Source organism: Akebia trifoliata, chromosome 11 (assembly GCF_017979445.1).
Source record: "Akebia trifoliata isolate Shusen 1 chromosome 11, ASM1797944v1, whole genome shotgun sequence".
In the NCBI taxonomy this organism is placed as follows: Eukaryota; Viridiplantae; Streptophyta; class Magnoliopsida; order Ranunculales; family Lardizabalaceae; genus Akebia; species Akebia trifoliata.
Genome location: NC_141385.1, coordinates 49,275,025 through 49,419,203, shown reverse-complemented (window position 1 = coordinate 49,419,203; position 144,179 = coordinate 49,275,025). Strand labels below are relative to the sequence as shown.

At 34.3% G+C, this 144,179-nt stretch overlaps 9 protein-coding genes and 1 pseudogene across 14 annotated transcripts in view; 2 read left to right on the top strand and 8 right to left on the bottom strand.

The window, feature by feature from the left end:
- Positions 1–20,032: 20,032 nt before the first annotated feature.
- On the bottom strand, positions 20,033–35,342 carry LOC147392376 (agamous-like MADS-box protein MADS1). 3 transcript variants are annotated; one of them, XM_086458714.1, is made up of 9 exons: positions 35,195–35,342; positions 34,498–34,731; positions 23,905–23,986; positions 21,596–21,657; positions 21,416–21,515; positions 21,268–21,309; positions 20,854–20,895; positions 20,549–20,715; positions 20,033–20,292 (listed from the first exon to the last, which is right to left on the bottom strand). In XM_086458714.1, exons 2-9 carry the CDS (start codon positions 34,677–34,679, stop codon positions 20,289–20,291), a joined length of 681 nt encoding a protein of 226 aa, XP_086314840.1. In that variant the 5' UTR covers positions 34,680–34,731; positions 35,195–35,342; the 3' UTR covers positions 20,033–20,288. The 3 variants fall into 3 exon arrangements, with proteins under 3 accessions (XP_086314840.1, XP_086314839.1, XP_086314841.1); XM_086458713.1 differs by lacking the exon at positions 35,195–35,342 and adding an exon at positions 34,868–35,033; XM_086458715.1 differs by lacking the exons at positions 21,268–21,309; positions 35,195–35,342 and adding an exon at positions 34,868–35,049.
- A 4,363-nt stretch (positions 35,343–39,705) lies between these two features.
- Positions 39,706–48,124, bottom strand: LOC147392375 (agamous-like MADS-box protein MADS1). The gene is made up of 9 exons (XM_086458712.1): positions 47,954–48,124; positions 47,277–47,510; positions 43,540–43,621; positions 41,421–41,482; positions 41,242–41,341; positions 41,108–41,149; positions 40,583–40,624; positions 40,336–40,499; positions 39,706–39,950 (listed from the first exon to the last, which is right to left on the bottom strand). The coding sequence occupies exons 1-9, from the start codon at positions 48,016–48,018 to the stop codon at positions 39,947–39,949; spliced, it is 795 nt and encodes a 264-aa protein (XP_086314838.1). The 5' UTR covers positions 48,019–48,124; the 3' UTR covers positions 39,706–39,946.
- Positions 48,125–66,495: 18,371 nt separating this feature from the next.
- LOC147392374 (zinc finger BED domain-containing protein RICESLEEPER 2-like) lies at positions 66,496–73,495 on the bottom strand. Its single transcript, XM_086459759.1, has 4 exons — positions 73,319–73,495; positions 67,283–69,201; positions 66,823–66,888; positions 66,496–66,702 (listed from the first exon to the last, which is right to left on the bottom strand). The coding sequence occupies exons 2-3, from the start codon at positions 69,162–69,164 to the stop codon at positions 66,833–66,835; spliced, it is 1,938 nt and encodes a 645-aa protein (XP_086315885.1). The 5' UTR covers positions 69,165–69,201; positions 73,319–73,495; the 3' UTR covers positions 66,496–66,702; positions 66,823–66,832.
- Positions 73,496–75,692: 2,197 nt separating this feature from the next.
- Positions 75,693–77,294, top strand: HVA22F (HVA22-like protein F). Its single transcript, XM_086458159.1, has 5 exons — positions 75,693–75,818; positions 76,337–76,363; positions 76,486–76,608; positions 76,778–77,024; positions 77,131–77,294. Exons 1-5 carry the CDS (start codon positions 75,772–75,774, stop codon positions 77,155–77,157), a joined length of 471 nt encoding a protein of 156 aa, XP_086314285.1. The 5' UTR covers positions 75,693–75,771; the 3' UTR covers positions 77,158–77,294.
- Positions 77,295–77,657: 363 nt separating this feature from the next.
- Positions 77,658–87,790, bottom strand: LOC147392372 (Integrin-linked protein kinase family). The gene is made up of 12 exons (XM_086458157.1): positions 87,268–87,790; positions 86,125–86,199; positions 85,877–85,972; positions 84,988–85,073; positions 84,751–84,871; positions 83,545–83,624; positions 82,753–82,815; positions 82,461–82,579; positions 80,894–80,979; positions 79,577–79,698; positions 78,691–78,802; positions 77,658–78,032 (listed from the first exon to the last, which is right to left on the bottom strand). The coding sequence occupies exons 1-12, from the start codon at positions 87,571–87,573 to the stop codon at positions 77,934–77,936; spliced, it is 1,365 nt and encodes a 454-aa protein (XP_086314283.1). The 5' UTR covers positions 87,574–87,790; the 3' UTR covers positions 77,658–77,933.
- A 3,894-nt stretch (positions 87,791–91,684) lies between these two features.
- Positions 91,685–96,504, bottom strand: HEI10 (RING/U-box superfamily protein). Of its 2 annotated transcripts, none has more exons than XM_086417308.1 (10): positions 96,345–96,504; positions 96,118–96,229; positions 95,285–95,398; positions 95,101–95,173; positions 93,943–93,988; positions 93,822–93,852; positions 93,292–93,547; positions 92,889–93,052; positions 91,972–92,242; positions 91,685–91,838 (listed from the first exon to the last, which is right to left on the bottom strand). In XM_086417308.1, exons 3-10 carry the CDS (start codon positions 95,352–95,354, stop codon positions 91,832–91,834), a joined length of 918 nt encoding a protein of 305 aa, XP_086273434.1. In that variant the 5' UTR covers positions 95,355–95,398; positions 96,118–96,229; positions 96,345–96,504; the 3' UTR covers positions 91,685–91,831. The 2 variants fall into 2 exon arrangements, with proteins under 2 accessions (XP_086273434.1, XP_086273435.1); XM_086417309.1 differs by having other exon boundaries at positions 91,972–92,212.
- A 7,072-nt stretch (positions 96,505–103,576) lies between these two features.
- Positions 103,577–118,306, top strand: PP5.2 (protein phosphatase 5.2). Of its 2 annotated transcripts, XM_086458084.1 has the most exons (14): positions 103,583–103,716; positions 105,910–106,001; positions 108,310–108,494; positions 108,733–108,902; positions 108,998–109,069; positions 109,747–109,897; positions 112,023–112,131; positions 112,243–112,360; positions 115,103–115,250; positions 115,556–115,804; positions 116,107–116,232; positions 116,313–116,413; positions 117,404–117,478; positions 117,843–118,306. In XM_086458084.1, the coding sequence occupies exons 3-14, from the start codon at positions 108,416–108,418 to the stop codon at positions 117,900–117,902; spliced, it is 1,458 nt and encodes a 485-aa protein (XP_086314210.1). In that variant the 5' UTR covers positions 103,583–103,716; positions 105,910–106,001; positions 108,310–108,415; the 3' UTR covers positions 117,903–118,306. The 2 variants fall into 2 exon arrangements, with proteins under 2 accessions (XP_086314209.1, XP_086314210.1); XM_086458083.1 differs by lacking the exon at positions 105,910–106,001 and having other exon boundaries at positions 103,577–103,716.
- Positions 118,307–123,143: 4,837 nt separating this feature from the next.
- Positions 123,144–128,416, bottom strand: LOC147392369 (protein NRT1/ PTR FAMILY 4.5-like). Its single transcript, XM_086459177.1, has 6 exons — positions 128,405–128,416; positions 127,584–127,698; positions 126,487–126,704; positions 124,919–125,362; positions 124,614–124,741; positions 123,144–124,146 (listed from the first exon to the last, which is right to left on the bottom strand). Exons 1-6 carry the CDS (start codon positions 128,414–128,416, stop codon positions 123,294–123,296), a joined length of 1,770 nt encoding a protein of 589 aa, XP_086315303.1. The 3' UTR covers positions 123,144–123,293.
- A 2,944-nt stretch (positions 128,417–131,360) lies between these two features.
- Positions 131,361–136,131, bottom strand: LOC147392368 (protein NRT1/ PTR FAMILY 4.5-like; annotated as a pseudogene). The gene is made up of 6 exons (XR_015182961.1): positions 136,009–136,131; positions 135,674–135,770; positions 134,747–134,964; positions 133,940–134,382; positions 132,937–133,064; positions 131,361–132,497 (listed from the first exon to the last, which is right to left on the bottom strand). The product of XR_015182961.1 is annotated as a protein NRT1/ PTR FAMILY 4.5-like (transcript).
- A 3,091-nt stretch (positions 136,132–139,222) lies between these two features.
- Positions 139,223–144,179, bottom strand: part of LOC147392367 (Leucine-rich repeat transmembrane protein kinase) — a 10,479-nt gene continuing 5,522 nt past the window's right edge. The window contains exons 14-24 of the mRNA XM_086457960.1: positions 143,736–143,801; positions 143,601–143,639; positions 143,141–143,199; positions 142,616–143,001; positions 142,331–142,526; positions 141,922–142,068; positions 141,174–141,292; positions 140,852–141,062; positions 140,510–140,750; positions 139,886–140,036; positions 139,223–139,802 (exon numbers count right to left, since the gene is read on the bottom strand). Coding sequence (XP_086314086.1) covers positions 139,419–139,802; positions 139,886–140,036; positions 140,510–140,750; positions 140,852–141,062; positions 141,174–141,292; positions 141,922–142,068; positions 142,331–142,526; positions 142,616–143,001; positions 143,141–143,199; positions 143,601–143,639; positions 143,736–143,801 — 1,999 coding nt within the window. The 3' untranslated portion in view covers positions 139,223–139,418. The remainder of the gene's footprint in view (positions 139,803–139,885; positions 140,037–140,509; positions 140,751–140,851; positions 141,063–141,173; positions 141,293–141,921; positions 142,069–142,330; positions 142,527–142,615; positions 143,002–143,140; positions 143,200–143,600; positions 143,640–143,735; positions 143,802–144,179) is intronic.

Sequence of the window (144,179 nt, the reverse complement as noted above, 5' to 3'; positions counted from 1 at the left end):
ACACATTATGGTATGAACAAAGTAGAATTCATTTAGAAAGACGATAAAGAAAAGGAGTGGTCGGTTTTTGGCTATAACCACAAGTGATGAGAAGGTGATGTGTGGAACTTCTCTACTATTAATAAAAAAATATAATTATGAAGTTGACGATTTGGTATCTCCAATGGGCTTAGACAATAACTTACCCAACATTTGAATGCACCCATATTTTGGGGTTGTATGCATAAAATAAATGAAAACTCAAAGTTTGACAACACAATCATGGTTTAAAGTTTCATATCACCGTTCCTGAATGTTTTGGTTGAGACATTCTAGTTTTAGCTAAGACTGCAAAAAATTGACCTTGAACAAATATTGTTTCAAAGTAGTTTGCCTAGAAATTGAGATAGTCTCAAGTTTTCTCCTAACTAAAACATTGCCTCAAGACAAGATTCTAAAACTTTGATACAATACTTATATCCCTTTCTCCAATGATAATATTGATAATTAAATTCAAATGTTTTGAAAAATATTAAGCAGAAAGTGAAAAGAATGCCCAACACAAGTTTAGCACATACTAATTAATCAGAGCTATACAGGCATTGTATGATTCAGGAACTTGCCGATCCTTACTCAAGTTTGGATCAAGTTCATTTTGATGACTCTAGGAGAGATCGATGGGATTGAATGTGCAACAGGGAGATATGCTTTTCTGTCAGCTCGTTCAGGGATGCCTAGTCCCCTTGCGGGCCAAAGACTTTTCCATCTACCCTTGTTTAGGGGTGAAGGTATGTTCTAAGATTTCTTTCTTCGCTTGGTTGGTAGTTTATGGCAGGTTTCTTACTATGGATCGGTTAATTAGGAGGGTTTTATACCTCCAAATTTTGTTCTTTGTATTTTGCAAATGGGGAATTGGTTAACCATGTTCTTTTACATTGTCCCTTTACGTTCAAAATTTGGTCCCATTTTTTGAGATTGTTCGATTACAGTTGGATTTTGCCTTCCTCAACCTTAGGTGTTTTCCAAAGTTGGAACCGTAACCTATTCATGGGCAAAAAGAATAGTCTTTGGGCATTGCTTCCATTTGATATTTGCTGGGGTGTGTGGAAGGAAAGAAATAGGAGAATCTGCTCCGGGGTCGAAAGCACTGACTACGATGCAATTCTGCAAATCTTCGGTTTTCTTTTTCATTAATCCAAGTTGGATGGGGCATTTAGGGTTTTTATTTTTATTTTTTTGAGGACTTTGTGTTTAGATGGGATGCCATTTGTAGTATGTAAAGTTGTCTTTTTGGTTCTTGTTGCTTGTTCTTGTTTGTTTTTTTTTTCTTGTAGCCTTGGCCGATCGCCTCGACTGCCTTTATCAATGATATTTGCTTTACTCATAAAAAAGAGAGTAGATAGACATGATTTAAAATCAATTGAAAACAAAATTTTACAAAAATGAGATAGAATCATATAAAGACAATAACACATACCTTTCGGCCAGCAAATCGCTCCTTCAATTCTTTAATGTGGTCTTGAACTTTTGGAAGCTCAAGTGCTTGAATGAACCGATCAGAATCTATACCAATAGGAAACTGAAGTATCCAATCCCGCCCCCACCCCCCACAAAAAGGTGAAAACAAACAAGAAATCAAGCATCATGAGGCAGTTTTCCAAAGTTCATATTGATGTTCATTATTAAAAAACAAAAAAAACCTTTGATGTCAGGCATGCTAATAAATTAGTACAACAAAATTAAAAAGTAATTTTCAAGGAAAATAGATGGGAAGTGAGGAGTGAAATGATAAAATGAACAATTTAGTTATACCGCTGCCACCCTAGTAAGCTTTCCTTGGTCCTCTACACCTTCAGGTGTGCCCTCAAGCCCAAGAATACGAGTGCAAGCACTAACAAAATGCCTTGCATAATCATATGTGTGGAAACTGAAAAAGAGAAATGCAAGATTAAAATCATTGAGACCTTGCAAGCTTATAACATGACATTTCTAGTCTAAAGAAGGATAATGTGCTAGAGAACAACACAGCACACTAAAATTAAATGAACCAAATGACTGGTTTTAGAATGACAATTCAAAAAACTTGTAAGAAAATGGACCAAATGATCACAACTATGGAAATAACTCTAACGCGGCCTCCAAATTAAAAGCATGTTTGGATCATCGTCATCTAGACCTCATCCCAATCATTGAGATCCGGAGTATGAATCCAATTTTGGCCATTTAATACTATCATAACCATTTCTTCAGTCAAGGTATGTTCCGTCATATCTTTTCTTACCAACCCCGTTCATGTCATTTTCAATCTTCCTTTTTTCCCCTCATGAGCCCTCAGCATGCACCAAAGTCCCCTCATGGGAGATGTTATTGGTCTTACTTGCACATGCCCAAACCATTTCTAACAATCACTTAAGGTGGGTATGAGTTGTCATACATAAGATGTATTTGGACCTTTTTCTCATTGAGCATTTTTCTAGTTGTGCTACTTCAGTCATGCTTCTCCTTCTTGTGTGTGATGTTGGATATTATCTAGTTCTTTGTGTGTGTGTGTGTATAAAAGACTCTGCTTTGCCCGTTCGATGGTGTAATACTTTTCCTGCCATAGTTAATTTGCAGTGTGACCTCCTAAGCAGGAGACAATAGTACCATTCTAGTGGCATCAGACATATATGAAGGAGAAATATCAAGGAAAATGACTTGAAATTTTTAGTGTGAGATACAATCGTGTCTTACCCAACTAAATCAGCAGCAAGAACAGATCTCAGAAGCTCTGACCTAGATGGCAGTGTCCTATGTATTTCTGAGGAAGGAAAGGGTGTGTGGAGAAACCAACCAACTTTCATTTTACTGTTATAATCCTTTAGGCATTTTGGAAGAAACATAAGATGGTAATCATGGCACCAAACAACATCCCCCTCTTCATAGTGCTCATTTACCACATCAGCAAACATTTGATTCGCTTTCTTATAAGCATCAAACTGAGACTGGAAACTACGGGTGGTTGCAAGGCGATCTTCTTGTGGAAGCCCAAGGTAATGGAAAAGAGGCCACAATATGTTGTTGCAGTAGCCATTATAATACTGGTGTACTATCTCTTCATCAAGGAAGACCGGGATGCACCTCTGCAGTGAAAGGAACAGGTTTTAGAAAGTCAACGAGTATTCTCCATGAACCAAAATCAAAGGTTAGCCATATCCCATTGCTGGAATTGCAGGAACATACTTATACTCTCAAGAACAAAAGGAATACAAAAGACTATCTGGACACTGCAAACCTTTTCAGCTAGGGCTTTGGTAAGTGCTCTCTGCCCAACTTTGTCTGGTACATTGACCCCAGCCCATCCAATCCATTTTGCCTCAAATTCCTTCACCCCTATGAGAAATTGTCCATAATTTATTAGCTTTCCCATTTCACATCCATTGAGCCGTACATGCAACAAAAATGTCTAATAGTAAGAAATATGAGTACTTTAAAAGTGAAGGAAAAGGGGGCACAATCCAAGCTCAATATGAGTTCCACATCCATAAAGTATAAAGAACACTAAAACGGAAACATATAACATGAAATATTCTTATTAAATTTTTATTTATTTATTTTAAAAAAGCAACCCTTTGAATCAAGGTTTCAGCTACTATTTACCAAGAAGAGCACTGACTAGACCCCCTGCGCTTATTTCCAGTGACCATGATTCCTCGCCCCTCCTAACTGCAGAGACCGGTAGCCTGTTAGCTACCACCAACAATCGTTGCTTCAAAGGCCTTCCATCTTTCTGTTCACACCCCTCATTGAGTGCTCTTACCGCTGCAGCTGCGTCCAATAACTCTTCCTCATTCAGACTATTTCCCTCCCTCAAGTTCAATTCACATTCAAGGAGCTCAGCCTCCCCATTACAATCAGTTGTCTCCTCATTCTGTTGACGAGTCCTGTTAGATTTCCTTTGCTTTCTTTCTCTCAAAAGCAAAAGCCTTTCCAATCTAGTCTGGCGGGCGGAAGGATACCCATTGTACAGATTGCCAGGCATTCTCTCAAAATGTAAAACAACCCCACAATACCAACTTCACAGCCTCAGAAATATGTCTTTCCTTCATTTTTTTTAAAACCATAGTAAGTAATCAGAAAGAGTCATAAGATGGATGAACAAAGTAAGAGAAGATGCTTATAACTTGAACTAAATAACTAATTCTCATACCAATCTCTACTATTAGTCATTCCTAGCATGCCCACTCAGATTCAGTGAATTTTTACACAATTTATTGTTCAAAACAGCTATAAGTAACAAGTAAATTCACTTTTACACTACAATCAAAGAATTTTACAAGTTCAGATGCAAGAAAGCAGCAACATTCTTGATATAAATTAGTTTAAAAAAAAAAAAGATACAGATGTGGAGAGAATTCAGCTGCCTCTCAATGATAGAACCAGAATTAAAACAAGAAAGACGGGCATATTAGAATCATGAGAGAGCACCATAAACATATGTGACTAGAAATCAAGCGCACATTTACAAAATAAACCATAAATCATCTCATACTAAAAATAATAAAAAAATACAACAAAACTGAAGCGGTTCAGCTGCCTTCCAAGAACATAACCAGAATATAAAACAAGAAAGACGACACATTAGAATCTATTTTAGAACCATAAGTTACTAGAAGTATGGCGCAAATTTACCAGAAACTATTAAACCAAAAAAAAATAAAAAATCATCTCCAAAAACTCAAAATCAAAGCAATAACTCAACCCATTATTCAGAGAGCTTTCAAGAATAAAACCATCAGAATTTTCAAACCCAAAAAAAAAAAAAATGTAGTAAAAATAAATAAATGGAGAGTGAGACTCACCTAATTCGGATCTGAAAGACGAACATCTATGATTTCAGGAACAGCTAATACACCTAAAAAACCTCGAAGCCCGCATTGGAACAAGCCTTCGACGCTGGCGAACTGATAATTTGGGTTGGTGTGGTCAGGATGACGGATTGAGAAAAATCTCCTGATTCTAGGAAATATGAGGATAATAATCCATAAATAGACCACAAAATCAAGAGAGAGAGAGCATCCGAACCGAACCGAACCAAACCCTTACGAGAGCATTTTATCATTATTCTTTATATAGAGATGTATATAGCATATAGTTCACCAAGGTTTGCTACAGAGCAAACGCCACCACTGGACGACACACATGCAGAACTCTTTTTTGATAAGTAGCATTGTATTCATGAGAAAGCCAAGTCAGTCGAGATGATCAACTTGGTGAGGCCTTACAAGGTAGAACTACTCACGCATAGAACAACAAATCCCATCCCATCTATACAAAAAGTCCTCAAAATACAATCCCCTAAACTCCTTAAAAACTTTGGACCAGCAAAAGATAAGACCCAAGACAAACATAATCGTATCTGAACAGTCTTTCTGTTTCCCCTCGAAGGTACGCCTATTTCTTTCAAGCCATACCCCCCAACAAATCGCAAAGGGTGTAATACTCCACAACTTCCTCTTTGGACTGCTAAACGAGTAACCAATTGAAGACCAACCAATGAAGACGTCATTGATTGATTTTGGCAAGCAAGTTGAAACCCCATATAACTTAAAGAAGTAAACCCAAATGTCATGTGAGAACTTACAGTGGATTAGAAGATGGTCCGATGATTCTCCATTTTCCATACATAACACACAACAACTTGCCCCATACCATCCACGCCGCATTAGAAAGTCCATTGTTTGGATCCTTCCTAAAACCGCCGTCCAAGTAAAAAATGCAACTTTGCTTGGCACTTTTGGACCCCAAATAGAAACATGGGGAAAGGTCGGATCCCCATTGTTGCACAAGGATTGGTAAAATGAGCGTACCGAGAACCTCCCATCCTTGCTAGCCGACCAAATTCTCTCGTCTTCTCTTCCCGTGCGAATTTCAATACTTGAGGCACCAATGACTAATCTGCTGACTTCTTGAAGTTCTACCTCATTAACTCCTCTTCGGAGCCCGAGATCCCAAGCCCAATCTCCACCCATAGCTCGGCGGAAAGAAGTGATGGGCTGCCCTTTCTTCGAAGAAATGGAATACAAGGTTGGAAATACCTCCATTAGGGGCCGATTACCGCACCATGTGTCTTCCCAGAATCTTACTCTGTTGCCTTGACCCACTTTAAATTTGACTCTCGTTCTGAATAGTGAGATGATCTTCAAGATGCCTTTCCACATCCCGCATCCAAATGGTTGCCTGGTTGGCCTACTTTCCCACCCTGTCCGACTCAATCCGTACTTACTTTCTATAACCTGTCTCCATAAGCTATTCCCATTAATCCCAAACTTCCACAACCATTTCCCCTTTAAGGCCAAGTTCATTACCCCGATTCTCTTAACACCGAGGCCACCATGTTTCTTAGCTGAGCAAACCTGTTTCCAGTTTACAAGATGATGTTTTCTACTCCCATCTCTGTCATGCCATAGAAAGTTATGGAATAACTTATCTAGCCTTAGTTCTACACTTCGAGGCATTGAGAGAAGAGAAAGAAAGTAAATTGGTATACTGGAGAGCACACTTTTTATCAAAACCACTTTACCTCCCTTGGATAAGTACTTGGCTTGCCACATTGCTAGTTTCCTTTCGATTCTTTCCACTATCGGGTCCCAAATCGCCACCCTCCTGTAGGGAGCCCCCAGAGGCATCCCCAAGTAAGACGAGGGAAGGTTAGCCGTCTGCCAACCCAACGAAGCTGCTAGAAGAGGCGCGCATCTAACCAGACCAACCGGAAGTAACTTACTTTTCCTCATGTTAACTGGAATACCTGACACCGCTTCAAAGCAACATAGCACACCGCCTAACCTCCTTGTCTGTTCTATGGAATCATCCAAGAACACTAAAGTATCATCTGCGAACTGAAGGTGCGATATAGTGACAGTGCCTGCATCTACTGAGAACCCTGAGAAATAACCATTCGCTACCCCTCTTTCCATCATTTTCCCAAAAGCTTCAGCTACTATGATAAATAGGAAAGGGGATAGGGGATCCCCTTGTCTAAGACCTCTCGTACTCCTAAAAAATCCGTGAGGTGACCCATTTACCAAAATCGAGTAAGAAGGGGAAGTAACACACGCCATAATCCATAAGATCCATTTCTTGTTGAATCCCATGCTCCCCAACATATATTCCAAGAATTGCCAGTTGACGTGGTCGTAGGCTTTCTCGAAATCCACCTTGCACACCACACCCGCTTTGCCAGATTTCAATCTAGAATCGATACACTCGTTCGCTATTAGAACTCCATCCAAAATCTGCCTCCCTTTCACAAACGCACTCTGATGGCACCCTATTAACCCTTGGATTACACCTTTCAATCTCTTAGAGAGGATGCTCGTGATGATTTTGTAGCTAGTGTTCACCAAACTGATGGGTCTCAAGTCTTTGATGTCTTCCGTCCCCGCCACCTTCGGAACTAGGGAGATGAAGGTGCAATTGGAATCTCGATCCAACACTCCTTCTCTAAAGAATTCATCTATTAGAGCAATGAAGTCGCTTTTGATTATGTCCCAACAAGTTTTGTAAAACTCCACAGGAAAACCGTCGGGCCCAGGGGCTTTATCACTCTTCATACTGGATATAACATCCCAAACCTCGTCTACTTCATGCAGAACTCTAAAACCACACCTCACAGCACAACTTACTATTTTATCCATGAAATATATAATATTTCATGGAAGTATTTCCTAGGGATTCCAACTCATAACTTCTCATCTCAGCCGTTCATTGTATGGATACTAGAGCCTAATGCAAGTATTATTTACATTTTATTCAAAGGATTGCTAAAAGGTGGAATAATAATATAAATGATAAATCTAATATAAAAATAATTTCTTCTTTCGAGTGGGTCCTATAAACTTCTTTATATCATTTAATAATTGAGGTTCACCCAAAAAGGCAATATGGATCCAAAATAAAAAAGTTTGGTATAGAATATGTCATTTCAAATGACCTATTTAGTCCAACTAAATCCATGAATATTCTAAGAATCCTTCCAATTTGGACACAAGATTCTATTTCGATTAAGAAGTCAACGAGGCCAAATTCACATTAAGATAGAGAATTATTTGAAGAGGATATTATGTCAATCAATATCGTGGACTACATCAATATTAAAGGCAATTACTTGTCATTTCACATGATTTCTTGGACCAAATCCAATGAATCTTCGACAAACTTAAACGCAAAAAAACATTTTAATAAGTGACATTTAATCATTAAATTTGTATATTTTTCATGCATGACTTGTACATATATTGGATATGATCAATTGAAATAATATATATATATATATATATATATATATATATATATATATATATATATATATATATATATATATATATATAAAATTATATATCATTATTTATTTGAATTTTTTCCCAATAAATCAACGAGAGAATCAAAATATTCATAAATATCACAAAGATTTATAATTAATCTAAAAAGATTGGTGAGATGACTAAGATCACATATCAAGAAGTGGAGGTCTTGACTTTTGACTTTGAATCACATCTCATGAGCAAGGGCGGAGCCAGGATTTTGTATTCGTGGGGGCAAATTACAAATATAAAAATTTTCTGATTTTCTATGAGGGCAAAGCAGTAGAATGTTAAAATTTTGTGGGGGCAAATTACAAATGAAAAAAATTTCAAAACTTCTGTGGGGGCAAAGCAGTAGAATGTTAAATTGTTTTTTAAAATTATTAATACCTTCTTATGGATTTTAGAAATTCTTGTGGGGGCAATTGCCCCCACTGTAAATCCGCCCCTGCTCATGAGCCATTCTCAGGGATTTATCCCAGAAATTACCTGGTGTATGTGGGAAGAGTGGACTGCACATACTCGAGGATTAATTGGGTGTTTTAAGAGATTTGGACTTTGTCTCGGAAAAAAAGATTAAATAAGAAGGGTTAGAATTAAAGTGATACTATTATGGACATATCTAATTGTCAATCATTCTATACTAAGTGTCGATATCTTTATGTAATACTATTCAATATTATAAAATATAATAATAGTGTGGTGGAAAGATTTCTATATATTTTTTCCTTTCACATAGTACATTTTATATATTGTTCATTCTAGTCTGCTCATTTCACATAAGGCGTGAATTTTGAATCTATTTCAAGTCTTATTAGAAATAGAAATATCCCTATTTTAAATAAAATATGTAGCCTTAATGAGTCAAATCATTTAAATCAACTTAAATTTATTTAATATTAGATATTTATACATAAATAATTATTTTTCTTTTATTACAGAGTGAGTTACTTGTTGCTTTGTCACAACAACTATATTTTGTATAAATAGCAAACATTTTAATCAATAAAATTATTTTATATAAAAAATACAAAATCCAATTGACTCGACCCATGTCATAAAAATGTCAAACAAGTTAATTTGGATCACATACTCTAGAGCCTTCAGTAAAAGAAGGCATAAAAAGGGGACCTACGAAAAAGCAAATTCCATGGAAAGTTAGGGTATTCACATTAGGATCCAAGAAGGGCATGTTTGATTGCATGGAAATTGATTTTCCATTGAAATTCATGGAAAAATAATAGCGAAAGCAGGTAAGATTGAAAAATCAAATTCCATTATGTGATTTCATCTAAACAAAACAACGAAAAAACAAAAATATGAGGAATAAGAAGATAACGAAGCAGAAGAAGAAAAGAGAGAGAGAGAGAGAGAGGTGACCAACGATGGAGATGACACCAATGGAAACGGAGAAGGTGAATGTGATGGTAGTGGTGAGAAAGAAGAAGAGATGAAGTTAAGATTTTGATTTGGGGATGGAATTAAGGGTGGATTTTTTTATTTTTTTTTCATGGGTATAAATGAAAAAATGAAATCCAAGTTTTGTGGGACTTTTGGAAGAGGGTAGTAAATCATTTTTCATGTAAAAATGCAATCAAATACATGAAAAATACAGTATCCCACGAAAAATAATTTTCTACCCTATTTTTCACAATGCAATTAAACAAATCCTAAAGTAAATATCAAACTAACGATCAGTATGGTCTCCTAGTTACACATTCCATAATGAACTTCATCCCGATCTGATTGGCATAATTTCAAATCAACAAGTGTGTCATCCTAGCCATGAAGGCACCCGACAAGATGGTCAATGCGAGTTACCATAACATGGACTCATCCAAGATCTAAGATGACTTGCTTGCTATTTTGAAAATCTCAACTATCTATATGTAACTTATTTGCATTTCATAGTTAGCCATAAAAAATTGTTTTTAATTCCAATCGAATTTTTTTAGTTAAAATGATTATCAACTTTTATTATTAAAAGAATAATTAATATTGGGTCGTGTTCCATTGACTTAAGAAATATAACTCAAAAAATAACACAAGATCTTGGCCCTATAAACACAAAATCTAACCTTTGAGATTTTATGTGTATCTCAACAATACACATCTTGATGATACTCATCTCAAGGATAATTGTCAACAGTTAAGTTTTGCGTTTATATTGTCAAGATCTTGTGTCATAGCTTGAGTCATAGTTCTTTAGTCAATGAAACCTTTTTGACATCCTTGGAAAGATGAAGAAAGCGAAACAAACTTTTTAATGTATCCAATTTTTAAGGGAAAGTTATGACCATTTGAAAAAAATCTAAAAGAGCACCAAGTCATTGTCAATAGAAGAGAAAACTTAAGAATCATCTTTTCAATTAAATATGCCTATAAAATAAGAAGGAAGATTTGCCCCTAAATATAGTTATATTCTACTAAAGATATAAATTAATATATATAGGATTTCATTCTAAACTGGGGATAAAATTAAGAGAGAGAGAGAGAGAGAGAGAGAGAGAGAGATTCTATTAGCACATTAACTTTTACTTATAACACGCCAATCTATATGTAAACAACTGTTGAATTCAAAAGGATTGGGTGTGTTGTATGTAAATTGGTGTGCCAATAGCATATCTGAACAAGCTTCAACTCCCAAAAAGATGTCAAAATAGTGCATAAATGAGTCAGATTTGATCTGAAATCTGAGTGTTCCGAAAATTGAATTTAACAAGTTTGGCACCTTAGAGCAGATCCAAATAAAAGGGTCAGATATGGTTTAATGTCCCTTGACCCGACATTATCCGGCCCAACCCGACTGACCAGAATATAGGGATGCTTCTAATGTGAAATGCATTTCAACCCGACCCAACCCGACTGATCAACCTGATGGGTTTGGATATGGTCTTAGTATGTTCAAGTCAGATCCGGATCCAGATTTTTTTATCTGGGTCTGAATATGGATTTACTCATATCCAATTTGGGTCTGACACATTTTATGCCCTATGTCATGGTCACTTCACTTACTCTCCACACCTCGAGCAGTAAGAACCCTACATCATGAAATCCCAATGCCTCGATGCAAACATCTGGGTTCTTGGGCATTCTTGATGTACCTACTTCAATGTGGCATGGCTCACCACTGAGGAGAGTGGGCTCAGGCATGACCAACCCTATGTGTTTGCCCGTCGATTGTTCCTTTTGGATAGACCATGACCAAAAAATGGCCATAGATTAAAAAAAAATTCAATCACTCAAAAACTATCATTTTCATTTTAACAATCAAAGAAAGATGTGTTAAACAAAGACCACGAAAAAGGCACTATTGTAGTCTATTTATTAGGCAGTTAATGAAGAATCAAACTATCAATTAGAGAACCTTGATATAAAAAAAATCCATTAAAAAAAAGCAGAAGAAGCAAGCAAACATGAGAAATCTTGATACATAAAAGGAATGGCAGCTAAAATGTCCCAAAATAAATGGCATGCCTATAAAACTCCCTGGCAAATATTGATCTTTCAGAACTTCTAAAAGAAACATTGATGGTAACACTCAGGCGTAAATTTTCCTTTTCATGAAAGCATCATCCCAAGGATTTGGTGTCAGCTAAACAAATCTTGATAAGACATATAATACCCATGAGGTTCATCATCCTCAACAAACTCTACCATTCAAAATGGATGTATTACTCCAAATCAAATCCAATCATGGGATATAAATATAACCCATATACTAGGATATTTGGTGGTCTTGATCGTTCACTATAGATTGAAAACAGGAAAACTCGAAACACTTAAAGCTACCAATAAGGCAATAAGTCAAGAAGAAAAAGATGGTAAATCAAGCAGTTAGATATGTGCCGAAAATCTATTTTGGGGGCTATGCTGCATTAAAGAGGTTGCCTACCAACAACGCTAAATATTTTTAAAAGGTACATGAGGCACCTTTGGGAGGATGCACTATCTATGCTGCCTGAAATCACTCCAAGATAGTTTTAACCTAATACACCCTTTATCGTAATAAATTGAATCTCATAAAGTTTTGGAAATAAAGACAGGCAAACAAATCTGGAAAAAGGAAAAAACATGTCACCTTTAATGATTTGTTTTTCTCAAAATGGAGAAAAATGGGAGCTTATTTTTAAACAAGCTTGATCAAATATAAGAAATGCTGTGCATCCCTCCTTTGAAGTATCGTCTTGATTGAGAAAGATGAAACAGAGATGGAGCCCTACTCTTGAATAAAAGGCAACAAGAGATGAGAGGATAACAAAGAATCATAACAAACACGGATAAAAATTAATGTGCATTGAAATGACAGATAGGAAAGACGTGTAACTGAGTGAAAGATTCGCCTGCATTCTTGTTATTTTTCTCTGGAACTGAAGGCAAATGGAGTTATCATTAATACACTCATATACAGCCAGCCTGGGACAGCGAGAAAAATAACGGAAAAGGAATTGTGTGTTCAGGGAGGATAGGAGAAGGCGTCCTCCATGGGCCCCATGAAGGAAATCTCCTAGATTAAAACTCAACGTGATTAGATGATCTTGACCATCCGATTACTATTGATACAAATTGGACAAGAACTGTTTTCTACTAAGGAAAATGCTGGAGCGACTTTAAAATTCATTCTGTTGCACAGTTTGCTGACGTGGATGTGTGTACAGAACCATAGATGCTTTTCATTGAGATATGAGTGAAAAGCATCTATGGTTCTGTGTGCATCTCCACGTCAGCAAAGTGTGAAACAGATTGAATTTTAACGTCACTCCAGCACAACTCTTCTAATTCTCATTTAGAGTCTTATACTGTCCAAGTTGTCAGTAACTGAAGTACTCAACATGGCCCTTCTGGGAAGAGTCGTGCTGGAGTGACCTCAAGATTGTACCTCACATCGCACATCCTGACGTGGATGTGTACGGAACCATAGATGCTTTTCATTGAGATATGAGTGAAAAGTATCTATGGTTCCTACACACTTTCACATCAGGATGTGTGATGTGAGATACAATCTTGAGGTCACTTCAGCATTATTCTTTTGGGAAATACAAACAACATATAGAATTCCAGAGCATTTTAATTATGCATTTTACTCTATTTTTTCCATTATAAAGTTCTATTTCTACAAAAAGAATTGTCATTCTATACTATCACACTATCACATAACTTAATGGACCTCAAATAAGCAATGTTGTTGATTGTAATGGTTGAGATGATCATTTATGAGGTTGTGTAGAGTGTTGATAAGGAAGAAGAAAGAGTAACTGAGTTGGGTAGTAGAACTCCTTATCCAACATTGCTGAATGGTTGTACATGTTTCTCTTTTAGCCAGATGGATCTTTTTCTTCATCTTTCTTATTTTATTGCCTTTTTCATGTCCATACTTGTATAGACTTCATGGAGAATTAAAATTTGGTAGCAAATGCATTCCAAATCTACAACAAGAAGTCACCTAAACTTGCTGGTTTGTTACCTTTTGGATAGACCCCACACAATCATTAAGATGGGAAAATTAGAGGAAACTGAGAACCTTTTGAGAATTCTTTCTACTAGCAGGAAGAGGTATTAAGTTGAACATTTTTTTTTGTTTTGAAGCTCCATAACTTTAACTAACATTGAAAAGTCTACCTCTAAGGAAGAATGGTAACCAAAAGAAAGAGTTAGCTTGCTTGTTTATTAGCAATTGGGTAGTCCTTGCACATTGCTAAGGAGAAAAAACTAAATGAAATTCTCGTACTTTACTCGCACAGATAGATATTCATTTGAATATTGAGAAGCTAGATTTTTCTAATATTGAAAATTCTACGTTGGGGATATAGTTGTACGAAGATTAGTTTCAACGAAAATATAAAAGAAGTTATGCATAATTGTGACACGAGAATAAGGACGGATGATTTTATTTTTCGTTTATTTGTGAAAAATTTGTACTCTGGAATGTGAACTTTCCAAACATATGAGTTCATGTGTTTGTTTTGTGGAAAATCTGAACTCATGGGAAAATCCTACACAAATGACCCTAAAAACTAGAAAAAACAACATACTCATTTTTAGATAGAATGTTGATTTCCTAGAAAATTTGGTACTCCACTTTTCACCTTCCATACCCTACCTTTTCTACTTTTTTGGACCGCAAAACCTCCCAAATACCTCCACAGCCACCATGACAATGCGCATCACCATCACCCCACAACACCACCACCATAGATTTTGCACCACTTCTACCACAAACAACCACCATTGCCACACGATCACGATCGTCACCACATAGTTTTCACCACGATAACCACCACCGTCTCCATAATCGCAACTTCTACATTTCCACTCCAGCCAGAGCTACCACCCACACCATCGCCATCCCTACCACCGCCATTGTTCTATTACCACTACACAAAATATTAGATATTTGTAGACCATCTTAGTTATGCTATTAGGATTGGTAGGTATTTGAAAAATCCATTTTCAAACAGGGTTTTCCAGCAAATTTTTATTTGATTAAAAAAAAAAAACAATAACAACCATTTTTTCAACAAAATTTTCTAAATGTTCCACAATAACCAAATGGCCAAAAAAATGACATGAGAAAAAAGAAAAGATTCAAGTAAAATTTGTACACAAAAGAACGATTTTCTAGAATGCAATCTTTGCCACAAAACAAATAAAACTAAAAAGAATTTGGAAGGATTTGATAGAACACATTCTCCAAAAAGATCCATGTGAAATGTTTGGGACTTTGTTTCTTTTCTAGTGGTACCTTAGCTTTTTAAGATACAAACTCTTCAATTTAATATGTACTCTGTCCATCCATCATTGTTTCCAAATTCCAAAAGGATAATTCATGATTTTAATACTGCTAGTGATCTCCACCAAGTTCCCTCTAATATTTTGTTCCTATTTACGGTCTAACATGGCACTCTGTCAATAAATTATCCTATATATTTTCACCATTCTCCTTTCCTGGAAATTGATAAACAATAACTAGATGTCTAAAAAGCACCAAAAAAACTTTTAATTAATTACAATATATATATAATATATATATATATGTTTTTCTCATTTGAAACCAGACACAATTTTAGATTCTCTGCATTTCAACCAAATCACGATCTCTTACCAGAAGACATCTCCATCCCATATTGGGATGAGATCAAGTATGTAACGGAATGGTCCAAGAAGACATTATTGATCTCTAACTTTTACCAAGCAAAAGCTCTTGTAGCTGATCTAAAGTAATCTTTGAATTTCTCTCATATGGATTTGACGTTTGTGTTCATTCTAAATACATTCAAATAAATCAAACACATACACAAACCTTATCATCTTTGTTGAAACGAAATAGAAAATCTGAAAAATCAACAATTTCTAAGGCTCAAATCAAAATCAAACGCTTTACAGAACAAATTCAAACTGTACAAGAGAAAAAAAATGAGCATCAAACTTGAAGATAAATTAAATTTTATAAAAAACAGATACTAAAACTATATGATTTAAGCATTTATTACTGACAAATTCAACCTCTACATGAAATTCAATTGAGTCATCAATAATATAGCAAAAAGAGCATCTCATTTGAAAGTAAAATTAAAACTGATCTGAAAAACATTCACAAACGACTATGATTCAGATATAATGCTCGATAATCTGATTAATACGTCCATTACTAGGTTATAATTAACGTCTAATTATGATTAAATATAAAATTTAATCCAAATAAAATCAAACTTGAATCAGAAATTACAGATTTCTAACCTCTTAATAATCAATCACTCCACATTCAACAACGCTCGCTTCGAAGCTTTCCTTCAGTTGTTCATCTTGCATGTATGAATCAGGCATTGCTTTGAAGGAAAAGAAGAATCTCTCTTCTCTCTCTCTCTCTCTCTCTCTCTCTCTCTCACACACACACACACACACACAGATCGTGATTTAAATCAAGAAAATACAAACGGTCTCGATCCAAGGCGAACATCGACAACAATACAATCTGAGACAGCAAAACAGCTCAAAGCATTAAATATTAGTAAGAAATTAGAGAAAGTTTGGTTTTGGCGGACATGCCCTTTCATCAGGGCTACTTGTTGCTTTTGTTGTGCCGAATCATTTGGAGGGAATTTGTTCCCACCTTCGTTTGAGAGGTGAGTTTACAAAACTAACCCTTGAAGCATTCTTCTAGCTCGAAAGGTCGATATGGGTATTATCGTCAACATAGAGAAAAATGACAAATTACTTAATGGATCGTGAGAGTGGGACTTCTTATTGAATACTCCCTAATTGTTTGGGTAAGCTGAGAGCTAGTTTTAAAATCCCAAAAGAATAATGATTTTCTAACTCTCCCCCCACGCCAAGAGAGTTTGGGGGGAGTCAGAAAATCACAACTCATGCCAAAAATATCATTTTCTCGCATCTTTTAACTTTTCTCAAGTTTTTCATTTCAATGATTGGTAACGATGAGTGATGAATGGACAACAGTACACTAATTTTCAAACATTTAGATATAACTTTTGATTTATGACAATGACATACTCATAATTATGAAGATTTAGTTGTGAATTTTGATCTTAGTATTTGTTTTGCCACTATGATTACATTGCATTTTGGGTTTTCGAGAAGATCTATCTAGTGTTGAGTTTGAAAAAATTGAAAATCAGAAAGAGTCAATATCACTAGATAAATCTTCTCAAGAAACCTAAAATGCATATATTACAATAACAAAGTGAACACTTGGATAAAATGTTACACTATTTGGAGTTAGATAATCTTATTCAGAATGTAATGTTTGTTTTTAATTAGAATCTTGTATTTGTTTTGCCACTATGATTACAATTGCATTTGGGTTTTCGAGAAGATCTATCTAGTGTTGAGTTTGAAAAAATTGAAAATCAGAAAGAGTCAATATCACTAGAAAATTTCTCAAGAAACCTAAAATGCATATATTACAATAACAAAGTGAACACTTGGATAAAATGTTACACTATTTGGAGTTAGATAATCTTAATCAGAATGTAATGTTTGTTTTTAATTAGAATATACATTTTGGGTATTTTAAGAAGATCTATCTAGTACCAAGTTTGAAAAAAAAAAAAAATAGTGTCAAACTCAATATTTTTTTATTTTGATCAATAAGCCTATTTTTTAATGAGTTTAATAACTCGGTGCTAGCGAGATATAAACCTAGGTCTCTGGTATCATCACCTAAAGACTTTACCAATTAAGCTACAACATTTACTTTTTTATTTATTTATGATTTTTCGAGCTCAATACTAAATAGGTATTCTCAAAATATCCAAAATGCAAACATTATAATTGTGAAACTCAAATCAAACTTTATAATTAAATCTTCATAATTTTAATTCATTGAAAAACTCATATAAGGTAAAAGAGATGAGAAAAAAATATATTTTGGGCACTAAGGTGAAGAGTATTTTGGAAGAAAGATTTTCCTAACTCCATTATCAATTTACATCCAAAAAATTCTTGGTGTTTACGAAGAAATCATTTACTAAGGTTTCAAAGTAATTTACCTCCAAAAAATTAGTCAGCTTTAAAAAAAAAATGGAAACTACCCTCTACTAAGTAGGGAATAAAGAGTAAGGACCGTACAAATTTGATGTTTTTGATTTTCTTATGCTTTGTCGTATGTTGAGAATAAAGCATTGATTCTAACTTCATCAATGTTGAACATTTATTCAACTTAGGACATGTTAGATGAGGGGAGCAGATCCTTTGTAACACAAATTTTCAATAGCTCTTTGTAGCACTCTGTCCACAGATGAGAGAGATAATAACTTCTCAAACCCTCTTATATATTCATGATTTAAATCTAATTAAAATAAAAAATTTTTTTGGGTTTGATCCAAGTCTTTAAAAATGAACAATCATTTAACCTCCAATTTATGAACAATGGGATTTTTAACATTTTACTGATATGGAGCTCTTTGAACCCTCCAAATGGGGCTACAAGAAACTTGCTCTACAGAGGATCTGCTCTCATAAATGAGGTATGGTGGAACAGAAGATATGGACACGCCTATCCATTAGTGAGCAACATTAATAAAGGCTATTGTTTGGAGTACAAAATTTAGGGTTGTAAATTTAGCCAACTAAATGAGCCCAACTTGACCTACTAATCAAAAAATAAGGTTTAAGGGCCATTATATTGAGCATACAAAGTATGGTCAGTCTCAAAATTTTCCAACTTATTAAATATGGTTCAGATTAGTGTTAACAAGGGTTAATCCATCCTGATATAATCGAATATATATATATATATATATATATATAATAAAACAAAACTGTAGGACCCCCTTTTGTTGGAGATAAATTTGTGAGGCTCCAATTTATTTATTTCCTTTTCACCCCCTATAAATTAATTATATTTATTTTTTTACTTATTTAACCCACATTATTATGTTTATTTTTACCCCTAATCTCAAAAAAATTTAATATAATCTCTTTTATGTTTACATGTGTATATATATATATGTATGTATGAGACAGGATAACCATCCATGTTTAATCCAACGTGTTTTGTAAATTGGGGTTTTCTAACCGCAGTTTATTTCTTGAAGAATTGTGGATTGTCCTTATTTTGTAAACCACTTTTGATGGGGTTGTTAGAAGTTTCGGAATGGGCTGATTTTTAGTGAGGATGATCCTCTCATCATAGTGATCATCCACACCAAAAATCATTCAATTCTGAAACTTCTAACCGCAATTTACAAAATGCGTTGGATGGTGATCAGCCCTATATATAGTTAGGTGTATTTGTAATAAATAATTTAAATACATTATAAAGTAATAAATTTATTCTCATTTCTAATCATTTTTCAATTACAACAAAAATTGTACCTTGTTTTGTTGAAAAATAACATCAAATGACCGCAAAAAACTTTGGAAGGTGCATAAATTCAATATTTTTACTACGAGAATAATTATGAATGCGCAAGGGCACGAAACCACAGATCTTTTTTCTGTGTATCCCGAAGAAAAATCTATGGTTCTATGCCCTTGCCACATCAGCTGCTTATCCAAAACCGAGTGCATTCATCGAGACTCTTCTACTAATTCTGAAAATCAACTTGTACCCTTTAGAGTTGGATTTAGACTTAGCCAACCACCTCCCGATAGGGGTTTAGTGCTTATCTAAGAAACATTGGTACTCTTTAGGTTGGGCAATTCATGTAAAAAAAAAATCATAATAAAATCATTCTGTTCTAATATTAGGTTTTGCATAAAAAGTTGATCTGAAATAAGGATTAAATGAACAATCCACAATTTCCAACTTGAAATGATCTCTCATTAGCCTATAATTAACAAAATAGTATCTTCAATCCTATACTTTGGATCTCTAACTTTGACAATTTTCCAAACAATGTGATTTAATAGAAAGTAAACTAAAGCTATTACGAATGGTTATCATTCCTTAGTTAGAATCTGTAACAAAGATTTGGAAACAAATGTTTTATTGAGATGGTTCAAGATCAACCATATGCCAATTATATACTACAATTAAAATAATAAACTATAGGACATTTAGTCTTTTGTGGTCCTACTTGGAGTTTTTTTTTTTTTTTGCTTACATGAAAGTCAATACGGAATTTCACATATTTCCGTTCGACCAATCACATGAAACCTAACGTGGGTAGTTTTGATTGGGGATGCCCTCAATCCATGTGAGTTCGTGTGATTGGTTGATCCGAGATTCTAGTCCATTGGAACAAGTGTTAGTCTCAAAAAGAGAGAGAGAGAGAGTATATTTGATAATATGTCATATAGTAGTGTAAGTTTAAGTCATCAATAAGGCTTAGCTCAGAACAAGAGTCCTCAAGAAGGAGGATTATGAGTCTTATATCTGCGTAGGGAAAATGATAATTAGGTTCTCATCTCCATAACTACAACCAGCTTCTTAGCTTTCTAAAGATACCACCTTGTAGCTATCAAGTAGAGAGATATGACAGCATCAGAAGTACTTTGAACAGATCAACTGCACATAAAATTAGAGATAATTAGACAGACTTGTAATTGAAGTATCCTTGTTTTATAATCAGAGAAATCCGATTCAACTTGGTTGATCGAGTTTCCCACCATGAATCAGTCCAGCTCATCTAAATATCTGAGACTATTCTTCCAACTTTTTGAAATGGGCCGAACTGATGTCGTATTGGTTCAAACGAGTAGACTTGGCCAAGTTTAGAGTCAAGGCCATACATGGATGCAAGTGAACTATGAAGGGTACGTACCCAAGTTGGAGGGTTGTTTGATCTGATCGTGAATACTGGTTATTGGGGTGTTCGAGTAGATTTACTTGGAGGAAGTTGTGAGAGTCAAATGGGGCAGAAGACATGACCTCATATTCGTTTGCGGGCATTAGGCTCATGTGCTGTCCTGCTCTCTCGTTCTCAGCTATCTGCTCATCGTAAAATTAGATTTACCATCATACACACATACATGAAGGGACGAGAGGGCTACATTGCCTGCCTAGCAAAAAACAAAAAATGTGTACATGTACAGATACATATACATAATATAGGGAGAGAAGAGAGACCTTTGCTCGAAGGTACATGTTATCGTTCTGCAAGTCAATCTCCTGTGAAGTAAACATTTTTAGCTAATTAATTAGTAATTTAAGATTGAATTAGTAAAATCATTTGATGTCTAGCTAAATGATGTATCTATAATAGAAATTTGATGAAATTACATGAACCATGATAGGGTTATAGAAAACCCAAATCTAGAAAGATAAAGATACAACAATTCAAATATTAGTGTCGTGCAACCGACACCTAGGAGTGAAAACAAGAAAATGTCACCAATGACATATGGCATGCATACAAGAGAACTGAATTATTATTGTACGATTTCCCGACATATAGATGATTTAAAATACACATCATCTCGTGAACCAGATTTATTTAAGACGGTGAATGCAAATTGAGGAAGAATTGGAATCAATATTTACCCTCTTCTGCATATACTCGATCTCAGCAAACAACAATTCATTCTGGTTTGTACAATGCAGATGTGTTAGTAAGAAACAGTATTCATGACAAAATCTTAAAGATGTTAGTGTCCATTACAAGGATTAATGAAAAAGAAACAATTAATACCTTTTTAGATCTGATTTTACTGATTCCCTTCTCTAGTTTACTTTCCAATTGCTTGAGATCCTTAGAATTCATATTGCTAAGAGCCTCACCCATGAATTGCCTGGAAATTAATGGAAAGTGTTGATGAAATCTCAAAGTGTACAAGTGAAATGTAGATGAATTAAGTGAAGGCAAGATCACCTGTTTGAGTTTTGTAAATTTCCTATTAGCTGGCGCAATTTGGAGGATTCTTGCTGGTAGAACTGAGATTAATGTGGGTAAAGTAAAATTGTTAGAAAATCAAGTTCAGGATTGACAAATTTTGGTAGAACATCATCATCAACATTGAAGCCTTATCAAAAAGATTTGGGGTTGACCAGAATGACGACACAATCATGTAAACCTATATCTGCCCGCACGCACACACACACACACACAAATTGGTCCTTTGAGGAGTGGATTTAGTACGAAAAAACATCGGACCAAAAGAATCTGCATTATATCCTTTATGTATGAAATATCAGAAGTGGTTTCTTGTTATACTCCCCACCATTGCTTGTTCTTGTATGGTTATATATTTCATTTTTACCATGATTTTTTTTATAATTATTTGAACGCCTCAAGCACTTTAGCCTTGCTCTACAACATATTAAACCCAATCTTAATTTCAAGAAAACCCATCTGCGTATGAATGAAATAAAATAACTTCCCCTATCAAAGCAACTTTTAAGGGAACCCAAATAACTGAATGGATATAATACAGAGTTCTTGAGCGTAAGTAACATAGATGAGATTGTTGAGATGGATGAGTGGAAAGACTAGGACAAATAAAATTAGAAAAGAGCCTGTTTGATGAAACATTGCCTTTTGAGATGAGATTTTAAACCTTGATTATACCCCCCATGAAACAAGAGTACTATATTTAACCTTCTCAATTCGTACCATGTATATCCATATAATCCAAAAAATAACCACCAATTAAAATTATGGCATTTCCGTGCGACATCGTTCCATTGCATGCTTACCGTGGGCATGTTGTAATACATCAACAACAACAACTATGGAACAATGAGATCCGTAAATTGGAAATTGCTGAATTTCTTGCCATGGTGCATTACACATATTACATGGAAAGAAATATACACTTAGCTGCACTTTGTAATCTAAATTCAGATATTAGGTTGTTTCCTTATGAATTCTCTCCTTTCCTTAACCAGTAATCAATGAGTTGGAGAGATGTTGTAATATAAAAGGCTGTGAATTTTTATTTTTTGCGATCAATTTTTTGTATAGAACTTGCCAAACCCAAGCTTGTTTACACCAAAAAGAAAGAGGAAAGAAACTTGTAGTATGTCTCTGGAATGACATACCTCGAGATCGAGCTTCAAAGCATCCTACAAATTATCAAGCCTAAATAAGCTTCAATTAAAAGGAGTCATGTAAAAGAGGGGTGAATATAGCTCTGACCAACTATTTAAAGGTGTGCTAGAATATGAGAATTGAACTCACACTCTATGACCTAAGAATGAGTATGTGGAGCTCTGAAAAGAAATTGGAAAGTTTCTTGGAATTTATGGAAATGAATGTTAGGTGACCCTTCCCAAAACAAGACTTTTGAGTTATCCAACACACCACTAACTGTAAATCAAGATAAAGATGAATGGAAAAAAAAAATACTACATATGTTTGAGAGAGTAAGGGAATGGAAAAAAGTTAGAAGGAGTCCAATGAATATGTTTGAGAGAGAAAGAGGAGGGGAGATGGGAAGAGAGATGATGTTAATTGAAAAGGGTCCTTAAGATTAAATGTAGTTTTCTTCTTAACTTTTTTTTTTTGGTAAAAAGATGATTATTTGGAGAATAACTGTTATATTTAGGGTGCCTTGGGTGGTCATTAAAACTTCATCCCAAAAAATTGGGGTTGGCTACCCAATCTTGTTACTCCATTCATTTATGTCTAAAGTTGTTGCCTTCTTTTAATTTTATGTGTTCACATCCGTTGATCTCACAACCTCAATTCACATCTTTTTGTCTTTATGTCGCCCTATTAGGTCTACGTTGGGTGTTTTGGGATTCCTTTTTATTGGGAGATCTAGATCACTTGCGGTTGGACCTCGATACAGCTTGGTGCAGAAGACTTCTCAACCTATGATTGGACTTGCATACATTAAGTTGTCTACTCTACCTAGGGTTTATGGTAGAAGCTTGGCTACTCAATCCACCATTCCTTTGTGAACAATAGGTCACCCTCATTGAAGTAAGAATTTTGAGTTTTAAGTTTTCAAATCCTAGATATGAAAGATAACATCCACAAACTAACATCTTTTAGGTGCATTATATCAAAAGAAGATAATACGAGCAAGCATAAGGATTGCCACCCAAAGACTATGATAGTTCTATGAAACTAACACACACTTTCATATAACAATTTCATGCTTTAGAATTAGCTTCCAATTGATATTTTATTCATAGAAGAAAGGTGAGACACATTAGTACACTCAAAAATCTTACCTGAGCATTGGCTTCTGAAACAGACCCAGTATTGGTGGAATCTACACAAGCCTTCTTGTACCTCTCAATTGTTGTTTTGACACTGAAATATTATAAAAGGTTATAAAAGGCTTTCCACGAAATTCAATACATCGAAGTAACAATCATATAAACATAGAATACAATAAATACATTAAACAAAAAAAGAAAGCTCATATCGCTACACTAACACATCAATCAACGAAATTATACATAATACATTAAATACAAATATAGATGATGAGGACGATAGGGAGCAGCAATATATGACATCAATGGATTGCAGCCAACTTTTTATTTCTTCCTTGATCACACTCTTACATTAGCATAACTTTTCTTCATAAATGCACAAATTACGTTAACATAAAATTAACAAGCATACTAAGAAGGCACGCCCAAAGGTTGAGATTTAATAAGACCTTGGGAAATTTACTTGAGGAAAATTACACTTATGGCAAAACTCTCACGGCACTGGCCTTAGCTTTCATACTATAGATAGCTAAGAAGCGAAGCCCATTCTTTCCTTTTTCCAGAACTGCCTCTTAAAGTGATTTTTTTTTAGGGGGGAATAATAAGGTGGGATATACTTGGGGAGCTTAGTAGGGAGACCATTGTATATATGGGTGGATGAACCCTCTAGAAGGTATTAGGCAGCTCTGGCAGAACCAGTGGCCGACCATACTCCAAGTATGGGTAAATGGGGTCATTGGGTAATGCCGACACAACCATCTCCTTCATAGCCCCAGGGAGGGAGGATCAAGAGCGAAAGTAAAACTTAAGATCTTACAAGAGAAGTGCAAGTAACAAAGCAGATGTCTCATGTTAACATGGAATTCTAATTATAGATGAACTCCTCAAAGAGCTCCACTTTGAAATCCTCTGATAACTTAGACCAAAGACACATGCTTGCTTTCTATCAAAGAATACATTGTTCGCTCCCTTATTTGTTTTCCTTTGAAGACTCTACTACTCTTTTTCATCGTGTAGCGACTAATAATTTTGTTGAACTTAAAGCTCTTTTGATGCCTTTGGTTGATAAAAAATTGATCATAGAATCAGATTCAACTTTTATTGTTAACACCTTTAAGAGCTCCAAAATCCCTTGGAAACTTGAATCAACTCGGTATGAGATCAAGAAGATTCTTCAATTCATTGTTTGGGAGATTTGGCATGTTTTTAGGGAAGGAAACTCTATAACTGACGCCTTGGCAACCTTCGCTTCTACAACTTCTTTGTCTGCCTCTTTTGAAGTTTCTGCTCATTTTCCTTTTCTAGCTAGGAAAGCTCTTAGTGGGAACCAAATGAACCTCCCATCTTTGAGAATATTATAACCGCTTCCTCCTTTTCTTTTCTTTTTTATATTAAACTTTGCTTGCTTATCAAAAAAAAATTCTTTTCCCAAGGATTAGTGATTAGCTAAATGAATAATTTTCATCATTTGCACTCTGTCTAGACCCACATCTTTTATTATTGAAAATGTGTTCATATCCGCTTTTGTATTAACTCCATCTTTGTTTTGGTCTCTCTCTCTCTCTTTCTTTTTTAAGTCCTTCAACTCTAATATTTCTTCTAAATGGGTTGGGTTTGTAATCAACCTTCATTAGACATGGCCAAATCGTTTCATTTTACTTTCTCCTACTTTATCTTTTTGTAGCTACTACTTCATTTTCTTGAATTAGACCATTTCAAATTTTATCTTTTTGGTTTTATTACGGGACAGTTCATGATGTTCATATCAATCTATTATATTCCTTTGTATCTAGCATTGGGTAGACCTCATACAATAACTATCCTAGTTCTACCATATCTTTTGTTTCATTTATTTTGGAACAATCACAAACACCTTTATTTTATTATTATTATTATGGATCAATTACCAAATATTCATGCATAATCTCAACATTCAATGTGTATTCCTAAATAATCTGATTTTTCAATTATTTAACAATTTCATTTTACCAAGTTCAACATGAGGCAGATTAGTCAACATTTATATATGCCGATGCAACAACAAGATGTTATTTGTAACAAGTAGTTTTGTTGGTTGGTTAATTGGTCACATTTTTTTCATGAAAATGGTTGGATTTGTATTATTCTATATGACAAAATCATTTTATTAGATCGAATAAGTACCTTGTGTTAGAATTGAAAATTTCTATGGTTCAAATTTTTAGTATTTTGCAATTTATCACTTGTGTCTACTATTTAGGTAAGATAGCTTTGCTATTGTCATTAAGAAACTCAAAGAAACCTCATAACAAAAGAAAAAGGGCGCGGGGGGGGGGGGCGAGTAAGAAAAAATAGATGTAGAAATGGAAACAATCTCTGGAATGAAAGAGACTAAACAAAAACAAAACGGATCCACCGAAAAAGAAATTCCCCTTCTCTTTCTTCAAAAGTAAAGGAGGATCTGAGTGAATGAAACGAAAAAAGCAGATGTAGAATGGAAAAAACCTCTGGAATGAAAGAGACTAAACAAAAACAAAAAGGATCCACCGAAAAAGAAATTCCCCTTCTCTTTGTTCAGAAGTAAAGGAGGATCTGAGTGAATGAAACGAAAAAGCAGATGTAGAATGGAAAAAACCTCTAGAATGAAATAGACTAAACAAAAACAAAAAGGATCCACCGAAAAAGAAATTCCCCTTCTCTTTGTTCAGAAGTAAAAGAGGATCAAGACAAAATAGATGAAATGGGAGAGATCTGAGTGAATGAAACGAAAAAAAAAAGTCTTTCCACTCATTTATTTCAATATTCTCATCTCTCCTACTATCAATTTATTAATATGATACTCCTTGACCACTCAACATTCAACTCCATAAAAGCATAATTGGTCTTGCTGTCATCTTGTCAGTTTTCTCTATTAATTTGATTGGTATGCCTCGATCACATAGTACTCAAGAAGTACACCTCCACTTTAATTATCAAGTTCTAATGGTATAAGCAACATCTTACTCGATCCCTCCATTCCCAATTATAGCATAACTAAGATACGAAAGTGGTATGTTTAGGAATTTCTATGACAAAAAATAAAATAGCAAAGATGATAAAAAAAAATTGCACAAATAGAAGGATTTATGTGGTTTAGCAATGTGCCTACGTCCACAGATCCGATCAAGAAAAATCACTAGTTTCTCTAAAGTTTTACAGCCCAAGAGATCTCTATTTATAAAGTCAGTAGTTGCTAAAATGTGTTTCTCTCCCCAAAATAGAAACCTCAAAAAATAGAAAACCCTTAAAGTAAATATTACAAAATTCTCCTATTCGTAATCCTAAACCTTGCGGGAGCGCTACCTCCTGCATCTCCGAAACTCTACCTAGCACAATAGAATACAAGACATTTCATACACAACATTCTAGACAATCAGTTCTTACAAGACATTCCTTGCTAGGGTGTAAGATTCTACCTTCAACATTAAAGCATATGAAGGCCTACTAGATAAAAGATTAGCCATGGAGAATGGTGGAACAAAAATGCATGATCCAATTTTGCAGGTAAACTACGTCAAATTTTCTCAAACTATTTTTCTATTATGAAAAATATCTTCCCAACTTCTAATTTGATTGATAAGGTTAGAAATCTATAAAAGAATGCTTGAATTAGTTCACTATCCTTCAAAATTATTCCTCCTTCTAGATGTCTTATGCATCCTTTTGATATTCTACAATTAAGATTCATTGAAATATTGATTCATTTTAACGGCCTCCAAAGATCTCGACCATATTAATTTATAAAATTATGTTCGCATGACGTGGGTTGTGGGATAGACACTCCATGTAGGAGCACACTTGAGTTTATTGTACTTCATATCCATAGATTTTGTGTAATTTCTAGGTAGGATTTGTGTTCTATATTTTTCAATACATCAATCTAGAACTCAATTTATGGAGGTGGCTGGAGAATAAATGTGTTTTGAAATTATTATAAACTTTATAAAAGCCTGAGGAGAGGGGGACATCCCATGCATAGATATTGAAGAGCTATACATAGTTGAGTTTTGGTTTGACTTTATCCCTTGTATACACCATACTTGATATAGAATATTGAAAAGTTCCTCCCTTGTAGAAAGAACTATGAGCGTGAGTGCAAAATTCCTCTAATTAGGATTTTGATTATATCCTCCATGGGTTGATTTGATCTTGGATCATGTTAAGCAGAGAGGCTCTCTAACATCATTGAATTAGAATCTTTATTCAAATCTATCCCTTCTATTCTTTTTATTCTGTTTATATCTTGTAACATATCTATAGACCACCACCCATGAACTATTGATGCAAATATCGATAATAATAAAAAAAACAAACATATCTATAGATCAAGATTATCGGGTAATCAGAGTTGTCTATTAATATAATTTGAATGATCTAGTTGTATGTGCGCGAAATCCTTTCTCTTGCCACATTACATGTCCTCTATTAGTACACTTTTAAACCCCAACGTTCATTTTCACCCTCATATTTTAGTTTCTTTTCTTCTACTTGTGATGTTCAAATTAATACTGTAATATATTTGTCATACTTAACATGGGGAATTATTGTACTCTTATGCTTTATACCTTCATAAATGACATCTTAAAAAACAAAAGATTAAGTGCCTGAGTAAAAATTAAATTTAAAAAAAAAAAAAAAAAAAAAAACAGAAACTTATGGGGGCCTATTTGGTGGACTTCCTTTTCAATTGAGCATTTTCATCTGTTTATCAACCTTTATTTGTTGTTAGGAAGTGAGAACAAGCTCGGCTGCATATAGTATGATAGATTCTCCTTTGTGTCAGAGATAAGAAAAACATATTGAACATGATAGGACAATCAAGAAGGAAACTTTGAAATATATATCAATTCGAACAACTGCACTGAAACTGGAACCAGAAAAGAAACAAGAGACAAAATTCCAAATTGAACAGATGATCGATGATAAGAATGCAAAATGCCATATTTTTCTCTTTTAATATTTAATCCTTTATATATATTTAGTACCTAAATATACTGATTATTATTTTATTTTGATTTAGGAAGCAAATGGAGGTGTTAAGTGCAAAACGAAATTAATTGGGGGATTTTGGACAGTTTCGACATTACTTTGTAATTTGGGTATAACTCTCTCATCCGAACTCCGATTGAGATGATTTAAAATGCTATGAAATGCTGAGAAAAATATTTACAACTTTCGTGTTTTGAGTTTTGAGAGATACTGACTATATTAAGGTCAAAATCGGATTTGAAGTTGTTGTACGTACACTGTTGACCCGAATTTGACACGAATTTGACGTTGTGTATTTTCTAAAGTCTCCAAATTTGGTGCACGAAAATTCCAACGGAAAACACCACTTTCCTAATTATATTAGGACTGTATTTTATTTTTAATAAATTTTCCTTAATTTGTCAGATTTTGATATTGTAATTGGGGGATAAGATTTAGAATATTTTTAGGAGATTTTATAGGTTTCTAAGAAGGAAAAAAAAGAACGTATAGAAGAAAAAAAAAAGGGAAAGACTTGATATCTCTTTCATCTCTCTCCATCTCTCTCTCCATCTCTCTCTATCTCTATTATTTTATTTTAATTTTTTCTTTAGGAAAGAAGTGGCTGAAACTTGGGGAATTTGTGGCCATAAGAAGAAGAGTTGCTAAATTTTTGTGAACTAGTTGTCAAAAAGAAGATAAATTTCTATCATAAGGAAGAGTTGCTGAAATTAACAAGTTGTGAAAATCACCACCAACACATCACAAGTTTCTTTGGTTGTGTTAAAAAGTGTTACCCTTATGACTAGTCTTTTTATTTGTTTCAACTATGATTTTTATTGGATTAAAAATTATTTTGTTAGATTTTTATATTGGAATTTGTTAATTCAATGAGTTAGTAACTTTCAGATTTGTTAATTGATGTTTTCGGATTGGTGAGATATAGACACATGAATTGGTGATCTTAATTATGTATGCTGAATTTTCAGTTTGGTTATGTTGAAAACTTTGATATTAATTGTCATTGAAACCATAGTTGTATTTCTAATCACCTAATTGATTTGGGGTGTGATTTAAAAGTGGTAAAAATCATGAACAATAGTTGTGATATGAAAATTGCATATTCTTTAGCCATGGACTTTTTCATAGGTTTGAGGAGTAGGTTATTGAATCATAATTCCTTTTAATCTTAATGATTTGTTGAAGAAGTTATAAGGATACGCTGAGTATTAACTTGATTGCTTAATAAAAATAACTAGGTGATGGACTTTTTCAAAATCCTAAGAAGGAATTTATAAAATGCATGATCTTTTTAGGCTTGCACTTTGATTCAATTCGGATATGTAATTAAGGCATGAAATTCATTGTCTATGTTGAAGCAATTTGATTAGTCATTTAATGAATTTGATTTTCTGAATTGTGAGAGAAGATGATCAATTGTAAATATTTATTTTTTTAATTTTTATTTTTATTATTTCTTTCTTTTTATTTTTATTTTTTTAAATCCGAATCATCAAAATTGAAACCCCCTTAAATTTGTGTAATATGTTTGTTTCCAACGTGTTAATTAAACTAACTAAAATTTGTTATGACTCTGTAGAATAGGAGTACCCGCAATTTCCAACCAATAACGATACCTTACAAATCACTTTACTACAATCTTCTATAGGGTTTGTGATGATTGAAAATATGATCTATTAATCGACTTACAATAAAACAAAAAAATAATTCCTAATTCCATTCTATAAGACAAACTAAAGGGATGTTGGGGCCATCCAAGTAAACGAAAAGGTAGTTGTCAGAGGATAATGAGCCTTCCAACAATATCATCCCTATCAGTCTCTTGGACTCGATCGGGATCTCGAGGACAAAAATCTGCACAGAACGCGCTCTGATGATTCACGGAGTAGGGAACGTCATACAGGCTGCGGTTGGGTCAGTTATGATCAGGATAACTTGTGCTGGACTAGATGATATGCACGAGTTCAAGGTTGTAAAAGCTACTTTGAAGAAAATGTCATGCACGGGCCACAGTCCCCCTATCTTTAAAGGGGCCTTCAACATGATCTTATCTGGCTGGTCGTATATCCACCCCTAACAAAAGATCTAAGGAGTATATATTCAAGAAAGGAAGGGAGATAGGTAGGTGAGGACTCTCCTTTCATTTTTACTTCTCCCCAGCTAATGCAACTATAAATCCATTATATGATTAAAATGAAAATATTACGGAAAAATAAGTTTATAGGCACTTCTTTGATAAAAGTGCCTACAAAATCCCTTTTCTCATTATTAGTTTCCTTCAATTATTAAAAAGACATGCTAAACAATAAAAGAGGTTAGCAATAATCAAATTGTCCAAAACGTTGCCTTACATAGCATGTTAAAACATGCCCATATTGGAAGTGCTAACTATCCTGGTTGGTGAAGTCTTTGGGTGATGATACCAGAGACTTGGGTTCAAATCCCACCAACATCGAGAAACTGAATTTATTAAAAAAATTCTTACCAATAAAAAATTCCAACATTCAAGTTAAGCAAAAGTCAAATTATGAAAGACAAACTATTGGAAATAATATCCAGTCAGTGTTTGTCGAATATTTTCCTACCTTCCCTTCAATTGGATAATACTGTCAACCATCCTAAAGATGACTCCCAATTAAAATATCATTCCATCTAGTATATGGTAATCGATCAATGATGGTAAAATAATATAGTATAATCTATCCTTGATCGAAAATGTCAACTAGCTTAGTTGGTAAATTCTCTAGGTGAGGATACCATATGTTTGGATTCAATTCCTACCATCATTGAGTTATTAATCTCATCAAATGGACTTTACAATAAAAATAAAACCTATCCTCAATCAACTAGGTGCTTTTAGACCAGCTACGAAAATTAACTTTGCCTATGTATTATTTCTTTCACGTTACATTGCCTGTCTCAAGTTAAGTTACTAAAGGAGGATTACGTTAATTTGGTAGTTAATGTAGAGACCTTTTGAAGGAGCATTCTACTTGCACCCACCATTTGTGCTCTTTGTGCCCAGTTAAAAAGCCAAAAAAAAAAAAAATTGGTGAAATGGCCAGATTTACCCCTAGCAAAAAACTATCCACAATCCACACCCACCTAAAAAGAGTATTTTTTTTTTCATGATAGGAAGTTACTGAAAAATTTAATTATGACTCGATTGAATCTTACTGAATAAACATAAGAGGTCTCGATAGGAATGTATCGATTGATGCATATGTAGGAACCTATCGAATCCTTTCAGGTACATTCGATAATCGAATCACTTGTGAAAATTTCAGTATTGAACTATCAAATGGAACTTCATTTGAATTTTTTCTTTTCAAGATTTCTAATCTATAAATTAGGAGTTGAGGTTTCCATGGTCATTTCTAACCTACTTTTCAAATTTTAAGATATTGTTTCTTATATTGCAAAATTCAAGTTGAAAATCTCGTAAATGCAAAGAAAAAAAGAAGAAGAATGATCAAATGAATGAGGTTCGATTTTGGGGTGGTGGGTGCGTTGAGAATGGAGGGATTTAAGGGAAATACAAAATTGTAATTGGATGTAAAGAGATTAAATGTTGGATACAAGTAACCTCGCTCTTTGAATCAAATATGGAGCTAAAGAGGAATTCTATAGTTAAGTTAGGTCTAAAGAAAAATAACAGAATGATCCAAAGGTCAGGATGGTGATTTTTATCATTTTCAACACCATAAGTCTTAGGATTTGGACGGTCCAGATTTGTTACATAAATGGGTCCGTAGCCTATTTGACTCCTACACTTATAAACGTATATGACATATACAGAACAGTCAGGTTTGTCTTCAGTTTCTATAACCCACACATTTCTCGATGAACTGTTACCTTAGTTTCGTCGAGACACTGATTGGTAACTCTCTGCCACGCTGGCAAAAGACCCTAAACATGATTGGTTGTTCTATTACCAGCCACTGATGTTCGCCACGTGTCACATCACCCAATTGTCCGGAGGATAATCCCTCCAAAGACCCTCTATGACCCACCTCGATAAACTCCAAAACTACTGAAACTGCCATCCAATAGAACTGTTTTGAAGTCTCCATCAACATTTGCAGACTCCACGCACGAAAAGTTTTAAAGTACGAAACCCCATTGGCTTGCTTGCAGTCCTCAAAACTCTCTCTCTCTTAACGATGGTTCCTATATTTAAACCGTTGATGGTTCATCGACATTCACACAAGGAAGATCTTGAATGGTCTTTTTTTAAATTAAATAATATAAAAAAAGAAGAACGCCAGTGCAGGAATCATGATGAGAGCTTTGCTGTCAGAACTCAGAAGTGAAGAACTGAGAAATCTTGTATGACGTGATCAAAGATTCGTAACTAAGACAAACAGATTTGGATTTTAGATTATATACAGAAGCCCTTTACCTCACCTTCAAACCCAACCATTAGATTAAAAATTCATATAGTCTAGAAGGGTAAAACAGTCCCCAAAAACTAGAAAAAACAAAGAAGACCCATGAAGCTGAGGAACCCTAATCTTGTTTTGATTAGTAGGAAAAAAAATTTAATATGTTTTAAGGAAGAACACAGAAGACCCATGAAGTTAATTAGACCAAATCTTGTTTTGATTAGTAGGGAGAAGTGTTTTTAATACTTTTAAGGCAAAAAACAAAGAAGATCCATGAAACCCTAATCTTGTTTTGATGAGTTGGTAGAAGTGTTTCTACTGTGTTTCATGGAAAAATGAGCCATGAAGCTAACAAACCCTAATCTTTGTTTTGATTGGTAGAAGAAGTGTTTCAAGGAAAACCAAAGAAGATCCATGAAGCAAATAAACCCTAAATATATTTCAAGAGAAACCCATTACAAATCTTCTTCTTTTTTTTAATGTGATAGGTTGTAGACCCATGACAAATCTTGAAACCCTAATCAACTTTTTGTGATGGATAGACATAGTTTTCTTTCTTTCTAGTTGATCTGACATGCTTTTAAGGAAATGTCAAATGATGTTAGAGAATGGGCTAATGAGAGCATGACAGGTTTGTAACATGCTTTAGGGTGACATGAAGTTTAGAAATAGAGAGAAGGAGAGAGAGAGAGTAAAGAATGACAAAGAAGAAAAGATAAAAAATGGAAACAGTATCTGTGTGAGAAGAGAGAGTGTTTGAAGAATAAAAGGGAATAAATTAAGAAAAGAGAAGAAATAGAAACCTAAAAACAGTGAAAGAGAGAGATATACATAAGGATGATTAATTTCCCATATCATCAAGTTTCCTAAACTCATTTCTGTTATTCCACACTTCTATTTCTATTATTTACAACAGATCCATCCACCTAAAGAAAGAATAAAAATGCAAAAAAAAAAAAAAAAAACACTAAAAACAGAAGAGAAGGGGAAAAAAAAAGCATTTTTTTTCAACTACAATCTGAACTCAATAAAATGATCAAGTTTTAGAAATCCTTGTAAGATCTAACAAAGAGGCTGATTTTCTCTACATCAATATGTCCAAATTATATAAAAAAATTAACAAAAAGAAATTAAGAGCTAAAGATCTTAATAAAGGAGAAGTATTAAGGGAGGTAAAGAAATTATGAATATCTAGATGAGAAGAAAGCAATACCTATTGTTGGAGTACTCATAAAGGCGACCGCGATTGGAGAAGACGACGAGAGCTACTTCTGCGTCGCAAAGTACAGATAATTCATAAGCCTTCTTGAGTAATCCATTGCGACGCTTACAAAAGGTGACTTGACGATTAGTTGTGTTTTCGATCCGCTTAATTTCAATCTTTCCTCTACCCATTTTTCTTTGGGGAGAATTATTGGATGATCGATTTGGAAAATCTGTAATTAAACTGAAACAAAAGAAACCAAATTAATGTCGTTGTTTACAAAGGGGAATAGTTTAAGATTGAATTGGGTGTTGGATCTAAAAGAAGAAAAATAAGAAATTGTTTGAGAATTAGAAATTTTTGGTTTTTGATTACTGACTTGGTAAGGAAACGAGGTGGGGAAGGATAGGAAAACTGTTTCTTTCAATATGGGTTTGGCTTCTTCTTCTTCTTCTCTCTCTGTAGTAGAGAGAACTAAAATGGAATGGGAGGTGGTTTCAAGTTCTAATAGATGGGTACTTATAGTCTTGAAAATAGACCATATAACCACAACTAGCTAAGACTCACATTCCCAATTTATTTTATTTTATTTTCAAATTACTCTTTTACAATAGTTTGTACAGAACATGAAAAAGTTTGAGGAAAAAAAAAGAAGGATTCATACATACACATATGAGAGAGAGAGAGAGAGAGAGAGGCCCATTACCATCAATTTGATGTGGGTGATGGACAGTGCAATTGGAGAGATAAAGGGACTTGTGAGAAGAGCATTAATGGAGTGAGTGAGACGTTTTAGGGTAAGTTAACACAGTAGAGGGAGGAGAGAAACCTACCTCTCTCTCTCTCTCTCTCTTTTTGACCTCTTTTGTTTTGTTCTTTTGGGTTTTGAGTTGGCTTTTACTTAACATTTGGTGTCTGATCTCATTGTAAGGTGGAAAAATTCAATAAGATTAAGACATCTTCCTTACGTCTCTAAACTTTTTTTCTTTGGCTGTATTGTATTATTGTCCATCTACTATGGTTATGACACACAAGTGAGGGTGCTCCCATGTGAGGTCTTGCCTTTCTTTTCCCCATTCTTCTCTTCATTTATGGTAATTAAGAAGAGTTGTTTTGCATTTTGTGATCCTTTTTAATTTATTTGGGTACCATTAGGGGTGTCAATTGGTTGGTTCAGGCTAGCCTTGGCAGGACCCTATCCCGGACATTAAGAGGCAGGCTCTACCTTAGACTAGCCCTAACTCCTATCGGGCTTAAGTCGTCTGTCCTAATGGATCAGGGTTGGGTTCAATTTGATTTTTTTTAAAAACTTTATATAAGTGTTAATTTATTTTTGCACCATTAGGAATTGAGTTGTGATAATCTAACCCCCCCCCCCCCCCCCAACACCAACTCCTATCGGACTTAAGTCGTCTGTCCTAGTGGATCAGGGTTGGGTTCAATTTGATTTTTTTTTTTAAACTATATATAAGTGTTAATTTTTTTTGCAACATTAGGAATTGAGTTGTGATAATCTAACCCCCCCCCACCAAGTCCTATCGGGCTTAAGTCGTATGTCCTAATGGATCAGGGTTGGGTTCAATTTGACTTTTTTTTTAACTTTATATAAGTGTTAATTTATTTTTGCAACATTAGGAATTGAGTTGTGATAATCTAACCTCCCCCCTCCCCTCTAACATATGCCCCCATCACAGAACTGTAGATCATTTCCCTCGGGACACACAAGAAAAAGATTTATGGTTCTATGTATCCCGAGGCAAGTGATCTATGGTTCTGTGATGGGAGCATATGTATGAGGGGGGCGTCAGAAAATCATTATTCTTAGGAATTGTTTGGAGTCTTTTATACTATTTTTAATCAAAGTATGGATTCAATCTCTAATCTAGTTGAAAGGATTTTCCTATTTTACTATGTTTGGAACCATCCCCAATTTTCTTGAGGAATTAGCATGGTCCCTAACTAGTCTACCTACAAATAAAAACTTCAATTTTTCCCTCTCTTTGGCTCATTTTAGATACTTTCCTTGCAGGGGACCATGTATACTTTAAGGATAAAAGGATTATCACATGCTATCACATTATTCTCTTTTCTTTTTTTTACTAATAAAATATTAGATCTATTTAGCCAAGCCAATCCACTTTAATTTATTATTTCTTTTTTTCACTTTAATTCTTTCAAATTCTAATTGTATATAATATACATGTATACAATACAGTAACAGGTCAAGTTGGGCTAAGTTGTGTTGGACACTATTAAGCTCCATCTTAACCCTGATTTAATAGGTTGGAAAATTTGAGCCTGACCGATACCCTTCCTTTGTGTGCTCAAGATATATGTCCTAAACCTTAGTTTCTCTAGTTGGCCAAGTCGGGTTAACCGAGTAGTCGGCTCAAGCTGGCCAACTTAGTTTGCAACTTTTTGATTGCTTAATTTCAGATAACCTCAATTGATTCACCATAGTCAAACTCAGATTTTTTTATCCCAATCCAAAAACCCTAGTGGCTCAAGATTGACATTGTCTCTAACTAACTCAGCCTTGACATTCGATGTGGGTTTGAATCATCGTTGAATCAATACTTAATGCATTTTAGTAGGGGTGCACATTGGATTGGGTAAATCCAATAACCGAACCAATCCGAGCCTTTTGGATTGGATTGAGCATGGTTTGGTTCGGGTGTGGATTGTAAAAAAAATCTGATTGATTTGGTTCAATTTTGGATTAGGGGTATAATAGAACCAAACCAATTTTTATATCTATTATCATATATATATATAGGGTCCCATTCGGCACCCAACAATTTGCCCAACATGTTTTGTCCTACATGGGTTAGTAGTTTTGGAATAGACTGATTTTTGGTGAGGATGATCTCTATGGCGAGGAGATCATCCTCACCAAAAATCAGCCCATTCCAAAACTTCTAACCCATGTAGGACAAAACATGTTGGGCAAATTGTTGGGTGCTGAACATTTCCCATATATATATATATATATAATTACTTCGGTCCTATTATTTATTTATTTATTTAAAAATAAAATCATTTCTTAGTTTCGTTCTTTTATTCTCTTCTAACCCATGTAGGACAAAACATGTTGGGCAAATTGTTGGGTGTTGAACATATCCCATATATATATATATATATATGGGTCCCGTTCGCCACCCTTAGTTTTACCACACACTTTAACAAACGCGTTTTGTCTTACATGGGTTAGAAGTTTCGGAATGAGCTGATTTTTGGTGAGGATGATCTCTATGGTGAGGAGATCATCCTCACCAAAAATCAGCTCATTCCAAAACTTCTAACCCCATCAAAATTGATTTACAAAAAATGGACGGTCCACGATTTTTCAACGTGTAAACATGGGCTAAACATTTCGGAATGGGCTGATTTTTGGGGAGGATGATCTTCTAATCATAGAGATCATCCTCACCAAAAATCAGCCCATTCCAAAACTTCTAACCCATGTAGGACAAAAAACGTTTGTTAAAGTGTGTGGTAAAACTTAGGGTGCTGAACATTTCCCTATATATATATATATATATATATATATATATATATATATATATATATATATATATATATATATATATATATATATATATATATATATATAATTGGTTCAATTCTATTATTTATTTATTTATTTAAAAATAAAATTCTTTCTTAGTTTCGTTCTTCTATCTCTCTCTCTCTCTCTCTCATTTTGTTGATGTGTTAGAGGTAACTCATCAAAGTCTTCAAATTCTTCTCCTTTGTTTTTTTTCTAACAAAAACTCATAAAAATTGTGTCCCCTTACTTTTAATCACAAAGCAGCAAGCAATATTTGTTTTCAACTTTGAACAAGCAACAAACAGCATTTGATTTTTAAAATGACTTTGATCTTCAGTCATCCCTTACAAGGTAAGTGTTAAATGATTTTTATTTTAAATGTGTTATGTATTACATGTGATTTTTTTTTTAATATTTATTTTGCTTAGTTTTAAGTTTTAACTATTTTAATTTTACTATTGAAAATAATAAATATGAGAATCGAGAATCGATTCGAACCAATCCGAACTAAGGTTGGTTTGGATTGGTTCGGTTCCAAATTTGTAGAACTGATCATGTTTGATTCAGTTCTAATTTTGCCAAAATCCGAACCATGTGCATCCCTACATTTTAGACACTTACCCAGCTTAACTAGACTTGACTTGGACTTCATTTGACTTTTGCATTGACTCAAGTTTGAAGAGGATGGAACTTTGGTCACTTCTCGACTTGGTGAACTATTATATGAGCCTCATTTAAAGATATCCAAGACTTGTGCTCCACTAATTAGCCCTCTTCAAAATGATAGGGTTGGCATTGGTACGATGAGTACCAAAATGGTTTTGATGATCCCAAGTGTGCCATGACCGAGGATCCTGTATTACATCTGCCTAATTGATCATTCGAAGCCATTGAGGCCCACACAAACACTTTAGAGTTTTATATACTTGATCTTGGAGCCAAGAGATCAAGAATTTGAGTTGAAAACTTGAAATCATGCTTACTACACCCCTTGGCAATGTTGTGTTATAAGTTTAGATTGTTGCAAAGTAAATATTTAGTGATGGATAAGGCACATATTGGCCCAAGTCACATAATAACATTGTCTACAAATCGAGCTTAATTAGTCATGTCTGTAAGTTCACTCTCATTAATATTTGTTACTAATGATAAAAGCTATAATTCATTGATAGACGATGTAATCGATATGTTGAACCTAGTTGACGATTGATCACTTGGGAGGTGTTGTTAATTAAGAAAGAACCATGCACTTATACCCAACGGTTCAAGTCAAATTTGGTGTCAAATTGTTATTCAAGGTTTTGTGTATGTATAAGTAATTGTGACAAGTTTTGTGAAATCGAATAGGGAAACTGTGGATTGAGGGTTTGGAGATATGAGAGGTATTGGATGTAGTTTTATACTTGTCGACTTGCTCGCAGATATAGCTCCATTGTGGGTAAGTCACCCATAGCTTGTGTTATAGTTATGTTTTTTTTAGCTCATTTTCTTATTTCGTACACTTTCTTTTCCCACATTATTTGAATTAGATTTTTCCACACCAATTCACGGTCTTAATTGACGCTCTCTTTTCCTGGCATACCAAGACATACAATTCCCTCCACAAAGAATGCATAAGTTTGTGTGTGCGTGTGTGTGAGAGAAAGAGAGAGAGAGAGAGAGAGAGAGAGAGGGAATACGTTTGATAATATACCAATATAGTGGTGTGGATTTAAGTCTTGCATAAGGTTTAGTTCAGAACAAGTCCTCACCAATTAAGGAGGATTATGAGTTATATATCTGAGTAGAGAAAATGCTAAGGCCCTCATCTCCATGGATTCAACCAGCTTCATAGCTTTCTCAAGATACCTTATAGCATTCAATTAGATATGTATATAGAGAGCATCAATCAGAAGTCCTTTAGGCATATCAACTGCACATAAAAATTAAACATAATTAGACAGATTAATAAAATGAAGTATCCAATTGTTTTGAAAATCAGACAATTAATCCAATCAACTTGGGCAAGTTTTCCACCATCAATTAGTCTAAATCTTCAAACATTTAGACAACTTGGACAAATCAATCTGTTTGAAATTGTTGCTGGATTTTTATTTTTATTTTTTACAGAAAGAATTCAAATTTTTATTTTGCAGCATTTATCAATTCAGATTATAATAAAAAAAGGTTTTTTTTGAAACATAACAAAACACTAGAGTTATAATTAAACTGACTGTCAACTTGCAAAATATAGAATTCAGAAGTCCCAACTCTCAAGAGTGTAACTCTGATCCACAAGGCATGCGAAAGATACATACCCAAGTTGGAGGGCTGTTTGATCCGTATGCAAGTAATGGTTATTGGGTTCCAATAGATTTACTTGGAGGAAGTTTCGAGAGTCAAATGGTGCAGAAGACATGACCTCGTATTCATTCCCTGGCATCAGGCTCATATGTTGTCCCGCTCTCTCGTTCTCCGCTATCTATTCGTAATAAAAATAGAGTTATTACTTACATATAGACGTACGTACATATAGAGAGAGTAGAAGTAGAGAGAGAGAGAGACCTTAGCACGGAGGTACATGTTATCGTTCTGCAAGTCAATTTCCTGTAAAATACATATTTTTAACTTATCAAATAATTGAATATTGAATTACTAAATCATTAGATGTCCAGATAAATGTGTATCTATGATAGAAATTGAGTTTTATTGAAATTGGATGAAATTACTTGACCCCTAATAGAGTTTATATAGAAAGATAAACAATTCGAATACAATAGTATCAATATCGTATCTAGGGTATTAAATATATAAACCATACTACAATGCATCAAAGGTAATTTTAATCCACATCTTCGCGAAAATACCAATAATTTTCATGGGAATATGATATCAATGTCACCATTATCATCATCATCATCATTGAAGTCTAATCCCGAATATTTGGGGTCGGCTGACTGAATCATATTCCTTGCATTCAATTGTGTACAGAGCTATATCTTCTATTATTGAAAGTGTGCATCATCTCATGAACCAAAGTTATTTACGATGATGAAAGCAAATCGAGGAAGAATCAGAATGGATATTTACCCTCTTCTGCATATACTCGATCTCCGCAAACAACAATTCATTCTGGTTTGTACATTGTACATGTGTTAGTAAGAAAAAAATATTAAAGATGTATTGTTTGTGGCAAGTGTTAACGAAGAAGAAATTAATAATACCTTTTTCGATCTGATTCTACTGATTCCCTTCTCTATTCTAGTTTCTAGTTGCTTTAGCTCCTTAATAGACATACTGCCGAGAGCCTCACCCATCAAGTGTCTGGAAATGGAAAGAGTTAATGAAATATCAAATTGTGTAAGTGAATGCAGATATATGAATTAATTGACCCGAACATCACCTGTTTAAGTTTTGCAAATTCCCTATCTGTTGGCGCAATTTTAAGGATTCTTGCTGGTAGAACTGAGATTAATGTGGTTACAGTAGAAGGGTTAGAAAATCATATTGAGGATCAACTTTAGATAGAATACCACCATCATTAAGAGAAGCCTTATCGCAAAATATTTGCGTCAGCTCGAATGACAAGCGGAAAAAAAAAATCAATCCATAGTGAATTTTAGTACAAAAAATCTAAGCTATAAATTGTGGGAATGTGACATCGAATGAATCTTTCTTGACTTGAAGGAAATGTTTTTCTTGTAACCCTTCGAAACAAAGGACTTCGATGGAAATATCACAACTTCTTCAAAGCCCAGTACTGCCAAATCCAAATCGTTATCCGATAAAATGAATATCAGAGCCTGTACTATGACTTTGTTTTATTTGGGATTTTATGTAGACAAATACTTATAAGTATAATTTAAATTTGTTGCATCAAAGCTTAGGTTTCTCAATCTTTTCAATGTTCCTAATTAAGTAGACATGGTCTTCTAGCTCTTCAAAATCTGGCTTAACTTCATTCAAGAACTTAGATAAACTAAAGGGGTCAAGTAAAATTGCATATTTTAATGTGTTTCCCATCAAACTATTTATTTGGGTTTCTCCAAATTGTTCATATTTAATTAGAGTAAACTTTAGAAGGAATCCCAATTGAGTTGGGAAATGAAGTTTCAAAATTTTGATAAAAATAAAATGAACAATTAACGATTGATTTAATTATCCAAATAAAATATAATATAAACTTACAGCATATAAATTTTATAGAATTCCCTAGTAATGTGCAACTTATCAATAAATAACATGGGATAGAAGAAAAACACATATCGATGACGATGAAGTAGGTGAAGGCATGTCTTGAACCCAAATTTATAGAATTATCATTCACATATTTTACCAACTTACCAAATTGGAATCAATATTGTTTTTGCCACCTTAGAAGTCTGTTTTAATGAGATCAATAATTCATAGGTGAAGGTGGATTTGGAAACCATGTCTCTGATATCAATGTTGACAAACTTTACTAATTAATTTAGCAAGTTGCACTAAAATCTTACTGCCCAAAGTTTTGTTGTTTCAATATTGTTCATTGAAAATCAAAAATTAAAACAAACTTCTAGATTGAGAGTTCAAATCATCCTTTAAATTATCAATCCTAACTTAGTGTGGAATGTGATAATTGATCTCACACTCTATGACCCAAGGATGAAATCGGGGAACTTTCGAAAGAGATTGGATAGTTTCTTGGAATTTTATGACAATGAATTTTAGGTTACCCTCCAAGAACTAGATTTTTACTGATCCAATGCAATAAGGGAATGGAAAAAATTAAAAATAAAAATAAATAAATCCAATGATGATGTTAATTGAAAAGGGGCATTAAAGTTAAGAGAGGGTGGGCTTTTTCTTTTTGGCATTTTGTAAGAAGATGATTATTTGAAGAATTTTCAGTTTATTTAGGGTGCCTTGGGCCATCATCAATGCTTTATCCAAAATACTTGTGGTTGGCTGATCCAATCTTATTCCTCCATTCATTTATGTCTAAAATCATACCATCTGTAAATTCCACATTGCTCTCACTACTTCGATCCACATTTTTTTGGTCTTCCCTTTGCCCTATTAGATCTATTTTATGTATTTTTGGATTCTGGTCTTAGAACATTTGCGAGAAGATCAACGCTTATGCTTTATTATAAAAAAGGCCTTATAGGACAACAAGTGAATCTTTGAGATGAAGAATAGAGTTGGCTCCTCTTACTCATCTACCTAGGGTTTGCGATAGGAGCTTGACTTCTCAATCCACCATTCCATTATCAACAATAGGCCACCCTTATTAAAGTAAGAATTTTTGGTATCAGGTTTCTAAATCCAAGTTATGAAATTTAACATCCACAAACCCTAATATAATTTAAGTACATTCTATCCACAAATAGACATGTGCATTTGACTAAAAGAAATGGTATTTCAATGAAACTCACAAACACTTCCATGTAAACTAAAGCCAATTGATATTTTCATCATAGAAGAAAGGTGAGACAAATTAGGGCACTCATAGATAAAAAATAAAAATAAAAAAATCATACCTGGGCATTGGCTTCTGAAACAGACCCAGAATTGGAGGAATCTATACAAGCCTTCTTGTACCTCTCAATTGTTGTTTTGACACTGAAACATTACAAATGGTTATGAAAGGCTCTCCATGGAATTGAAAACATCAAAATAACAATCATATAGACATAGAATATGGTAAACATATTGAACCAAAAGAAAGCTTATACTGTCCCCACCAACTTGTTTTTACTACACAACATTTTACGAAAGCTAGGCAAGCGAGGACGTAAGGTGGAACATTAATTTAACAAAATATGTAACACATCAAATAAGGATATAGACGTAAGGAAGATGCTATGACAACAATGGACAACAGCCAACCTTCTATTTCTCCTCGATAACTCTCTTACTATCATAATCAGTTCCTTTTGAGCTCAAATTACTTTTCTTACCTCAGCAGAAAGATAAATGGTTCTTTGGAGAAGAAGAAGAGATATAAAAAGGGGGGGAGATGCAGTCATAAAAATATGTAATGGTTATGACACATAACACCATTGTTTGGTGTCATAAAAAAGTTAGTCTGCTGGCAGCATAAGTTCTCATGAAAAGTGATGTTTACATTGCCTAGGTTAATAACTTATGGGGTATGTTTGGATGCACTTCTATTCAATGCTGCATATTCGACATTTATAATTGTATGATTGATGAGAGTGTTAGAAAATTAAATTAACTAGAATTTCTTTCACAGACAATATAAGTTGTAAACAATATCTACAACAAACAAATTAGACTAAACATTGCCTTATGTAGCAAGTAATCTTTAGAGAAACCACTCTAAGTAATTTTTAGGCAATAGGCGTCAAATATTTTTCTTATCTCCCCCGGATTGGGTGGTACTCAGGGGTGGAGCCAAGGGGACGCGAGAGGGGGCAATTGTTCTCTCTCAACTTTTTTAGATTTCTATAAAAAAAATCACATCATCTTCTACTACAAAAATTATATCTTCTTCTTTAGGTTTGAATGTAAAAGTATATTAATCTCAAGGTTGAAGACTAGGGTAAATTTTACCTAGTAGGTTGGATATAATCGATTCTAAAAAGAGAAATCAAAGGGATTTTGGTTCCAGGTTGAAAACAAGGGTGATGAGATCATTTTTGCATTAATCTATTAAAGAAGAGCGTGATCAAAACTGCATATAGGCATTTTGGTGAATATTTGAGGTACTCTATGGTATTAAACTAGTAACAATTGAATTAAGTCCTCTTTCATAAACTAATGAATGACCTAAATCCTCATTAACTTCAACCAAAAATCCTTGAATTATCTCCCAAATGCCTATTCTCGTCAAGCTCTTCAATCTTAGAAGTACTACAATCCGCCTTTGGTAGTGCTATCAATTGTCTCAAAGATAACTACCTATCAAAATAGGATTCTATGTAATTAAGGTAATTGTTGACGATGGAAGAAGAGAATATAATTGTATCCTCTATCAACTAAGTGCCTTTAGACTAGCTAAGAAAATTCATTTTACCTCTGTAATTTTTCCTTTATACTACATTGTCAATCTCAAGTTCAATTAAAGGTGGAGGATTACGGCGGGTTGGTACTTAATCTAGAAACTTATTTTGCATCCAAAAACAAACTAAAGGGATTGATAGAGCTAAGCTAAGGTTAGAATTCAACATTGACATTTATGAATATCAATCCTTATAATCATATGATATTATATATTCAAGCTTCATGTTTAATGAATAAAAATTAGAAGAGTCCTTCTACGCTGACTTTGTTGGGCTTTGCGTTCATTGAGCTGATGTGACAGAACATAGAGAATCATAGAATTTCTTTCCTCGAGATACAAAAGAAAAATCTACGATTCTCCCTAAACTTCCACATCAGCACAGTGTTGAAGGCAGTGCCTAAGTAGTCAGTTTAGCATTTTCCAAATTAGAAAGATGGATCATGATATTGGTCATGTCAAAGACAACAAGTCCTAAGATTTCGACGGACCAGATTGGCTACATAAACGAGTCCATATTGTGACTAGTGACTAGCCGTCAATCACAGCAGCATCGAAAGATATGTCAGGTTTGTCTACAGTTTCAAAGTAGCTTTTACCTTAGTTTCGTCGAGTAACAGATTGGTAACTCTCTGCCAGCTGGCACAAGTTTCCAAAATGATTGGATGATTCATTTCCACCAACTGATGATTGACACGTGTCAATCATCCAATTACCTGGTGTTTAATCTTTATAAAGACTTTCTATTACCCACCTCGATAAACTCCAAAAATACTGAAAATGCCATCCAATAGAACTTCAAATATTTTTGAAGTTTTTATGTCTCCGTCAACTTGTGCAGACTCCATGCATGAAAGGCTTCAAGTACAAACCACCCATTGGTTTGCAGTCATCGTACCTTCCTCTCTTTCTGCTTATATATGAACCGTTAATAACCCATCGAGATTCACACTAGATGATGTTATAGAATCTTGGTGTCATTTCCTTAAGTTTGATTTCACATAAACAATAGTTTTAAAAAAAAAAGGAACGCGCAGGAATCATGATAGCTTTGGTGTCAGAAGTGAAAAACTGGTGTATGACGTGATGAAAGATTCGAAGCTGAGACAAACAGATTCACAAAAAAGATACAAGACCTTCCCTCATCTTCAAACCTAACCAGTAGTGAACAAACCTATATAGTCTAAAAGGGTAAAATAGTCACACAAAAAGATCCATGAAGCTGACAAACCCTGACCTTGTTTTTTATTGGTGGTAGAGGTGTTTTTAGGAAAAACAAAGAAGACCTATGAAACTAATAAACCCTAATCTTGTTTTGATTAGTGGGAGAAGTGTTTTTAGTAAAAACAAAGAAGACCCATGAAACTAATAAGCCCTAACAATTAGTGAACAAACCTATATAGTCTAAAAGGGTAAAACAGGCCAAAAAAAGGAGAAAAGCAAAGAAGACCCATGAAGCTGACAAACCCTAACCTTGTTTTTGATTGGTGCGAGAAGTGTTTTTAGGAAAAACAAAGAAGACCCATGCAACTAATAAACCCTAATCTTGTTTTGATTGGTGGGAGAAGTGTTTTTAGGAAAAAACAAAGAAGACCCATGAAGCTAATAAGCCCTAATCTTGTCTTGATTGGTGAGAAAAGTGTTTTTAATGCATTTTAAGGGAAACCCATTTGAAAACTTGAAACCCTAATCTGATTTTTGTGAAGGTTAAAACATATATTTTTCTTTCTTTCTAGTTGATCTGACATCTTTTTTAAGGAAGTGTCAAATGATGTTAGAAGAGAATGGACCAATTAGATCATGACAACTTTGAAACATGGTTTTATAGACTGAAGGGTGACATGAAATAGAGAGAGAGAGAGAGAGAAAGAAAGAAAGAGTGCTTGTATCAAAAGAGAAATGGTTTGAAGAATAATTTAAAAGGGAAGAAATCAAGAAAAGAGAGGAAATAGAAAAGCTAAAATCAGTGAGAGAGATACCAAATGAGGATGAATTTCCAAGATCATGATCAAGCTTCCTAACTCTGACTACTTGTTACTTCTACACTTGTTTATGGGTAGAAATCCATTTAAGATCTAACAAAGAGGCTAATTCTCTACTTCAAAACATATCAATATGCCTAGATTACATAACAAATAAATTAAGAAACTAAGGATCTTAAGTAAAAGAAAATTGTCTACAAATCTAGAGAAATATCAAGAGTGAGAAATTATGGATATTTAGAGATGTTTAGAGGAGAAGAAAGCAATATACCTATTGTTGGCATACTCGTAAAGGCGACCACGGTTGGAGAAGACGACAAGGGCTACTTCGGCATCGCAAAGTACAGATAATTCATAAGCCTTCTTGAGTAATCCATTGCGACGCTTACAGAAGGTTACCTGACGATTAGTCGTGTTTTCAATCCTCTTAATTTCAATCTTTCCTCTTCCCATTTTTCTCTGGAGAGAGTTGTTGGTTGATCGAATTGGAAAATCCGTGGTTAAGCTGAAACAAGAAACAACAAATTAATGTCTTTGTTTACAAAGGGGAATAATCCTGAATTGGGACTATATATATTAAAAAAAAAAAAAAAAAACACTAGAAATAATTTGATCTAAAAGAAGCAAGGCCCATGGAATTGTTTGAGATTAGAAGTTTTTGGTTTTGGATTACTGACTCTGTAAGGAAAAGAGGTGGATTTCTTCTTTTCTTAAGATATCTCTCTAAAACAAAGAGATGGGATATAAGGGAATGGGAGGTTGTTTGAAGTTTTAACAGATGGGTATTTTATAGTCTTGAAAATACACCCTATATAACTATAAACTTAGAATCATCTTCTCATTTTTTCTCTTACAGCAGTTTGTATTGAACAAGAACAACTGTGAGGAGGTAGAGAAGGGGTACTTTCTAGACACACTAGAGAGAGAGAGAGAGAGAGAGTCCATTACCATCCATTTGATATGGGTGATGGACTAAGCAATTGAAGAGAGAAAGGGACTTGTGGGAAGAGCATTAAAGGAGTGACTGAGACATTTTTGACTAATTTGCATTTAAAGTTTAACAAAGAAAACAATGGGAGAAACAAAGAGAAGTCTCTCTCTCCCTTTCTTTTCTTATATTTTTTAATTTTTTAATTTTTTAATTTTTTGTTTTTGGGGTTTTGAGTTGGGTTTTATTTAAGATTTGGTTTCTGATCTCACTGTAAGGTTGAAAAATTCAATAAGATCATGACATCTTCTTGGTTGCACACAGTTTCTCTCTTTTTCTTTCTTTCTTTGGCTGTATTGTATTATTGTCTATCTACTATGGTTATGACACACAAGGGATGGTGCTCCCGTGTCCATGTGATGTCTTGCCTTTCTTCTCTTCATTTATGGTAATAAAGGAAGAGTTAATTTGCATTTTATAACCTAACCCACTTTCACTGGTTACCATTGTTGTGATCCTCCAGGAAAGTATGCCAATCATAATATTTTTTTATTGCCAATCCCATTTGTAAGCCTTGTACAAGTGCGATTGCTGACTTTTCATGCCACACCATGCATGCTTTCATGTTAACTTTGGAAAAAAATTTATGATCCTAGGATGACTTGCCATAGTCAAACTCGGAACGTCCAGTAGTGTGGCCCCAATCAAGAAACCTTAATGATGAAACTAGATAAAAGTGAGGCCAATTGAAAATTTTATTTTCAATTAATAATCAAATTTATAATAATGTAGATCCCAAGATCAATTTCAAGATAAAAACACAAGTACAAAAGATAGAAGGAGTAAATTGAGGAATAATTCAACCCAATGTTAGGATTACTGCATTCTAATAACAATTTATGGATCAACTTGATTTATTAGGGATCCAATCAAACTTTTTTTTTTTTTGGCTAGGCATAATGGTGGTGAAGGTGAGTTCAACAGGATTTGAACATAGATCGTCATTGGATCAACTCTCCTCAAGCCTTTACCACTTAGCTAAGTGGCACCTTCGTGGATCCTCACAACCTGAATCATGGATTAATCATTCAACTCCAAAAGCAGTATTTTCACAAATAAAATCAAAATTTCTAGCTTTTCACAAATGAGCTTAGGAATCTCTTTTATATTGATAAATAAATAACCTGGGCTTGGAACCGGCTAATCAATAATTCAAGGCTAAAACTTAAAAACAGCTTAGCCATACCATGTTACTTGTTGAGACAGTTGTCACATGTGAACATTTAGTGATTGATAAAGCACCTATTGGTGCTAAGCCACACGGTAAAATATCATCCTTGTCTACGAATTAAGCTTAGTCATCTCTTTAGAGTCACTTTCATTAGTATTCATTATAATTGATAAGTGTCATAATACGTCTTCTTATGAAAATGGTATTGAAATATTTCACCTGTTCTCGATGCGAGTGTGATTTTTGGAGACCCCACATTTCTATTGGTCTACATGTATTAAAAAGCATCCCAATGTGACATAACATGGGTATTTTTTTTAAATTCTAGATGTACTTCATTACGCATGGACCAATAGAAATGCGGGGTCTCCAAAAAGCACTCATCTCGATGCCAAAAAAGAGAAATGTGTTGAAAGTTCATTCAACATTAATAATGTCTAACAGTTTGGAAAGGTTAGGGTTTTTAGAAGTGATACATATAAGCATTTGTTTTAGTCATCAAATAGTCTTGTGGGAAGACTAAAATGAGGTTTAGTGCACGTTTGAAAACCGCAAATTGTCAATGGTTTAAGATTTCTTAAACTTAGTTGGGGATTGATCAATTGGGATGTCCTGTTAACCAAGTTAATTTGCACTAACACCTAGCGGTACAAATCAAAACCAGTGTAAAATTCTTAATTATAGGGTTTCAGGTGTGTATAAGCAATTGTAACTCAAAACAAGGGCATTAGGGTTTGGTGGTCTGAGAGAAGTATTGGGAGAAAATTGATAAATAAAAAATTCTCAAAATTATTGAATCAGTCTCATCTCATCCATGAACGTAGACCCTGTTGAACCACAATAAAATCTTGTTGTGCTATGTGTGCATTTTCTTTTATTTTTAATGGCTTTGTGATTCAATCTACGGTTTCATGTATGTCTATAAATATGGAGAAAAAAATAATTAAAAGAGCTTGTATTGAGCGATCAATGAAGCAAGTATATGGTATTTCCTTCAATTTTTCATGCATTCGAGCTTGTCTACAAGAAGAAGCCCACGAAGATCCGTGGACAACAAGAAGATTGTCTGCATTGGCTTGCCAAAAATCTAGTTGACAATGGGCGAAGTAAGCTTATTGAAATCTCACTTCATGAGAGCACGTCAAGAAGAATGAAATCAAGATTGTTTATAATTAGAAATTGGCATGTAAAGTTGTTGATATTTTCACAAAGCAATCTCAAAGTCGTAAGCTTCATTCGATTTGATATCTTACTTGGAACAAAAAGAAACATAAATAAATTAGATTTAAGGGGGAGAATTGAATGATAAACCTAATATTTGTATGAAAGTTTGCTAAAAGAATGGGAAAGATAAATGTCTAATTGTCTTTCGACTTTTGATGTATCGACAACGACAATAATTGAAAAGTATATCATAGTGCATTATTAAAACATCTTGGGATAAAATGATCATCGGATGGAATACTGCTTTTAAAAAGTGTCTTTTTATTATCCAAAATTTAAGAGAGGGGGGGGGGGGGTGATATTTGTTGAAAATACTTTTTGTTTTCAGCTATTATTTAAATAGACTCAATTTTTTTTCATTAAGTTTGAAGCCCACTCAATATTCAGACTAGTTTCAATTCAAACAATGTCCTTTAAAGTCAATTGGGGAGAGAATCTTTACTGCATTGCAAGAGGCAAACCAGTTGTGCCCAAAAACACGGATGAGCTCAACGAATCAAGAGTATAGTCTATGCGACATCGATCTTTATATTTGTTCCTTTAAACACATTCAGTTGGACTCACTGTTCAAAAATTGATCAAACTCGCCAATTAAGGGACCAACCAATTAAATTGCCAAATCAACAATCTATAAACTAATCACTGAATAGGGTAAAAAATTCACCCTTCAACCACCCATGGTTTTAAAACTCATTTTGACGTCTTGTCTCCTTCATGAATGAGACCAAGTTGTCTCGAATGAGTTTTCCAATATGTTTCAGTCATCTCATTCAACAATGTGAAAAATGAACTGTGATTTTAAATCTCATCCAATACACTTGACTTATCTATCTGTCTTGTTGGTGGATGATAGTGAGACATATCGGACAAATCGTCTCATTCTTGGACGAGATTTAAAACCATGCTTCAACCTCAACATTTTATCTTCTTCAACCTTCAAATGTCAAGAACATTATAGGGAGGTTGGGAAGAAACATCATTTCCCTTGAAACTACCCCCCCCCCCTCTCTCAAAACGAAAGTTTTTATTGAAAATAGATAGCATTTTACAAAAATGACTGAACCAGTCATTTTTTTTTTTTTATTAATATTTTTGAAATGTTCATGTACCAGATTTTGTAATTATGTATTTTTCACCAAAATGATTATAAATTGGACAATCCCAAATTTCACAATTGCTATTTACTTATTAACGTACGTAACCTTCTTGTGAACCTACATTCAACTCCACACTGGTGGGGTCCCCTTTAACTCGGCTTATCAATCAGAAACAAAGACAAAAAAATTGCATTCAACTCGAGGGCATAAAGGTACATAAATATTTTCCACCGACCATAAATGAGATAATGATTTTCGTAAACAAGTAATTTGTTAATAAGATATATGCCACTTTCACAAATATTTAAAAAAAAATCACTCGGTCTATACTCAGTTGACATGGCAAAGGCATAGAACCATAGATCTTTTTCTTCGAGATACAGGAAAATTTTTGAGTTAAAAAATCATTTGGGTTAAAAAAAATGTGATTGGTTCAATAATTTCGGCAAAATACATGGTTGGTTTATAAATGTACCCAAATTGTAAGGCCAATTATAATGCCATGTCATTATCTAGCATGAACATCTCTTATTGCAAGTGACCCTACCTAAATGTAAAGTTTCCTACTACACTCACAATGATTCTCTTAGTATTCTAGAAGATATAAATATCCATCTTAGTATGATATTTGTAAATATTGGCCCTAATTAATCTAATCTAATTATATGCCATTGTTAATAACCCTAATTGATATTAACATAAACCTTTTAAAATAACATAATATATAGTAATCCATGGTGTATGTTTTAGGTGTTTTTCGTGGTTCACCTCGAAATCTACAACCTCTATCAAGATCACACTAATAAATTAATGAATAATAGAAAAACTGATCGGTTGTAAAACTTGATATATAAATGCAGAGATAGAGATGTAAAATAAGACTTTGGGTAAGTCGAATCCATTCCACAGGGACAATGAAGATTCAAAGATTCATTCGGATTAAAACCATAACAGAATTTTGAAACAGATTGATTTAAAAACAAAATTGATTTGTAAAAACAGAGAAGAAAATAACAACTAATTTGTAAATGAAATTGAAATTGAAAATAGAGATTGAGGATATAAGAAAGAGGGCTTAGAGAGGTCAATTTAACCTTGACAATCCAAAATGCTGATTTGTTCTAATTATAACTCGATCCACGTAGCAAGTCATTGCTCATGGATCGGAAGATAAATCGAATTAAACATTGATGGTAACCAAAGAATATTCATGAATTTTCCAAACTTAAACAAGATTAGCTGACTTATACTCCAATTCATCACAGAGCATGATTGTTCTTGAGCTTATCTAAGTAACAATCATCAAAGTTTGATTTGAATGTATAAGTTTACTGATCTTATCCTAAGAGGATTCTCAGAATTAACATATAAAGCAGAAATAGAGAATTAAAACAACATTGGTAGGATGAAATTGCTCCGGCATTCTTGACCTCTCTAAGGAGAGTCTAGTCGATCATCGCAAGGATCACATTGCAATAATAATAAAAGCAAGAAGATAATAGATGGAGAGAATGTAGAACAGTGTTGCAACTTGATTTCTTCCTTGATGGTCTCTCAAAAGAGTTACAATAGGAGCTAATAGATCACTCTTGATGTTCTCACTACACTTAAAAGTTCTCCCAAGAGAAAATTATAGAGAAAGAAACTTAAAAATTACAGAAGAAGAGAGCCCCTCTCTGAAATCAAACTTCTAATTTATAACATTCATATTCGGGTAATCAGGTTGATTTGACTGATGATTTGATCTGAAGGATCCATTCAGTTACAACCACCGAAGCAATTGAAAACTTCTATAAAAATCTCGAGGTCAAATTCTTCGAGATGACCGCGGCGTAGTCATGCCTAGACGCGGCACGGTGATGTGGCACCCTAATTGGCTTAGCTTTGGCTGGTTGTTTCATCTTTGCTCGCATGTTGTAACAGTAATTATTACACCTTTTGTTGATTTTCGAATGTACCTTTTTCACCTAAAATTAGTAACAAATTATTGTTAACTACATTAATTTAGGATTTTAATATAATTTATCATTATCTTTAAGGAACTAGTATTTAAACTTTGATAATCTTGGTGAAATTACGGTCTCAAAGTGAAATTATTAGGACCTTATCAAAAACATAAAAAAGAGATAATACATATTTTTTACATGATTCGGCAAACGTGCCTACTTCCACAAACTCGAGGAGTCATTCCACTATAATGAATATATCTATTACATGATCTCTTCTCCTTAGATATCTACCTTCCTCGCCTCTTTTTCCTCTTTCCTCCCCTTTTAAAATTGCATTTAGCCCTTTATATAAAAATATTTTAAAAAAAATCCTTAAAATTTAAAGAAGAAATTATAATTCTAGTTAGATTACAATTTTCACATTTAGTATTTATGCAAAGGGGAAGAATGCTCCCAAATTGGGATTCTTCCCAATTAGATAGAGTTTCTCCCAAATGTCATCATCACGTTCCCACCTTGAGATTTCCATTGGTTTGTGCAAAATGAACGGTCCAGATGGGAGAGAATTTTATCCCTCCACATATGTCATACACCTTACTACAATGGTGATCCACCAAGGACTCACCAATATGCATCGTTGCTAGAGTTGAAGGGCCTTGGAGAAATATAATTGGCAGAAGAGTCCTACTTTGAACATTTGTTCCACTCAATGTGTCATCAATTGAAGATGGTGGTCACAGAAATTATGATGGCCATGTGATTGATCTAGTTAGAGAGACAGTGCTAGCTAATTAACTTAGTTGGTAAACTCTATGGGTGATGACACTATAGATCTACATATGCAATTATCATCATCATCTAAGTTAGTGATCTCATTAAAAAAATAGGTTTGTTGGTCAAAAGAAGAAAAAACAAAATAAATGAATGAATGAAAAAGATAGACCTAGTTGGAGGAACAATGATTTTCTTTCTTTTATTCAAACATCCATTTAAATAAAATAGTAACTACTTGCAGTCAATCAATCTAATAATTTCTAGTTTAAAATAATTAATCCTAATAGACAGTAATATAAGTCATAAAAAATATGAGAACTTAATATATATATTTAATTGGTTAACAAATTAACGGTAAAAATCAATGGTCCACGATTCTTCTACTTCTAAACCACTTTTGATGGGGTGATAAGTTTTAGATTGGGGTGGTTTTTTGTAGGATGATCTCCTCACCATAGAGATCATCCTAACAAAAAATCAGCCCAATCCAAACTTTTGACTCATATAAGCCAAATTTTGGTTCCTAATGCTGGCTACCAAACAAGACCCATAACAATATGGCCATGTTAAATTACAAATCTTTTATTGGGATATTTGATTCAAATCACTCCTATTTTTGGACCTCAACTAATACAATTTCTAAAATTTGGTGTTAGAAGGTTGCTAACCCTAATTCGTTACTGATATTTTTCATAGAAGAAACATCACATTCTCTTTTGATTCTTTGATCATAGTGAAATTGGTGTGGATTTGTCATCATCATAACATGTGATATCATCCTCAATGCTCTTCATAAACACCATTCTCTCTCAAAATAATAATAATGACGGTGATGATCTTTACTATTATAATGGGAAGAGCAGACGTGGTTCGACACCAAAATTTGAGTGGCATAAATGCCCCCAATTTTAATAAAATCGGGGTCATTTTGGTAAAAACCCAAGAAAATTCCAACCCATTACATTACTTTTTTGTGTAATGATTTTTTGACGCCCCCCTCTAACACACACCCCCATCACAAAATCGTAGATCATTTTCCGATACACATAACCATAAATCTTTTTCTTGTGTATCCCAAGGTAAATGGTCTACAGATCTGTGATGGGGCATGTGCCAAAGGGGGGTGTCATATTATCACAACTCTACTTTTTTTCAAAATTACAAAAGTATCCTTCTTTTACTATGTAATCTTCAAAAACCATTTAATCCATGTCACCTTCTAATAATAATAATAATAATAATAATAATAATAAATGGTTTCTAGAAAGAGGTTGAAGATGAGGGTATTTAATTAGTTTATTTTCTATTATCTCTCACAAAAGACCATGGTCAAGGGTATATCATCAATTTGAGGCCTGGGGGTTACTTCAAATATAAACCAACACCTTGGGGTCAACATCAAAATTACCCAAAAATGTTTAATTCAAAGCTTCTTGTAAAGATCAGATGGAGACAACATCATACAATCCATTTTCTTATTGTTTTATGTGTTTAAATGTGACCCACAGACCTTTTAATGCCTTCTTTGTTCATAGTGTCAACAATTTATGACCACACCAACAAAATCTACACTGTAGTAATAATATATATACACTTGAAGGAGTAAGGACCACAATGTGGGTCCCACGTCATTTTGATCATTATGCCTTAAATTAAAACATGTTAAGTGCCTTTATCTCTTCGACCAAAATTCTCTCTCATATTAACTAATATAAGTTTGGAGGATTTCTGCAATTATTTGAAGGGTCCGTTCAGTACCAAACATTTTGGCCAACATTTTAGCCCATTCCAAAACTTCTAGCCACATGTTTACAAGTTGAAAAATCGTGGAACATCCATTTTTTGTAAAACATTTTTGATGGGGTTAGAAGTTTTGGAATGGGCTGATTTTTGGTGATGATGATCTCCTCACTGTAGAGATCATCCTCACCAAATCAGCCCATTCCAAAACTTCTAACCCATGTTTTGAAAAATGTTTTGCTAAAATGTTTGGTGCTGAACATTTCCCTTATTTGAAAGGGTTAGTTCAATTTAATTTAGAGATATATTCAAAAAAGATTTCGAAAAAAAATAATAATTATAAAATTGGTCTTTTTAAGTAATAAAATAGGTAAACGAATTATAAAGTCACCCTTGGAGGTTAGTTTTGGAGATATGGATTACATTTATTGTGATATATTTTCTTAAGAGAAAACAATATGAATTTAATTTTAAATTTTTTATGAATGTTTATATGTGATTTATATACATTTGGTCACTGGACTGACCGAGTTGACTCAAATTGGTGAACAAGGGAATCAAGTCAGATTTTTAGAATATAGTGTTTTTTAACCATACAATTAGATTTAAGGTTTAGAAACACAGAGAAAATACAGTCTATATATAAGTCCCATGTATTAGTTTTACATTTTTTCAATCCCAAGACTTAAGTTGTATGTCGAACCGATTTACAATTGAAGAAATGTGAAGACCTTGCTCAACCTCAAGCACATTGACAAAATGTTCATAATGTGTGCGCATAAAACTTAAAAGGTAATGAGACCACCTAAACCATTCCCCAACACTTAAATGATAATTAGGTTGGCTCATATTGATAAGAAAATCTTATACCTTGACCCATTTATTCATTAGAGTTTTTAAGAGCCCTAAATGGTTATAAAGGGTATTTTTGTAATTTGATCACCCTTAGATCATCACCTACCCTTGATGAATATTTGGGGATCTTATATAGACAAGATCTATTAAATCCATTAATCGTTTAATCACCGAATTTCCCGAGAGCTCATTTGGCCTGAAATGATTAAAAGGGTATTTTGGTAATTTTATCCATTTATGTCATGGTCCACCCCTTGGTGAAAATTTGGGGACCTTCTATTTAGTAAGATTTACAAAATTCTCAAACGGTTTGTTCATCAAAGCTTTCAAGAGCAAGATATTGCCAATATGGTATTTTAGTCATTTATCCAATGCCATCGGGTAAAATGACCAGGGCCCCTGGCAGCAAGCTTCATGTTTCACTAGGACTGTTCATCAGAACCACCAATGAGTCACTCCAACGATCCAAAAATTCAAAAATATGATCATTAGAGCTACCAACACCCTCAAAAATTAACTCGCCGCCACCGGTAGGTAATTTTTATTTTTCAAATGCTTTTAAAACTCATCTCTTGAGTTCATTTGTGAGTTGGATCAATCCCTAGAGAACTTGTGCTCTCTCATCTTCCTTCTCAAAGAGTATTATCTACAACATTGGAGGATCATGCCTTAATTGAATGCACCCTCAACTCAAACAACCTCCATGAGAGTCTAGCATTAGGTGAACCTTCCCTCAACCTATCGTGATCTCCCATTTGATCCCACTTCAACCATCAAAGCTTTCCTTGCACACACAGTGATACATTTATGAAGCAAGGAACAAAAGGAGAAAATGGAAGGAATAATCATAAAGAATCGATGAACTCGAAAGCTTGATTGGAAGATCCAACCGTTGAAATGTACTTGTGAGCCCTAGGACTCGAAGAACTCAAGATTGTCATTGGTAAATCTTAAAGTGTTGAGTGAGTCCTTGTTATTTTGATTTTTCATTTTCAAATCTATATATGAGGTTACTTGGTTCAGTCCATCAAAAATCAAGCTCTTGTTAAAGTCTAGGACTCTTGATAAGAGAATAGATTATTGAATTTCTGATGAACAAAATTCACAATTTTGAGAAGATAAGTTTCTCTCAATTTTAAGATTTTAGAATTTAGCTTAGATATAAAAATTATATGTAAAAGGTTTGAGGTAAATCATAACTTTTTTGATAATAAATACCAAGTTCCTAGGTAGGAACCTTGGGAGTGAATGTAGGCATGTTGCCAAACCACTATAAAATATTTGTCTCGTGTTTGTGGAAATGCCTTTATTAATTTACACTTAAATGAATGCATGCTGTGAATGAATATTATGTTATGTATAATGTTAGAAAGAACCCTAAAACCCAAAATACAAATCAACAAAACCACAAGAATCTCATAAGACACAAGATATACGTGGTTCGGTCAAAGCATCGACCTACGTCCACATGCGAAAATGATGATTTCATTTTATTAACCAAAGAAGAACTGGGTTACAATTTCTCTCTACCTCTCGTATATCTCTCACACTCCTTTAGAATTTCATCTCTTACCTTTTATATACTTAGGGTTACAAAGAGGTTAAATGGGTTAGATCCAAAAATCAAATCAAATGGGCCCAATATTTTGCCCGGGGGCTTCGCCCCTATTAATCGGGTCATTAACGGATCATCAAAATATCTGGGTTAAATCTATGACAACTCTCCATATACAATAATAAAAGACATAACCCAACATATGACATGTTATAAATGTTTAGATTTTAAGTGAACAACTATTGCATTGCAAACTAGAGACTCACCATGAGAATGGATGTAGGCACATTGCTAAATCATTATAAGTCTTGTGTCTTGTATATGTTTGATGATTCCGCAACTTATACTTGAATGCTTTGAATGTCATAAGATGCCATGATGTCGAATAGTTAAATCTTATATAAATGGACTATTTAATGACAAGACGAAATAAATGTTTAAATTCCAAGTGTATTTTCATTAAATGCATTTTAGATGCATAAATGCAAAATCGGAGATAGGTGAATGACTTAGAATAAATAGACACACTATCGATTTAAGTTAAAATTGGATAAATCAAAAGAAATTGTAATTATGCTATTCACCCCCCCCCCCCCTCCCCTCCCCCCTCTCTAGGACTAGACACGGTATGAAGTCCTATATTTTCACCATGTACCTTAAAATGTTTTTTGCTTAGTAATTTAAAATGGACTACTTGGAATAAAATATCTTTGAGGGACTTCCAATAGAGTCTTATTGATGACAAATTCAATGCATGAAGCCATGAACTAACATCTTAAATGTTCTATTTTCATTTACTTTTTCAAGAAAAGAATTTTTTTTTACTAAGTGCATGTTTGGTAACACTTCTGACATTTGAATGGAGATGGTCTACCTTTAAAATTCGAAGTTCATAAGCTTTATTTCTATTTGTTTTGTTTAATATTTTAGACTTCAAAATTGAAATTCATAAGGTTTGAACTATCAATGGGGGATGCTGGATGAAACTTCTGAAGCCTGATTTCTATTTTCCAGACTTCAGACTTCAAAGTGTTACCAAACATAACCTAAGTAAGGAGAAGATAACTAGAGAAAACTCTTAATTTGATTTTCATGTAAAACTTACATATTGAATTAAAGAATGTCCTTAATTAATCTACATTGTTGTGGAAAGTCTTTATGGATTGATTTTAGGAATCTTTGTATATTGAAGCAACTTTAGCTTAGGTTGAAAATTTTGAAGTGCCGAGATATAATTTATGGAGATTTTAAATGGTTGAAAGAGGTTATGGATGAAGCAATTAAAAGAGAGATAATAATAATAATAATAAAAGGACATCATTACATTACATGCAACAAATGATACCAAGATCTCTGTTTGCGTTCGACCAAACCATTTGGTGAAGGTAGTCCATGAGTGCAACTTGATGATTGGCAAGAGGCTGTGGAAAAACAAAATAGCAAAGATAACACAATCAAACAAAACACAAGGATTTACGTGATTCGGTAGTGTGCCTACGTCCACGGAACAGAACAAGAGCAATCACTATTTTCTTATCAATTTTACATCCCTAGATATCTCTATTTATAAAGTTGAGGGTTATCAAAACATGTAAATATCCCTAAAATAGAAACCCCCCAAAATAGAAAATCCTTAAGAAAATATTACACGCAGTTCCCGCGTAGTGCAACAGAGTACAAGACATTTACATAACAGAGGATATGCCATTCGTTGCGGAGAATTTTTTGGGGTATTTTTAGGAATAGAGGTTGAGAAGGTTGGACATAGCTGACTCAATTTTCTTCCTCTTTCCTTGTGGTTCGAATTTCTCTCAAGCCTTTTAGGTGCAGAGTTGCATGTCGATGGCCCTTGTTGATTCAAGGTATTTTGGAGAGTTGGGTAGTCGAATAGGAGCTTGGAGGCTAGCCCATCGTCTACCCGATCTGCAATAAGCCTACAACATATTCCATATCTCTCCAAGAATAACTTATATTGGCAAATGCACAATTCTCCATAATTTTATACATATTAGCATTATTGATATTTCCCTGTATTAATCTTCTAGATAAGTAATTGCCTAATAAGAAGAAATCAATCTAAAAGAATAAATAATAATACATTTCCATTTGCAGTTGATTAATTTCTTCAATCATTCCATGAACAATGCATCATGAGATGCCAAAAAGAGTGGGTCATACTTCAAAATATCTTGATTATGTTCATTGGAGCATATGCGAACGAATCAAAATGCAATCCCATCCAAGAAATGAATGATGGACGAACCGATGTCTCAATGATGATGAGGATGTCTGGATTGATGTTTGTAGTGTAACCTCCAAACTTGGAGGGACCCTAGAGAGGATTGATTTTCTCATCAAGAGGGTAAAATAAGAAAATTATAGATTTTCTTAAGAAAATACGATTTGTAGATGATTGCATATTGGGAATATCATTTTGCCTAAGAAATTTTTTTCCCTCAATGAAAAATATGCACCCACACGATCTAGAGAATGATTTTCTCATCAAAACATGAAAATTCTAATTTTATTCTCTCATGGTAACCCATACCATCAAAATTAGAAATCAACTTTTATTATTATTATTATTATTATTTTGTACATGTTTTCTATATGGAGTCAAACACATGACAAAAATTTTACAAAATCCATTTTCTCACCATCATTTTTTTTTTTAAAAAGTACTTTTTTATTAACACTATTTCCTCTTCAATCATACACATCGTAAAAGTACTTGTGTAATTTCCAACTTATGTGACACATCTCCATGACTCCAACAATATATTGGATAAAGATTGATGAGATGGCCAAGATTACTCCTTAAGAAGCTGAGGTCTTGAGTTCGAATCTCCCCTTTGGAGTCATTCTCAGGGATTCATCACAAAAATTACCTAGTGCGTGCATGAAGAGATTGCAGATGCCTCAAGGATTAATCAAATGCTCTAAAAGGTTTGGATACCTGAATTTCAAATATATATATAGTTCGGAGGCCCTAAAGAAAGTCAAACATTGTGCTAAACATTTTTGAAATAGAAGTTAGAAGTTTCATAATGGGCTGATTTTTTTTGTGAGGATGATCTCTATGGTGAAGAGATCATTCTCACCAAAAATCAGCTCATTCCAAAACTTTAACCCTAGTTTACAAGTTAAAAATTCGTGGACCATCCAATGTTCATAAACCACTTTTGATGAGCTTAGAAGTTTTGGAATGGGCTGATTTTTGGTGAGGTAGATATTCTCATCATAGAGATCATCCTCACAAAAAATCAACCCATTTTGAAACCTCTAACCTATACATTGAAAAAATGTTTGACACAGTGTTTGGTTCTCTTTAGAGCCTCCGAATGCCACCCATATATATATATGGGTCAGGTTCAAGGGACATATGAGAAAATATATGTAAAAACAATGTAACATTAATAAATATTCAAAATATGGATTAGAAGTTTCAGATTGAGCTGATTTTTTGTGAGGATGATCTCTATGATGGGAAGATCATCTGGAAAAAAAAATATGTCTAATCTGAAACTTCTAGCCCCATTAAAAGTGATTTAGAATGTGGACCGTCGATTTTTTACCAATTTTTGTCAATAATTTGTAAATCACTTTTGATGGATTTAGAAATTTCTAATTGAGCTGATTTTTTGTGAGGATGATCTTCTCATCATAGTGACCATCCTCTCAAAAAATCAGCTCAATCCAAAACATTGAACCAATATTTTGAAAAACCATTGTTTTTTCATATGTTTTTACATATGGCCCTTGAACCGCCCCCTATATATATATATATTGGATGAGAGATTTTTTGCTCGTAAACTTTTTTTTTTTAGTGTTCACACACTCTCCATTGCATGCCATGTCAATCCTAACAAAGATATTTTTGTAAATTCCAGATGTTATTCAATAAACATGAGCTCATGTGATTAATCGACTCTAGATCCTATAAATAAAAATATTGTGAGCAAAATATTTTTCTATAGTAGAAGGTGCGTGTTAAACGTGGTTGTATGCTAGAATCCATCGTATGATGCGTGTGGAAACGTACACTAAACAAAAGAAAAGATAGGTGAAGGACAATGAAGTTCCCATAGGATTGGACCACCAATAATGAAAGAGTGACTTTAAATTGTGAGATGGGGTTTGAACTTATATGACAAGAGTGTAATTTGAGGATTGTTTTTTGTGATTCAAGTGGTCCCAGCCAGCATAAATTTAGAGGATCGATGAAAACGAATAAGGGTAGTTGATGTGACTGATAGAGAGATTTGTTGAAAGATATGGAGCTTGAAGTGGAGTTGAAGTCAAATCAGAAGAGATCATGTTCTATGTTAGGGTAAGCAGCCACGTGACCTTCATTAACACCTCACTCAATGGGATTGAAAGACATGGGGCATGATCCATAGACACGTAAAGTTACTCATAAAGCCAGAACGTGTCTTGTCTTATATGGACATAAAAGTTTGGAATGAATTGATTTTTTGTGAGGATGATCTATATGGTGAGGAGATCATCTTCGTCAAAAATCAACTCAATCTAAAATTTCTAATCTCATCAAAAGTAGGTTATAAAAAATTGACGATCCAAAATTTTTCAAGGGTAAAAATTTCAGAATGGATTATTTTTTTTGTGAGGATGATCTCCTCACCACAGAGATCATCCTCACAAAAAATCAGCTCATTCTGAATCTTTTCACCCATATAAGATAAAACACATTGTAACTTTATGAGTAGTTTTATGTATACGTAAATCCCGACCCATCATTTAAATATCATATATTTATAAGAAAAGGTTTCCTACACATTCAGTTTAGAATAAGAACCTCCACAAGATGATTTCAAAACTCGTCGAAGACCCAGACATATCACTTGAGTCGTCTCGGTATCAGGCATGGACGAGACGGACAAGTCAATGTATGGGATGAGATTACGTTTATTTTTCTCAATTTTGAACGAGACTTATAGAAAAGCTCGTCCAAGACGACTCGATATCTGACATGAATCAGACGAGATGAGATGCAAAACCAAGTTTTAAAACCATGCTCCACAAATGAATCTTTCTAAATATGACAGCTGAGGGTATAAAACCAAACCAAATGTTTCCTTGTGTGTATTACGGAATTTTTGTTATCTTTGTAAAGTAATTAAGTAGGAGTCACACAATCATGAGTGATTTTTTTGCTTAGACTCTTCATGCCACGTCAAGCATAGCAAGGATAGTTTTGTAATTAACAAGGGTAATTTAGTAAATTAAGTATGTCATTCAATATACACACGGGTTTATGTAATTGGTGGATCCCGGATTTCTATGAGCAATTTTTAGTTTTTTTATTTTTGACAATCATCTACTTATATTCATTTGTAAACTAAGACTAGTTTTTCTAAATTTCACATCTTCTAGTGTTTTTAGAACTCGATCATTTCTTTTTTTATAATTGAAATACAAAACAAGGCGTTACTAAGAAAGGATTTCATGATTTATCAGTGTTTTTTAGGGTTTTTCAAAGTTTAAGGGTGTGTTTTTTGAAGATTTTTCCTTTAGATGGGATTTGATAGGTAGATCTCAAATTATTATTTTTATGTTTTTGTTACCATAGATTCGTCTCTCGACCTTCTCTCCTCTTTCTCTATTTTATATATATAATGAGAAGGGTACGTATTATAGAGCAAAACGTATATGTCTTTAGATTCATTAGTACATTTAAAATAATTTTAATAAAATAAAATTATATTTTTATCTTTTAAAATTTTCTTGACAAGTAACAAAATATACAAATGCAAGATTTCTTAATTTTGAAAAGTCTTTACTTGCACGTGCCTCTTACCTAAAAAAATTAAAAATTTACAAATTAAAAATATCCTTAATAACATGTAAATGAAACAGTTAGGCCCATCCATCAAAGTTTTAGAAACCAAATTTCACAATAAACCTGGTTTAGTTAGTGAACCACCATTTTATGTGGGTATGATCTTACATCAAAAATAAAATAAGGTAATCAAAAAGGAAAAATAAAAAATAAAAAAGAGAGAAAATTTATAAATATTTGTGCCCACACAAACAAGAAATAGTAGATCAATTGAATTTTGAAAGTACAGTTGATCTCCCCTTGCTGTTCTTTTGTTTTACACTCTGATTATTAAGTCAATTTTTAATTGAAAATTTTCAACCTACAGATGATGAAGATTTCTTACAATTGCTAATGCATGAAAATTCTATTAATAACATTCTAGAGATCTCAAGTTAAATCACTCATTTTTTTTTTTTAATTTTTTGTTATATTGCATTTCGAGACTATTTATGTGATCTAACCATATCTCGATATTACCTATCCACATATGCCCATCGAGTCAAGTAAACTTGACCACTTGTGAGTTGGCTTAAAGAAGATAAATACATATATTTCAAATTTATTAAATATCTATAAAGATTTATAACATTTAGAAACTTAAATAAATCTTCTATTTTTGGAAGGCAAAAAATTAATTAGGGTAATGGGTTAACTCGGTTGAGTTTCGAATCCAATCCAATTCGTCCATTTCTTTTTTTTTAAGTTCACTGGGCAAAATTGGATCAAACCAAAATAACGAGTAACGAGTCAACTTAGAACTCAATCGAATGGATTTGACTCGGGGAAGTTTTGAATTGACTCAGTGAGTTTTAAGTTTATTTTTATAGGTGTAAAATTATCCTGAATGTAGTAGTAAAAAGTTAAAAGAGTAAGAGGGGTTGGACGGTTTTCTCTCTCTTTCTCTGGCGCGCGTTAGTATGTGATAGCAACATATATGTGGACCCCCCACATCTCTTCACATAAAACATCTTCTCTCAAGGTCAGGTGGTCCCCCCCTTCCAACTAAAGGCCACGAGAAAGTCTCTATCATGCGCCGAAGAAGATAACGAGACGAGACCGCAATCTCGCAATGATCACTTCCGAATGAACGAAATGTCGAGATTGCCCCTAACTATTGGGCTTTCAAATGGGTCAGAATTCTATAACCCCAGCCCATCATTGATTGTACAAAAAGAAACAAAGCTTGGACATAACCAATCTTTGGGCCAGGCCTGGACTATACGCTCTGCATTGTAACTATCAATCCGTTTGTGGACCAGCCCGGCCTTTTTAACACTTCTATATCTCCCATCTGTAGCTGTGTGAGCCAAATGGGCATCACTCACTAATTCAACTGGGTAGTCAAAAAGTGATCCATCATGCTTTTCTCTCTCTATTGTTTCGATAATTTGAGTTGGAAAATTTTCTTTTTCCTAATATGAAGGTTCAGCTTTACTTACATTCCCTAATCAGTAAAGGTTGGATCAAGAATTTCATGAAGAAGATGCATTAAAAACAAATAGAAAAAAGTGAAAAATTATTTAACAAGAACAAAGATCCTTTTTTTTTTCTTCTTTTCTTGGAAGATATGATAAGAACAAAGATCTAATCAAGAATAAAAGGTAAATTCACTAATATAAGTAAATGTTTCAGACCATTTTGAAGATCGATTCACAGGATGACGTGATAATTTTTCTAGAGTTCAATGCCCTCACTAGTCACTCCACTGGAAAAACAAAGATGCTGATAGGTTTATAATAAAATCTATCTTCAGAACACAATAAAATCAGTTAGACCCAAAATTTGCACTAGAATTGAGAAATCTGTAACACATGTTCTTCAAGATGCCCCTTCAGAGTCGGACACCCATTGGATTGAGAACCATAACTACCCCAACACCCAACACACACACACAAAATAATTAAAATAATAATGAAATAAAAAAATCCAATGCTTAAAATTACTCATGTAGATTGCACGTCCAACGGTTAAAAATAGCCAATCAGAGTAGTTTTCAGTGTGGCCCACCATGAGGTGAGCCATTATTGATGGGTGTCTAGGCCTGAAAAGTCTGAAACTCTGAAGCCACCAACCCCCAAAAAAGGGCAAAGTTTCACACTATTTTGGGCCATTTTGTCTGGTCATGCACGCTACATATCAGCTTAACTTATTGACCTCTAACAGTCAGATTAAGACATCCAAAGGAAGAAAGAAAGAAAAAAAAAACCCTCTCCCAACAGCTTCAAATCAACTATAAAAAATGCTTGAATCCAAGGATAAGAAATGGCCATCATACTGTCCGTTGTTTCTTTTCAAAAAAAAAAAAAATTCACCTGAGAAAGCTTATAACTTTTCAATCAGAAAGTTGATTCACATTAATAGGAAAACAGAACAATTAAAAAGCTCATTAGAGAACAGTATTTACTCAAGGTCTCCACAGAATCACTAAAATCATCTCTGAAATTTAAAGAAAACATGCCAGCCCAAAGTCTCATAGAAAATTAGAAGCAACCCATTCAATCCCTGTAAAATAAAAGTGTCTTAAGTGTTTATTTAATTCTCAATTAAATCAGAAACCATTGCATGAACATAATACAAACAACCAGATGAGATCATGGAAGAGTGAACCACGAGAAAACATACCGATCACATACTAATTTGCCGTAATGCACAAGGGCACAATAGAATGACTTGTGGCTGAATCATGGTCTGATGCACATAAAATGACAAAATATAATTAGAGATATTAGAAAGAGTCCATATGATTCCACAAGAAAATGTTGCAGGTTTATGACTGCATTTCACCAAAAAAAAAAATTCATTTTCCCTGAGAAAAGATTTTCCCATCTTGGTGGAAAAATATTCTCGACCTGATCCCCCCAGGAAAATGATTTTCTTGTTAGGACGGGGAAAATCATAATACTATTGTCTTATGATTACCCCGCTACCAAAACTAAAAATCAAGTCACTTGTTGACATTTTAGCAGACATTTTCAGAGAAAACCCAATTTCCAGGGAACATTTTCTCAAGAAATTGATTTCCTCTGAATCACACACACCCTCTGGATATAAAAAATAACAAGAAAACATAAAAGAAACTAACCCTCTAATTCAGTCTGCCACCAGTCATGTGTGCAGATCAAAGCTTGTAAAATGTCCGGATTTAGTGAACTCCGATTCGGATCAAGTACATTAGCTCCAGTTTCAAATGCTGAACCTGATGAAGTAGCAATAGACATGGGCATTCCCAAGACATCACGAGCCATCATAGATAGGGTCGGATACTTGGGTGAGTTGACTTTCCACCAATTCAATAAATCAAAATCTATGTTCCTAGGAAAAACAGGTTCCTCCAAATATTTATCCAATTCTGACTTCATGTGTGGACTGCTTGACGTTTCAGAAAGGAACTCATCAAACCCTCTCAACCGATCCTTGGTGTCATTACTACTTCGAACTCTGCATTCCAAACCTTGATCATATGAAGCTAAAGTCGAGCAAATAGTGTACTCGTTGTAAAGATCCTTAATACCTTTGGAAAGATCCTTGATGCGGTCTGCGGCATTACTACCATATATCTGCGGATAATAATATTCCACCAACTTCATCTTGAATCGAGGATCCAAGATTGCAGCTATTGCTAAACTTAGGCTACAAGTACTCCAATATGTATCAAACTTGCTTTTCATCTTCACTGCCATAGGACCAATACAAATATCGGAGCTCTTGCACCATTCAATCAATTGCAAGTGAATATCACAAATCTCAGGAAAATAAAGATTCGAAGTTGGATACTTTGTACTTGAGAGAACATTAGTAACTTCAAAAAAGAGTTTTAAATAGCTACTACTGATGCTTGCCCTTTCCCACTCTATATCAGTTGGTACCATTGTATAATTGGGGTCACATTCTTGTAAATGAGAAAATGCATCCCGGTATCCAACAGCAGCCTCAAGCATCACATATGTCGAGTTCCATTGTGTAGGGCAATCAAGACATAAGTTCTTCAGGCTATTTACTTGGACTTGATGAACAATCTCGTTAAACTTTTGCTGCATTGTTTCCGAACTTGTAGCATACCTAACACTTTCTCGAATTTTGTGGGTCACCTCACATATTGATTCCAAGACATCTTGAACAAGTTGATTGAGGATATGTTTTGCACAACGAACATGAAATAGTTGACCCTTACTCAAAAGGAACCTATTTTGAGAGAGTCGATCTCTACTTCTGAAGATGGCATTGTCGTTGGTGGAACAACTTTCTAATGATATGGAGAACAATTTACGGTCAATGTCCCAATCCATTACACTTGTCATAATGGTTTCTGAGACAGCTTGGTCTGTATAAGGGTCAACCATTATGAAGTTAAGAATCTTTTTCTTTAATAACCAAGCTTCATCAATATAGTGTGCTGTCAAACACAAGTATCTATGATCTTGATATGAAGTCCATGTATCCACGGTAAGGCCAATTCTACCAGGAACCCTGTCCAACATCTCATATACTTTTTGCTTCTCTTTCTCATAAATTTGTATACAATCAGCTTTGGCACTATAACATGACATAATCCGAAATGATGGCTGAAGATTCTGTACGAATTTTCTGAACCCAAAGTGCTCAACCATGGCCAATGGGTACTCATGCAAAATAATCATGCGTGCGAGATCAAATCGACTTTGTTCCTGATTAAACTTTAGATCTAGTGGACTCCGCTCCTGATTTAACTTAAAATTTCCATCTTTTTTCTTTTCTCTTACTACAAGTAGCGGTTGTGGTATCTCACAATTAGATTTTTTAAGACATCTCTTCAAATGATTTCTCAAATGCGACGTCCCACTAGTACTTGATCCAGTGAGTTTCTTTGTACAATGCTTACAGATGGCAACCATACCATCACCCCTTTTAACCCTTTCAAAATCATTCCATACAATAGATGTCAATCTCTTGGTCTTTTTTATTGCAGGCTGGTCTGGTATCTCCATCGCCTGAGCTTGATAATCTCTTCCAAAGTCTGCAATTCTATAAAACCAAATGCAAATATATTACATTCAAGCGGTAAAAACCATAGCAAAGTAAATCGAAAATAATCTATCAAAAAAGAAATAAATAAAAAAAGCCAAAACTAAATTTACAAAGTATACCATCAACAAGCCCACCCCTGATACATACACATACACCCACACAAAGCCCAAGAGATCATTAACCAAGAACAATTTTATTTTTTCTCGTTTTTTTTATTCACTCCAAACCTAAGTTGAATGGATACGGGTGCGGGTATTAAAGTCCAATTCAGATACGTGGTAACAGATTTGAGAAACCCCAAAAACAGGATTGCAAACTCAGCACAATACATCTTGTGATAAGGAAAGAAAACAAAAGATATAAGTGTTACCTCTAGAATCAATGGCATTTCAAAATCCAACGCAGGTGATTCACTCTTTTAGAAGAATCCATGCAACATAGCCCCTTACCCTCACTTAAAGAATAATGAGCTATCTAGTTAAATAACACATGAACAAAACTTTCCCCATATGAAATGGATCGATGTCTTCTCATAATTCTTCCTAAATTTGTCTTTTTAATGAACCTGTCATTCATTTATGTTATTAGCATTCATTCAAAATTGTGTGCTCTAGAAGATTACATCCCATGCCTTGAGGGTTAATCCACACACTTAGTCACATTGATGGGTTAAGCCCCACATTATTTGCCTTGACATAACTTGATATTGGCAAAAACAATGAAGAAAATTTCATATTACCACTCTATCCATAACAGTCCCCCATTGCTCATAGATCCTTCAGAACCTTCACATTATACCTGATATTGGAATGGTTCCATCATCCCTCCCTTATGAGCTCAAAATCCTTCCTTATTTGATGACTTGTAAAGTTGCAATTGTGTAGGTTGATAGACTGTCCTTGAATGATTGTAGTATTACCCAAGCACAAAGGGGCCACTACTAAATGATAATTTTGGTCGTGCAACCTTCTTAGATCCAATATCGAGGCACATTGTACCTCCTCCATGAGCTTCCACATGTCACAGATCTTCCTTTCAATTCCAAAAATCATACATCCACATGATGTGAAGCCTCTTCCTTGTTCAAGCAGACTACATTGGCATAAATCTAGTGCTTGTCAACTAGGTGGAGTTTGATACTTTGAAAAGTATCCAAGCACTTTCAGTTTTGAGTAGGAACATTTTTTTTTTAATAAGCAAAATTTCATTAATAAAGGAAAGCAAGGTCGGCCAAGGTGCCCAGCCAAGCAAACAGCACCTACATAAAGTTAATCTCTCGCAATACTCCCCACCCCCACCTCTCCCAACTCCGTACAAAGTCCTGAAACAAAACCCCTCTAAACTCCTTATACATTTTAGACCACAACAGATCAAGCACTAACAAAATAAGATCGATAATGGATGGGGACTTGTTGTCAAAGATCCTAGAATTACGCTCTTTCCATAAGCCCCAACAAATTGCAAAATGGGTAATACTTCAAAGCACCCTCTTCATCCCGAGGAAGGGACACCCAATAGCTAGCCAGGATTTGAAGAAAACCCGGATGGTGGCAGGGAACAACTCTGGACTCCAAACAACTTAAGAAAGTGAGACCAGACCTTATGAGCCACATTACAGTGTAATAATAGCCTTTTTTTTTTTTAATTCAGTCAAGTGTCAAACCCCCTTGCTTTGGAGTCTATCTATATTCCCCAAACCCATCTCTGAAGAAGCATCTCACCCGATCTTGTGCTTCGGTACCTGACCTCCCCAACCACCCCCTTTGAATCACATTCCAAATTTTCCAAGTGTGAGTGATATGGCAATGCTATGCAAGGGCTTGTTGAAGAATACTAAGCAAATGGAGGACACACATAGCTTATTCAAAGGCCCTTTAACCTTTTTTCCTGAAACCCAAGAGTTTGTCACTGAAGTAATATGTCTTTCCAAAAAACCCAAACTCTTATTTTGCACACTTCTAGGAAAAACATAACCTTATTACTACCCTTGGGTGTATATTCTCTGGGCCATATGAATTTTCCATTGTTATTGAGCATCTCTCCACAAATGTCTGTACTGCTTTAAGAGAACTTTTTCTTCCAAATGGACTTCCCCTTCCCTCCTCAACTGCATCTTTGAGAGTTGAACCCACCAATTCCCCTACCACCAAAGAGAAGTAACAGGTCCTATTTTTTGAACTTTCTAATAGGCAAGTTGATTTCCCCTGCCCAAATTTTCCAGGCACAATATAGACTATGGAAAACTTTCAACCGTTAATTACAATAGACTTAAAAAAAATCCACGGAAAAAATTGACCATGAAAAAAGGTCGTCACTCAAACCCAAACAAGGATACTCAATTCACTGGTGTCTAGATTGTACTGACATCGAGTCCCTAATGCCAATTGCCTCAATATGTGAAAAAAAACTATATTTGGTTTCATTTCCACTGTAGTTCTGCTCTGGTCCAAACCAATGGAAGGCAAGAGATTGAGGTTTGCTTCTAATTCTCCCTATTTATTGAGTGTAATTGGGGAAAGGTATACTGGGTTGCCACCTCTTATAACGAATTTACTATATATAAAAAATGAATTCATTTTCTGAAACCTATAAATATCCCCTTTTGGTCATACTAGTAAAAGATTATGTAAAGGATACAAAAGCATGAGCTTAATTTTGGGTTGGACGGTTGCTTCCTTCCCTTCTTCAGTTAGTGGCTTGTTCAAAAGTTGGTTAGTTTGGGGCAACTCTTTCACTAAGTCTAAGTGCTCTCTTTGAGGTTTGATTCCTTTTACAATTAGTTGGAGTTTGTGGAAGAAAAGAAATGCTCGTGTGTTTGACGGTAAAGAACTCTCTGTTCAGGAGGTGGTCTTGATTGTTTGGCTTTGTTGTTTATTTGGTGTAAGCTTTACAAAGAATTTAGGGGTATCTTCTTTGAAGATTTTCTTATGAGATAGGAGAGGGGTTGTAATCTTAATGTAGGGTAGATCTTTGTATTAGGGTTGGTTTTTGGCTTAGTTTTCTCATTTGTATTTCCTGGGTTGGTCACCTCAATCTCCCTTCTAATAAAATGATCTTTACCAATTGAAAAAAAACAAAAAACAAAACATAAGCTTAATTCTTTGTCAAGGTTTCAATCTTTCCACATAAAATGCCAAATCCATCGCACAAAAGTTAGTTTTAAACTCACGCATTCCAAAACATATGACAGAATCAACACTGAATACGATTTCTCCACACTAATTCCCTATGTCTTTGAAATTATTATTGCGGCAATAACCTTCTATAACCCCAGAGGGATGTAAATTTGGGTGGCTTCTATTTTTGAAAAATGCATAAATTTCCACGTGAAAAGACAAATCTGCCCTTAATAAACAAAACATTAACTATCACCCCAACCAATGCAACAAGTGCAATTTTGTCTTTTCACTAAGAGGCGCGCTCCATTAATACGAAACATGGGCACCAATGCCATGCCTGCGGATCATACATATACTGATATGTAGAGCATAACAAGTACTCTACACAAAAAATTGGGATCCAAATTAACAGAAACATTTTTTTTTTCTTTTTTCTTTTTTTTAAGGAAAAAAAGAAAAATAAAATTTTAAGACCCTCAAATGGTAACTTACATTAACTAGGGCAGAAATTCTACCAGGGGAAGCTACAGAGGCTCTTCTTCTTCCCTTCTCTACAGGGGTGGAAACTGGTTGGGTCAGGGAATGGATATGGGTTAACCCGAATCAGATCCGACTCTGAGGCCATGGTATGTTTACTAATGGATCAGATTGTGCCCGACCCGAAGATTGTTCAAGTAAGAATAAACAACAATTCAACCGGGTCAAAGAACAATTTCGACCCGACCACCACCATATCACAAAGAACAAACAGAGCTTCCCCTCTTTGGGGTTTCTAGCAGAAAGCATCATCAGTTGTTCTTCGAAAATTTAAACTACTTAAAAGAAAAACTAATTGAAGAGAAGAAGATTTTAGCTAAAAACCTAATTAGAATTTAGAACCAAACAAAATTAGGGTTTGAACTGTAACTCATCAAAATTAGCTCTCTCGATCATATCGAACTGAAATTGTCTACACTTTTTAAGAAGAACGAATCTGAAACAGAACATTACATTACCTGAAAAAGCTGCGAAAAAATCTACAAAGTTTCAAAACTCCCTCGCTTGAACTTTAGATGGATGGGCGGATCGACCAAAGACAGAGAGAGAGACGAAATGGAATCGGACCTAAAAAAAGTAGGGTTTGGTTCTTCGATTTCTATTTATAATGTTGATGTCATAAAACCCGACCAATTGATCTACGGGTAAACCGTATTCGACCCGGTAATTAATATATTGGCCAATTTCTTGGACTCTCATGTGGCCTTTTCTTATTCTTGTGCTGAACAAGAATACCATATCCTTCTATTCCTAAGTCTTGTATAAGGACTTGAGTAGGGATGGCAACGGAGTGAGTTTAGCTAAACCCGACCTTGGCCCCGATTATTTTTGGTTACCCTGAACCCGCCCCGACCACGACTTGGGTCTAATATTTTTTACTTATCCCCGTCCCGAATATTTTTCTTCACCCCGGCCCATTTTAATGTTTGAATGATGTGTTTTAATCTTTAATTGGGTGTGATAAATAATTTAAGAAATTTGGTATAATAAGTAAAGGTTGGGTTAGTGAGGGTTTGAACGTATGACGTAGGAAGTACTTTACACGCATCTCACCACTTCACTTCTTGATAGCAAATCTAACATATAAATATAATCGAGACAGGGCGGGTGGAGTAGGGTACATCAAAATCATCTCCATCCTAAAATCAAATGAAATTTTCATTTCTACTATTATAACCGCTCTGAAACCATTTAAAAGTGGGGAAAAGTGATCCTATATGGGCAGGGAAAAATTGGCATCCCTAGACTTGGGAAGAGAAATGTTCTGCTCACGGAAAAGTCAATTTGAGATGACCAATCAAAATGAAACCTACAAGACTAATTTTTGTAAATTGAGGATGCCCTTAATACACGTAGGCTCATGTAACTAGTCAATTTGAAATTCTGTGAAATCCCAGATTAGCTTTTTTGTGAGTAAAAAAAATTCGACTCAAGAATGCTAACCCATGTTTTGGTGGCACCCCATAAGTAGAAAATAGTTCGAATTTGGACTCCATTTATTTTCTATTTTTTGTTTGGTATACCATCACATCTCATCATCCTTGTCCTTTAAAGTCTTACCCAAAGATATGGTTGGACTAAAAATCGTATTTTTAATTCATTTCTCTTAAGCATCTTATGCTATCGAAATAGCCTAATATTTATTTTCACTGTCTTCATTTGTATTCTTTTGGGTTTCTTATAACTCTTCTAAAACTTCACTTAAACATTTATTTATTTATTTATTTATTTTTAAGTGGGACTATAATCAGTTTTCTTTGAACATGTCCAAACAATCTCGAATGCGTTTATTTTTAATTTAATTTTTTCCTAATATTTTCACTCAATATCCTCTTATGCTAAACTTAATTTATTAACATAATGTTTATTGATCGCCTAACATAATATCTTATAAATTATATCTAGTCCTATGATCATCTTATAGTTTTTTTTCTTTCAATTTGATTAATTTGTATCTATTGTGTAAATTAATGTACCTTCACTTTAATCATCCAAACCCAATTCTATCTTTATACAGGACTCTATAAGTCTTAAGTGATAGAAATTTATTTTCAAAAATATTTCATCAATTTTTATGTTTTTTTTTTTTTCTAAAATTCGAATTTGATAGAAACAATTAAGGAAGTTATGGTTCAAACCATTTAGTTGTTTCACTCCTTCAATTAACAAAACAATCATATTCTTGTTTCTTTCATTGGGAGTAAAAACGACCCTCGCAATCTTATTGGTTTAAATTTTAGTACTTAAAAATATAAATTCTCTAAACAATAAAAGATTTGGTATAGGACAGAGTGGAATGGTGGAACAAGATTCGTTTAACTGACCCCAAATCTTTAGGATAAGACTTTGTTGTAATTAGAACAACAAAATTACACAATCAGACGTAGTGGACCATTATCCCGATTCGTTGACGGCCCTAGATCCCACCCCACGTCATGGTTTTAAAACTCGTTTTGACATTCGTCTCGTCCATAAATGAGACCAAGTAGTCCAATTTGTTTGAGTCGTCTCTTTCAACAATGAGACAATGGAAAGTCTCTTTAGCGTATTTTAGGATTCTGAGATGAATTGTCAATCTGTCTCGTTAGTGGACGATACTGAGACAAATCGGACGAGTCGCCTCAGTCTTGGACGAGATTTAAAACCATGCTCCACATGCAAAGTTGTGGGATCTTTTGTGTTGCTTGAGAAAACAAAGCAAAAAAGATAAGTAGCCTTTCTCCCTTTCTTTGTCCTCATTTTCTTCTCAATGAAGAAAAGAAGGCTTTAACCTCTCCAGCAGAAATGCTTAACTTCACTATCAACCCTTCCTTTTCTTTTATAAAAGGGCTCAGGTACCCTGCCATTCTCCATTGACTAACAAGAATTCTTTGTGTGTTTCATCAAAGCAAAAAAAAAAACTAGCATCACCATGGGGATTCTCGGCACCATCGCGAGGCATCTTGATACATTAGTCGGGTATTTTTCATTAAATGATAGACATATAGTAAAAATATATCATCACCATCATCATCAAAGTTTGTTCACAAAGATTTGGGATCGACTAAACAAATTATATTCCTCCATTCAATTCTATCAAGAGCCACGTCTTCTTTTTTGCAAAATTTACTGAATTAGACTTGTTTCTTTTTATGTTTTATGTCAAAATTCTTGATTTCATACGTATTTAATTTTACAAAAATGATTGTATATTGTTTGGTCACATTTGCTATTTACTTACACACACACACACTTCTTGTGATTTTACATTCAACACAAGGTCATAAAGGTAAATTTATCAAATGGTGCATACCACATTGGATAACTGTTTTCGTTATTAGAAAAAAAAACAATTATTTATGAAATCGGGTATATGACCATTTTCGTAAATTAAAAAAAATGGCTGATTCGGTAATTTTGGCCAAATCCATGACTCTTTTAGTGATTTCTCTTATTAAAAGTGTATTTACATCCACTTTTATTGCTTTGTGAACCAGGCCAGGAGTGATGCTATTATATCCTTTGTAAGTTGGCAATCTTTTTTAACTCAGATTGAGATTCATAAGTGGTTCACATTGTTATTTTAGACATCTTATATTGCAACACCAAATGAAATTATATCGCGACACCATCTTATAATGAACAGGTACGCATCAATGCGAGCAATTGAAAGTCCTTCCACACTTGATGATCAGCAATGGCTCACTTATTGGGTTTTATACTCATTGATCACGCTTTTTGAGCTCTCTTGCTGGAAATTCCTTGCTTGGTAATTTTTTTTTAATTGATTACAAAATTATGTATAAATATTCTTAGCAATCCCAAAATATTCATAAAATATTGTTTCAGTATGATTGTTTCATTCTAGTCTCGATGAAGATATTCTAAGAAACTTTAAACCTTGCTCATAACACTCACTCGTCTACATGGTGCAACAGGCTTCCATTTTGGCCATACGTCAAGCTCATATTCTGTTTTTGGTTGGTGCTACCAATTTTCAATGGAGCAGCGTACATCTACGAGAATTTGGTGAGAAAATATGTAAAAATTGGAAGACAAGTTGGCTCAAATTACACTGAGGAACAGAGGAGGGTTCTTCAAATGATGAGCCTCGACGCTAGGAAGTCAGTCGAGCGATACATCGGGAAATATGGCCCGGAGGCTTTTGAAAGGGTCATAAAAGCGGTAAGAAATGATAAATTGTCTTTCTTTCCATACTAATAGAAACACTTTTGATCTATTTTGTTAGTTTTTTTCTCTGTGATCTGATCTTTACTTTCAATGCTGGTAGGCTGAAAGGGAAGCAAAGAAACACTAAGGACATCAAAGCTTCTTTGAAGTGGTGGCTTTTATTCCTTCTAACAATGTAAATTATTTGGAATTCTACCCATTTTATAAGAACAGTAGCTAACATGTACATTGAATTTGTGGTTATTATTGCACATTTAAAGCGAACACATCACCCCACCCAGGACTCTCTTGTGACTTTCATTCTGATATCCCTTTTTACCCATTTCGACTCGAGGAATCTTTCGAACCACAACTAAATAGATGATTGTGAAGCACTTATATAACTAAAGATGGATTCCTTGTCTACAAAGAACCCAAAAAAAATTAATAATCACCGCTTGATGGGATCATCATGAATTGGTGAATTCTTTTATCTTGCAATCAGTCATTGAGAAGCTCACTTAAACATCTTAGCTCAAAAAATAATCAGAGAAAATGCTCAATAGTGCTTGCAAATGGTTTCTGCCAAGGTTACTAAGAGGAGGCGGGGGAGGGGGAGATTCACTCAAGTTGTCAACATCATAAGCATTGATTAACAATCCAATTTCATGGAAAAATAATCAATTGTGCATGGTTACACGCATTAATGTACATTACACATTCTCACTACAGTGGCATGCAATTGTATAAATTTGATGTTCCCAAGCCACAAATGCCAAGTGTGGTGAAACTCATCATCAGTAAGAGTTGCAATTCAACCAATAAAATGGGGTTTTGTGACCCTAGGGAATTGTTTTTGTCTGCATGAATGTATCTAGATTCTCCACAAACAAGAAAAAGTAAACTGAGGAAATGCCCTGCCACTCATTCAGTGGTGGAAGAACGAGAAGAATGGGAACTTGGGTCGGAATGATCTTTCTTCCAAATAGCCTCAAGGTTCTGAAAGCAGTTTAGTGGATTATCCTGCAAGTGTTACAAGAATTGAAAAATAACGAAGTTTATCAATCATATTAAACAAGAAGACACCCAACTGCATTGAAAATAAAAGCATATGTGTAATTAAATCTCCGTGCCATTACATCCTCACACGGGGGACGAACAATGGCCTCAAGAATAACATAACAATTCGGAGATCCTATTATACAAAGTACCAGCTCATCACTCGTGAACCATCTGATCAATTGGCCCACATTTTTATTTCAGACAACCCAAAGAATACCTATTTGATGATCCTAAACTATTGGGTCAACTTAATTTATTTGCGGACAGCAAGCCACATAACAAACTGGTCATGTATATCGTGTTCACAGTGGTGACCTGGGGGTTCTATAACAATTCAATGCCCATAGATATATCATTGATGTACATGTAATCATCATCATAATCAAAGCCTCATCCCAAAACTTCAGGGTTGGCTGAACAAATACTGTTCCTCTGTTTAATTCTTTGGGACATGTTTATTGGTACCTCTACTGTGGCCATAACAATAATCTTCACCCCCCAACAGAACATTAAATTCATGGAATATGTGTGTACGTATGTGTATGTGTGTGTGTGTGTGTGTGTTAGGAATAATCCTGACATGCATTTAAAAATATTATTACATATATAAAGTACAGACCTTCCAATGCCTCTTATGAGCAAGATGATTATGAATGATAGTCAGCCTGTCAATTATTACTCTGAATGTTGGTCGTTTGCTTGGCTTCTCACTCCAGCATTCCTCAATCAACCTGCAAGCAAAACGTGATCAAGGCTTTTCAGAAATGAAAATATCACCTTGTGCAAGTAGAAAATGGAATGAAATGGCCCACCAAAAACAATAAATGATAAATAAATAAGGCAGTAGATTGACATGAACATCAGAAAATGATTTTAAGTAATGAAAAGTCTTTAAACATGAAAACAAGGCTAACTTGGCTTAACAGATGGTATATGGACAAATATAAAATATTTCCCTTCAGGTGAAGATGATTCTCCACCAAATTTACTCATTTTTTTTCCTACTCTACCCACTTATCAATCTCAACATCCTCATCTCTGCCACCCCATTTTGTCTTTCATTGCCCGGGCACAGCGCCTGGGTATGGCCTGGTTATCAAGTTAGACTCCTTCAATCTTGCATTCACTCTTCAGTTTCGAGGATGATTGCCATGTTAACCCTACATGGTACATAGACAACAACAAGACTAACACAACCCAGTGTCGGCCTGTTAGAATTGTATTCCAAGTACCAGGCCTGGAATAAGACCTTGAGCTTTTGAGAATGATGATTGTTTAAGCTACCATGGTTCAAAGTTTAATTTCGTTTCAGAATGTTTCAGCAGAACATTACAGTTTCAGCCAAGACTTGAAACCACACGTAGAATGTTTTGGGAATGTTTCGGAATGGGTCAAGACAGCCTTTTTCTCCTGACCGAAACATTGCATTGAAATGAGATTTCAAACCCTGCAAGGTACACACTTCAATATAAAAAGAAAAAAAAATATCCAGCTGAAAGACTCACTCTTTTAATCCATGGGAGTAATGTTTCGCTGAAGCTCTAAACGGTGGGCGCTCTTTCGCCGCATATGCATTAGAAACTTCATTTTCTTGTTTCGTAGAAAACGGTGGGCATCCTTCAATCATCTACGGTAAAAAGCAGCACATGTTATTTATACCACCATGCTAGAAACAGTAAATGAACTCGGTGTCAATTTTTATCCAGAAGTTGATATAACTATGTTTCATATATGAAGGTTTTTAATCTATATATAGCATGGTGTTCATATCATCATGCTATGGTGCACAATGGTTTAACCAGATAGACCATAGGTCTGACAGCAGTCAGACCAGTTTGGATGATTTTCAGTTCAGCCATGGTTCAGTTCTTAATTCATTGGACAGAAAGAGGCTTTTTGAATATAAGAGTTTTTTTAGATTAAAGTAATAGGAAATTTATTTAAAAAGTAGGTGGGCAAGTGGAACAACTATGTCCCATTTGTGCACTTCATTATTGGTCAAAAAACACCATGTCCAAGGATATTATAAGCTATTTCCATCTTGCTGCAAATAAAAATTTTATAATTGAAAAACCAAAATATTTAATATGGGTATATAATCATAAGTATCTTGGATCAAGCCATCTAAGCTACTATTTTTATCCTAAACAAAATTAAGGGATGAAAGCCATTTCAGTTTGAAAAATCCAAACAAAATCAAAACCACTTTCTAAGAGAGTTGAAGGGACACATGTGGGTAGATATGGTTCGTTGGGTAGACATAGTTAATTGCAATAAAGTAGCTTGGAAATATTGCAAGTAAGGCAACACAGAGGACGATTAGAAATATGACATCCATAAATTACAAAACTTCCTAAACAATATATTTAATATTATAATAATGCCGTTCTATAAAGGCATTTTTGGAAAACAACCCAACTTTGCGAGTTCACGTAATATATAGTAATATTTATTTATTTTTTATATAAAAAAACAGGTTGATTTTGTAAAATAGAACAGACAAACAAAGAAAATCGAAGTACACATTAAACTCAGACCAAAACAAAATTGAATTTGACATGAAAGTAAAATTATTGGCATATAAGAATCATTTGGTGACCAATAGATAATTTTCCATACTAAAAACCTCAAAAATAATTTCCTCCCGAATTAGGAACAACCAAATGACAATATATTAATATAAATTCAATATGTTTTTCTCTAATCATCTGGGCCTTATACCAATAAAAAAAAACATATCATCTGGGCCTTATTCCAAACGTGCATATTACCAACATTCTTCTAAAACATGCATAATCCTACAAGAATACAGAAATCTTTACCTCTTGTAGAATTAAAGCAAATGAAAAAACATCCACTTTCACATCATATTCTTCATTTTTGAAAACCTCTGGAGCCACATACCGACCTGTTCATGGAAAACAAAACAAAAATTCAGTAATAATTAGATACCACATACCAACCTGTTCATGAATGAAAAAAATAAAATAAAATTAGTGGCAATTAGATATTCAACTTGAGAGCGAGAGAGAGAGAGAGAGAGAGCAAATAACTACGAACGGAATGTGTAGAAATATCTTGCAATGTATATCTTATCAGAAGATTGTAAATAGTTTCAGTAAACGTTTCTTATTTCCTTTCCTGAACACAAATTTGTAACTGCATTTACAACCCAAGGATAGTAAGGTCGTTTTTCATTCACGGAAGGAAACTTTTAATTTTCTTATCTCAGTGTAAATTGTAAATTTAAGGTATAAAAAAGCACAACTTTATCATAATGAGACGAACAACCTCTTTAAAGTAAAACTTGCACGTCTATATTGTCATGGTAGCAAAGCTATGGAGTACTAACATTCAATCCAGATCAATCGTACTTTTCCCATTATGATTTTGGTTCCTACAAGAATCAAAGAAGAGGAGGTATGCATGTAACAAGAACTAATCTTAGAATACCCAAGCAAAACCGAAATTTGTTGGCTTCTCAGTCAGTGAAGCGAAAGAAAGCACAACACCACGCATTATTTTAATATTTATTTGACTGAATCTGTTAATTGATAGATTCCATGAACAGAAAGAGACGGGATCTCCAACTGACTGTCCTCAATGCAAAAGGAAAATCATCGAAGAGCACGTCATAATGCTTTTATTTATTTGACCGAATAAAAAAGAAACCATGGAATTGCTGAATCACAGGCGAGATAAATATATCAAGCTTGAAGCATCATAGTATTTTTTTACTCCCCTGGAAGGAAGGGGAATAAAGTCACTAAACTTGATTTCTACAAAAAAAAAATGTTAGGAAGCAAACTACATTGAGGAATTTCTTTTAAGTGAACCAAAGAAAAGGTAACTTCCAAAGTATATACCCGCAGCTACCCACTTCAGGGTTTTATCCAAACCAAGAAATGGTACATCTATTACAGTTTGCAATACAGTTTTACTCCATCCCAAAAGAGACCCAGCCTTTCCAACCAACCAAAAAAAAAAAAAATCGTTCCAGATCATGAAGGAACCAAGACTCACGGTATTTTCAAGAATTTTTCTGACCATATTCTTCTCTAACTGAATTTTGAAGGCACGACCAGGAGGGCCTCCTCTTCCAGGTTGGCTACAAGGTACAAACTTCTCTGATCTCATGGCATTACGGAGGGAAAACTTCTATAGTTTAGGGGAAGAGCAGGGTATATCGACCAAATGAAATCAAAAAAGGACTAAGTTGATAGCATGGAATAAGCAGGTGTTTGATATCCCAGAGAGAGAGAGAGAGTGCATTGCTTCATGTGAAAGTACATTGCTTCAAAATTTGCAAGCTCGAAATGTGAAAGTACATTGCTTCATGTGTAGAGTTAAATTGATGTAATGCGAATGATGATGAAAGTAGCAACTTACAGCTGGTGTATTGACATGTAAAAGCAATATCTTCTTTAACTGTATTTGAAACTTTCAGCAGCTTGCTAACTCCAAAGTCTGCAACTTTCAGATGCCCAGAATCATCCCGAAGAATATTTCTGTTATCTTACTCGCAAGCAATTTAAAGAAAATTACGACAATTTCAGACTATTTTAGGGAGATAATAGATATTTTGCAAACTTCAAACTAATGTAGAAATTGAATATTTACATGAGAACTTTAATATAAAAAAACAAAAAATAAAACAAAAAACTTGAGAACGAACACTTACGAAGGCTCTAGATCACAGTGAATTATTGCTTCAGGCTTATGCTCATGCAAATAATTCATTCCCCTGCAAAATTAAAAAGGCATAGTACATTGTAATAAGGGAAAGATCCAATGGCCAAGCTACATTATCATATAGTCTTGTAAGTTTCAACACCATTGATCCCAAAGCCCACACAATATCTGAAATAAGTAAGAAATCAGAACACACATTGTTCACATTAGACTGGTCAAACATAAGGATCCACAGGATCTGCTCCATACAATGACATGGCTTGTTAACCGTGATTCAGTGGAATAATCAATTCCAGTAAAAATACCAAAATCAATACCATTTCATGATAAATTTTCTCTCTGTCAATATCAGTCTTACCTAGTTGCTTCACATGATAAAATAAGTCACCTTACAGTTGTAACTAACCATAATTTTGTTTTGGTATGTTATACTTTTTTTTATGTTAGACCAAGATATTCTCTAGAACTTTTCCAACTAATTGAAACATTTTGCCTATATGTACATGTTCTATCTATTTGCTCATCTAAAACATTAACTTAATATTTTATTTTTTAAACTACTACATAAATATCAAATCCCAAGCAGCATGGAATTGTTTGATTCCATTTTGGAACAGACTGATTTTGATTTTCACCCTCAGTCAATTCCAAATCTGAGTTCATGTTGAATGATGGACAAGACTGCTCAAATTTTCAAGCTAAAGACCTCACTTCTTAATTATGTGTTATGCCTATTTGAACAACTGATAGGAAAATCCAGCATATAAACCATTCAGCATACCGAGCAATATCAAGCGCAAATTTCACTGCTGTTGTTGGCTTTAATGCACCTTTTCTTTTCAAGAATGCGTAAAGATCACCCTGCACCATATGTAAGACCAAGTAAAACATAAACAACAATACAGGCCTGTTAAACTATTGATGACACTTAGTATTTTGCTATATTTTGTAGAACTTTTAAAAATGTGAATAGGGATCTTAAGGACATGTAGCAAAAGGAAATGACTTTTTTTTATTTTTTTATTTGCAGACAGAAGTTATAATTTATAAACACACGACTCTTTGTTATGTAGGGTCCAGTTAATATACTCCAGCAGAGGGCCCCCAGCCAAGTGGGTCCAAACAATTCAATCAGGAGTCCACAATCTTTTATGGTAAAAAATGTGTGATATTAGGGTTTCCCATAGTTTTTGAGAATCTTTTGCAGCCACTACTGGATTCGCTCACCTCAAAGATCATCTACTTGTGCAAGGCTCGGTACAAGCTCAAATGCCTACCCAAGCTATCCAACTTTGAAAATTTTAAAAGCCTGTGCACTTGAAAGTTGGAACTTAAAATATTGGAATTGGTGGCTAGATTGCAATTAAAAAATTAGTATACTTTAGTATAGTGTAACTATTTCAATTATTAGTATAAAAAGTGAAAGATAGAGGCAAAAAGGAAATAATAGCAAAAAAGCAGAGGAAAAGGAAATAACCTAATAAAAGCCGCAATTTACGTTATCCGACAAATATCAGAAATAAAAGTTGCTTCCACTATATATATATGTAATTGAATGTTATTTGCGGAAAATTGTTTAAAAATTCTGACTCCATGTAAAAATAACATGTTTCCTGTACATAATGGCAACTATTTACAAATATGAAGCATTTTTTTCATTTTTTAAATAGAACAATGTAACTGCCATTACTATATAACAGTACACTTTAAACCATAAATGATGATTTGTAATTTGTTCTGAGTACACCGAAATATTTGACCAAACTCAGATGTCACCACATGGCTAAGTTTCATTATAAAAACATCCAATCAACAATTCTTTCAGTATATATCACTAGTAATTCAAAAACTAAAATAAATTTGAAGCTATGCACCGCAGCTGAGTTTGGGGTTCAGTCCCAGCTTGACTACCAAAAACTTTAAAAAGAAAATCAAATCAAATTAGAAAATGCAATAGTAACTTTAAGTTCAAATAGCTTGGAAAAACCTTTGGTAAATATTCGGTGACAATCATCATTGGAGTACTTTGAGTTACAGCACCCAAAAACTGGACTACATTTGGATGTCGTATCTTCTGAAGCAATGCAAGCTCATCCCTAAATGCCCTTCTGTAAAACCAACCAAAAGCCAAAAATGTAAAAGATACGACTTCCAAAAAATTCAAAATGACCACACAATGGTAAAATAAATCTCTAGACCCATTAATAGTATATAACCAACCCACACTTTATCCTCGTCAGTAATCACCTCCTCCCGAAGCTCTTTCACAGCAACTTGAATTCCACGCCATGATGCAATGCGAAAGGTACCCTGCAATAATTTCATACAATGCATTAGGGCTAATAACAACACAAAGGTGACTTATAAGTACACCATTTTGAATTGAAATTGTCGTTGATTTGCAAAAGATAATTAACAGATAGCTGACACTAAATTTGCACGATTAACTGAAAATATATATCACAGATTTTTTGCCACACCACAAATACTATACATAGGAAAATCCCAGTAGAATATATAATCCAGAAGTCAAGTTATTTTTGGTGGGTTTTAAGAAGAATGGATGAAATGAATCAAATCTTGAAGTAAGAACATAGTCTTGTTGATGCTTCATCTTTTTCCTGATTTTTTTAATAAATAGATTATATTAAAAGAAAGAAGAACAAGTACAAACAAAACCACGGAGGTCAAGGAGACCCACCAAAAATGATAAATAAATATATAAAAAAACACTAATCTAACCCATACAAAATGATATCCCACCAATACACTAGGTCTTCAAAATATAACCCTTTACACACTTTAAACAACATAGACCATTCGTACAAAACCCTTGAATGTTGAGAAGAATGATTTTAACATGTTCCACATTCTCATCGAACATCCTTCTGTTCCTATACTTCCATAGGCCCCAAACTACTGCAAAAGATTAGATCTTCCAAATCAATCACCTAATGGATGAAAACACATTCATGTGATAACTATTAAGAGAGCTCAATTATTCTCCCACCCCCCAACACACACACACACACACACACAAAAAACAAAACAAAACAAAAACAAGATATGTTCTATGGTCAATTGTCAACAAAGACAGCAAGGTTAATAAGTACCTTTGTTATGTAAACGCTGTTCGTAAAATCAAGCTCGTTACAATTAATCTCATATTCTGGCACTTGACGGGAATTCTGGACATGCATGGGAGCCATCTGCAATAGTAATAAGAAAAGAAGATATACATGTAACAAAAAGAGAAGACAAGCAACAAAAATTAAGGATAATGAAGTGTATGGTACATTCATAACCAACAATCTCACCCAAACATAAAATTTACAAGGATGACATGATGGGAAAGACATACCAAAGACTTTGCACCATGTTTCTCCAAAAGCTTGATCACATCATGGTTTTTGTAATATATTGCATCTGCAAGAGGCTGATTAAGAAAAATAAATCAATTGAGAAAGTAATCACAGTTATGTCAGATGATTCAATCCTTCATATGAAAGTGGCATAGATGACCATAAAAACAGAGAGCTGCTATTGGCACCCAACTTTTACTTATTATACCCCAATTTCTTAAATTATATAGCACGCCCCAATTAAAGATTAAAACACACTATTGAAACAATACAAGGGTTCGGCTTAAATTATTATCTCAAAATTATGACACTCGTTCAAATAATTTCAGTAGTTGTTTACAATTATTTTTTTTTTTTTTTGATAACGAAGGGTATCCGGGCCAGTTTGCACTCACCAGACTAGTCCCTACGCCCCGCACTCAGGCTATACCCCACTACGTAGTTGTTGTTTACAATTATGATTAAGCTCACATAAAATCCTAAACCCAAAATATAGAAAATCTAGCACCCACAAAAAAAAAAAAAAAAGAGAGCTTCTATTAGCACCCAAAAGTTGGGGTGCCAATAGTAGCTCTCTAAAAATATTATGAACTTGGGCAAAATCAACACAGACTGTTCAAGTGACATATTCTGGAAAGTTGGTAAGAAATACATTTCCAATTGAAGCTTCTTGAATATCATTGCCCTTAATTTTATTTTATTTTCTGTTATAAACTGGAACAATAGATGCCACAATCACAAAATCTCATTTCATATGGACCACAACCACGGAAAAAAAATAACTGATTTATACCGTCAGCTCATCCGAGTTTTACACAACCTCGGACAACATAACTCAGGCCAATTCATATTGAAAAAAATAGCTCAGAGGCCTCCAAGACCGATACAACTTGTCCAAGTTATCTTGGTCTAGTCCAAGATTTAAAACCATGATCCAATCCCATTCTTATGTTACTAAATCCCGGAAAAAAATTTATACTTTTCAGAGTACAAGAAATATTCTGTAATTGATCAACCTACACAGATTCTTACAACATGAAATTTAACAACAACAACACCAACAAATGAATGAATTTTCAACCACTAAATAAAACACAGACATAATTATATCTCTTTGTAAAGAAATTCAGGATCAAACATACCGTACTTCCCCACCGATCTTTCAGATCAACCTCGGCACCTCTCCTGAGCAACAATTCAACAACATCAGTGAGACCTTGGCACGAAGCAATATGAAGAGCCGTTCGTTCATCAATGTCTCTGAAATTCACATTGGTTCCTGAATCCAAAAGCTCATTAATCCCATCTAGATCACCTTCGTTGGCGAGATACATGAGTCGAACTGTTGGATCAATGGTTTCCGGATCTTGTTCTTCATCAAAGACTCGATCTGGCGCAAGCGATGATTGCCTACCAAGTGTAAATCTTGCTGGTGCCTTTGCTTCCATACCAAATGAATCCAACGCAAACTCCAAACTCGAAATTCAACAAATTCAAACCCTAATTTTCCAGAAACTTTGGAAGATTTAAACCCGAAGTATTCACAAATTCGCTAGAGTTGAAGGAATTAAGAGAACAAAGATCAATTAGAACCCAAAGATTTTGGGGTTTTTTTTCAGAGCTAAAACCACCAAACTTGGAGATCGAATATATATATATATATATATATATATATATATATATATATATATATATAGAGAGAGAGAGAGAGAGAGAGAGAGAGAGAGAGAGGAATTGTATTTGGTAGTTGAGACAGAGTGACGACTCTTCGTCCCAGCTTGCATTTTCACCTTATTTTGGAGCGATGGTCTAAGTCAATTAACTGGGGTAAGGGGTTTCCCTCATTTTTGGGTGAATATTTGAGGTACTCCAACGTTTTCAAACCACGGTTTAAAATATTGTCCAAGACTTAGACGATTCATGTTATACGTCTTGGTAGCGTCTACCACCATAGACAGATAGACAAATCAAACATATCGTTCATTTTTGTCGTGTTGAATGAGACGATTCAAATGTATTCAAAAACTTATTTGAGACGATTCGATCTTATTTATAGACGAGATGAGACAAGACGAAACATCAAAACGAATTTTAAACACCCTCCCCCTCTTTGAATTTGAATTTGACTTCAGCGTTCTCTAATTTATTAATGTCAAATTACCTAAATGCTTTGATTAATAATTCTCGATTATTTTTTTTCAAAATTAATCATTCTTAATATTCATAATAAATCTCTTTTAATTTATTAATTCTTATCTTCAATCCTCCGTCATTTCCATCCTTACCTTAACTCTTTGGTTTAAAATTCTATTATTTTCTATTATGTAAAAGATATTACCTTGCATTAAGGTTGAAAATGATGATTTTTAAGATTAAAATAGTAAACATTGACGATGAATGATTTGAAAAGAATATTTAGAAGGATATTCTTCAAAATTGGAGAACATTTTGTTGCCACTCCAGCAAAGAGATTTGGATTGTCACTTCAGAAAATTAATTAGAAAATTTAAGTAAGTCAGATGTATTTTTACCAAAATGCCTGGAATAAGTCAGAGAGACCCAATAAAACGGTAAAAATATGTTACTTTATAAAGCAGGGACAATCTTGTCGTTAAGTATTCAACAACCCACAAAAGGCTGAAAGTGCTGTGGCCCATGACACCACGCCTTTAGACGCCAATCCCTATTTAGATTGAAAAAAAATCCAATTCTGCTGATTTTTTGTTTGTCAGTCCAAAGGAACTTGGGCCTAAAATTCATGCATCACTGAGCCCAAACTTACAACTGCTGGACCTATGCATGTTTGTTCCATCTCTTGATGGACTGACCAAGAAACAATAAATGACTCCTATCAAATTAAATTTTTTATTTAGATATAACGAAGAAGTTCTCATCACATTGCATCATTCATAAACGAGACGAAATGAAAACTTGAGATTGAAAAACATGTTTCGTCCGTAAATTGGATCATAAATCAAAGAATGGGATAAGTTTTTGACAGCTTGAGTTGTACAATGTCTCGAGTAGATCTTAATGATGTTCACTTGGTAAATCTATGACGATGACATATCTGATAAAACAATTGGATTTTGTGTTTTAACCATCTGGATTTCGTGTTTTTTTTTTTCATGAACCACTTAAACCCAACTTATTTATTAAAGAATTTGTAGAATAGTTAGTTTGTATGTATAAATTATCGGAACAATTCAAGAAAATACCAATTGGACTAATTGGAGTTGGAGCAATAATTTTTGACTTGGTTGATTGCTTATGGAAGTATTGATTAGATATGCTAAGACTTTTAAATTTTGTCCTAAAAGGATAAGATAATGTGAGGAGACCAAGTATAGTATAAATACACCGAATAAGGATCAAATACAAGATATACATGAGGATTGTCAACATCTGATGACATCGACCACAAAGTTTGTGTTCCTTGCAAGTGGAACATTTTAAAATTCATTTAGATTGACAAAATAAAAACATGAACCACACAAAAATATAGCTCATTCTACTTAATTTACAATGTGGAGAATTTGTAAAATGTAACGTCATCAATAGTATAATTTCAAACACAACAATCATACCTTTGAGGAATTTTATTTATTTATATTTTTGTTCGGGGAGTTATGTTTGCAAAAGCACTCTCACTCCCTAACATTGCAGTGCATAGAACATAAATTTTTCCTTGTGTATCTCAAAGAAAAAGATCTATGGTCTATGCACTACCACATCAAGGAATGTACAACAAGCGTTAGATCTTGGGGCGTCAGTTTATCATGACTCGACAAAGAACTCAAATTGTTGAGATCAACGATTATAACAAGTCCAATCTCGAAAATTTGAATGTTGATCTCGATGATTCAAGTACAAACTTTGAGATCTACAACTTGAACAAAGGTCAATCTCAATGATTTTAATTGTTGAAAGAAGTCCCTTCCGCAAAGTGCATTAAGTGATTTTCCCTACAATTTTTTTTTTTTTTGGGAAAATTACTTAATGGACCAGTGGGAGGGACTTCTTTCTAAAAACCCCTACATATTTTGGAGCAATAACATCATAACCCAGTTTGTAAACTTTTTCTTTCTTAATACCCCCTCATTCTCACCCTCCAATAAAAGAGAGAATGGTCGAGATCAAACTCACCATTTTGGATGAGAAAATGGTCGAGATCAAACTCATTTGTAGTCCTATGTAAATGATTTAAATTATCAAGATAAACAATTATAGAGAAGGCCAATCTCAATGATTGGATGTTATAGGTCGAGATTAGTCATTTTGGTTGAGAAAATAGTCTAGATCAACCATATATCAATGATTAAACTGTTGAGGTCAACACTTGTAAAAAACAATGACTCGTGAATCATCCAATCAAATCTTTGTTATCAACAAATGAGTTTGGAAATTAGTTGATGTCGAGACCAAGAAGGGGGTGAATGCTCTTCGTCGCTTGATTCCCATTGCACTCAATGTAATTGCAGAGATAATTTATCAAACAAAAAGAGAACAAAACATTTACATTACAAAAACACAAACTCTGGAAAAATTCCACGGAGCCAATCAGGCTCAAAATAATACTCTAGACTGATGTGTTTACTGTTAATGATCCATTCTCTCAAAGGTCGTGAGTTCGATCTATATATCAAGTGAAGACATGAGGTCTATCTCCTTGGAAAGCCTACGATAATCACACATGAAGCATGTGTGTAGGTATCCAGTGGAGGCATTATAAATTTGTAACCTCTCCTTATTATTCTCTACATGTTTTCGAAAAACATGAATTATGCCACGTATCACGGAGCGTTAAGTATCAGGCAGGATTCCTTTTTCTATACAAAGGATCTTCCCCCCACCTCAAAAGAATTTGTACCCAACCATCAATTTCTACCAATGATAAAAAGTAAAACAATGTCTGTTCAACAATTCAGCGAGTTTCTCGTCCTACTATTCAAGATTATTGAATCCTATAGGCAAAAGTCCGTCGAACCTTAAAGCATCATGGTATGGGTGACAGTTTCGCCTCCGGACACCTTGTACAACATGAGCCTCTACAACAAAACCTACATTTTATCTTTAATCTTCTTTGGTTTATCAACGTCAAGTTTTATGCCATCAAAGCTACAGTTAGGTATAAGAGGAAGCAGAAGGTATCAACTTAGCTAAGTAGGTTAGGCTTGTGGAGTGTCTAAGTAGGTTAGGCTTGTGGAGTGTCGATTGTGATACAAAAATCTGTTGAACCTGCCTTCACCTCAGCTGACCACTAACCTTGCTTGCCTAGCCTAAAACAAAGGTATAGGAGGAAGTATATAACGGCACCAGAAGTGAAGATGCCATATATATGCGCTATGGTCCATCGAAATTACTCGTAATAATTGCGATCATCTATACATCACATCCTAAATTTGGTACATATCAAAGTAGAACATATTTATTATTTGAAATTATCGTATTTTAAATATCAGACCATCGGATTGCTTCTTTAAATGGTAAGTCGATGATGTTTCTGGTAAATTGTTGTCTTTCACAAACAATTTTATTGATCAGTCACAAAAGGAAATGTAGGGCTAGAGGAAGAATTTTTAATTGCCCATTAAATTGTTTTCTCAACAAATATAAGGAGGGAGTAAAGGTTGCTTACAAGTTCAGTAACAGTGGAAGAAATCCAGCATTGTAACAACAGAATTCACATGTCCTCTGCCTTCTAGTCTACAACCTGAAACCGCAAACAAAAAAAAAAATTTGAACCCATAAAAGAGACTCCTTACTTTCAGTTACAATGCTGATGTATGTGGTTACCATTCAAAAAAATTCAGAAAAACGATTTATAACAGAAGGGCATATCTTACGTGAACAATTGAGGCCGAGTACGAGAGAGCTGAGGTCGCTTCATTGGCGAAAGTATGAGATTCCGCAAAGTCATTGAAGGGTTAGTAACTCCAGCTCCGTAACTAGGATGAATTCCAGGTCTTCTGTTGCCAGCATCACCACGAGCTGGCAACTGCTTTGCTGGTGAGCCAGCAGAGACGTCAAAATGGCCGGAGTCGGATTTGTTTGGTCTTTCCATTGGCCATATATCCTCCCGTTTCCCTGGAGTGTCAGGAGTGGAAATGGACCGTTCTGCCACAAATAAATCAACTGGTATTTTCGAAAGAGCTCAACAAAATAAGGTCACTAAGTTCAACCCATTGTCACAAGGGCATTGATGATTTAACAAGAATATGAGACATTTTCTCTTCCTTGACAATGAGTTGGACTTTGAACTGTCTCAAAATAATGACTTACCCTTGGCCATGGTTATCTATGAGAAACTAATGGAAAATGACCGAAATACTCTCCTCTTCAATCTTTTTCCAGAAACCCTCAACAGAGGAAAAACTACCTCTTCAATCTTTAGGCTTAGGTTAAGAACTTTGATATATTTGGCAACTCTCAAATTTCCCCCCAAAACCCATTGTCTTCAACCCATTTTATTTGTCAAAGTAATCTCAAGAAAAAAATTATTTGTTTTCTTATTGATTTAGAAGATGAAATAGTAGAAAAAAATCGAGTAATAAAATCAAGTCTTGCAGAGAACAAGTGGCGATATTTGTTACCAAAACCAAGGTTGAAAACGAAAGAATCAAGTTTGTTTGACAAGAGGTTGAATATGATGGTAATTCGATTCATTTTTAGTTTGTCTCTCAATAAAAACCATGCTAAAGGATTCTCTAAAACCCAATACGGTATGTCTAAATCAACCTTTAAATGACTGTAGCACTTTTACCTTGTCTGAGAAGATCTCTGTTTTCCATAACATTTGCCGGGCTCGAGAATAAGTCAGCATCAGCTCTTGGGTAGAAACTGTGAGTAGGCTGGATAGCCGATCGCTTTGCTGATTCATACTCGCTTCTTAGTTGATCATACATTTCATCAAGTTTCCTTTTCTGCCTGATATTAGAGAAACATTTTGTTTAATCAAGGTGCTAAGTTCCAATTTGTAACCTCAAGCAAGGAAATAAGAAACAGTAGGAATGAAACATTTTGCTCAATCAAGGTTCTAAGTTCCAATTTGTAACCTCAAGAAAGGAAATAAGAAACAGTAGGAATGACAAAGGCTTGTTAACACATGAAGAGATTTGTTTTTCCCTGATAAATGCAATATCGAATTAACACATAAAGAGATGGACCTGGATTTCTCTGAAAATTTTTCTTGGAGCTCTTGCTTATCCTTGGATAGGCTCTCGATCTCTTGCTCCATCATCTGGCACCTTTTAGCCATTTTCTGGTATGCAGTATGCACTTGCTCCAGTTTCTCTGTGAACTTTTCTTGCATTGCTTCGCATTTCTGCCGACATTGACCAACTATTTTGTTCATCTTATACTGCATCTCCAGTTCCTTCTGCCCAATAAAGAACATCACGCTTCGATATGCACTCTTCATCACTATTTTCGCTCAAGGAAGACAGAAGGCCTGAACTTTTTACAAAACTTTCTAGAGTTGAAATCCAACTATCCATTTAATTTGGTCATTCTCCAAGGAGAAAGGAGGGGGCGGGGGAAAGAAAAAAAAAAAGAAGCATTAACGAGCACTGAACAAAATATTTAATGTTTTCAATTTTTATTTTTTTCACCCTTGCGAGCTAAGGGGGTTCTAAATAGGAAGTGCTTTAGAACAAATATAGTAAAAGCAATGGGAAAAAAAGAGTGCAAAGGATACATATCTGCGGAGATATTCCAGCCATGGCCATCTGCCGCAGAAAATATAGAAATAAATCAGAATAGAATAAATAAAAAGAGAAAGAAATGGAAAGAAATGTACATGGGGGGTGCTTTCTTACATTTATCCACTCGTCGTTTGGATTAATATCCACTGGTTTCATAAGGCTGATAATTGGAAAAAGTTAAGCAGTAAGCAAACCTTAAAATTTTGCACACAGATTTACATCTTGATTCTCAAACTTTTCAAGGAAAACATCAACAACCTGAGTTTGGTGTCAGATTGGGATTTTGATTCAATTGACAAATGAGACTTTATTGTATATAAAAGGTCAGGACTGATGGGTTCTGCCTTGACAGGGCGGTGTACTGACTGAGTGAACTACAATCCAAGGGAAAGAAAGAAGGTACAGCACACATATTCTTATGATTTCATTCAAACATTTATATTTAGATTGTAGTCATGTTGTAATAGAGACGTGAGTGATACATTAATATACACATGGATATGGACTTTAGTGAGAATGATACAGATAAACAAGCTCATGACTTAAATCTACAGCTTCGAACTATCAAAATTAGGGGTGGCAATCTTAACACAATTTGAAAATGACATAACATTAGTGGGTTTGGGTCAAGCCTAATTGGATTTGGGTCATAATAGTGTCAACCCATCTAACACAATTATTAAATGGGTCATGTCTAGGTTAGGGACGTCAACTAGCTTAACCCCTTTTGACATGTTTAGTCAGCTTTTAGTATGGGAAAGAAAAAACATTTTCCTTACTAAGTAAAAAAAAGTTTCCTGGCTGCATTACCTTGTGGTATCCAAAAACACAATCCAATGCCACAGGAATGTAGAGGACAAAATTCTAAGCATTTTTGAAAAACAATTTCAAAAAATACTTAATTTATGTTGGTAGATATTGATTTATGGTTATGTGACTTTATTTTTATTAATGATATTTTATTTTTGGTAGTGGAAATGAAACTTATTTTTTCTACTGAAGATTATAACTTTACTGAACGGGTTACATGGGTTAGACCAGGTTACCTATTTAATAAATGTGTCGAGTTTGGGTTTAAGTTTTTGACACGATTACTAAATGTATCAGGTTTGGGTTGGGTGAATTTTCATAATACCTCTTACCTCAACACAACACGACTCGACCCATTGCCATCCCTAATCAAAATCAATTTTAAGTTTCACATGCCCAGCTAACCCATGTATTTAGAAAAATCCCCAGCCTTTCAGGCTTCAAGAATTGAAGTAAATGTACCTTTTGGAAAGCACTTGATCACAAATGGGACAAGCTGCATCATTGCTAAGAATCTTACTAGCATCTTCTGTACCTTTTCTTTCTGTTAAAGAAACAAATTCCAAGAGCCACAAATTTTGATAGCGAGTGAATGAACAAATAGTAAAGAATTGCACAAGGAAATAAAATATATGTGAGGGGATACACAAGAGGTGGCCACAAGTGGTTGATATGGCTCGCCCTTCCAATTCTCGCCAGCACGCATTGCACCTCATTTCAGCCTACCGGGACAATTTTTTGTTCTTAGGGTTGAATAAACCTGTGGAAAACAAATAAACAGAGCAGGAACAATTCAAACATAGGAAAAAGAGATTCTTTTTTTACAAGGCTGTATGCCTGCTAACTTGAATTCCATGTAGGGAAAACTAACCTTAAATGGAAGTAATTCTTGCAAATTTCACTTTTCTTGAAATTAAAAGATAAACTTTTGCTAAAAAAAATCTCAGAAAGGTTTATTTTGGGAGAACAAATGGTGATCCAAAGACGATTTTAGACCGGTCCATTGAAGAGACTTGACTAATTGTTTACATTAGATTCATAAGCTTGAGTTGCTACTTAAATATTCAAGATCCAAAAAAAAAAACAACATATAAGAGACCGATTAACTTGAAAATGTAAAAGATCCAACAATCCCAAGGATGAGAGATAAACGTAAAAATTCACTGAGAAAATCTTTGAAGAGCTAAAAATAGAGCTTAGAACGTCCAATTTAACTAAATACCTTGAAGCTGCTGGAATTATCAGTTCGTATTGTCTAGAAACCATAAATAAAAAAATAAAATAAAAAAGGTTGAAGTTTTGGATCTAGATTACTACGAGGCATGATTTACTGGAAATAATAGGATTTTACTTCGTTTTGGAAGAAAATTATAAATCTCTGTCTCTGGTTAGAATAAAAACAACTGGAAATGTTTGATTTTCAAATACAAACACAGAAAACGAGAATAAAAGGTAGAATGCTTAAAATTAGGATCATACCTCGAAATTCTACAGAAATCCTTCCGAGAGCTTGAATTTCGTAAAAAATTTACCAGGAAAACCATAAGAATGTTAAAAAAGTTACCGAATTCTGCTAAGGTTCGGATTTTCCCTGCCAATGATAGAACAAGAACAACAAAATAGAACTCGAAGTTCAATCGAAACCATTGAAAATTTAAACAAACAAAAGAAAACTCTATAAGATTTTCAAAATTAGAGAACCGTACCGTAGTAGATTGTTAGAAATCCTCAACAGACCTTGAAATCTCAAAGAGAAATTCAATCCGAAAAAGGCTCAAGAGCTCTGCAACGAAACCCTAGAAACACTGAGACTGATCGAGAATTGAATGAGGATTGGCGCCAAATCATTTTATGATTCATCGGTATAAAACGGGAAAACTTCCGTACACGCGGACCCCTTTGAAGGCTTTTTATGGCGTCTTAGAAAAATGCCACGTAAGAGAAAAAAAATGTCCCACATCGCGAATTTCTAGGCAAATAGTGGTAGATAGCATACCAAACCAAATTAAGATAAATAATCGTGATCCCTCTACCTTGATTTACGAAGTTCTTTACAATATAGTTGGCAATTCTTAAGATGATTAGCAAGCACAACACGACACAAAATTAGTGGGTTTCACGATAAAATTAACAATCGAGGTTTGCTCCATGTAGTCGTGTGTTTGAATTTGGGTGACCTCTGGATTAGCCTGTCGCACATCAAGAAACTTCTACGGGGTTGGACATAGGGACTAGTCCATATCTCAAAAGAGATGTAGGATGCCTTACATTATAAAGGAGGGAGGGGTTTATAAGGTTTATATTGAGTCTAATGTGTTCGGGGGTAGGGATGTCAACCATGGTTTCAAAACACGTCCAAGACTGAGACGTATTGTCCGAGTCGTCTCAATATCAAGCATAGACGAGACGAATAGACAAGTCAGTTTTTCGAATGAGACTTCTCAAACTTATTGGAAAACTCATTCGAGACAATTTGGTATCTGACATGAACGAGACGAGACGCGAAACCAAGTTTTAAAACCATGATGTCAACCCATTTTGACCACTTGTACTAACGTTTTGTGTTGACGCACGTCTATATGTCCTCTCTCTTTCACACGCACATTTTCAACCTCAAGCATACTCTTGATTTTTTCTTCAAAATCCATCATCTTCAATCTCATTTTTAACTTTGAATAATAATTATATATAAAAAAAAAGCTTCTTGATTTTTCTCTCAAAACCTGTTATTGTCAATTTAAAGTTATTAAAAAAAAAACATTTGATTTTTCCACTCCCTCAAAGTCATATTTTGTCTTAAAGTTTGAAGGTTGACGTAGGGAAAATACTTAGATTGAAGACGACTCATTTGAAAGATGAAAAATCAAATGTTGAAGATGTATGATTTTGAAAAGAAAAAAAAAAAAAGGATTTTTTTGTATAGGTTGAAGATGTGGGCATTGAGACGGGAGAATGCTGCTAGGGCTTTTAATATGTTAGGGCTCAATTATATTCGACATCGATCATCGTTAAGAATTAAAATCAATGCTTTATTCAGGTTTCGGTTCTAGGTGTAAGTGGAATCGAAACAAAACAATCTGTTAACCCCTAGGTTATTAAGATGAATTTAGGCGTTCTCCCCAAAAAAAGTGGATTAAACATTAGGGGATTTTAATAAGAATCGTGATAATATAACTCCTTCCTCTGACCTACTCCCCCCATCACAGAACCGTAGATCATTTCCCTTAGGATACACAAGAAAAATATTTATGATTCTATGTATCCCGAGACAAATTATCTGTGGTTTTATGATGGGGACGTATGTTAGAGGAGGTTGTCAAGAAATCATTACACTTTTAATAATACCCCGTACAAAATTAGTGACATTAGGAAGCTGACTCCAAATGCAAGTGTTATTTTTACATATTTCTCTTTTAAAGTTGACTAATCACAAAATCATTTACTTTTCAATACATGCGTCGAAGTATATATTTCATAAATTAATATCTGTATTGTCACTAAATTTCACGATGAAAGACTAAGAATATTATGATTAAGTCAAACCTCATGTATTGACAAAATTTTCTATCTAATTATACATCTATAGGGAGAATATTTCCAAGGACTCCCAACTTCTAAACAAGCAAATGCCCATGTTCTTCTTATTTTACCTGGCCAACCTCTAATTAATATGCATTTGATGGAAGGATTTTCTAGGGTTTCTAACAATATTTATAGAAGTTTTTAGCCACCATACCATGTTAGGATTAAGTCAAGCCTCTTGAATTTAGAAACTTCTAATTAATATATTTTTAGAACAATTCTAGAGTGATTGCACAGGATCACATTGCGGTTCACAATGAGCTGACATGGAGTTGTGCTCCGAGTCATACAGATGCTTTTGCTTGTATCTCAAGGAAATGAATCTATGGTCCTAAGCATGGCTCCGCATCATCTGCATCATCACAATTTCGTAAGCAGTCACTTTATCATTTTTATATGTTTATGTAGGGTAGGCAAGACTAAGGGTGTCAATGGGTACTCAATTAGACAATTACCTGGTGTATCAAAAACTAATTAGTCTATTTTTGAGTATACCATTATGGATCTGATCATTTTAGGGTATGCTTTTTGATAGCTATCTTAAAGTTCCGATAAGAATCGGGTCTCCTTCAAGTATCCGATGGGTACCCGATTAGTAAATTTATTTTATTTATAATTATAGAATTAGTAGTTTAGTTAAGTACTGACAAAGAAATGTTATAAAGTAAATGTATTTGAACTAAATTAAAATATAAAGAGAACGTGAATTCTTTTTTTTTTTTTTAATTATGTTTTTTTTTTACGTGAACGTCCATTCATTTTACAAATTTAAATATCAAATAATGGTCCTTACCATAATTTTCTACAATTTTATTCCCAAATGTTTGATTTGCTTGAAGAATTCATTGTTGATTAAAACTTTCAAATGAGAAATTACTAGTTAAATTGTTGCATTTATAATCATTTTTTTCTCATTAAAAAATATTATATATCTTAATGGGTACCCGATTAATATCGGGTTAGAGTTAGATTTGGTTCCAAGGTTCTCATACCCAAAACTGAAATTGATAAGAAATGGAATCAAGACTTTATTTAGGATTCGGATCTGGGTATACGTGGAAACGACCCAAAATAACTCGTGACGCCCCTAACCAAGACAAATATGCTTTAACATTATTATGACACTGTGCTGATGTTGTGCAGGCAATCATATATTTTTTTCTCAGGATAAAAGGAAAAAATCTATGATTATCTATACACTACCATGTCAGTATGGTGTTGAGCGTAGTGTCGTAAGAAGTCAATTTAAGATTTTTCTAAAAGAAAAACCTTTAAATTTTAGTTAATATTGAATAGAGTTTTTCCATGAAAGGAGAATTTATTATTTCCTTTAGGTTTGTTACAATCTTTTCTTTTACATCGACAAGGAAGAAGGATAATATATTTCTCTATCTCATTCCCTTAGTGAAAGGAAAAAAAAAGTTATATTTTATCTATCCTAGTGTTAGACTTTAGACTTCCAAGGATTGAATGGGTCCAAGAACTACAACTTGAGTGAGTTTTTAATCCCAATATTACAAATAAAATTTTGGGAACAATGATCGCAAAGACCTATTTTTTTGAATATATATACCAAAAAATCCCTTATAAAAAAAATGTAAACTCTGGATCTTTAGAACCTAATTTATTAAATATTAGTCTAAAAAGGATTTTTGGAGTGAAAAATACCATAATTACCCTTTCAATGATATTTGAAGTCTAAAATACATGTTTATTTGAGAATATTTGAGCCACTCCTATGTTTTATAATTAATGACATGCCCCTTAACTATGGTTATCTCTTATAGATCAATTAAAAAAAAACTTGTTTCTCTTACTAAAACTAGTAATCTTTGAATCACATAGATGATGATGATGATGATGATGATGACTACAACAATGATGATGATGAAGATGAGTATGATCATCATCAAATTGATCTGGTATATGTATATTAGATTTATTAAAATGTATAAATAATTTAAAATTTAAATAATTAGAATATAATTTTAAAATCGATTTGAATGTTCATCGAATTGATTCAACTCAAAAATTAGCAAGTCGACACAAATGAGTCAAATAAAATTATATTAAATTTATGAATATTCTTTAATAAATAAAATAGTTTTTTTTTTCACATAAATATTAACAACTAAATAAATTGCTTAAGTTTTTTTTTTGACTTCTTATATTTTAGATCAAACACTTTGTAAAAGGGTATTTCATGTATTTTTCTTTAAAAAATCTTCAAAAGAACCTTGATAGATGAACGTATTCTTTACTTGGGGACCATTCAGTACATATTCTCAATAAAAAATACTTCGGAGTTATTCTCCCAAATTTTTTTGGCAAATAATTAAGAACAAAATCTTTTTTTTAATTTCCTTTATTTTATTTTTGTTCTTTTACATTATTTTCTTTAATGTAGACAAATAAGAACGGTATATATATGTTATTTAGTTTTCTTTAACTTCTCCTTAAAGGAAAAAAGTTATAGTCTTATCTATTTTAACTACCTCAAGAAAAGTATTTCCTTTATACCTTGATCTCTATTAAGGTATTAAACAATTTGATTGAGGGATATTGCACTAAGTATTTCACAAATATCGACCCAAATCCAAATCTCTATCGGATCATAATCTGCAGAAGAGTGAAACACTTTAACGAGAGCTACTTTTTTCTACACCACCTTATTATGATAATCTTTGCATCGAATTATAATTCTTAGCACAGTGGACATTAGAAGATTTGGATAGACATTCAAGGTAGTTTTTTATTAATTAATTTATACATGTTATATGTTTTCTCAAAATATTTTGACTTGACTTTTTCCTTAAATTGTTACTTGAATTACTTGTATACTAAACATACTAATATAAAATAGGGTAAATTACCATTTCGTGAGCTGAATATGACAATTTTGATTTAGGCTCACTGTTCATTCTTAATTCCCAAAACATGAATAACGAAATCGTAGGTTTTCAAAGTGACGATCTCTATAATATAAAGTAATGAGATCACTGATATATTTTTTCAAGTGGCAATCTTGCTAGTTTATACAGTGAGGATCTTGCTAAAAAGTAGCGAACTAGCGAGATCGTCACTTTTATAACCAGCTTGTGATCTTGCTCGTCATGTTTTGAAAAATTAAAATGGATAGTGAGTTATAATGGAAATTTTGTCAAATGCTGATCATGTTTTGGGAAATTTTTATAAAATATCTATTAGCTAGATGGACTACAAGATTTATTTTGGAATAAGTCAAAATTAGCTATTAATTTAAGCATTGTATCCGTATTTAAACAACTTAGAATCGCAACATTCACACGTTGTTAACTTACGATCTTTGTTTATAGTCAATAATTTGATTATGAAAAGGGTTAGTCATACCCATAGTTTCAAAACTTGTTCGAGATCGAGTTGTATCACCCAAGTCATCTCGGTATCGCCCAACAATGAGACGGATGGACAAGTCAATGAATCGAATGATATTTAAAACCTACGTTCATTTTTTTCATTGTTGAACGAGACGTCTTAAACGTATCGAAAAACTCGTCTGAGACAACTCGGTCCTTGTTCACGGACAAGATGAGACGTCAAAATGAATTTTAAAACCACTGTCATACCTCTATGTATAGGCCCAAGTTCTGTTGACTCAAGAAATGACACGTGAAACAAGCATTGCCGGATCATAATAAACTATTTCTCTCTCTCTCTCTCTCTCAATATAAGAGAAAATTATAAAAGAAAAATAAACCCTTTGAACTCTTCATCAATGAAAAAATGATGATTCAAATGGAATTTACAAATGACAAAATAATTGAACTTGACACGACTAGACCAAATGATCCTCTTCAATTAGTATTAGAGTCTCACTTGAGTGATTGGGATACTACCTTAGGCACTGTGCTGACGTGGAGGTGCACAATGTCTAACACAGGATCATGCACGGTTACTTTAGCATTTTTGTTTGTATTATAAGTTTCAATAATTTACATCTTTTCATTTAAGGCTATGTTTGATTGCACTTGAAAATTCATTTTTCCATAGAATTTGGAATCAGTGGAAAAATGGTATGAAATTTGGATTTTCATAGAGAAAATTTATTTTGTTTGACTGCACATTGGAAAATGCATTCATTTTCCAAATCTGTTACTTGATTGCAAGTTGAAGAATAAGAACATTTTTCAATTTCATTGTTTATTGTCATTTTTAGTTATTAAATAAAATGGACCCTACACAATAAAAAGTCTATTTAAAAAAAAAAAAAATTTCACTACAAAAATTACAATATATAACATTGATGTGGTAGAGAATTTACAAACACGATGAATTAATCATTCATCATGATTAATACAAAATAAGTATACAAAAAAATAAAATAAAAATGTAAGACATATCTCTCAAAAAATGCAACATATAACTATTGCAAATAAAAATGATTTTTTGTATTATAGTAAGTACATCTCCCAAAAAAATATAACATCCAATAACCTGAATGACATCTAATTTTCTTAAGTACTTAAATAACCAATCTCTCTTCATGTCACTTGCCAAGCCAAGGAATATGTGTGTTGCTTCTTGGCACTCACCCAAGTAGTCAATCGATTCTAATATAATTTCTCAAGAGATATTAGGAGCTTCATCGAGCTCTTTTTGCAATTTGGCCATGTTAGGTCTCTCGATTACCGTTGCCATACGCATGGCTGCAAAGGCAAGTATGAAGATCGTTGCATCACTAGATTCTTCAAAATGACGCTTTCGCTTTTTCTTAGAAGATGAATTTTTCCAAAGAGACACCAATGAAGATCCTGTTTGTTGTGTAGGTAAGTTGAAATATAATAAGGAAAAATGCTCTCTGCAAGACATTGCGTTTCAAATCGTGTTGACGTGCATGTTTGTACAGAGTCATAAATATTTTCCTTGAGATATGAATGAAAAATATTTATGATTCTACGTGCAACTCCACATCAACATAGTGTCTTGGAGAGTCACTCCAGCACTACTCCAGTGTGAAACATTTGGCCAATTGAAAATTAGAGATTTTTTTGCTCACAATTGTTTTTGTCATAATGCTTGCACGCTCTCCAGTTGTGTGCCACGTCAAGCTTAAGGAGGTTATTTTGTAAATTGAGAATGCCATTCAATATACATGGGCTCATGTGATCGGTGGATGTTGGTGAGAGATGTGAGCAAAGTATTCTCTATAAAAAATCATAAAAAAAAAAAAAAAAAAAGAAAAAAAAACTCATCAATTCACATGTTTAATGGATCAAACAAAATTCCACGTGGCATTTTGAAATATCTGTATCAAAATTATGATAAAGACGTCTTTAGCGTAGGTTTGCCCTTTCTTTCCTTTGTTTCTTCCCCTCACATCTCGATCAAACCGCAATATAATAATAAAAGAAAAACCCTAACATAACTTCATTGTCTCTTCGTAGTTCTTTCCTGCTCTTCTCTCCCTCTCTGAAACACGAGCAGAAGAAGAAGACGTAGAAGACAAGAGTGATTAAGGTACTTGTTTCTTATCCATGTAGTAGAACTAAAGAAACTAAGTAATCTAGGGTTTTATAACAGTTGCTATATTTCCCAATTCAAGCAAAAAACCTAGCTTTGGAGTTAACTTTTGTATTCGAATCCCATTGAGATAACTGTTTCGCGCGTTTGATTTTCTTTTCTTCAGAAACGAATGCTTTTTTTCTGTTTCTCTTGTATTTGATTCTGTTTGTTTGCGAGAGAACATTTTCGGGAATAAATCTTTCTCTTTATAGATCATTTTCCAATAAAAATATTTTCATGAGAAAATGGATTGCGAGCGTTTGGTGTGTAAGGGAAATCGATTTTTAATGGAAAAATGATCTCAGGGGCCGGGGTTAAGGTAAGAGAGTTGACCTCAGATTTTCTTTTCTTATGGGAAATTCCTTTTCTGAGGATTTATAAGAATATTTCCCTTGCATGGGTGGAAATCGTGTTCGGAGGGAAATTAATTTCTTTTCCTGTGCATGCATTTTCTATTTTTGCTGGAAAATTGATTTTCTCAGCAAACATACAGACCCATATGGATTATTGAATATTTGAATTTTCTTGAACACAGGTACCTAAATTCTAGTCGTTTTGTATGATTGGCATGGTCGGATGATATTTTTGTGGGTTTTGGTTTTGGAACTTTTTCTAGATTCTTTTTACCATTTAAAGGGTCAAAAATTAAATGGTTTTGTTCATCAATCTGATTGGGTTTTAGCCTAATATCCTCGTATTATTCTGAGTAATGGTCATTTAAAGTACCATTAATTAGAATCTAGACTTCTGAGGAGAACAAATAGATACCACAAAAGAGGCCCTTCTTTAAGGAATAAAATAACATATGCACTTTTGGAGAGAAGGGGTAGCTATGAAAAATATTTTGCTGCCGCAAAGCAACATCAAAAGGTGACTCACAAGCTAAGGATATGCTGCCAACTTTACATAGGGTGGTCGGCCCACTAAATGTTAGTAACATTCTCCTGGAAAATCACATGGGTCACCAAGTTGGAGTTTGGGAATAGTCGGCAAGAGGAAAAAATTGGTAATATCAGGAAAAAAATCGATTTTTTTTTTTGTGTGTGGAAAAAATCAAGTTAGGGTTAGGACTGTGTAATTGTTCATAATAAGTGCCATTCTTATGTTATATTATTAAATACCATATTGAACTATACCAATCAATTACCAAACCCCATATTAATTTCATCCATGCATGCACAACAAGTAACTACATGTCCACAATATAGTCAAGGTTTATATTGTTCAAAATATAAAAAAGATAACAATCATAAGTCCTAGTTAGGATTCATCAACTAGTCAAAAACATCATATTTAATGTCATCCTCCTTTACATCATTATTATCTTATGTTTTATTGGTAAAATTGTCACCATCATCTTCATCAGGTCGTATCCTCTTACTAGTGCATCAATGTCATATTTCATTTTTTTTTTTTTTTTTGATTTAATTGCAAAGTGTGTGATTTAATCGTGAAGTTCGTAAAAGTTGTGTATAATTAAAAATTGACCATTAAATCAGCGAAGAGAAAAAAAGTCACGATTTAATCGCGAATTTTTCAATTAGTCAGAAACTTTGGCGAGCAGTGGGCCAGCCTTACTATTTATGGTTGGGGCTCCTTGGCTTACGAGCTGCCCTTTTTTTTTAATTCTTAGTTGCTGCCGCAAGTTTCAAATCAATACTTAGCTAGGTTCAAGAAAAATCCCATAAAAGTCCAGGATGACATGCACTTAAGGTGTTGTTGGAGCCATGATTTAAGAAAATGAGCACAATGCCATTTTAATGGTTACTATAACACCAACACTTTATATTCCCGTTATGATATTTGTTGTTTAATGCACTTCCATATAAGACCCGCTATATTAGTTACATTGACTGTTACAATGCCTTTTCCTGATATAGCATTTTCAAAATTAATGATTTTAGATATAAAAAGTAGCATTTTAGTGTTTTCCTTTTGAAGATAAATGTCATTATGAGCGTATGGCGAAATTCTAAATGTCAGATTCTTTTTAAGATTTAAACTTTATTATTAATATTATTTTTTGGCTTACCTCTATTTGTTTTAACATTATCTATCAAACATTGATAACACTACCCTTTCATGTGATACCAATGAGTGGATAAAATAAAATGTAAAATATAAAAAATGGGTTCTTTTTTTTTATAGGTCAATTCAAGTTAAACTTGGTCAAGGTCAATGGCCAAGGGAGCAAGCTATGTTTGCAAGGATATGAGTATGGGTGTCAGAGTTTGACATAGGTACGGGGTGTCAGATTTGTTCAACTGAAAAGAATATGATTTGTTGACTTGACATCATATTTATTTATTTAAGAGTAACTATGATGGTGCATTATTTGATGGTCTATCCTATGACATATATCGTCCTTCTAACCAGTGAATAAATAAATTTAATGTCAGATTTTTACAAAGAAACTTTAGCTTGAAACAATCTTTTGTAAATGCAAATCGATACCTTGCAATAAGGAAAACAAAGGGATTCAAAAGTGTTGCACAAGATTCCGTGGAATGTTATGAATTTGACATTTTTTTGATGCAAGTATGTCACCCTTTTAGAGGGGTCCATGTAAAATAAGGAAATTCAATTATGTAAAATTTTCATTAATTAATCATGTGAAAATTTTATTTTGTCAAACATCTTAAACCACCATTTTTATTTATCCATGAAAAAGATTTTATATATGAATCTAAGTAAGAAATGTACTTTTTGGATTTGAAGTGCTTTTAAATTCTTTTTTAAAAGAAAAGTTCAATTTTTCTTGAGGCTTTTGCTAAGCACTTTAAGCAACATAATTTGGTAGTTTTGTTTTTTTGTTTATGCAACTTATGTAGAAAATGATTTTATTGATGAATTCATGGATGATCATTACATGAACCCTAATAGGTTATTTATAATTATTACATCAATCAAGATAAGAAAGTATTCTAATATAAAGATACTATAATTTCTAAAACATAAAATCCTAATTAATACTACTAAATATATTATTCTCTATCACAACCTTTTTTTTGTGATGGGATACATCGATAATGATTCAATGTATCTCATTTATTATAATACGGTGCATCTTATTCTCTAACATTCTCTTGCAATTGTATGGTCCTTTGAAGAAGGAGCATGCAATTGGTTGCACTGAATAATTGCTCTTGATCTCATGAAGAAGTTGAGATAGTTGCAAACGATCAATCACGTTGATGGTAGTCACCGCTTGTCTATCAAGTCCATCACTGTTGTATCCCGCACATTCTTGAGTTTGTTGGAGCAGATGGCTAACTAGATCAATTCCGTCATGATTTATCCCAAACGCATGCAGATTAGGATCATATGGCTTGAGCATAACTCTTGTTGGAGAGATTTTAAATGAAAGAAAATTGAGATCACGGCATAATGTGTGAATTAGGGAGGTTTGTAGGGATATAAAGAAAGATGTGATCTTTATTGAAGAAAACTAAAATAGTAGTGAAGGAGAAGGAAAACAAAAAAGAGGAAGAACAACGTGCCAAGATCGTGCTCTCAGTGCCTTATTAGTGCTTAGGCTCGGATACCATGTAGAAAATGATTATATTGACAATTCTTGGTTGATCATTACATGAACCCTAATAGGGTATTTATGGTCGTTACATCAACCAAGATATAAAAAGTATCCTAATATAAAGATACTAATTATCTTTAATTCCTAAAATATAAAATTCTTGTTGATACTACTAAGTATATTATTCTCCATCACAACCTTTGTTTTGCGATGAGATTCATTGACAGTGATTAAATTTATCTCATTTTTATATTCTCTAATAGGTTAGACGGCATTGACAAGCATGTCTATGTGTAATATACTGCATAACTTCACCCTCCTCCCCCCAAAACCAAACACCAACTCACCCCTCGCAATAAATGTTAATGGTCATGTATGGTTATTGTTTTAAGTGGGAGTGGGTGCAAGAAGGGTCTTGCACTCTTGGTGCAGGGGTCGAGAAGTGGCTTTTGTAAACCAGCTTTAAATTAACTATTTTAGGAAGTGGGAGTGAGAGCTTGAACGACCAATGATGTGAGATATATTTAGAAGGATGCTTGCATGTCAGGAAAATATACAATGAAGCATGATCATGCTCAGATTTATTTAAATGTTCGTCATTCATAGTAGACTCTATTTTTTGGTTGAGGGCATCTTTTTTATTTATTTATTATTATTTTATTTATGGATTGCAACTGATGGCTAAAATTTTTCAATATGGTGTAGTGATTGCATGTTTTTAGCTTTCATGGATTTGTCACATCAGCTCTGTCGTTATAGGAGCTCACAAGTGAACAACTTGCTCCCACATAAAAGTGGGATTCTTTTCAACGTGATAATCTAATGATTTTCTATCCATTCTATTAGTTCCTTAATTTGATTATTGATTTTTAGCTCTTACCGGTTAGCTGATTTAGCCACAGTTAGGCACCGACAACTTGTTCAACTAACTCCTGAATGCAATTAATATTTCATCGTAAATGAGATATGATTTTTGTTCAACTACCATATACTTTCTAATTGTTCTTATGAAGCAGGTGTCATACAAAATGTTGGAGCATCAGATTTAGGACTAAAGATTGGTCAAGGAATCTGTTATCTAGTTATCAATCTGACTGCACAAAGACCACACACTTTACTCTAATGACTAGTATGGATACTACAAATTCAGATCTTGCACGAGCAGAAGAAATCAAAATCTTGGCCAATGAAGCATTTAAAGGTAAATATGTTTTTGATTTCTTTTCTTATGTTTTTCATGATTTAATAAGTGGGGTCCAAAAATGTGGTTTTGAGTGGTGGTTACTGAAAATGATTACCCATAAAATGGCCACATTTTTGTATCTCTTTATTTTAAAGAGCATCTATTTATAAATCATCTGTGAAAGATTGGTTGCTACCTTTCTCCATGTTGTTTTCTGCCAATCCAAACATGATGATTCTGTTATCTTACTTTTCAGCTCACAAATATTCTCAAGCTATTGATCTGTATTCACAAGCCATTGACCTAAATAATCTGAATGCTGTATACTGGGCAAATCGTGCACTTTCCCACACTAAACTGGAGGAATATGGCAGTGCTATACAGGATGCGACAAAGGCTATTGAAATTGATCCCAAATACTCGAAGGCATGCTAGTCATTTTTATGCATCTCAAGTTCTTTTGGCCTTATATGCATCTAAATTTCTTGAGTTCTTGTTCTGAAAGTTCTATGTTTTTACAGGGCTATTACAGAAGAGGTGCAGCATATCTTGCAATGGGAAAATTTAAGGAGGCTTTGAAGGATTTTCAACAGGTATTTTGTTGCTAAGGATGTCTTTAATAGTTCAATTATATTATGAACAAGGCCAGTTATTTTATTTGCTTACTTGTGAACTACTAGCTTCATTTTGATATCCTTTAAAATCATGGCTTAAATGTCGAGTGTTTGATGATACTAAAATCAATTGCTTACTTTCCATTCATAGGTTTGATGCATTTGCACCTCTAAAGCTTTTTTCCTATCAAGAAACCACAAAAATCTAAGTTCTAGTCATAGATTTCGTCCTTTCTATGATATTGTGAAGAAACCATTCTTGTTTTGATCTGTTCTGGTGATCGATGTAAAGAATTTTCCAAAAATCCGGTGAAGTGGATTTACTTCGTTAGTGTTGTAGTTCGTTTGGATTTAGACTTGACTATATGGACTGGCATATTTTCTTTTAAAATTTGTTCGATTGAATTCAGTTGAAATAATGTTTGTAGCAATTTCTGCAAACATAATGGCATTTTTAAGTCCTTGCAATTTATGCAAGTAAACGGATAAGCTTTTTTTATTGGTGGATCCTCTACTCTGGCTTGGGCTAGAAATAAATTAAGGCATGTTTTTTGTACCCAATTGGTTAGATGGGGTCAACGTTCTGAATTAGTTGTTTGCTTTGTTGTGCTACTTTCTTTTGTAATATTTTTGACTTCTCTGAATGTATGGCTTAGGTCAAGAAAATCAGTCCAAACGATCCTGATGCCACCAAGAAGTTGAAGCAATGTGAAAAAGCTGTAATAAAGCTTAAATTTGAAGAAGCCATTGCTGTACATGAGGCTGAAAGGCGTTCAATAGCTGATTCTATTGATTTTCATTCTGTAGGTATTATTTCTTCCATTTCTTTTGGTTTCTCTACAATCCTCTCTCTCTCTCTCTCTTAGGTTTCTCAATAATGCTCTTTTGCTTTTGATAACACTTTTTTTGTCTCCTTAATTTTGATTTGTCATTTCAAAAACTGAATTGTATTACTAATGACTGATACTCTTGACAATTGACAAATTCATATTAATATTTACGGAAGGTAAGGGAGAAAGTTCCCTACACTTGGACCATGGCTCAGTTGGTTGACAATTGCAATGCAACTTTTTGGTCATGGGTTCAAATCTAGCTTACCTATAAAAATGGAGAAAGTTTGTTGTAGATATAGTAATGTTTAATAAATGAAATAATTTTTTATTATCTTGCTGTGATTGATCGTTGATAATTTAATTTTCTAGAAAATATGCTAGAATTAGCACAAACTCAAACATCACGTAACCATAGTTTTCTTGTTGATGCTTGGGGATACTTTCTAGCCACGGCATTTTGTGCTAGTTCATATCCACCTTCATTTCTTTTGCATTGTTACTTATTTTATTTAGGATGAGGTGTAATTCATTGTTGCACCGTGAAGCTTTCTAAATGTAGATTTTTATTTTTATTATTTCTTATGTCAAGTTATGCTTTTTAGCACTTGTTGCATACTTGCATCTTGATCCAGGATTTCAAAAATGTTTTTATTTACTGTTTACTTCTTTATTTTGCCATAATCAAAGCTTTATCCTGAAAAATTGGGTTTGGCTGAATGAACCTTTTTCTTCTATGCAATCCATCCTTTAATTCCGGATTTTCCTTATTTGCTCCTACCACTTCGCTCTACACTCTGTTTTGGTCTTCCTCAGTTCCTCTCACTCACTTTGAACCTTCAACTTGCATGTTTATTGATAATGATGCTGTTATGGAGGAGGCACAAATTAAACTTTCACTTGGGATTTTGAAATTCCATTTCTTGGGATTACATAATGTTATTTTTATTGTCTTGAAAGGTCTATTTAACTTTTTTTTATTAATACCAACAGAAGGCTGGTCGAGATAAAACAACCAGTACAAGTTCTCTTCCATTGAAGTTGTAATTCTTTGCACAACTTGCCTTCTTGATCTCAAGGAGTTAGAATATTCTTTGAGTTATTTAAATGCAAAGTTCATTACCTATCATAAAAACAGAATTTTTATCCGATAATGGTGAGGAAAGTCATGTAAGTTGAAGATTCTAAAAGGGCAGGAGGAATACTGAAAAAGAATGCGGATTGTGGTGGTGAGAGCAGATATTAGCACACCTGAATCAACGGAAGATGTCACTTTAAAAAGAAGTGAAAGGGGGTTTATTCGTTCAGTCGGCCTCAAATTTTTAGATAAGGCTTTGCTGATGATAATAAAATTCGAAGTAAGTGTAATGTGTGTCAGTTTCATGTCAACCATACCGATCTTAGTTGTAATTTATCAATGGCTTGAGAAATTAACTAGGAGCTTAGCTTCTTTGTCAGGGCTCAAGAGCATGATTAACCGGTGAGGATATCAGAACTAAAAATGAAGTTCAGTAGTAATAGGTATTGTTTGCTTATGTATGGTGTAAACTGCTATTGGAATTGATGTAGGACATCTAAAACTCTAAGTAGTTTTTTAATTCTATTAGATTTCTATTTCTATTTCTATTTCTACTTCTACTTCTAGTATGATTTTTATTTCATAGTTATGTTAGGAGTATAATTCCTTGTTAGTTTCTAATTTGTTTTTATTATTTAGACTATAATTAGAAGTGCTTAGAAGTTTCCAATTTGGGTTCTAAAAGGATTAGAAAGTTAGTATAATGTTATAGATAGGTTAGGGATATTAATTTTTAGTATTTTAGTAGGATTACAAATTGTTATGATGAAGTTATCTCTATAAGGAGCTCAAAATCCGAAAATTAATAATCAATCAATCAATAATCAATTCAATTATCTTTTCTCTTTTAATTACTTTTTAGCTTATGCTTTATTTTCTTTCAAGCTATTAGTTGTTTATCAATTGAATCTATTGATTCAAATTGATTTTGAGTGTTTTATTGAACACAATCTATCGAATCTATTGATTCACATGCTTCTGCTACGTCAGGAATTTAACAGAGTTTCCAATTGTTAAATGACAGAGGTGGATCCACATTATGCTGGTGCTAGGATAGAGGGAGAAGTCATCACATTGGATTTTGTGAAGAAAATGATGGATGACTTTAAGAATCAGAAGTGCTTGCATAAGAGGTATGTTCCATTGTTCAACTGGAGGCAATAATTGATAATGTTATGTATGCAAGGTAAAATGTATATGATTTTCTATGTCGAAGCTGAGTGTACCTCTTTTTTTTTTAATAGATATGCATTCCAGATTGTATTACAAACAAGGGAAATGCTGCGTGCTTTGCCTTCTCTAGTTGATATCCCTGTCCCAGATGGCAACCATTTCACTGTCTGTGGTGATGTACATGGTCAGGTGCGTGATTTGCTCTTGCCCACCTTTTTATTTGAGGATGGGAATATGGTTCTAATGTGTCTTATTTATTTCCTATTCATGTATAATCTGACTGGGCAATAATTGTTTTACTCTTTTTGTTCTTTATGCTTCTTATTGCAATTTTGAGTCTTTTCTTGATATGATAACACTACCTACATCTGCAATTTGGAAAATTTTAACCAACTTCAATTTTTGTTGAAGTGTTTTCTCTTTCTTTATTTTCCTTGGATACTTTAAATTGCATATGCTGAAAGTTATCTTCTTCCGAATGCTTTCCTACTAATGGATAAAATTTTAAATATCATCGGATTAATTTAATGTTTGTGGTATCTAATCAAATTATCAAAGATAAATTTCCCTCAATAATCATCATCTCCATGGCAACTCTTTTCTGTTTATCAGCACCCTCTCTTATTATAATAAAAAGCTGAATTTACTGATAATCAATGTGATGTAGGAGTAAGGGTTGTTTGCTACTGATTTGTTAGTTGTTATTTTGAGCACTTTCAAGTTGTTACTGATTTGTTAGTTGTTATTTTGAGCACTTTCAAGTTGTTACTGATTTGTTAGTTGTTATTCTGTTTTGGATATTTTTGTTGGTTGCATAACAGATTTGGGAGGATTGTAATGGCTATAAATATAGCTGGAAAGAATCAGAATGTATTGAAGATTATTCCCCATTTCCTTTGATTACGATCAAAACGTCGATTTCTCATGCCCCGATCTACTATTTCTTCTTCACTTTCCGAATCGACCACCCTATGCTGATCGCGATAAGTTTCATCATCTTCAGAACCATCGTAACCACCATGAGCTATGTGATCTCGATTCTGATGTCGTCGTCGCTGGTTCCGGACACCACCCAAATGATTGCGAGCCATATCTCGCTCACCATTATGGTTAGCGCCTGGATCAGTTCCTGATACATTGCCATCTCGCAGAGCTTGACGGATTTCTTGCACGAAATCCTCAAATCGCGAATCGATCCTCTGCTCAAGATTTGCAATCGCCGCCCAAAGGGCCTGCACACCACGCTCTTCGTCGTTGGTGCGGCAACCATGTCCATCAGTTCCAACCATCCTGAACCAAGGCAAACCTTGCTCTGATACCAAATGATGAAGATGACCTGTAATTTCTGGAAAATAACAACCAGAAGGGGAAGATCACTTCGAATCCAACCCTTAAAACAGAGAAAATGTTACACAAAACTCACAAAAGGAAATGGGGAATAATCTTCAATACGTTCTGATTCTTTCCAGCTATATTTATAGCCATTACAATCCTCCCAAATCTGTTATGCAACCAACAAAAATATCCAAAACAGAATAACAACTAACAAATCAGTAACAACTTGAAAGTGCTCAAAATAACAACTAACAAATCAGTAGCAAACAACCCTTACTCCTACATCATAATGTAGCTTCTCTTAGTTGCATTTCTTTGTAATAATTGAGCCTTGTTCCCGGTAGACTATGACCCGTTGGTATTTATTCAATCCTAACCAGGAGATTTTTGTATGAAATTGCATTGGAAGTTTGGAATCTTGTTTTGATTTTGTAATATCAATATGAAGTGTATAACACACATATGTTTTTCTTTTCTGGTAAGGTGGATTTAATTAAAAGAAGCAAGCTAGTATAAGAAGAGAAGAGATTTCCCTCATTGAAAACCCAATACAAAAAAAAATAACAGGAATTTAAGGGGACCCAATTACAGGCCCCGAAAAGATATTGAACATCTTTACCACATGAACGAATTCCAACAATCTAAAAACTCCAGCTTCATCTCCCTAAGCTCCACAATCGATGCTCCTTATATGAGAGTATCCAATACTCTTGGACACTTCCATCCACAAGGCATTTTAGTGATGTTCGTCTTCCCTACACTGTTGATGGACCTTTATCTTATTATTACTGTGTTACCTAGTGTTCCCTGGGGTTTATCATAGGTTCAGTTCCATATTTTGGTGGGTTTGTACTGATTTCTTTCTAATTTAGGTTTCTCTGATTTTCTGGCTTGAGATTTGGTCATTTCTTCTCTTGGTAGGCATTGTACAATACCCAGTAGATGCTTCCTATTTTCTATGCAGCACTGGATCTATATATTCACCTGGTCCTCTTTTTGCGATTCTTTGAAATTCTGAACAAATTGCAAGTTAATAACTTAACCTCTCCCATCAATGTATCATTAGGAACTTTCAAATCCACATTAGAATTTTCAAATCTGCATTAATTTCCCAGTGACCTGTACACTCTTTTGCTCATAGCAGAATATTTTTCTTTTCCGTCCCCAAATTTTTGGGATATGGCTTTGTTGATGATGATTATATTTACATATCTTCAAGTTGTTTCAAATAAATTCTTTTTGTCTCTTTGTGTTGATTCTAGTGAATCAGTCATGTTGCATCATATTGCTGCGACTTGTGAAAGACATGAACTTCAGTCTGAGCTTATCCTTTTATGGTCACCTGTTCTTTTTCTGATGTTTGTTACACATCTTATAAAGTTTGTTTTATTGCTCCAGTGTTATATAATAATATTATCTACTTTTGAAAGGATAAAATTGAAGAAAAGTAGTGAATTAACTGAGATTTATGAGGGATCTGAAGACTGGATTAATTCCAAATTACTATCACCAATTGTTTAATTTCCTGCGTACTTGTTTGCTTTTAACATTATAGAATCTGGAGAGTTGAGACTTCCTATTTTGATATACTTGCAGTTCTATGATCTATTGAACATTTTTGAGCTCAATGGGTTTCCTTCAGAAGAGAACCCATACCTGTTTAATGGTGACTTTGTTGATAGGGGATCCTTCTCTCTTGAGGTCATCCTTACCCTATTTGCATTTAAGTGCATGTCTCCATCAGGTAATTGAATTTCCCTACTTTAGCAGTATTTATTTATTTATTTTTTTCATTATTAGTTTTTTGCATTCATAGAAGAAATTTTTTTAGGGTTTCCGCTGAGAACAGGAGAAACATTGGCCCCAAAACATTAATTATTTTGGATTGTCTTGGAATGTTCCGGTCAAGATTGTTTCAATTTGTCTCCTGACTGAAACATTGCATTGAAATGAGATTTTAAACCTTTGTATATCGGCAGTTCATGCCTATAAACCAATAAAGAGCTTCTACCAGACTGCATCCAATTAATTTTTTCGTTAAATTTTCAGCTCTTTATCTATCTAGAGGAAATCATGAGAGCAAGAGCATGAACAAGATTTATGGTTTTGAAGGCGAGGTCAAGTCAAAGTTGAGTGAAACGTTTGTTGAGCTCTTTGCCGAAGTATTTTGTTGTCTACCTTTAGCGCATGTCATAAATGAAAAGGTCTTTGTAGTTCATGGAGGCCTTTTCAGTGTTGATGGGGTGAAACTATCTGACATTAGAGCTATTGATCGGTTTTGTGAGCCTCCTGAAGAAGGTAACTACATTTGCTCAGTCTGTTTTGTGATGGTTATTGCTGTTAACGTGCAATATCATTTTTCCATTTATGATTGGGAAATTCTTTCTTTCAAATAAGTGAAATAAAAATAATCCTATGCCAAACAAAATCCAGTACATAAAAGACTATGATTGCATCAATTTACTTTCTTTTTTTGATGACTACTCTTGATAGGTTGGGAAGTACTGAAATATGCATCTGTTATTATGGAAAAATTTGCAGGATTTGATTAATGAAAATGTAGAGATAACCTTCATGTTTCCTTATCTTTATTTCATCAGGTTTGATGTGTGAATTGTTATGGAGTGATCCACAACCCTTTCCTGGAAGAGGCCCCAGCAAGCGAGGTGTGGGTCTTGCCTTTGGTGGAGATGTGACAAAGAGGTTTTTGCTGGAAAATAATTTAGGTAATTCACTAGTATCTGTTGTTGCTATTCCTAGTTTCATCTCGTCCAAAACAGCTTAACATGCAATACTTGTTTGGCAGATCTAGTTGTTCGATCCCATGAAGTGAAGGATGAAGGTTATGAGATTGAACATGATGGTAAACTCATTACTGTATTTTCAGCTCCAAATTATTGTGATCAGGTAAATGAAACGTTTCTTGTCATATTTTACAGTATAATTACTTTATCTTTGTGGAGTATCCTCGTTCCTTTATATGGATTAATTAAGATACGGCTTTGATTAGGATCCCAAACAACATTATTTGGGAAAAAGTACAAAAGAAAAACCCACTTGAGTTTGTGGGTGCTTTTTCAGAGAGGCACAATGGCACACCCATCTGTTATGATTTCTATTCAACTGGGTACAGATTGAAGGCATGTTTTGAGTGGTTTGTGGGATTCTTTAATGAAAATGTAGGATCCTGGCTTTTGATTCCATGCTGGTTTGTCTCTGTTTTTTGAGGGTATGATGAAAAGAATTGCATAAAACGATACATGATGAGCATTTATTAGGAATGCTTATGCCCTCTGTTACCACCACTATCAACCCATGATGGTCTTTGAGGGGTTATGACGATGGGGATGTGCATAACTACCACTTGATGATCATGTGTCAGGGCCAAACAAACCTATAAATCCTCATGCATGTTTAATTGTTGGGTCAAGGAAGACCTAATCAATCCTGGGTCATCCTTCTTCACAATCACCTCTAAAAAATAAATTATAATTCTTTTACTGTGTTGTTTATGCCCTTCAATAATGTTTTGTTCATTTATGGTCCTGTTTAATGTATCAAGGGAGATTTAGTTTCCCCGGATACCCAGTAGAACTAAGCACTAATGGTCTTAAAGTTTTACCGTTTGAATATCTTATTTGTTGTTTCTGAGTTGCTTGTTTCATCAAAACTGTTCTTTTGTAGAATGAATATGTTCGGCACATTATTCGAAAATAGATCTTTTAACAGAGTCTACTGATTTCTTATGAATAATTTTGTTCTTGGTGAAGAAGCTCAGAATGTCTTTATTTTATTTTCTTTTATGTAGATTTTCTTTGAGCTCACTCTGTTCACTTTGTGGGTTAAATGCTTTTCGATGTTTCGTAGATGACAATTATTTGCAATTGCATAATGCAGATGGGTAATAAGGGTGCTTTCATACGGTTTGAAGCTCCCGATCTGAAGCCAAACATTGTTACTTTTGCGGCAGTTGTGAGTATATTCTGTTACTGGAATTTTGTTATTACTTTTTATTGGAATTGTTTCATATTAACTTTTTTTTATATACATTTTTTATTTTAATAAAGTCCTACGAAGGATATCTAACCTGAGTGGTCTCCCTTTCGAGTTTGAATAAAGATGCTATTGGATTCCTGATTTTATTTCACCTCACATGCCCCTCCATCCACTAAGACATTAAAAGTTAATTCTAAATTAAGCTAACTCTGTATGTGTAGTCTTGATAATTTATGAATAAGAATTGAGGATTTTGACGTTCATTTAATTCTGTATTCGTTCTATTGGGACTTGTATGCATATACTTATTCTCTTCTAACTTCTTTGGATCAACTTGCAGCCGCATCCGGATGTCAAACCGATGGCTTATGCGAACAATTTCCTCCAGATGTTCTCATGATTTGACAAGTTTCTCCTCTCCTGTAAGTTTTTCACCAAAATTTGGCCGTAGTCAGTAGATTGGTGAAGAACACACCAAGTGCAGGTTTGTTGCAGAAGACCTGAAAAGAAACTGGTTCATGTCTACAGATTTCCCCCTTTTTTGCCATTACATTTTCTAAAGATAAATTTGCATTTTCCTCCTCCCAACTCGTCCTGTTCTCTTTACTTTTTGAGTTTTTTAGTCTTTGGTACCTGGTCAAAGAGTGACCGATATGAACTATTCTTGGTCCGTGTAAAACTGTAAATTATTACTTATTTTGTGTTTCTCTTCATTCACCATCTACTTATCCATGGTTAGTATGTACCTTGAACTGAAAATGTTTCCATTAATATTTCTTTTATAAACATATTTTTGACTATAAATCCTCACTCGGGTATTTTAATTCGACACTGCTTCACATCCAAAAAGAAGGGACGCATGTGTGAGCTAACCTTTTAAGATGTAACTTTTTTTTTTTTGTCATTTCTCAATGGTTAAGTTGAAGTTCATCAGCTATTGTCCTTGGTTGAAACAAGTTGATAGTATCCTCTTTTAGGAAAATGCGTCCTCTCATGCAGTGGCATGGGGCACATAACTTAAGGAGATGGATTGGGTTTCTCTCTTGTTTAACGTAGCGGGTTACATTAGGAGGCTCACAAGACCATTTTATTAGCCTAGTGTTGTGCTGGTGCGGAATTGTATCTGGGTGCATGAATTGTGAGGGTTTGTAGAGACATGGATGGTTGCTCATCACTAGTCCCTCATGTGAATTGATACCCCAGTGAGTTCCAATCACAGATTCGGGATCTATGTGGCAGGATTATGTGCAAAGTCTGAAATGTTTTTTTTTATACATTCCCCGGTTCTGTTGCTACCGCAGGCCTTAAGCATTGATCAGATCATATAGATATCGCTTCATCATCGAAAGGATCTCAGATGACCCATCAAAGCACGAAAGCCCGGATCTTTCAGAAAATGGATTCCTATTCAAAGGCCTCGATTCTTTTGCATAGTCCGGGGGCCGGCCGCAGCAGAGCAGCGGGGCATAGCGGCGCCCTCGCCTGGCGCCATTCCCGGACCTAGCAGCAGACGGGCCGGGCCTTAATTCAGACCGGACCAGACTCTTCTTTGTTTGAGCTGCTCCCACGCACGCAGACCGGAAGATCTCAGTTGTCCTGGACTGGACAAGTACGTAGAGATCTTCATGGGCGTTCAATATTGCTCATCAGAGGTATTTTAGGTGCATTGGAATGGTCTAACCTATGTATATCACAGGATCCACTATTTCAATTTTGTGTTCACGTGCCATCGAAATGGCATGAAACTTTGAACCGTATGTGGGCCAATTCATGCATTATGATATAAACCATTTTGTTGCGATTGTTCAAAACAACATGAAACTTTGAATCATGGATTGGTTGATCATGCATATTGTCTAAACTTGGGTGCGCCCGTCATCTTTGTTATGTTTTTGCAAGAAAGTATTGAAGGTTTTTGGTAGGGTGTCAAATGGATGGCCAAAGGTGGGTTTTGAGTCTAGGTTGTGGTATTAGCATTCAACAACATTAATCAACTTAGCAAGCTGGCACCTTCTTTTACTAGAAAATATATCAGAAAATTAAATATCCCGTCTACTCAAATTTACTTCTCATAGGTGCGGGGGCCAAAAAAATTATGATTTCTCTGATTATGCGTCACCTTCAGATAAGTATGATTAATCTTACCAAAAAAGGGAAAGAGATGTTAACTTAGAAACCTTGTGGATGATGGAACGAATGAGACGTAAGACATTTGATGGTTGTTTAGGTAATGATGTATTATCCCTAGACACCTGGGCCAAAGTTGAGGACTCGTCAATCCATGGTGGACCAAATACTGACCTTGTTAGCAATCTCTCGTTTAATTTTGAAAAATTTAAATTTTGTTTGTTTTTTTTTCAATGGAAGTATTATTCTCCGCATTATTGAACTATTCTAAATAATTCACTGATTTTAAGTTTGAAAGATAAAATGTGATTTTTACGAATTTTAATAAAATTCTATGGAAATAAAAAAATGCTACTATAACTTGTTGTATGTTGCAAAGTGTAAATTTGTAAGTTGTGATGTGTAACACAAGTTGACTTATGCTTCAAATTTGGGAGAAATCCACATTTTTACGTGACAAATGTCCTTTTTATCTTTAAAAAAATAATGACACGACCTTCTACATTTATTTGAGATTACACCTTAATTTTCCAAATTGATTATTCGTCTCGACTTTAGTCTTCTTTTAAAAATCAATGGAAATATAACTTCCATGTCCATCACCACTGTCATTATTACCATCAACTTCCCCATCACCATTAACATCACCAATTTCATCATCATCATCACTATTTACATCACTATCATATGGTCGAATTTTGGAAATGATATGGATAACACATGTATGAAGCATATGCCTCATATTTTCTATTTATTGATTTTTTGGAAGAATTTTAGACTGGATTTTTACAATCCAAAATGAATAGAACTCCAATTTTTCACGAATCGAATTTTTGTCATATTCTGAATTGCTAACAAGTATTCCGACTTCTAAGTTGTCAAAGGTGGATTTACAATAGGGGCACTTGCCCCTACAAGAATATTTAAAATTTATAAGAATTTACGTGCTACTGCGACTGATAATAGAGGTAGGAAAAACCTCGGACACGACAGGATAGACAACTGGGGAATATATCATGTTGGCAATATATCCTCTTTGGTTTGAGATAACCCTAATTGATCTTTGATCATACTAATATATTAAGAAGTAAATTTCCTCATTGATAAATTTAAAATAAATATAGATTTTAATAGAGTAGTAATTTACATGAGTTGAATTAATTCATCCTTCACCCGATAAAAATTGCAAGAAAGATAACTTAAGCATCAGAGTATCTTTCAAAGACGTGTCTCATTGAAGATAAATTTATCAAAAAAAAGAAAATAGAAAAAAAATATATATTAAAAAAAATTACAAAAACCTTTCGCGAAGAGGATCAAGTGCATTGAATTGGCCATCAAATGATCCAAATTGGTGCTGCCCAAGTATTGTATCTCCTTTGACTCCCTTCCCATGTTGCTCTTGTCGATCTTTCTTCATCGTCAACATATGCTATCCAGCGGACGAAATCGTTCATGAAACCGGTGTAAAACAATCTAAGGAGAATAGAAATAAGTTTACCACCCAAATTCATAAGACATGGAATGGCTCTCACCCAGAAAATCATTGAAAGAATTGAAGTGAAGTGATGATGTTTCTCGGAGGGGGCGATACTATCACTCTCTAAGTTTAGCTGAGTAGATTTTAAAGATGAAATAATTTGGAGAGACAGAAGAGGAATCCTTTAAGTCATAAAGGATGTGACTTTACTTCTAAACAAAGCAAGTAAGGTCCAGAGAGTTTGTTTTACACTATCGACAAACTTAGAACACAAGGTTGATTGGCAGATTCTTTTAATTTTAATTTTCCAAGATTCTTTGTGCTTTTGATTCTTCATTAATTGTAAAATAAAAGTTTTTTTGGGGTAATTTTGAGGTATCCCTCCTGCTTTTGATGAAAATTAGAGACTACCCAGGCTTTTTCAAACTGATGACTACAGTCTTCTATGAAAGATTGATGAGAAATGACTGAAATGCAATCCAGTTCAAGAGGATATAACATCATATACTGAAACCTCTTTAGTATCATATGGGATCTTAGATGGAATTTTGAATTCGAAAATTCAGATATGTCTCAGGGACCATTTCCTTTGCTTACATATCAAGAAATATGCCTTCCTTGCGTCCTCTTCTACTTAAAAAGAAAAGATATAAAACAGTCAAAGAAAGTAAAATGTGCTTTATTCTCAAAGTAAAGTAGACTTGCCTCCCTCTACATATTAAAAAAATTGGTTTGCCTCCCTGACTTTAGAAAATCTAATAAAATGACGAAAGAACCCTTGTCTCATCTTCATCATATAATGTTTGTCTTAACTTAGAGTCGTGATAGAATGGCGTGCTAATACATACGCGGTTGAAGTGGCAAGTGCACAAAATGATAGATCTTTTTCTTTGGGATGCACAAGAAAAAAGATTTACGATTCTATGCACTTGCCACATCAATCGTGTACAAATCGTGTGTATGTTAGCGTGTCATTTTATCATTAGTCCTTAATTTATTGTATATATAATTGTTATTATTTTAGAGTTGTGATTAATGCACTTGGTCTTGATATGCGAATGACATGGCAAGGGCACAAAATCATAAATCATTTTCATCAAGATACATAAAAAATAGATGTGCGGTTCTGTGCCCTTGCCACGTACCCAATCACATACCAAGACCGTGTGCATTCATCATTATTCATTATTTTAATATAAAGAAACTTAGAAAATAATCTATTAATTTAAAATAAAAATAAAAAATAGTATGTTTTTAATTGGAGGAGATCTAAGCAGATAAATAAATTTTGATGGTTACCAGCATTATGTGACAAAGGTGGGATTCAGAGATATTACTAAAATTTTGGAAATAATGTCTTTCAAAAATGAAAAATTAAAGTTGAAGTTCAAAATTACAATTTTAAATTTGAATATAATGACCTTTATTTGGAAAAAGAAAAGAAAATTAGAATAAAACTGTGTGATTTAATTTTACATATCTACCACTATTAAAAAAATTGTACAACAATGCGTAAAATAGAATAAGCTTTTACCTTTTAAAATAATTGTTAGAGCTGTCAATGGTGATCATGTTCAGCTTGGATGGAAGTCGATCTGATTAACCAATCTGATAGGTCCTAATCCAACCTTGAATATTCAACTTAATAAAAGATACAAAATATAAATATATATCATTTATGGGTTGGGTTCCACGTACATACAACATTGTAGACAACGTGTTTTGTCCTATATTGGCTAAAAATTTCGGAACGAGCTGATGTTTAGTGAGGATGATCTCTATGGTGAGGGGATCATCCTCACAAAAAAATTAGTCCATTCAAAGGCTTTTTTGCCATTTAGGACAAAACGTTGTCTACGGAACATTGTCCATCATTTATATATTCCAAACACATTATCGGATTGGGTCCCTATTGGATTGGGAGATGATTAGCAAATCATATTTTTATCGAAATTCAAATATTTAATTAGGAGATTGAATAGTAATGATCACATTTGATTTGGTGTCTAATCAAATCCATTGACAGCCCTAGCTAGAATGTATCATATCAAAGAGGTGGAAGAGATTTTCAAAGTAGCCCAACCAGCACAAATAAATTTCCTTAATCTCTAATTAAGACCATGGATGCCTCTTTTTCTTCCCTTTAAAATCCACAACAAAGTAATCTTCAATTCATGCCTTGTTCTAATTTGAAACGACAAGTGGCTGAAGCCTATACTTGTACCTCTTAGCCCAAAACAAATAATTGAAGAAATTTATCAAGCTAAGTATGGAAAGCAACCAATAGAAGAGATTCAAATGGTTCCTATTGATATTGTTTCCTGCCAACCAACCCCTACTATTGGTTGTCCCCTTTGTTGCCTTGTTCACAAGTTCCACCAGTATTGTGCTGAAGAAATACCCAAGTGACATGGAACTCCAAAGGAAGCATGTAGATATGGACTTAAGTTCCTTCGGTGCCTCAGAGTAGAAGAATTCGAGAAGCCCAACGTACGTAAACATGTCGGCGATCCCAAATATGAAGTATTGGAAGGACAACCAAAATGGGCTAATGGGCAGTGGTTGGAGCACTGGGATAGCATCAAGCATGTTGTGTGTTCTTGCGACTCCCTTACGTTTCACCTCCATGATTGCGGCCATTCCCATGGATATGGAAGAGAGAACTAGGCCAATACCAATTCGTTGCAAATGAGTTATTCCTGTTGGATGACCTGTTAGTTTTCGAGCAAATGGGACGATGATTTGATCGTAGATGGGGATGATGACGATCATGAATGCGACGGGTATGATGGGGAGCGAAGCTGGTGGGATGTGGAAAGAGTTTGTGATGCTTGTGTCCATGGTGAAGCCTTGTTGAATGGAGAAGGTTTGGAGTTGGGCTAAACAAGTGCTCATGATGATCGTGCAACAAAAGATAGGGAACATGCCTAGGATGATCTTAGCATTCTCTACTTGGGTGACTCTGCATAGCTTCCATGAGCTAGGAACCTGAGTGTTTGGTAGGGGAGTTGTTTGGATGGCTGCTTTGTCTAGAAACCTACAAAAACAAGTGCTCAATAAAATCATTGTTAATGAATTTTAGATATTGTAAAGTATCATGGAACTAACAGTGCATTGAGAAGCATGAATCATAGTTCTAAAACTTGTTGAGTCAACTCAAAATTTGTCCAAATCGACTCAACCCAATCGAATTTCGAGTGACTTGATGGAACTAATTTTCTAATACAACTCGGGAAATTATCAATTTTCCCTGTCTTTCGATCCCTATAAGTCCTATCTCCGCAATGCACCTATTTTATTCTATATGTTAAAAACAATATTGTATGATTCCAATTTTTTTCAGAACCTTACTCGAATTAAACTGAACACACCCTATGCTCAATAATTGCCGAATCCGAATGGGGTCGCTATAATCCCAGATTCCTTGTGCACCCAACAACATTATTTTTTCATTTTTCAAGGAAAAATAAATTATTATATCTCACATAAGTAAAAAGAATTAACCTGAAATTATTTCTGTGAGGTAGAAATTCTACTTCTACACCAACTTCCTTGTCTCGCTCAATCTCGTAGAGCTCCTCAGAGATTGCTGGAAGGTGAAGTTTTCTATTGCGAAAGGCTGCAACGTAAACCTGTAGAAAAAGAAAATTGATGGAAACTATACTAATTAATCAATCCTAGTTGATGTATTTGAGAAAAAACGAAATAGCAAAGATAACAGAAATCGCACCAACACAATGATAACAACTATGATTTTTAACAAATAAATTGCCCAATCATAATCATGATGAATAAATTTTCATACAAACCTGGAATATTTGAGTGAGGGCATTAGTTCCTTGGATAACATAAAACCGGTACAGTGGTAATCCACCCACAACTGTGATCAAGGCGACGAACACGGAGATGGCTGAGACCCCAAACCCCCAGTCCCAGCCCTTGTTATCTTGGATCCACACAATTAACGTAAGACTGATTGCACCCCCAATACATATAGACAACAAGAGCCAGTTGAAGAAGCTTGACATCTTCTTGGCCTCTCTTGGGTCTTTCTCGTTGAACTGATCTGCACCATGGGTCGGCAGTGCAGCTTTGACTCCTGCACTGCCTGCAGCAATCAAGTATAAACCCACGTAGAGAAACGCGGCGTTGCCTCCATCTACTTTCTCACAGGTAGATGTTGGGATGAAGATGTTGCATAGTGGTGGTTTAAGTTTTGGGACGTGAGCTTGTATGGTTAGGAATAAAAGTCCCTGAAGAGGAAAAATAATTTAGATTTTGTGATTAATTAAAGTAATGTCCCAGCTAGAAAGGTATATATACATGTGCAACTTAAAGGTTGTAAATAACTGAGAGAAAGATAAAAAATAATGTAGATAACAATTGAATTAATAGAACTGATTCAAAGAACAAGATTCCTTCAAGTACTGATCCCAAATTTTTGAGATAAGACTTAGATGATGATGACTAGTATAAAATAACACAGATTAAGTAGTGGCTCATCACATATTCTGGATCCTGGTGAAGTATTCGAAACAATAGCCTTTTAGTTCAAACAATGTATGTAAGATCATGATTTTAGTGTGGCCCATAGACCTAATACGTTTTATATTTTATTTTGGGAATGATTCTATTAATTAAAGGACATTAATAATAAATGTATCTCAAATTAATTGGAAATTGGAAATGACCTCTTTAAGGTTTAGAAGGAAATTATTTATTTTTAAGAATAGGGTATTACTGAGTCTAACGGACTGACCATGGTCCATTAGACTTTGCCCTCAATGGGGTAATCTTATCTATTAGAACTAATCCTTGAATGTCACGCCCTATCTAACAGCCTATCATGTGACACCATTTAAGTAGTCACATTACTGTGGAGAGACATATAAAGACTTGAAGTCAGACTTGGGGACAATACCCAATCCCTCCTTACCATCTCAGTTAACCCCTGATGGGTAGAAGGAAACTTTGATGGAGAAAAATCCTACCAACAAAGAACTTCTAGGCCCTCAATTCCAATCTATTTAAGAGGGTTGGCATCCTCATAATGTTTTAAGGTTTTAAGCCAATCAATCATATAAGAGAGATTGAGTGAAAAGGGTTTTGAATTGAAGTGATCTCTATCAATCAATAGAATCCTAAATCTGTACTAATGATAGAGAGGGAATCAAAGGTTAGTCTGGAATCAAGACATGGATCTCAAATCAGTTTACACATTTGCGGATTTCGGACACGATCAACAAATTATTTTATTGTTCGGTTAATCCACTTCTATGGCACAAGGTGTGCAAACTTGATCATTAGAGAGTATGATTTTGGTTCTTGAGATATATTGGTTAATTCACAGATTTAATGTTGAAGGATATATACTTACACAGAACTCCACAGAAAAGGAAATAACAAGAGCTTTAAATCTTCCAATGTAAGTGTCAGCAAGGAAAGCGACTGCGATGGTGAGGATGTAGCTGGTGCCCAAGTAGTTGGTGAGCGCATTAGCGGCATCGGCTAGGTTCAAGTGCATCACCCCATTGAAATATGTCACCAGGTTCACCGAAAGGGCGAAGGTCGCTACGTTCTCCAAAGCAAATGCCGCTGCATATATGCACCCAAAATAGAAGATTATTTAGAAAAAAAAAAAAAAAATAGTGCACTCCAACTAAATTGAATCAAGGTCCGACTGCAGTTTCGTCAATCATAGATTCATCAATTTTCAAATATTAATGTCATGAAGAAATAGTAGAATAAATTACTGGAACATGGACAAAACATTATTTTTTCAATAAAACAATGTCATTATAATTAGAGGTATTGAAATAATTTTAGAAAATCTGTTGCTTAGGGAAAAATAATATTTTTGAAAATAGTAAAATTTTACAATTTTGGAAATACTATCAAAACATGTTGGATTCGATGATTAACCAATCTTACGCCCATGATTTGGTAAAACACCCTAAATAGTATCGATCCCCTTGCCATAAATGTTACAACATACTTTTAGCAGTATTGGATGATATTAGGATATGATGGTTGAAACCATTTGATTAAATATAAAATTGTAAGTTGGACCCCCAAATTTATCATGGTATTAGAGAGGGCCTTTCTCTTTTCCATGTCACCGAGTTCATATCTCCACATGCTTTGACCCAATTCGGCCCACACGTGCATGGGTGTGTTGAGTTTAGTCCCACATTAAACACAAATTGCCTTGTCTCTCTCCTTATAAGATCCCGGGCCTCTCCACTCATTGCCAATTGGCAAGAACTAGGCCCTGGTCTTAGCATTTGTGCATTGATCATTGCAATTAGAACTCAACACAAACAATTAAGGTTGATCCGTCACCACAAGTGCGGGGATATACCATGTGCTTATCCCTGTGCGTGTTGTGCATGGTCCTAGCATGGACATATCATACATCAAGAAAAGCATGATGGATTCGAAATTGTGAGAACAAGTACATATCAAAGTTATTACCAAGTACAAGCAAAGAAGTTTGTAGTCCACCATGCTGACCCTTTCTAGCTGTTCTGCCCTTCCAATCCACCTTTCCTTCAACAAGCTCACTTCCTTCAACAAGCTCACCTTCCCCCTATAAGGAAATTAGAGAAACGATCAGGGGTGAAATGAGTATAAACAAAATTAAAACATTAAGAGAGAAAATACCAAGTACCATTTCTTTCCTTCTAAGTTGGTGGAGTATATGTGTGGAAGTCGAGTTTAAGAGATTGGTGGACATTAGAAGAAGAGCTAGGCTTGTATATATAATATTTCAGTACCAGAAATAGTCCCGGTCTCTAAGACAAGTACCAAAATGCCCCTTTTTCTAAGATGCTGGATCTTACTGAGCTGATTAGTAATTTTGAGCATTGGACTTGGTTCTGATCATAAAGCTCATCATGCAAAATACTTGATCTCAAACCAAAAAGAGTCATGCTGCAGTGACCTCAAGATTGACCTCATTTTTGCACTTTCCTGACGTGGAGGCGCACACAAACCATAGATGCTTTTCACTCGTATCTCAATGAAAAACATCTATGGTTTGTACACATCTCCACGTCAGGAAAGTGTGAAATGAGGCCAATCTTTGAGGTCACTTTAGCATTATCCGACATAATGTAGAAATTATTTGCTTGAATTTCAATTTGATACATATTCAGTGAAAATTCAAATTTGAGTATGTCAATGACCATCTTGAGTGATTAATCTCTATATTTGACATGGTGTTGAAATTTGATTATTTATATATATTTTGATGTGACACATGTACGATTTACTAAAAATTCAAATTTGAGTACATCAACAGCCATCCAATTTTTCCTTTTTTTAGTAATAATTTGTGTTATTTCTTTCTGCCAATCATCCCTACCAGTAAAGTGCTCCCTAAAGTGGGTTTTTGGCTAAAAGATTAGTTGTAGACGTGTGGGGTTTATTTAATAAACTCAATTTTGGATTCGTTAATTGGGTTGTAGGGATCAACAATCAATCTCATAAACATCAAGTTGTTTCCTAGACTACACAACACAGCCAGCCCCGTAAGGCACTAACATCTCTGCAGCCAAGCACCCCATACGTAACAAAGTAAGTGATTAAAGGGCTTTTTTGGATATTTTCTTCTGGTTATACATATGTAACAAAAGCAACATTACAAGCAGAAGGAACCTAAGCTTGGAGCCCAATATAACTACAAAACTGAATTTTCTTGATTAACTTTATTCTCTTGGTCTCAAGTATTTTTCTTTTTCTTCAAATAGCTTGATTGTTTCTTCAGCATGACTTGTTCATCTATAAGAAGTTATTTATATAATTAAAAAAAGTTGATAAAAAATAACATTTAAGGCAAATGGGAATGGGTCCCATAATACTCCAGGAAGAAGTTTAATGATAAGAGCTGTTAATTCATATAAATTGATGAGAAATTTGTCTGGGTTAGGCCAACTCACTATAATTTGGATCATTAACATGATATTCATGTGTGGGGTCCTACAAGTGGGAATATATTAATTTAAATAAAAATTATTTATGTTAAATATGAGGGTGACATTGGTGTTAAGAGGTTAGATAAATTTAATGAAAATCCAAAAGTTTTGGGTCACCTGGAACCCACTTTAGGTAGGTTGTGGGGCCTCTATTTTGAAAAATTTATGTTTTAATGACTATTTTATCTCGTTGTCATCTTGGGAAACTCTATTTCTACATTGCTGGGAGGGGAACTTGAATGCATAGTAAACCAAGTTTGGATTCGGCAAATATTCGGTGAGTTGTCAGTTAGCTTAATTTGGATAAATTACAAAAAAAAAAAAAAAAATTGACAAAATTTCGAGTGGAGGGATAGGCCGAAAAAAATAATTAAGCAGAGGGATAGAGTAAATAATCAGTGATATATTCAAATAATCACCAATTAATTCAAAGTAATTGGAGATTTAAAAAAAAGATTGTTGACTTTTTCCCTGATCAACTGTTTAATTGTCGAATTTTTTGGTGGAGCCCTATATAGAGAGAATCTAGAGAAAAGAGAAGAGTGGGCAGCCGATTGTTCCCAATTGTTAAGAGCCTCCAACCATCCTAGAATTCTATGTATGGAGAATCAATCTAGGATTACAATAATTGATCGAAAGATTATTGATACTGTTGAATCCAAATTTACTTTATTTTATATTATATAGAAATTCGAATTACTTTATTGCTTACACCAGAAATCAACAATCTAAAGGAGTTTAAGTTATGAAAACAAATTGATGAAACTAATTTTATGTATGTGCTGAAATTAATAAAAAACATTACGTGGGGCATAGAAATGGTCATACTGGATTGACCGATTGTAATGAATCGAGGCATGAAGGTTACATGCATGTGTTGGAATTGTATTTTGAAAAGATTAACTACTTATATGTATGATACATATGATGAAAGTTATACACTCTAGACAAGAAATATAATTAACCGAAGAAGCAAGGTCTAAAAATTTAATTATATGAGAGATTGATGAGTAGAGCTACAATACATTTCAGAAAGGTACAAGATGGTGATATTTTTCATGGACACTCATAAGCTTCCAAGGTAATGGGTCAAAATCCATCATACTGCTATAAGCAGAGAATATGTCTTCGAATCTTCTATAAATTTTACCAAGAAAATGAAATAATTGATCATGAGACTACAATACCTTTATTTTATTATTATTATTTTTATCTTAATTCAATGGTAAGATGAGGAATGAAAAATACGATTAACTATATGGGGGAGACAATATTGCTTCTTTTTAATTGATCTATTGGTAAGTTGGGGTTGAACACCCTTTTATAAATTAAAGAAGATTACTTGAGAATATAGTTACAAGATACATCATCCAAATTACTTAAAACTCATTAGGTCAATAGAAACAAGTAAGTTTAGGTTGATTACTAAAAGCTACAACTGGGAGAGGATGAAAGGCTTTTTAACACATAATCTTAGAAGATTTAATATATAATCTCCGTAAAAATGTTAGTTACCATAGCAGCTCAAAATATATACAGCTTAAAAATATATTGCAAGGATGTAAAAGTCACATTTTCAAATTGTGATCTAGAAGAAATAAAAATTATATGAACCAAGATGAAGTTTTGAGGTTCAAGAGCTTGAAGGAAAGTGTGCATACTTCATAAATCTCTTTATAGCCTTAGATTATTAAATAATGGCATGAGAAATTTGATAAAATAATTTTAAATTGTTATGAGATTATTGAGGCAAATAAATGTTTTTTTTTATTACAGAAGTCAGATAGCTAGACCATTTTTATATGTAATCCTTTAACCAATTTTGAGGATTGTAGTGGAAATCTAAGGCACATTTGAACGTTATGGACTAGCTAGTGCCACCTATTATGCAACAGGTATATATAAAGGCGTGGGAAACAATAAGTGTGATTGCCCGGGAGCTAGAATCAAGAAGTAACAATCAAAGTAAGTAGTTCGGTAACCTAAAACCCCTAAGGAGCATCAGAGTGTTTTTGCAGGTACATCGGTCCTTGTCTCTCAAGGTGAGATAAGATCAAAAGCAAGCAATGGCACCTCCAGTGAAACAAATTTTAAGAAATCTAGTCTAATTTTAATATGTCCTTAATTTATCTAACATTTCTTAATCAAGGAAGAGATGATTTGGTGTCTCGGAAAACATTTTAGTTTCTACAATAATTTAAATGATCCAATACTCTTTCACCATCAACATGGAGTACATTTTTCTACGTAGAAAATATATTAATCACGAGCAAATGCAAGTACCATCCACTAGTATTTGATAAAATAATACAACAAATACATTGCATTTCTTCTCAAATTCGAGTTTCTTCTTAAAGCAACATATAGAATAGATAGAAGAAGTAGAAGAGATTTTCCAAGTAACGCAGCCCACACGTTCAATTGATTTACCTTGAAACAAAACAACAAACATAAAAAAAAGGTGAACAATATATATTTTTTTAAATAAACTTCAATTCAGGACTTGGATCTGAATCCATATCTTTAGTCCTCAACTCATGCCTTGTTAACATTTGAAACCATAAGGGGCTGAATTCTATACTTGTACCTCTTAGCCCAAAACAAATAATTGAAGAAGTTGATCAAGCTAAGTATGGAAAGTAGCCAGTAGAAAAGATTCAAATGGTTCCTATTGATATTGTTTCCACCCAACCAACCCTCACTCTTGGTCATCCCCTTAGTTGCCTTGTTCACCAATTGCACCAATATAGTGCTAAAGAAATACCCAAATGCCATCGAGCACCAAAGAAAGCAAGTAGAAATGGTCTTGATTCCCTTAGGTGCCTCAGAGTAGAAAAATTCAAGAAGCCCAACATACGTAAACATGTCGGCAATCCCAAATATGAAGTATTGGAAGGATAACCAAAATGTGCTTATGGGCAACGGTTGAATCACTGGGATCGCATCAAGCATGTTGTGGGTTCTTGCTACGTCCTTTCGCTTCACCTCCATAATCGCGGCTGTTGCCATGGACACTGAAGAGAGAATTAGGCCAATACCAATTCGTTGTAAATGGGTTATTCCTGTGGTATGACCTGTGAATTTTCGAACAAATGGGACGACGATGCGATCGTAGATGGGTATGATGATGATCATGAATGCCATGGGGATGATGGGGAGTGACGCGGGTGGGATGTGGAAAGAGTTTGTGATCCTTGTGTCCATGGTGAGGCCTTGTTGAATGGAGAAGGTTTGGAGTTGAGCCAAACAAGTGCTCATCATGATTGTGCAACAGAAGATGGGGAGCATGCCTAGGATGATCTTTGCATTCTCTACGTGGGTGACTCTGCATAGCTTCCATGGGTTTGGAACCTCAGGCTTTGATACTCCAAAGTGTAGGGGAGATGTTTGGATGGCTGCTTTGTCTAGGAACCTAAAAACAAAGTTTACAAGTAAATTGTTCAAATACGAGTGATAGTGCACTGTGATCACTATTTTCAGAGATCATGATAAAAATGATGGTTTTGGTCCCTCCTTTAATCAATGAGGTTTTAATACATGGTTTTGGACTTGATTGGTACTGATCCAATAAGGAATTTATTAGATCTGGACCATTGGATCGACTCCATTTTTAAGTTCGGATCCAATTCGAAATAACATGTATTATTCTGTATCATATCAAACATATTATTGGACCACCCCGATTTGATCTAGACCCATAATTATTGGATCGGAACGAATGGGGTTTCAATGTGATTCGATTCATTGACAGCTCTATCAATGATTATGGTCCCGGTGCACCTAATAATATTTTCTTTCTTTCTAAGAGTAGTTAAAGAATTGTTAAACTTAGACATCTAAAAAGATTTAACCTGAAATTATCCCTGTGAGGTAGAAATTCTTCTTCTACACCAGTTTCCTTATCTCTTTCAATCTCGTAGAGCTCGTCAGAGTTGTCTGGGAGGTCAAGCTTTCTATTACGGAAGGACGCCACGTAAACCTGAAAAAAAAAAGAGCTAAGTAAATGATTTTGAACCAATTGATAATCAATCCTAATTCCTCATTGATGAGTTATGTTACCAAGTGTATCATTGAGGATGATGTACCTCTGAAAAATCGTATATTCTCTTAAAGAAAACTTTTATTGGCATACCCACTTTTACTTATAGGACACCAATTTTTTTGCATGTATGTAGATAACTATTCTTCTCCAAATGTTCTTTTTAGAGATATTGAACCCCCCATTTCTTCTCCAAATGCTCTTTAGAGAGAGAAACGAATGAGTTTCATAAGAGAAAAATCTCTATTAGGGTTTCTTTCTCTTATTTATTTTAAGAAATCCTAGAAAATGATTTTGATGTCTCTTCAATCTTATTGGGTGTTCAGAGAATTATTTCGTCAAATTGGTGTGTTATAAGTAATAGTTGTTATGCCAATAGAAATTCTCTTAAAATAACTTGTTGATACTTGACAGACTAAGCATAGTTTGGGTAGTGTTTCTTTGACACTAACTTGTCAGTCCAAAGCATGGTTTTAAATCTCATATGAGACTGAGACAACTCCTCCAATTCATCTTGGTATCATCCACCAACAAGACAGTTGACAAATCGTCTGAGACCTGATGTATTTCTCAAAAGTCAGTCTATTGTATCTCAAAAGTCAGTTTATTGTGTCATTGTTGAATGATACGTCTCAAATAAATAAGACAAACGAGACAAGATGTCAAAATGAGTTTTAAAATCATGGCCCCAAGCCCAAATTATTATAGTGGGTTGTAACAATTAAGTTGGTGGAAAAATTTACCATCTCCTAACATGAATTTTGATCATACATTTTATTTAGTTCATGCACAAAATGACTAATGTATCCTCAAACCTGAAATATTTGGGTGATGGCATTAGTTCCTTGGATAACATGCATCCGGTACATTGGTAATCCTCCCACAAAGATGATTATGGCCAAGAACATGGAGACTGTCGAGACTGCGAAACCCCAATCCCAGCCCTTGTTATCTTGGATCCAAACGATGAATGTAAGACTGACTGCACCCCCAATGCACACAGCAAGCAAGAGCCAGTTGAAGAAGCTTGACATCTGCTTGGCCTCTCTTGGGTCTTTCTCGTCAAACTGATCCGCACCATGGGTCGGCAGTGCGGCTTTAACACCTGCAGTTCCAGCAGCAATCAAGTATAAACCCATGAAGAGAAACGCGGCTTTGCCTCCATCAACTTTCTCACAGAAGATGTTGGGTCGAAGATGTTGCATAGTGGTGGTCTAAGTTTTGGGTAGTGAGCTTGTATGGTTAGGAATCCAAGTCCCTAGAGAGGAAAAATATTATTTTTTATTAATAATAATAATAATAATAACAACAATAATATTGCCTCAGTGCTCAAGTTGAAGAGGAAGAACCAAAAAGAAAATGGATTTAAGTGGTGAGAAGAGAAATTTTTTGAGCATGAAAAAGTCAATTCAAAATTTCACAGAATTTAGATTAACCAATTGCAAGATGCCATGTATATTGAAGGCTAGGAAGTCTTCAATACACACAACATCCTATGATTGGTCAAAATCATTAGGGTATTCAAAGAATTGAAAAATGATTGAATCAATAATAATGGATCTAGTTAACGATTTAAGCCATGGTCCTTAAGTACGTAGAATATGTAAGTGTAGGATACGTACCAAGAACTCCACACATGCAGAAATAACACCAGCTTTAAATCTCCCAACGTAGGAGTCGGCAAGGGATGCAACAGCTATGGAGAGGATGTAGCTGGTGCCTATGAAGTTAGTGAGCATATTGGCGGCATCCGCTAGGTTCAAGTGCATCACCCCATTGAAGTATGTCACCAAATTCACTGCGAGGGCGATGTTGGCCATGTTCTCGAACCCAAACGACCCTGCATCATGTTAATGAAAAATGAGCCTAGCAGAGATGACGATGTTCAAATGGATAAGTGGGAAGACTAGACAAAAAAAAAAAATCCATTCGAAAAAAATAATCGGATCAACACTAATAGAAGAAAATTAAACTAAGAGAAAGTCGCATTGATGCCTGGTTTGGGTATATTCAATGACGACTGGTTACAGTGCTAGTGAAATATTAACATTGAAAGAACATTAATGGAGTTGGTAAAAGTAGATATGAACACTTTTTTGATAACACGAGATGTGGTTCTAGACAGAGCGAAACGAAAGTACATAATTCATATAATCGACCCAAATCCTTGGAATATGGCTTCGAGTATAAATTAATTTTAAAAAACTCATGTATACATAAAGAACATAGAAATAGATCCAAATTGAAATGAATTTTCTAAAAACTCCGACGACGGATGTGACTAATTCATAGGATAATCATTGAAGTCCTCCATCCACATCGAAATTTGCTCGGTGCTGGTGGCATTCAAAAGGAAGCTAATTACTCAGACTCTAGAACATGTCATTGATCAATGGGGACGCTATGATGTGGCCATCACCGTACATGTGTCAAATGACCCTATCATCGATGCGTGATGCATCGATAAAAGCAGTGTTGGATCGGCAATTGTAAGAACAAGTACCATGTTATCATTCAAGGAACATGTAACAAATCAAGCAAGTTATTACCAAGAACAAGCAAAGATGTTTGTATCCCTCCATGCTGATTCCTTCTAGCTGTTCTACCTTTCCAATCCACCTTACCTTCAACAAGCTCATCTTTCTCCTGTAGGGAAATTTGAGAAATGGTTAGGGGTGAAATGGGCAAAAAAAAAAAAAAAATTCTAACTAAGAGAGAACAAATAGTACCATTGCTTCTTAAGGGATGAGACTACTGGTGTAAGGTAGAATAGAAGAGCTAAGTATATATATAAGCATTTTAGTGCCGGAAATAGCCTGGTCTACTAAAAGTACCAAAATGCCCCTTTTACTTGCATGTTACCCTACTGAATAAACTACAGAACATATGGTTGGTAATGGTAGAAATTGAAGTGTCCAGATCTTGTACTCCTAGGAGTTCTGCTGTAACTAGTCTCCGGGTCTTCCTTCCGCACCATGTGGCAATCTTTTTGGGGCCCACTGACCATGATTGTTTGCTCTATTGATCTATCTCTACGTAAATCTAAACGCCAACGACCATCTTGATTGGTAATTTATTAGCTGTTGGATTTAAGCACTATTATTATGATGGGCTTCAAAACATCTTTGGGCCCAATCTGCACGGATCCAATAGTTGAAATCACCAATCAGGCTGTACTGAAAAGGCTGAATAAGAATCAACGGATTGCCACGTGGGCTGCAAAGGAGGCGTCATGTAGGGTTGCAAGTTTGCTCCCTGGCGCACAAGATATCCGTCTTATGGTAGTAATTTATAATTTACCTCTGAAAATTAATTGGCTATGCCGACTGACATTTTCAATGTTGGAAAAGGGAACAAGAAGACACCAAAGAGGTTGCATGAGGTAGAGGAATTGTCCAAATAGGGACGCCCCTTTTTCTATCTATATATATTTTTTATTAATCTTAACTTATTTTTATTATTATTTGATTTGATGTAAGGTTATGTGATTTCTTGAGTCTCAACTCTTTTGATGAGCTAATTAAAATAGGAATTCAAGAGAATCATTAAGTTTTTTAATTAATTGGTTTGAATGTGAATTCAAATTAGATAATTTTTCATATTTTTTGAATTATGTGTAAATTATAATTGTAAAGATACCCCAATACTGAAGTTAAACTGATATTAACTTGAAATATTACTCAAGATTTTACAATATTAGGATTCTCTTAGAAGTATTACTAGATATCCATTTGCATCTAAATTCCATCGGTGTTGGTAATCACTTTGGATTGCTTACATAATTGTGGTCCGATCTAAGGGCAAAATTTCCTTTAGATTCTCATGGGTATATATATGTATTTTCGAGCTAGGGTTTTATTATGTTTTTGGTTCTGTGAGGTTCCTTGCGATTGAGAGAGTTGCAGAGGTTTGAGAGCTTGTAATCTTTATTGTTGCTGGTGTATTGATCTCCTTCTCCCCTTTGAAAGTAAGCAATTTGTCGAACCACGTAAATCATATGTTCTTTGTGTAATTGCTTTTGTTACCCTTCCACACAATTTCAAGCCATTTTTCCACAAAAATCATTTTACCTAGACCTAACCCATACCCGGGTAAGATAGAAAAATTGCTGAAGCCAAACACACCATGTTATTTGTATAAAAAAATTGATAAAGATGATTGTTAAGGAAGAAAACGAAAAATTGATTAAAGGGTTTTTTTCTTGGACATTTTCTTCTTATAACACATAAGCAACAAAAGCAATGTTTCAAGCAGAAGAAACTCAAGCTTGGAGCCAAATATGTCTACAACTATTACTTTTTCTTAGTAAGCTTATTCTCTTGGCATTAAGTATATTTCCTTTTTCTTCAAATATGTGTTTGTCATTTCTGCATAATTATAATTATATATAGTTAATAATTTAATAAACCATAACTTAAGAAGTAATATAAAAGTGGGTTCCACAATAATTCAACAAGAATGATCTAGAGATCACATTCTCTTGATTATGACATATGGAGTGTTCACATTAAGTGATACTAATCTGTCCATTAAGACTCTTAAGCAATATAAGGTCAGGCAAAGGGTGTCCATGGGCTTGGTCAAGTGGTCTAAGACTTAGTCTTCTGGTCAAATCTTGACTTGACTTGGTCCTGTTCAAACCATGGACATCGGATTGTCTAATTTGAATAGACAGATAAAATTTTGATCCAAGAGATGACTAAACCTGTTTCGTATGAGCATAAATCATCGTAAATAGTTGTAAAAAAATTGTGGTCTTTATGGATGAAAATTTTCTATTAAGTTTTTCAGCCCCATCATTCCCCTTAAGAAATTGTGCACAAATTAGTTTTGTATGATTGAAAATAAATTGATTTACAAATAATTGTAACAATTTTATTTGGATGTAAAATCGATTATATAACGTGCAAATTGCGTAGAATCTGGTGCGTATGGAAGATCTAATCCAACCTCTAAATCATATGCAAATAAAACAAAAATTTACAAATCATCATAATATTTTGTTGGCTGCTTGTCAACCACAAATTGATGCAAAGTTTTGTAAGCCCCCATGATTACCCCTATGAAATTGTGCAAAAATTTGCAGTCCCAATTACTGCAAATTTTTGTGATGCCAAATTTGCAGCATAGAATTTGAGAATTTGCCTTGTTTTGATGGTATTTTTTTTTTCTTCTGTTTTTGGTAGGTAAGCTTGACATGAACTCACATCCTCAAAATTGGATTGCAATATGTCAATCAATTCAGCTATGGATAAGCATTGGGACGGGTTGGGCCATGAACAGCCCAGTGTTATTCAGGCCTCAAAATCTTAGTCCAAGCCTGGCACACAAGTAATTGGGCCTATTTATGTGATCAGCTGGATCCAATTATATATATATGGGTCCGTCCCATTCGGTAGCCTACGTTACGGAACCAACACGAGCAAATCACCTTTATTCCTATATGGGTTAGAAGTTTTAGAATGGGCTGATTCTTTTGGGAGGATGATCTCTATGGTGAGGAGATCACTAACAAAAAAATCAGCCAATCTGAAACTTCTAAACCCATCAAAAGGGATTTATAATTGTGGACTGTCGATTTTTTATTGTTAACTTGTGAACAACTTTTGATAAGGGTTAGAAGTTTCAGATTTGGTTGATTTTTTGTGAGGATGATCTCCTCGCCATAGAGATCATCCTCACAAAAAATCAGCCCAATCTGAAACTTTTAAGCCATAAAGGTAATTTTTTCGCTCCCAAACGTTGGCTGCCGAACACAACTAAATATATATGGACAATGTTCGGTAGCCAAAGTTGTAGCCAATCGTGGCATTGTAGTTCAATCCAAACTCTTAGTAAGACATCTATAAAGATAGAGGTCCTCATTTGTAAACAAGTTCAAAGAAAACCTTATCTCATTATAATAATAAAAATATATATTTTTATAATCTTCAAACATTGACTTACGTTGGGTATGCAGCTTTTGAGGTTTTGATGAAAATAACCCTGATAATTAGTAACTTTAAATGTAATATGGGGGTATTTTTGGAATTTAAAATTTTGGTATAAAAAATCCTCTACTCCAGCTTCTCTCATTGTACTAGTAAAGAAGTAGCAAATTGCCAAAAATTGTGAATACATTTCAGCTAATGCATTCTGCATAAATTTTACATTAATTGTTCAATTCTCGCTATCTCTAACGTGTGGAATTACAAGAAGGAAAAGCTTACAACAACAAACTTTCATATCTTATGATACATTGACAACCTATACAATATGAGGCCTTCGTCTCATATATTTACTTACGTAAAACTGTTACACAGCATTATCTGAAAGAGACCCGACTCTTATAAGGTGACCGCTCTCCTCTCCGTTGCCATTTGACATTGAGGACTCTGTATAGGGTCCGTAGGTTGACATACTTTGGGTTTGGCTCTGATTCTGCCAAAAATGCTTTCTAATGGCCTTCAGTTTTGAATCAATAGCTGAAAACCCCGGATCAGAAAGTAGGTCTTGAACCACCGTTCGGCCTTCAAGCATGCTAACCACTTGAGACATGGTAGGTCTAAGCGTGGGAGATGCATTGGTGCATAAAAGAGACACATTTAACATCACCATTGCCTCTTCAGTGCAGAATTCTGACCCCAAGTTTGGATCAACCAATTCCAATAGACTCCCTCTCTCTTGCAAAACATAGGCCTGGCAACACAAACTAGAATTAAACTCGGCAAAAGCAAGAAAAGGAGTGATTAGTTCGAGTATTTTGAGGTGATTTGAGTTACCCAATCAAGAAGATAAACACATTCTTCTTTTGGCCTATAGTTTGTGTTGCTCTTTCCGCTTACGATTTCCAATGCAACGACTCCAAAGCTATAAACATCTGCTTTTTCAGTCAAGTAACCTCGCATTGCATACTCGGGAGCCATATAACCTCTGCAAAATTAAAGGCCATTGATTACAATGCATCTGGTGTAATCATAATGAGAAGAAGATGTGTATCAATATACACCTTATAAAGAAAATGTTGTGTAAATGTCTTATATTATGTTGGCGGTACGCAGAGTTGTGGGGGGTGCAGGTGGCAGAGCCATTGGACCAAATTTTAAGGTTACTAATATAATATTTTCTTAAGGGATTTTTTCTAATTTTGGGGAGATGGACACGTTTAGCAACTCCTGGTTTTATAAATAGAGATCTTTAGGGCTGTAAAACAAAGAAAAGAAAATAGTGATTGTTTTTGTTTTGATCCGTGGATGTAAGTACATTGCTGACCATGTAAATCCTTGCTTTTCGTGCATGATTTCTGTTTGTTTTTTGTTCTCTTTACGGCTTCGTTGTTTCACAGGAAAACAAAAAAATAAAAAAACAAACAAACGAAACACTGGCAATGTAGAACGATAACTTACATAGTCCCAGCTACTCTAGTGCTGATGTGAGTGTTGTCGCCTTCGTTAAGCTTTGCTAAACCAAAATCAGATATCTTGGCATTGAGATCCTTATCAAGCAAGACATTGCTAGTCTTAATATCTCTATGCACAATCTTCAACATTGACTCTTCATGGAGATAAGCCAAACCTCTAGCTATGCCTACGCAAATGTTGAGCCTAGTTGGCCAATCCAGTTTCAATCGACATGCCAAATCCCGACCTATATATTTTTTCAGAATAATTCACTATAATTAGGCTGAGTCTACTTAATTGGTAATATAAGTTGAAACTTCTTAGAAAGTTGGCAGTACATTATCTTACCAAACAGAGCACGGGAAAGGCAATTATTTTCCATGTATTCATATATAAGCAGCAACTGATTGCCTTCAACGCAACATCCATAAAGCTTTACAAGATTTGGATGTTGCAATGCAGAAATCATGCCTATTTCATTCACGAATTCACGGCTTCCTTGCTTAGATTTTGAGGAAAGTTGCTTTACTGCAACTACTGTTCCGTCTGATAATAGACCCTTCATTTAATAAAAGAAATTCCAATTAAACCATAAAAAAGAAAAAAGAAGAAATTCACACCACACATGTAACGACAATTGTAGACGGGTCAAAGGAAGGAACAAGTATACCTTGAAAACTGAACCAAATCCACCTTCCCCAATCTTGTTTTCCATATCAAAGTTCTTGGTTGCAGCTTTGATCTGTCTTAGGGTGAATGATCCTGTTTGTAGATCAAGACCTTTAAGATCTGCACAAAATGTAGAGTAAGCAAAGATAAAAGAGTTGAAAGGTTGTTTTACATATCCATTGAACAAACCCAATTCATGGTATCTGAGAGTGGCAAAATCAACACAAGCTTAATTAAAATGCGAACATACAAAACTTCAAGAATTTTGCAAACTTTCTAAAACAAGCCACACAAAACCGATTTCTCCAGAAATGCTTGATGCATGAGGTTCATCGAAAAAGACAATTGTTGCTTCAAGTTCCAATAATCATGATTTTTGTATGGCAATCAGTTGATGCACCAAAAGATATATGGCAATCTCCAATTAAGTACTTTTCAATTTAAAAAAAAATATATAATAATAAGTGTTCGCAGTTTTTATTCTTGGCTTTTCATTTTTCCAAGCTAATCAGAATCCATCTACCTAAAATTTTTCAGACGGGTCATACACCCATTTTTTTTTCCGAAATGAACTTAATTTCAATAAAGATAGAGATATTATCTTCTAAACAACATAAGTACCTTTAAACATGAGAGCCTTCCAAAAGCTATAAATTGGCTATTTAGAGCTTTTGGAGACACAAAATGCAACACATTTGGACCTTATGGTCATTAAAATTTTGAGATTAGTGTGATTAAATGTTTCCTACCTCCATCAGTGGAGATTTTGCCTCCAAGCCAGCCTTTTCTCCATAGGAAACCTAAAACCAAGAGGATAAGGAGTGCTGCTGAAGCTAAAGCACAGACCACAATTGTAACAGAAGTCTTCTTGTGACCCACGGAAGGAGGTTTAAAGTCTGAAAAAACAAATACATTAAGTCAATATTAATGATCAAACCCTAGCTATAATGTGACTGATGAAAGGTAAAGTAGTTCAGTGAATTATGATCAGATAAATATTCTCAAATTTATGTCTTTTAAGGACCAAAATTTAAAGCTAGAACGTAGAACTGTTGCATATGTCAAGTTGGCATGCCATGCTCAGATGTTTCAAGTTCAGATATTTTAACCATAAAATAAAAGATATTGCACAAAAGCAAATAAGCTGTAATAACGTACTAGGATCCACTGATATAGCTGATATGAGAGGACCATAAACTCCTCTAAGTGGAATGCTAGTTGTCCCTTTTCCAGCCCAGTAAAAGTGGATCTCCAAAGTGTTACTTTCCACAATTGCAGTAAAATTCTTTTCAATCGGCTTACTAGGCCCGCCAGCTTCATATTCAATATTGAAATCCTTGAGGACCAACTTCCCCTAAACAGAACAAATTAAACATCCAATATATATTTTCTTCTCATTCAAATAAAATATCGAAGGAATAGCATTTTATTTGGTTTAATTACCTGAATATAAACATCAAATATACGTTTTCCAATACTATAATATGTACTGTCGTTTCTGTAAATAATTTCAGCAAAGTGGAGTTTCACAGTGTAATTTCCATTCATCAAACAAAGTCCGTAGTAAGTAAGAGACATTGGAGAAGCGCGTGCTGTCATGTACACTTCCGGATTAAGCACAGAGACATTGGAGATAGAAGAAGTGTTGGTTTCAATATAGGTGTCAGCATCAACATCATTGTCCATGAAGTTCCCAGTGCTGCTAAATGCCCAATTCTGACCCAAGTAAAACGTCGAAGCACCTCTTGCTTCTATGTCTGCTTCATACTTTGTGCCATCGCGGACAATTGTTTCTCTACCCCCACAGTTTATGTGCAAAGAATAACCATCTGTTAAGCGGTGTGACAAGTCAAAACCAATAGTGATCAGACATCAATTTAAAAACAGAGAACAACTTTAGATAAATATGTTTTTAGGATCACATTGATCTAGGAATTTCAAGTTGTAAATCCAAAATTATTAACTCACGTTGACTCTTTGGAGAAGCACAGGGGAAGTTCTTCTTTAGGCATGGATGAACGTTGCTTCTGTTTTACAAGAACAAAAGAGCAACTAGGCATTATCAATCGGTTTCAGATAAGCTTGAAGTAGGAAATTTAAATCACGAACGTGAGCTATTGTCGTAATTCACATCACCACGAAAAATGGTATGGGAGATATGGATAATACCCTTCATCTCTTAAAAACAAAGACACAGAAATATATACAAGTATCTTACATAATATCTTGATACCATGCTTTATTTTCTTGTTTTTTTTTTAGGCTAAGTATCTTTTTTTTTTCTTTTTTTTCGTATTTACATCTATATTGAATGTAATGCAAATTTTAATATTGCAAAGCTCTAAATACATGGAGTGGTATACTTAAATTTGTTAATAGTCGTTAACAGCTTACTGAGAAATTCACTATACGGATAACAGAATCTTACAACTTGTTTGCTGTGGAGGAGTAGCTTTCCACTAAGTTACTGTAAAAATAATGAAAAAGGTTATAGTTAAAAAAAAACAAATATATGTAAAAGCTATGACATTAAAAAGAAAATAAAAATTGAAGGAATTCTTACACACTCCCTCCAGGACATTCAGTTGGACTTGAGCTTTCCCATGTGAAATTGTTGTAAGAAATATCCCTGCATGCCAACAACAAGCACGACATAAGAAATCATTTCCTAAAAAAAAAAATTTTCTTTCTAAAATTTCACTTGATGGACAATAAAATAGAATGATTATTTAATGGATATAAATGCCCCTTTTGTTGGAAATCAGACACAAATGATACGAAACAGAAAAAACAGGATTTTCTGACTCAAATGTGTTACTTAGGTAATCCTCCCTGTATATGCTAACTTCAACATTCAACCAAGTTCAGAAACCTCATCTATTTGTTTTATCTTTGGCATTCATCCCTGACTTAGAACTAAGTTATGGAACCAAGTTATCAGTTTTCCAAAAAAGAAAAAAAACAAGAGACAAGTGAGAAAAAAATCAGGATTGCATATACATTCTCA

What these genes read in the sequence shown, in the direction of transcription:
- LOC147392372 (XM_086458157.1), bottom strand. Translation starts at nt 87,573, where the DNA reads ATGGAAGCAAAGGCACCAGCAAGATTTACACTTGGTAGGCAATCATCG. An exon ending in TTGCTTTAATTCTACAAGAG is followed by an intron (nt 79,699 to 80,893) that starts GTAAAGATTTCT and finishes TTTTTACCGTAG; the next exon opens with ATGATTGAAGGATGCCCACC. An exon ending in TACTCCCATGGATTAAAAGA is followed by an intron (nt 78,803 to 79,576) that starts GTGAGTCTTTCA and finishes TTTTGCTTGCAG; the next exon opens with GTTGATTGAGGAATGCTGGA.
- HVA22F (XM_086458159.1), top strand. Translation starts at nt 75,772, where the DNA reads ATGGGGATTCTCGGCACCATCGCGAGGCATCTTGATACATTAGTCGG. An exon ending in TGCTGGAAATTCCTTGCTTG is followed by an intron (nt 76,609 to 76,777) that starts GTAATTTTTTTT and finishes ATGGTGCAACAG; the next exon opens with GCTTCCATTTTGGCCATACG. An exon ending in TTGAAAGGGTCATAAAAGCG is followed by an intron (nt 77,025 to 77,130) that starts GTAAGAAATGAT and finishes CAATGCTGGTAG; the next exon opens with GCTGAAAGGGAAGCAAAGAA.
- LOC147392369 (XM_086459177.1), bottom strand. An exon ending in AACTTCTTTGCTTGTACTTG is followed by an intron (nt 126,705 to 127,583) that starts GTAATAACTTTG and finishes GCATATATGCAG; the next exon opens with CGGCATTTGCTTTGGAGAAC. An exon ending in CCCTCACTCAAATATTCCAG is followed by an intron (nt 124,742 to 124,918) that starts GTTTGTATGAAA and finishes CTTTTTCTACAG; the next exon opens with GTTTACGTTGCAGCCTTTCG.
- PP5.2 (XM_086458083.1), top strand. Translation starts at nt 108,416, where the DNA reads ATGACTAGTATGGATACTACAAATTCAGATCTTGCACGAGCAGAAGAA. An exon ending in GGCCAATGAAGCATTTAAAG is followed by an intron (nt 108,495 to 108,732) that starts GTAAATATGTTT and finishes CTTACTTTTCAG; the next exon opens with CTCACAAATATTCTCAAGCT. An exon ending in GTGGTGATGTACATGGTCAG is followed by an intron (nt 112,361 to 115,102) that starts GTGCGTGATTTG and finishes ATATACTTGCAG; the next exon opens with TTCTATGATCTATTGAACAT.
- LOC147392376 (XM_086458714.1), bottom strand. Translation starts at nt 34,679, where the DNA reads ATGGGTAGAGGAAAGATTGAAATTAAGCGGATCGAAAACACAACTAAT. An exon ending in TTTCAGAAGCCAATGCTCAG is followed by an intron (nt 21,658 to 23,904) that starts GTAAGATTTTTG and finishes CATTAATCTCAG; the next exon opens with TTCTACCAGCAAGAATCCTC. An exon ending in ACATGTACCTTCGAGCAAAG is followed by an intron (nt 20,716 to 20,853) that starts GTCTCTCTTCTC and finishes TACGATGAGCAG; the next exon opens with ATAGCTGAGAACGAGAGAGC.
- LOC147392374 (XM_086459759.1), bottom strand. Translation starts at nt 69,164, where the DNA reads ATGGAGATACCAGACCAGCCTGCAATAAAAAAGACCAAGAGATTGACA. An exon ending in GTGGCAGACTGAATTAGAGG is followed by an intron (nt 66,889 to 67,282) that starts GTTAGTTTCTTT and finishes TATGTGCATCAG; the next exon opens with ACCATGATTCAGCCACAAGT.
- LOC147392375 (XM_086458712.1), bottom strand. Translation starts at nt 48,018, where the DNA reads ATGCTCTTCCCACAAGTCCCTTTCTCTCTTCAATTGCTTAGTCCATCA. An exon ending in GTAGAATCAGATCGAAAAAG is followed by an intron (nt 41,150 to 41,241) that starts GTATTATTAATT and finishes TGTACAAACCAG; the next exon opens with AATGAATTGTTGTTTGCGGA. An exon ending in TCGAGTATATGCAGAAGAGG is followed by an intron (nt 40,625 to 41,107) that starts GTAAATATCCAT and finishes TGTATTTTACAG; the next exon opens with GAAATTGACTTGCAGAACGA.
- HEI10 (XM_086417308.1), bottom strand. Translation starts at nt 95,354, where the DNA reads ATGAGGTGCAATGCGTGCTGGCGAGAATTGGAAGGGCGAGCCATATCA. An exon ending in CAAACGACGAGTGGATAAAT is followed by an intron (nt 93,853 to 93,942) that starts GTAAGAAAGCAC and finishes TTTCTGCGGCAG; the next exon opens with ATGGCCATGGCTGGAATATC. An exon ending in TGGAATATCTCCGCAGATAT is followed by an intron (nt 93,548 to 93,821) that starts GTATCCTTTGCA and finishes GAGCGAAAATAG; the next exon opens with TGATGAAGAGTGCATATCGA.